Source organism: Carassius auratus, chromosome 36 (assembly GCF_003368295.1).
Source record: "Carassius auratus strain Wakin chromosome 36, ASM336829v1, whole genome shotgun sequence".
Lineage (NCBI taxonomy): Eukaryota > Metazoa > Chordata > Actinopteri > Cypriniformes > Cyprinidae > Carassius > Carassius auratus.
The window spans coordinates 5,888,380-6,032,558 of NC_039278.1; the positions used below are offsets into that span (position 1 = coordinate 5,888,380).

At 37.1% G+C, this 144,179-nt stretch overlaps 6 protein-coding genes across 11 annotated transcripts in view; 3 read left to right on the forward strand and 3 right to left on the reverse strand.

Annotated features, from left to right (window-relative positions):
* LOC113055056 (adenosine receptor A1-like) overlaps positions 1–2,953 on the reverse strand; it is a 5,210-nt gene extending 2,257 nt beyond the window's left edge. Inside the window, exon 1 of the mRNA XM_026221002.1 lies at positions 2,053–2,953. Coding sequence (XP_026076787.1) covers positions 2,053–2,381 — 329 coding nt within the window. The 5' untranslated portion in view covers positions 2,382–2,953. The remainder of the gene's footprint in view (positions 1–2,052) is intronic.
* Positions 2,954–35,734: 32,781 nt separating this feature from the next.
* On the forward strand, positions 35,735–40,492 carry LOC113055057 (small glutamine-rich tetratricopeptide repeat-containing protein alpha-like). Of its 2 annotated transcripts, none has more exons than XM_026221003.1 (12): positions 35,735–35,834; positions 36,414–36,559; positions 36,647–36,750; positions 36,837–36,921; positions 37,003–37,102; positions 37,263–37,367; positions 37,538–37,679; positions 37,769–37,831; positions 37,912–37,949; positions 38,853–38,984; positions 39,101–39,223; positions 39,929–40,492. In XM_026221003.1, the coding sequence occupies exons 2-11, from the start codon at positions 36,460–36,462 to the stop codon at positions 39,210–39,212; spliced, it is 981 nt and encodes a 326-aa protein (XP_026076788.1). In that variant the 5' UTR covers positions 35,735–35,834; positions 36,414–36,459; the 3' UTR covers positions 39,213–39,223; positions 39,929–40,492. The 2 variants fall into 2 exon arrangements, with proteins under 2 accessions (XP_026076788.1, XP_026076790.1); XM_026221005.1 differs by having other exon boundaries at positions 36,840–36,921.
* Positions 40,493–42,204: 1,712 nt separating this feature from the next.
* On the forward strand, positions 42,205–48,649 carry LOC113055058 (zinc transporter ZIP3). Its single transcript, XM_026221006.1, has 3 exons — positions 42,205–42,469; positions 42,999–43,323; positions 45,411–48,649. Exons 2-3 carry the CDS (start codon positions 43,117–43,119, stop codon positions 46,146–46,148), a joined length of 945 nt encoding a protein of 314 aa, XP_026076791.1. The 5' UTR covers positions 42,205–42,469; positions 42,999–43,116; the 3' UTR covers positions 46,149–48,649.
* An 8,405-nt stretch (positions 48,650–57,054) lies between these two features.
* On the forward strand, positions 57,055–66,577 carry LOC113055059 (excitatory amino acid transporter 5-like). The gene is made up of 11 exons (XM_026221007.1): positions 57,055–58,499; positions 60,122–60,201; positions 60,316–60,531; positions 61,251–61,293; positions 62,946–63,153; positions 63,242–63,341; positions 63,863–64,096; positions 64,208–64,402; positions 64,682–64,816; positions 64,997–65,093; positions 66,207–66,577. Exons 1-11 carry the CDS (start codon positions 58,245–58,247, stop codon positions 66,369–66,371), a joined length of 1,728 nt encoding a protein of 575 aa, XP_026076792.1. The 5' UTR covers positions 57,055–58,244; the 3' UTR covers positions 66,372–66,577.
* Positions 66,578–68,569: 1,992 nt separating this feature from the next.
* LOC113055060 (ELAV-like protein 1-B) lies at positions 68,570–83,239 on the reverse strand. Of its 5 annotated transcripts, none has more exons than XM_026221009.1 (8): positions 83,092–83,239; positions 82,438–82,495; positions 80,195–80,257; positions 79,870–80,047; positions 72,080–72,183; positions 71,161–71,314; positions 70,847–71,072; positions 68,570–70,150 (listed from the first exon to the last, which is right to left on the reverse strand). In XM_026221009.1, exons 2-8 carry the CDS (start codon positions 82,471–82,473, stop codon positions 69,820–69,822), a joined length of 1,092 nt encoding a protein of 363 aa, XP_026076794.1. In that variant the 5' UTR covers positions 82,474–82,495; positions 83,092–83,239; the 3' UTR covers positions 68,570–69,819. The 5 variants fall into 5 exon arrangements, with proteins under 5 accessions (XP_026076794.1, XP_026076793.1, XP_026076796.1 ...); XM_026221008.1 differs by having other exon boundaries at positions 79,870–80,050; XM_026221011.1 differs by lacking the exon at positions 80,195–80,257.
* A 3,783-nt stretch (positions 83,240–87,022) lies between these two features.
* LOC113055062 (calcium/calmodulin-dependent protein kinase type IV-like) lies at positions 87,023–103,417 on the reverse strand. The gene is made up of 11 exons (XM_026221013.1): positions 102,572–103,417; positions 100,976–101,054; positions 100,828–100,890; positions 100,624–100,706; positions 99,702–99,774; positions 91,632–91,722; positions 91,467–91,541; positions 91,193–91,268; positions 90,834–90,960; positions 90,457–90,609; positions 87,023–89,648 (listed from the first exon to the last, which is right to left on the reverse strand). Exons 1-11 carry the CDS (start codon positions 102,676–102,678, stop codon positions 89,160–89,162), a joined length of 1,416 nt encoding a protein of 471 aa, XP_026076798.1. The 5' UTR covers positions 102,679–103,417; the 3' UTR covers positions 87,023–89,159.
* Between the last annotated feature and the right edge of the window lie 40,762 nt (positions 103,418–144,179).

The window sequence follows — 144,179 nt, forward strand, 5'->3', positions numbered from 1 at the left end:
CATGTCTTTAAAGGTGTAAAAGTTCTTGTTTAAAATCAAACACCCAATATCCTGTTACAATTGATACACTCTTCAACACTGAGAGAAAAGAGGAAGCTTCGTAAAGGATGCTGAACCATGAAACTTACTAAAATTATGCCTGTTTCCGAGGAAGCACGAACCCCCAATTTTTTTTTTTTATATCTGTTTTAGAATATCAAGTGTGATTTACCTGGAATAAATAATCCCTGTGATAAATTGCATGGAAATTAAAAGTGGTCATCTGACTACACAAACTCTGTTGTGAAGGATTACATTTTGATTTAGTCACAATCCCTTCTCTGTGGAGAGCAGAAGGTCTTTTCAGACAACACAATTGAAGTTAGCGAAGCATGCCATCCACTCAGCTGGCAAATTGGCACTAGTTGCTTGTTTGACAAACTATGTATTTGTCCAGTGTAATTACCTCAGACTGGAATGGCATAATCTTATTTGATATTTATAAAGGACGGGCAAGTAATTTAGCTGTTCTTCTATGCAATCATCAGAAGTACTGCTCTATTACTAGTAATAAGCTAGTCTTTCTACCTAATTGTTTTGTCTCATATAATTTGTAAACTATATAACTCCAACTTCACATTAAATGAGAGGCCATGGTCAGGACAGGAAAAAAGGACTGTGAGACAGTCATGGTTTGAAGGTGCCTTTGAAAGTGGATTCCATGTCACAGCAATAATTTCAGAAACATTGCAGCCCACGGCAAACCCACTCAGGTCAAACTTTATTCCACGACCTGAAAGCAAAGATGCCACGCCTCAGCATTTCTCATTTGCTGCAATGTTTCTTGATTCTCTTTCTAAGATTGTAATGTGATGAACAATTGTGATAACATTCGAATCAAAGAATATGCATGTCTGTTTTCTGTTTTAAATAAATTTGACATGAAGGGATAGTTCACCCCAATATTAAACTCACCCTCATGTTTCAATCTGCAGGACTTTCTTCCGTGAAAAGAAAGGAGACACTTTAAAGATTGTAATGGCAATGGATTGTAAATTAAGATGTCAGGGCTCAAATAAAGAAATAAATCATTATACAAATGGTTCATATGTACTATATTTAGAGTTATTGCACATAAAGTTTTTTGAAGTCAATGCTATTTTTTTTTAACATCCCATTGCCCTGTTCATAAGAGTTCACAACAATTTGTGATTTCTGAACAAAACATTAACTTAAATAGGAAACATACTAAAATTGTATGATTCTGCCACAAAATAGAGTTATATTAAAAGAAAGAACAGTATGCATTTCTAATATTGATGGTATTGTCTCAATAAGGTGGCATCCATTTAATGATCTGAATTAAAATGATAATTTACAATCAATACGTTATTACCGCATATTGTTTTATTATGTACTATAATACTGAGGAGCAGATAATTGCCACTATTTGCAGTATGTAGTAGGCATATAAATAGCAGACAATCCTGCTATTTTAACAGTGTAAATAGAATCTATCGCTTTCTGCACTTAGTGTAAATAACATATTGTTGAAAATAATCTACTGCTATTTTCACTTAGTGTAAATAGAACTCACTGCATAGAATTCATTCATCACTTAGTGTAAATAGAGTCCATTACTATTTGCACTTAGTGTAAATAGCATTCATCACTATTTGCAAATAGTAAATAGCCTCAATCGCGATTTGCACTTAAAGTAAATAGGATCTATGGCTAAGAATATATGCTATTCTTAGTGTAAATAGCTGCTGCATTTTATTACATTTCGTAGTGATTTGGGATTCGTTTTTGCTCGACATGACAACATTAATTACATTAGTTACATTAACATTCTTTAAAAAGTTCTCATCTGAATGAAAAATATTGATACGGGTTTGGAACCACTTTCATTTCGTTTTGGGTTAAATATCCCTTTAAGAATTGTGATATCACAATCAACTTCAATACAACCTCGATATTCATGACTCGAAACCATCATGCATAAAAAAAGGAAAACAGAACAGGAAATATGAAATGAAAATTCTTGTGAAATGAATAAGAAACCAACATTACCTCATTGGTATCTTGACCCTAAGATAGCGGTCAATAGCAATAGCCAGGAGAGCGAGTATTGAACTTTGCGTTAGTACCAGTACAGTACATGCAACGAGCAGACAGCTGTAAAAATGAGTCTTCAGTCCGATGCTTATGGTTATAGCCAGAGGAATGACAAGTGCCCCGACCGCAATGTCTGCCAGAGCCAGGCTGACGATGAAATAAGTGGTCGTGTCCCGTAGAGATCGGTTGATTCTCACAGCCCAGACCACCATCACATTCCCAATGACTGAGGAAAGGGCGATCAGCACCTCCATCCCAATGTACAGACCCAGGACACCAGGCATCTTTGCTAGGAGTACACGTCCTTGTGTTGAACAGGATAAAAGATTCCCTTTTTTAATAAGAAGACAGCCGGTGCGTCAAACGAGTCCAAACAGTCGCTTTATTCTGGTTTACATGTCGGTGCCAAAGTTACATGGGGCAGGAAGAAAACAGAAGTTGCGTTTCCTCTCCGAAATGCGTCCGCGGCACCGTGATCATCCATGTCAGCTCCACAGTGAACAAGCATGAGTCACTTCAGAACCAGACCCACCACGAGCATCACAAAGTTCATCAGAAGCGATCTGCGCGTGACAACACCTGTGCCCGACAATCAGTCAAGACAGAGGGCTTCCATTTGGTTTAAAAACAAGACCTTACATAAGTCTCTCGATGTCGAAAAGTCCTGCAAGGTCTGACGGTCACCTTAACTTTTAAACACGGTAAGGCTCCTCGGGCACGCTGGGCCAAACAATGCAAGTTTCACCAATTAGTAGTGAACTAGTGTTGTCCAGTTCGCGAACGAAACGTTCGATTTAACCGGTTCTTCTTAGTGAACCGGTTGCACCAGTTCACCAAACAGGACTTAATTGTTTTAAACGGGTCCCATCTCCAGTAAGCACTGATCCATAAATGACTTAAATAAACCTGACTGAAACTCCCTCTGAATAGAAATGAACCAATAGCACGGAGTAATTCATTTACTCAAACTGCACCACTGACTGAACTGGCAGGGTGTTTTCATGGGGTGGCCAGTCTGGTGTGGCACAGAAATCTTTATTAATATAAAAATGTGTTTGACTATAATGTACTGGACTGTTTAACTGTATTTACCAACATGCCCTGATGACTGAGGTAATGTTAATTCAGCTCTTAGGTGATGCAGATGTAGTCAAAAGTTTACACACACCTTGCAGAATATACTGCTTCATCAGAGTAGTAATTGCTTTTGTTGATACTGCAAGGTGTATATCAACTTTAAACTGCAACTGTGTCTATTGCTTATGGCTTTATATGTTTTTTGACAATTGTTCTTCTTTCTTTCCTCAAGGAATTTTTTGGATAATTTTTCCGTTCACACAGATTGTAGAGAGATGGTGTGCAGCTTCATGACGTGAAGTTTAGTGCCGATGGAGAGCTTCTGGGACATTGACAGAGAGCACGTCCCAGCAAGTTCATTTGGAGTTCTTTTTTTAATTTATTTATTTATTTAGTCAAACTTGCATTCACTAATGCTGGAGTAAGATTTTAGAAGAAAAATTGCAGTCCTGTTTAATAGGTGCTAGTGAAGGTTTGAGAACTAATGGCCTGGTTTCACAGACAGGGCTTAGACTAAGCCAGGATCATAGTTCAATAAGGACATTTAAGTCATTTTCCTTGACATGCCTTAGAAAAAACATTACTGGTGTGCATCTTGAGACGAAACAAAGGCACTGGTCTTTTTTAAGATCAGTCAGTGCAAGTTTCTATCAGTTGAAACAGCTCAGAATTACATTTTAGCCTGGGGCTGGTCTTAAGCCTTTTCTGTGAAACCAGGGGTACAAGTAACCCTCTTTGGTAATGTTTTATAATAAGGTCTCATTTGTTGTACGTGGATAGATAATTTTCTTTCTTTTTTGTATTAAATGTGTGTCTGTTTGTGTGTTAGTAATCCTATATGTTATGGCGACCAAATGACTCCACAAGTATAGTAATACCAGTAAATTTTGACCTTGTGGACATTTTTAGGTCCCCGGTGAGGAAACAGGTTTACACATCTTACAGAATGATGTTTTCTGTGATGGTGAAATTAGCATTGTTCTCCAGACTCTTTCTAATAAGTGAGTTGAAGTGTTGTAACTGTATAGTGTTGGGTTTTTCTTGTACATCAGCAAAAAGTCTTTTTGTGTATTTGTTTTAGAGATTGATTTGTCAATAAATGTAGAGGGTTTACCATTTTGTGTTTTTGCTCTGATTGTAACTAGGTTATTAAAAGGCTATTATTATTTAATATACTAAATTTCAACTTAATTGCCAGAGCTGTTTTGAAGGAAGATCAACGTTCGTGGCGAAAACATATGTGCAAACTGTAATGAAGCAGAGATCAGTTAGTTCTTCACTTTCCGCACTGACACAGAGATCGTTTGCTTGCTTCAGTGAAAGTATAACGTGCCTAACATTTGCGACTCGTACATTACATGTCATGCGCTGATGTCGCGTGTCGTTACGGGATCTTCAAGGGTTGTGTGTGAAAGCACGCACATATACCGGGTCATCACTGGCAGTGTGAAAGTGCAAAATCTAGCGACCCGGGAACAATTGCAGGAACACTTTACCCCTGTATTTGCCGGAATGGCAGTGTGAAAGGGGCTAAGGGGAGCCAGAATGTTTTCATGGGGTGGCCAGTCTGGTGTGGAACAGAAATCTTTGTTAATAAAAAAATGTGTTTGACTATAATGTACTGGACTGTTTTAGAGCCTAAAACACAAATGAGTGCAATATTTTTTTATTTAACAGTTATTGAGATATTTGTGTATTAGATCAAGTAACACTAAGTGAATATGACAACTTTTCTATTGCTCCTCACCTCACTCTAGCTTCATTGCTCATTCAGCTTCTCAAAACTCCCAAATGCTTGCTCTCCAGCATTGCATACTCATGGATGAGACGTGCAGATAATGCTTGTGCATTAAATGGTAACTTTTTGGTAATTGCATGACTTTTAGCTGACGACGGAACTATAGGTGGAGCACCAGGACTTTTCGCGGTGGGCCGCTGGCAAATGTGGGCCAGCCCACCCAATTTTTTTTTTAAATGACGGAATCATAATATTACATCTCTTTTCTACGCAAATGGATGAGTAAGTCTATCGCGTGGCCGACAAGGAGTGTGTTAAGCCCCTTTCACACTGCCATTCCGGCAAATACACAGGTAAAGTGTTCCTGCAATTGTTCCCTGGTCGCTAGATTTTGCACTTTCACACTGCCAGTGATGACCCGGTATATGTCCGTGCTTTCACACACAACCCTTGAAGATCCCGTAATGACACGCGACATCAGCGCGTGACGTGTAATGTATGAGTCGAAAACGCTAGGCACGTTATACTTTCACTGAAGCAATCAAACAATCTCTGCGTCAGTGCAGAAAGTGAGGAACTAACTGACCTCTGCTTCATTACAGTTTGCACATATATTTGATCTTCCGTGAAAACAGCCGGTAAAAGAGTCGAGCAATAACGCGCGTCATCTCTTCGACACGGAATTAGATCTGGCTTTTGTTCACACAGCGCTCGTCCCGGGTCGAACCCCGTAATGTTACTAGGTCCCCGACCTGGGTTCAATTCGGTAATCAATTCCGGGACGTGGTTGCTTTCACACAGAAGGCGACCCGGCAATGTTCTGGAAATATTGCGGTTCCGACGTGCAGTGTGAAAGCGGCTTTAGTGAGTGTTTTGCCCTCCCTCCCTGTTTAGTTTGAAACACGCCCCTTTTCACATCGTCTAATTTACAGAGAGAGATTGAGATTTAGGTACAGCGAATTTCTCTGAGCAGCAGGCCACTGACAGTATATGTTCACACAAAATAACCGACTGTGTTTACGAGAATACTTGCAGAGACAATTATTTTTAAATAACTGTGTGTGTATGTGTTCATTCAGAAGTTAAGATTCGCGAAACATGAATTAATTCTGTGAATGCGCATTGTCTGGAATGCTGCTTGCTTTGAACGAGTGTGCGCAGCCCCGAACACAAGTGAATTGTTTAAAATGCTTGAATCTGCAAAATTTAGAAACAAGGGCAAACGATCAATTATGATCCGTTTCACCCCTTTAAGCGAGTGAACAACGCGAATCAAGTTAGGAATTTTACATCACTATTCAAGCTAGCCTGGAAAACACAATAGGCCCAGGATGTCAGGCAGGCGATTTTAAGAGCCCTGCACCTCAGATCTATCCAGTTTGTGAATCATTGGTTTGCACACTGGTTTCGTTCAACAAAATAAATGATTATTTTAAAAGATTGACTCAAAAGAATAATCTGTTCACGAATCGGATCATGAACTTGTATTACCAAGTCAAAGATTATCTATTATTGAACATCTCGAATAAATAAAGACTTCAAGTTCATCTGTAAAGCACATAAAGCTATGGTCTGATGGATTCGTATGGATCTGTTAACTGAATGCAAAGTGTGAGTTCTAGGAGAATGTTTGTGTCGTGATGAGCATGTATTGCTCCCTAGGAGTCACTAAACGAACAGCTGCTGCACACAGTTTTTTTTTCAAAGGAGGATCAGTTGCCCTATTGGTTAAAATACCCTAGCTGTTTACTTAAATATTAAATTGATAAATTACATCAAAACAGGGGCGGATGCTATGATGTGGTGGGCTGCTGTGGGCCAGAAAGTCCAGGGCCACTTTTTGGTCCCAGTCCGCCCCTGAGGTGGGCCCTATGTATGCTCTTGTGGATTTTTATGATAAAGTGATGAGCGTGGGCCACATATTTGCATACTGTTGAAAAGTGCGTCTTGAATACAGTAAAACGGCTGATTAGACAGGGTTACTGACATAGTCTAACAACATCTCATCAGATTGCAGTTCACAGTTGTTCTACTGAAGCTGATTTGGCTTCTTTAGCTTTGCTCTTTTGACTCGCCCCTGACGCTATGATGAAGCTGAAGTGTGCATCTGAAAAAATTCTCCCGTTTGATGTGGTCATAAAGAGAGCTACAGCGGTTCCGCATCTTAAAAGTCTAAAGATCTCAAAAGTCATAATTCTGACTGTATATCTCGCAATTCTGATTTTGTAACTCGCAGTTGCGTTTATATCATGCAGTTCTGAGAAAAAAAGTATTGAGTGTTGAGATAAAACTCGCAATAACCATTTTTATTTTTTATTCAGTGGTGAAAACAGGCTTCCATAGTTCTGTGGGGGAATTCACATTGAAATGTAAGTATTGTGTTTTCATTTACTTATTCACTCAATACCTAACAAAAAAAAGTGTTAAAAGCCAGGTTCATATGTATCATTACATTATTTAAGTAAGCTCCAAGCCAATACTTGAATTTAAAGTTGAAATCCAACAATGGACACTGCAAACCAGTGTAACTTACCTGGCTAAGCGTGAAGTACATCACCGTCCCCCCCATTATGACGTAAAACATAAAAACAAAAATGTCCTGGTAGGATTGTCCTCTCATCATCTCTCCTCTAGCACCGTTGTAATGGGACAGAGCGCTAATCGGGAACCTCTGGTCAGTCTGGTGGCACAAATAGTATATCTTGTGAAGGCGGAGGATCCTTCATGCACCTCCAAAGTCCGTGCCCTTCGAAGTGTGTGCACTTAACTTTGGGACACAGCTTACCAGAGCGTGACAGATGAATGCAACAGCTGATAAACCTATCTACTGGATTATTACAATTAATGAAATGTAATGTAAACTGATATTCCCTACCAACACACTACAGCAAAAGATAGAAATAACTCACTTAAACCAATTTTTTAGCAGGTGAAAACACTAGTGTCCTACTAATTTTGGCCACCACTGTATATTACCTTTACATATAAATATATAGCAGTCATTTTTTACTTACATTTTAAGGATACATATTTTTCATATTTTTTTCAGCTTTATTTTGAAGAAAAATGGTGACGAACATGAGAAAGCCAGATGATCAGCCTTTTTTTCAATAGGAATATAAAAAGTTACATAATGTTGATTTTGAAGGTAAATCATAGTTAGATGCTAATGCTTGCATTTTAATGCAAATAGACAAAGGGATCAGTGCTATCAAGACAATTTTAGGGTGCGGCAATGTGTCTGAAAGAATTACTGCACCACTCGCTTAAAACCTATAACCCACAAAAGATGGGATTTAGAGTGCGTCTTATTTTAAACTTGGACAAATATTTACATTACTGGTTTTTGAACAGGACAAAACTGAAAGTAAAATGTAAAAGTTTGTGCAAATTAAAAAGTTATAATCATATTTTGCATATCACACATTGTGAACATTATGAATAAATATCAGTCTTTTCTCCCTCCAACATTTATACAAAAAAGAAAGACAGCGTGGCGTCTATATCACACGATACACACCAGATTTCATGAATTTTGAATAGAATTTATTATATGAGCCAATCACTTTTCATGGATGGCAGGATAGTGCCCACGCATTGGTCTTTCAATAAACCCCTTCTCAAAAGCCTCTATCACAGAAAAGCAGCCTGGTGTGTGTGGCCGTTCTAATTGTGTCCACCGAAAATTAGATGTTTCGAGCCAGATTCCCCTTTGAGAAGTGATGCTAAGCAGGGTTTCCATCAGTGGGGTACAGATGAGGCACAGCGGGGCTGCTTATAAACAGACACATCATAAATTTACAACCGGATGTTTTCTTGCCATTCATTACTGTGCCTGTAACCCCGTACAGGAAAATGTTCAATATACCACAGCGGTCAGAGGTGTAATCTAAGACAATGGACAGTGCATATCATAAAGGATCAACATTATTAGATCTCGTCAGAAAGGATCTTATGCGCTCATTGGCTCCTACCACAATCAAACAGAAACTGTATGAAGTGGTTGAGAAAATGAATAGAGGTTCATTTTAAAACTCTCCTGGGCAGGAAGACTAAATAAATAAATCACTACAGACTAAATAAATAAATCACTACAGGGTTCAGCTGTTAAAATAACGTAATCACTCTATAGGTCATAATATGCCTTGAATGTCAGAGGTGCTTTGATCATATTGAAGGACAATGAATACAGGTAGAAGAACCAGAGAAAGGGCAGATATTGTGTTTTGTATTTGCCTGACGTCATTCATTGTTTTTCTAGAGTGGCTACTGTACATTTCATGTGTGCTATTTTGATAGATGGTGTGCAATTTGAGACTTTGTTCCAGGAATTTACATATTCTCCTTTCCAAATGGGCTGCTGTAATGGGCCATAATAAGCAGAGCCTCTCTGTCTTCACATATATTAAATGGAATGGATTATTGAATTAAATGGAGTTTTAGAGACACAGCAGCCAAAAAAATTTAAAATAAATAAATAAATAAATAGATTAAAAATTACAAATGAAAATTAAGAGTCAGAGAGAAGGTTTCAAATCTAAATTGAAAATATATAAAAATAAAAATGTAGAGGAAAGATCAATTTTGTTGGCTTTTGTAGAACAACATAATTAGGCATGTTTTTATTCAGCACTCACCAGGGCAGCAATTTAATGCCATTAAATTATGTCATCACTGCTTTTTACAAAAGAAAGCTGTTATCAGTCCACAGCATAAAAGGCTTTAAATCAGGAAGAGCTTTGTGACCGACCCTTTGAAGTGTAAAGGGGTTTAAGATACAGGGGTTGGACAAAAGAAATGTAAGCACCTTTTCTTTATTAGGGTGTTTCATCACCATTTGCTACTGTGGCAAGGGGTGGACAGGTAGAGGGAGTTACCAGTAACAAAAGAAACAGATCCCTTACATCAGGACATACATAACATCCCTATGTAAGGGCACACAGGTTCATTGCCAAATGCAGGGTGAGAATAGAGATGTAGATATATAGATAAATCATTTTTATTCAAGCATATCATTTTTTAAATAGAACAAGTCAATCAATACAATTTCACACAAGGTCTCAGAAATCACAGCACAAACAACATAAGAAACATATAATAAGATAAAACAAAAGAGGAAGGAGGCTAGCAGAAACCCTCAGAGGTCTACCCCACACTCAATACCCACAACACACCTGTGAAAGCAAAAGCAAAAATGTTAAGCACAGCACTCCATGTAGACACACAAGTACAGGATACCATGGGCAACCCGTTCCAGTTTAAAGACTTAAAGATCCACACACAAACACAAGACGGAAACAAACCATAAAGCACATACAAATCAAGTCAATTCAATGATAATTTAAACACAAAATACTACAAACACTGGCACAAAGGAGGGAAACAAAGTATCCAAAAGTTACACGGCCAGATTACATAAATTTAGCCAGCCAGCTAACTCACGCGCTGACCAGCACAATCTTGTGCCAGTCATTCTAACTCAAATAAAACAAAGCAGACCAAGGTGATTTGACAAAACTATTAAAACTGCAACGAAACAAAAACAAAACATAGCAGCAGTGCAGTCACTTTATGTACCCTTTTCTCCAATTAAAATCATTTTAAATCCCTGGACGAACCAAGAGAACTTTACACTACTGCAATGTGTATGGTCGGTGGCCACACAGGATTGGAGCTACATAACAACTAAGCTAACAGATGCTCCTGATAAATGGGATTCCATGTATTGCCGCATTTCACCCACTCTTACTGAGCGCTACTATTGCAATTACTTTATCTTTTAGCGGGACATAATACATTCCAGATATAAAACTAAAGCAGTACTCAGATGACACATGCAACACATTTATGTCTGGGAATTCAGGCTGTAAGCTTCAGGTTGGATAGTACACTGGACTTTGAACTCAGTTAAAATTGCTTGGAATAACTCATTATTACTGTAAAACATTTAAATGTATGAGTCATACCAATGTCTACCAATAGTAAATAACATCAGAGAACATGGCAACAATACTTGTTCAGAGGAATTTAAAGGAACTTTGCAGGTTAAATACCAAGATCAAGGTAAAATCAGAGTGTCTATAATTAAAGAAAAATAATGTTCTAGATTAAACGTCCTACATTCATAAACATTTACTCTTTGTGTGTATGTTGCCATGGTCATGGAAGAATCTTTATATTTTCAAGAAAGAAAAAAATATATATAAATAGTGTCAAGTTAGGGTTCATTGATGATCCAAAATGGCGTCACTGTGTTTGCCGGTTTGCCATCATCTTCTGTCTCTGCAACGTTTAGTTTGTTTGTCTTAACTTTGATTCTTGTTAAGTGCCTATCAGTGCATAATGTGTTAGCATCAATTACATATGATCATCAGTTTCTGCTTGACTTCTAGTCTTTGTCTATTGATTCCATTTGTATGGGCTGCGACAAATGTGGACGTGGATCTTCTAATCCCCTATTCGTAGTCGGATTCCATCTACTATGTGTCGTGTGCCTGGCTGTTTCTTACATAGAGAGTGGCGACCGAGAAGATGGGGGAAAATGCAGCGGTAACTTAGTGCGGTTAAGGAGGGCTGTGATGACAAGGAGACAGAGGATGAGGGAGTGGTTAAGGGATGACACAAAAAGGCAGAGGGCTACTGGAGGAGGCTTTGGAGGGAGACGGATGACTAGGAGGAATGAACAGAAAATCCAGGGAGGTGATGATGGTGGAGAGCCAGGGAAGCAACATGAACAGGAGAGGACAGATTGAAACACAGGCTACAGCCAGGACTGTGCTCCATGGTAGTGCAGCTGGAGGGAAGAGCCAAGGTGTGATGGGAACCCATGCCCACAGATGAGACCAGACAAGGCCTGTGTGTGAGGTGCTGGCTTTTTGAAGAGTTGATGAGGATCATGGCAGACAGGTGTGGTGATTGTGAAGTGTGTGCAGGTGAAAGCCAAGGGGTATTGTGGGAGATGTAGTGTGCAGAGGTGACAGACAAGGTGACTGATGATCCTGACAGTACTTCCTCCTTCCGGAAGGCATGACTTTGTGCAACAGATTTCATCCTGGGAGAGTCAGAGGGCATCCTGGAGGCAGTTACAGGCAGGTGAAAAGGTAGATATGGGCATGACAGAAAAGCTTTAGGATAGTATAGGCAACTTGCGGAAATGGTGTGTGCCAACCAAACATACCCAATAGCTTATACCTGCTGACTCAAGGCTGCACTCTTTGGACACTGGGGAGAGCTCTGGGAAATAATTGGACTCTAGGTTTAGCTCCTGGACAAGACCTGGCAGAGTGTTAAGCTCAGGAAACAGTTTAGTGAATTGAGTAAAGTCCCAGCTGAGATCGGAGTAGTGAGTAGACTCTTCACTGAGTTTGGAGAAGTGACAGGACTCCTGGCTGTGCTCGGGGAAAAGAGCTGATTTTGTCTGTCTCTAGACTGAACTCTTGAGCTGACTTGTTATTGAACTCTAGAGCATGAGCGGGCTCTTGAACTGACTGAGGGGTTACAGTAGACTCAGGAGAGGACTTGTGGTCTGGAGTTAATTCTCGGATAGACTAATGGACTGGAATAGAGAGAACTCACAGGAAGAAGCAGGCTTTAGAGCAGACTCGGGCTGGAACCGACATTGGAGCGGACTCAGTGGTTGGAGCCATCAGTGGGCTGTACTCAGGGGCTGTAGCAGAAGAGGATTGTTTCCTTTTCCTCAGCCTCCTCCTTTGGGCTGAGGATTAAGAGTGTGCTGAGGGTTTGGCTGTCTCCTGCAGGGCCGTCACTAGTGGGGTGAAAGGTGATTATAGGGGCCCATGGCTGAGGGGTAGGCTCCCCAGCAATCTCAACCGTCTGGCTAAGGCCATCCTAAAAAGACAATCAGGACAGTTGACAGGCCACTGCTGCGTGTAGTCATGAAAGCTTATCATTTTCACGTTTTTAAGCCTTGCCTCTTGCCAATTTAAACATTCAAAAGAGTTTAAAGCATTCAAACACACAACGCGGAAAAGCTCTACTGAGTAGCTGGTTACTCGCATGCTGTGTTCAGTGCACATGTAGAGAGCCATGTCTCACAGACATCAACATTGAACCATGCTCTCCTTTGTGAAGTTCTTGTCAAAGTTCCCCCTGCACCTGAACCAACAAATACACATTGCAGTTGTTTAAACAAACAGAAAAGGATGTGAAAGAAAACAATTCAGCACCCGTGGTGTTCTGGTGTTCAGGCCTCATGCAGAGAGTGGTATCTCAAAACGCTTGAACACCGAATTTGAAGAATAAAAGAATAGGGATTCTGATTTCTGACAACTTATAGAGTCTCAGACATTACGCATCTCTCTGGCACATAAATCGCAAGTGGAATACAGATGAAATTTCAAATATGTGCAGTGTTCGAGTCTGCCAGTGGGCATCTGTTCTTTTATTCAATATGGCTCTGTCCCCTTATTTCATTTGCTGATGAGCTGGCTATATACATTCACTCTGATGTGTTTTATTGCATCAAGCGACATTCACCAATATCCTTAAGTGCTGGATGAAGTACAAATTCTGTGCTTGAAACATTACTCTGTAAAGAATACATTTTCCCTTGCATAATAAAAAATAAAAAAAACTGATAAGTTAAGTTATATTTGAGTAGATAGGGGTCTAATGACATATAGAGCTTAGGTTAGAGCTCAGTCTGAAATTAATTATCAGCTTTAGCAAACAATATTAAATTAGGAGGGCTTGAATGGATACACAAAACTGGGCATTGAAATGCCTCGTCACAAGCAACTCAATACCCAGTTTTCCCCAGTGTTAACTATGTAAATGACAAATAAATGCCTCTTGACTCTTGACTCTAAAACTTTTCAGACCCTAAGGGTCCTATCAATTCAATTCAATTCAAGTTTATTTGTATAGCGCTTTTTACAATACAAATCGTTACAAAGCAACTTTACAGAAAATTATGTTTCTACAATATTTAGTAGTAACTTATGGTGGTGACTGTCAGTTTGTGAACGTTTGACAGGATTTTTAGAAATATTTATACAAGACGTAGTTAGCCAGACGATGAACATTATTAACATTATTAATTAATAATTATTATATGATGCAGTCACACTTGTAGCAATATTTGTTAGTTCTGTTTGTTGATCCAGGGTTAGCATCCTCTGGGGTCCTCTGAGGGTCAGCATCATCTCTTCTCAGGTGTTCTGGATCCAGACTAGAGCTTTTGGGAGCCAAATGTGAGAAAGCTCTACCTCCCTTAGTGGACTTTGCTCTCCTAGGAACTACCAAAAGTCCAGCGGAGTGTGATGGGTTGTAGCGTGGTAGAAGACTAGTTAGGTACGCAGGAGCTAAACCATTTAGGGCCTTATAGGTAAGTAATGATAATTTGTAACTGATACGGAACTTAATAGGTAGCCAGTGCAGAGACTGTAGGATTGGTGTAATATGATCATACTTTCTTGACCTGGTAAGGACTCTAGCTGCTGCATTTTGGACTACCTGTAGCTTGTTTATTGATGAAGCAGGACAACCACCTAGCAGTGCATTACAATAGTCCAGTCTAGAGGTCATGAATGCATGAACTAGCTTTTCTGCATCAGAAACAGATAACATGTTTCTTAGCTTGGCAATGTTTCTAAGATGGAAGAATGCCGTTTTTGTAACATGGGAAATATGATTTTCAAAAGAAAAATTGCTGTCTAATATTACACCCAGATTTCTGACTGTAGAGGAAGTAACAGTACATCCTTCTAGTTGTAGATTGTAATCTACAAGATTCTGTGTAGTGTTTTTTGGTCCAATAATTAATATATCTGTCTTATCCGAATTTAATTGGAGAAAATTATTGGTCATCCAATCTTTTACATTTTTAACACACTCTGTTAGCTTAGATAATTGGGAAGTTTCATCTGGTCTCGTTGAGATATATAGCTGAGTATCATCAGCATAACAGTGGAAGCTAATTCAATATTTTCTAATAATATTACCAAGGGGCAACATGTATATTGAAAATAGAAGGGGACCTAGGACGGATCCTTGTGGCACTCCATATTTTACTGATGATAAATGAGATGACTCCCCATTTAAGTAAAGCTGATGGCTTTAGAAGTTATGAAATATAGTGCACAAGTTATGTGATCACTTTTTTGATGCTGTTATTGTGCCTTAAAGTTTGATAAGCTCAGTCCTTATTTGCTTTCATTATATTAACAAGAAGAACCAGAATATTCTTAATGCATTACCTTTTGTATTCAACGAATGAAAGTCATACAGGTTTGAAATTACAGAATTTAAGAAAATAATAACATATTTTTCATTTTTAGTTCAACACTCCCCATTAACAGAGTAAATTCTTTAAATTCTCAAAGGTGGCATTTCTCTCATTAGAAATAGATCTGTTTTATAAATAATAAAAATAAATAAATACAAATATATATATTTATAAATTAACTGTGAGCCACACCAACCATGCAATAAGAGTCTGAGATGTATTTCTGTCAGCTGAATAAATGTTATGTGTAAATGTAAAGAATTCAGTAAATGTCCTGCAGACTAAATAGATCTCAGCAAGAATCTTTTTGTTTCAGTGTTTGCTTGGATGGACTGCTTGGACTGATGGTTATCTCACATCATCCTATCAGGCCAAGAGATCCAAATCACACACTGAACTGCCTCTGTTTAATAAAGGCAGCTAGTGGCAGTTCACTTTAGACCTTTTCTAGAGTCACATTTCCCACAACAAGCGTGGCTGGTCAGATTTTCCTGCATTATCCTCTGAGCTCCCATACGAGATGAATGCTGAGAGACAGAAGAATCTGTGTTCATTTCATTCATCATTTATCACCCTCATGTTTGTTGGTGATAAATCATAGGGAAAGAGTTTTGAAATTGTGAGGTCGAGATAAGCCTGTATGTTTAAATGAAACAGAAAACAGGATCAAACAGAAGTTTTACTCACCTCATTCACCTCACCCTCATTTGATTCCTCATTTGAATCTTTTTTTTTTTTTTTTTCATGGAAGACAGAATGAATTATAGTTGAATTACACTGAATAATAAAGCCAGTTTTATTTAAGATAAAGTAAATGGGCACTGGAGCTGTCAGGCCTAAATGATCTGAAATTTAGGAAATTCGTATTATATCAGTCCAATTGCATGGAAAATAGTGACCCCCTTCTGTGTTTCACAAAAGGAAACCTTACAGGCTTAAAATTACATGAGGTTAAGAAAATAATGACAGAATTTAGAGTTGAACTAACTACACATTTAGATCCTTGCAATATTTAAGCCTTTTTTAACTAATTGCTTTAATATCTCTCTACTGATCGATTTTCACCACTGAATGCAGTGGAGGTCTGAATGCATTGACCCGCTGAGTGATGATGTGGAGAGGTCTTGTTTGTCACTGTTTGTTATTCTCCACACAGGATGCAGCTAATGGCCTGCACATATTTAGATGGCACGCCAACTGTGACACACACATAGAATACGGACAGGTAATGACAGCTTTATAAGTCATCACAAAAAGATGGGGACATGAAATTGGATATGTTGCACATTATGCTTATTTTCTATTTCAGATGTAATGCGTCCTCTATGAAATTACTACATTTCTAAACCATTTCACATTGCAAAATTTATAATAGCAGCCTTCAGAATTGTTAGCTGCTGAGAAACTGTTGCAAATTTTCTGAATTTTAACGTTGCTTCACTCTGCACACAAAAAAACTCATGCATTCATGATGCTAGTCCAGAGAATACATCTTCTATTTTACAGATTTTATTATTTGATTTAATATTTTTGAATGTTGGTAATGAAAATTAAGAAATTAACTTATCATTGACTTGCTGAAGTGCACGAAATCCAGCTATTTACTGGATCTGGAAATAACGTCTCTCTCTCTCTCTCTCTCTCTCTCTCTCTCTCTCTCTCTCTCTATACTGTATATAAAGTATATAATATATTATTATGTAAAGTATAATATTATACACTATATTGTAATATAATATTGTATTGTATTACAGTTATTATATCCAAGTTGTCTGTCTGGAACGCAGAATTAGGTTAATAAATTGTGCACAATTGTCCACTGTACAAGTACTACTCCAAATACAGTTTAATTATAATATTTATATCAGTAAGTCTCAAATGACATGTCCGTAAATATGTCAATAGATTTGAACTATACTTAGTATGAAATAAAACTAACACCATAAAGGGTTAAGGTGGTAATATACATATATGTCTAGACATGTGCAGTGCCTTTTGTTTTGATAAATCACTGAAATGTGAAGTTTGTTTGAAGCAGGTTGCCAGCTGTGGTCTGTAAAACTTCAGTGAAGTTGGAGGCCCATTTGCTCAGATCCAAAACTCTCTGGCAACATAATTTACATTGTTTAAAAATGCTTTATTTATTTCCCTGTTGCACTTTTCATTTAAAGAGAGCTTTTAATGTACCATCAACGCAGCCATGAAATAAAATATGCATTATATACACTCACCTAAAGGATTATTAGGAACACCTGTTCAATTTCTCATTAATGCAATTGTCTAATGGACCAATCACATGGCAGTTGCTTCAATGTATTTATGGGTGTGGTCCTGGTCAAGACAATCTCCTGAACTCCAAACTGAATGTCAGAATGGGAAAGAAAGGTTATTTAAGCAATTTTGAGCATGTCATGGTTGTTGGTGCCAGACGGGCCGGTCTGACTATTTCACAATCTGCTCAATTACTGGGATTTTCACGCACAAGCATTTCTAGGGTTTACAAAGAATGGTGTGAAAAGGGAAAAACATCCAGTATGCGTCAGTCCTGTGGGAGAAAATGCCTTGTTGATGCTAGAGGTCAGAGGAGAATAGGCCGACTGATTCAAGCTGATAGAAGAGCAACTTTGACTCAAATAACCACTCGTTCCAACCGAGGTATTCAGCAAAGCATTTGTGGTACCACTCATCTCCACTACAAATAGGAAAAAGAGGCTACAATTTGCACAAGTTCACCAAAATTGGACAGTTGTAGACTGGAAAAATGTTAGAGTCAGAAATGGTAGAGTCAGAATTTGGCGTAAACAGAATGAGAACATGGATCCATCATGCCTTGTTAACACTGTGCAGGCTGGTGGTGGTGTAATGGTGTGGGGGATGTTTTCTTGGCACACTTTAGGCCCCTTAGTGCCAATTGGGCATGATTTAAATGCCACGGACTACCTGACCATTGTTTCTGATGATCCATTCATTGTTTCCCATCCTCTGATGTCTACTTCCAGCAGGATAATGCACCATGTCACAAAGCTCGAATCATTTCAAATTGGTTTCTTGAACATGACAATGAGTTCACTGTACTAAAGTGGCCCCCACAGACACCAGATCACAACCCAATAGAGCATCTTTGGGATGTGGTGGAACGGGAGCTTCGTGCCTTGGATGTGCATCCCACAAATCTCCATCAACTGCAAGATGCTGTCCTATCAATATGGGCCAACATCTCTAAAGAATGCTTTCAGCACCTTGTTGAATCAGTACCACGTAGAATTAAGGGCAGTTCTGAAGGTGAAAGGGGGTCAAACACAGTATTAGTCTGGTGTTCCTAATAATCCTTTAGGTGAGTGTATAACAGCATATATCTATGGGTGGGTTATTGACCATTTGTACGGTATTAATAACAAAAAATAATGGATTCCAAAGTGTGAGGTGTGAAAAGTTCTGCCCAAAAACAGAGTCAGGCACAGATGAGATCTCTGGAACAAACTTGTACAGTACCATATGATGCTGTTCTCCTTGCACATTGAAATATCTACTGTTTATTTACACTTAAGCTTGATGAAATATATCTAAAATGGCGCCAAAACCATCGAAAGTCAAGTACAACATGTTAACATACAAATCACACAGTCACTTACGTTGGCACAACTGAATGATATTGATTGTAGTTGTCATCTCACATGAAAACTCTAGATGACTACAGGCTAAGGGTAATTGGCTTGAACATTATTTTATTGTATTTGCAAAGCAGGCAATAGTGTATTGTTTTAGAAGACTGCTTTCATTAACATTGCAACTCGGCATTCTAGCAACAAAAGCAATCAATCCCATGTGTTCCCTTGCATGAAATGATAAGTCATTTCCCGATGGACATGTTCTGGAGACAACCCAGGCTCAACCAGTCATCTGTCAGATGGGAAACCATGCATCATAATAAACATCTTCAGTGGTGCCAGACCTATTGAAAGTCTGAAACTGACATTTCCATCCATGTATATTAATTATAGGATGAGAGGAAGGACTGATTTATATGACTATTAATGAAGAGACTGAATCCCTCTGGCTGCTTCAAAACAGCAAAGATGGACATATTCTCTATAATGTATCACTGAATGATAAAGCAAGAAAAGGTCAAGCAACTGTCAAATAGTGGGTTGCGACCCAGAAATTAATCTGTTAGGATCGCAGATAGCAGGGAAAAAACTATGCAAATTTAAAAAGTGTAATATAATGTGCATAGAACAGAAAAAATAATAGGCTCAAACATTTTAAAACTAGAATAAAAGGAAAGCATTCAATCAAACTGGTAAAATCTAGAAGCCAACAAAAGCAGGTCGTCCCCTTGGAATTATAAGGTTCTATCTGCGCTCTGAGTAGTTTTGAGATATTGAGCTTTAAAGTTTTTGTGTTCCTTAAGGCGGGCGTACACGGTGCGAATTCGGATGGTCGGAAGATCGTATGTCCACGCACACGGCACGAGTGAGTTTATCTGAAAATCGTACGGACGAGATGATATACGACACGATTTTACAACATGCGAATTCCAGAAGCAATCGCACGAAATTGATAGACGCGTTCGACTTGAAGCACCGCTGCACGCACAGAAGGATCACTGTATGACATTAAAGTACCGCGAGAGCGATAAGAGAGCACACATATCCAATGCATTCGAATCGCTCTCGGTACTTTAATGTCATACAGGTGATCATTCTGTGCAGCGCTGCTTCAAGTGGAACGCGCCTAATATAACTGCGCTCCCTCTCTCATAACTGCATATAAAATATTGATACAAGCCGTGACTGTTTCCTACACGTACAGGTTATTTTTCAACAATAGGAAACCGGGACGCTTGTTACCCTGTGTGTGTGTTCTTGTATATGGTTTATAAATATCTGAAATGGGTATTAAAATGTAAACATGGTTTGTGAGGACAATTCCTGTGCCCTCGTAAACCAAATGGCTTTAAAAATACTATACGGTGTTTAATAGAAATTTTAAACATGCATTTTTCGTGATGGATAGTGGTAGTGTATGGGGATATACAGTATATAATACCGTTACGTTTATGGAGAGTCTCTGTAAACTACGCATGCGTGTGTGAGCGAGAGAGGGAGAGAGAGAGAGAACTGAAAAGGCATTGGAACACGTTGCTAGAAAAAATGATCGGGAGGTCGGGAAGTGCTCGTAAGCCACTCTGCTCGGCTCGTAATTCATGGCAAATGATACGAGCCGCGACCATACGAGAATACGCGATTTCCACACGATTGAAAAAAATCGCATGCGAACTCGTACGACAGCAAAAATCGCACCGTGTACGCCCGCCTTTAGGCTACTGACCATACATTTAAATCAAATATTCACTTAATCTTTCATATTTGGCCGCCTTTTTATTATAGATGACACAGCCTTTATAATTTCAGGCAAAAGCCTGTCTAAAATGTTAATGTCTGGTCTGTATTTTCATTATAATTCAAATCAGACTAAAGCTATACACAAGGGATTGACTTGAATGTTGTATGTCCTCTGAGACGGCAGCGGAAGTTAGATGGGAATGAGAGGAGATGCCTTCTATTCACGTATCAATTATTTTAAATAAACTTAACTCCCAGGATAGAAGTGTGAGACAAAACAGTACTCTGTCTCCACCCTGGTCAGCTCTTGTGTTCATGGGAAATGTGTTACTATAGTGCACACAGAAGATGACATTTTTAAATTTTTAGATATAATGGCTTTTTCCGTCTGAAATGAAATCCATTAAAGATGATTCTCCTGAGGACATTACTGTCAGTCTTATTAACATTCTGCCAGCTATTCATGATTCACAATTTCATGTTTGGGGTGTCTTAGAAAAAAAATATGTTGCTGACTTTTACACATTCAGCAAGCAATGGTTTTACTTTGACAAATGGTAAGACTTTGACATTTAATGATGGATTAGTAGGCCTCTTTAGAACTTGCTACTAAGTTTATGCCTTATGCATTCATTTGTGCACAGTATATCATAGCAAAGCAAACTTTGCTATCTACATCCTGCTTTATATTTGCCAGTGAGTATAACAAAGAATAAATAAATTAAGTGTCATGTTGAATAATACAAGCACTCTCTCAATTTACATAGTGTTAGCACCCCAGATAATGGGTTAAATTCCCACTGAACTCACCTAATGATAAAATGTATAGCTTAAATGCACAAGACTTGGATAAAAGCTTAAAGGGATACTCCACCCCAAAATATTTTTTTTTGTCATTAATCACTTACCCCCATGTTGTTTCTAACTAAGGTTGGGAACCGAGAACCAGTTCTGAATAAGAATGTTTAGTTTTTTTAAAAGAACCCGAACCTTGAGCAATTTCTACGTTTCAGTTCCGGTTCTGGTGCAACACGTGACCAGGCGATGTGAGCAGCCTTGTGCAGGTGTTTTTATGATTTAGTGTTTACTGTAAAGGATGTCACAAACCAAATAACAGAAACGCCGCCCTGCCTCTTTAATCACTGAGCACATTGTTTCCAGTGACGTGCACTCCACAGATGCCTTAGCCCTCAAGGGATTATTTTCACTATATGCTGAATTTTGACATTGTCAATCTTTAAATTAAGTTGATGTAATAAACAGTACTGAGCATTGAGTAGTTGAGTATTGTGCATTTTTTTTTTAGTTGTTTAATGATTTTGATGGAACCAAAATCAAAACCAGAACCGTTTATAAAATTTATAATGATTTCCAACCCTATAACTGACCTGTAAAAGCTTTGTTCGTCTTCGGAAGACAATTTGAGATATTTTTGATAAAAACAGGGAGGCTTGTGACTGTCCCATAGACAACCAAGTAAGTTAAATCACTTTTATTTAATCAAATCCTCTCCTCTGTTTCTCTCCACATAACTGTAGAAGAGCGTACGCTGCCTGCATTAAGCTCATAAACTCCAAAATGGCACTACAGTGATGTGGAGAGAAACAGAGGAGAAAAATGTTCTTCTTGAACAAAAAGTATTCTCATTGCTTCATAATGTTACGATTGAACCACTAATGGCAGATGGACTATTTTGACAATAATGGGTGCTTTCGAAATGAAGTTGTAAGGAAAATGTTATTTTTACTTAATGGTTACACTACATGACATTAAAAATGTAAATTATTTTTTAAATATAGTTGAAATATTTTTCAAAGTTAAAGTACATGAAACCCACATGAATACAACAAATAGTACATTTCTAATAACCTGGTAACTAAATATTTTTTTTATTTATTATGGACGACTTTTCTTTTTTCTTTCTGTTCTGGACAGACGTGTCTGATGCACAACTAATTCAGTGATTTAGTCAAGGCTTATTTTGCTTCAGCAGTTTTGTATCATTAGTTAATACTGACCAAAAAGAGACAATCAGCTTTCTATGCTTTAATAGTAATAGTCAGTTCCTTGTTCATCCTGGCATTACTTCACAGAAATATTCCAGTAAATGATATAGCAGCTGTGAAAACTTCCTGTACATGCAGTCCCCGAGATAAAACGCACCAAACTAAAATAAAACAATGTTATGCTGTCTGCTTTTCATGACATTTGCATATGATAAACATTTTCATGATTTACATGAATTTCATGGGTATTCTTTTTTTAGCACAATAATGTATTGTACAGGCAGTAAATGCAAATCTAGTTTCTGTTTGCATTTGTTGTTGAACTATATTAGAACTGTTTTAGTAATCATACATTTTCAAAAAAATGTGTACAGCTGTTTTACTTCAGACATTCATAGAGATAAGAACCAGTGTTAATATAGCTAACTAAAACTGAAACTAAAATTAATAAAAATATTTAAATGAATAAAAAAGAAACTAAAAAATGAAAAGAATAATTAATATAAATAAACACTGAAAACAACTAAAAATGACAAACATTTTAAATTTAAAATGAAAACAGAAAATATATAAACAAGAAACTATTCAAATTATTAATAAAAACGTCTCAGGTTACTTATGTGACCATGGTTCCCTGAGTAGGGAACAAGACACTGCGTCCTCTAGGTATCACTATGGGGAATGCCACGTTGTGACCCATGTCTGAGGCATACATTGAAAACACCAACAACACGTTCTTGCTACTGGTGCTACTGGTGCGACTATAGCATAAATAGGTGCCGGGAGAACACGTCATCCACTTCTTCTTCTGAAGCTTGCATCTGGAGCATTGCAAGAAACCTAGAGGACGCAATGTCTCGTTACCTACTCAGGGAGCCATGGTAACATAGGTTACCTGAGAAGTTTCCTTTCAAGGGAACTTTGAACTGCGTCCTCTAGGGGTTACTATGGGGAACATTTTACCCACGCCACCATGCTAAGGGGAGTGCAGACCAGAACTATGGGAGCACTCGACAGGAAGCACCATGCTCACAAAAACCCTCAATCCTGAGGGGAGCAATGCTTCGAAGTCTGTTAACAGACACACTGGTTGAGTGGAGCCCAAGGTACCAGGGTCTTACCAACTCAGAAAAAGGGAACGAAGCTAATACGCATGTGTACATACTTAACACTTATGTGGATTTTAGAAAGTGTGCAAAGTGCTCAGCGTGCACACTTACCACTAATGTTGGTTTAGCGTGCAAGCATCTGATTACAGCTACCCAGAGATACTGAACCGAACGGGAGAGGCAAGCTCAAATACAACCCTCTTAGGTGAGGGGAGCGCTGCCTGAGACAGCATTACACAAGAAGGTTCTCACAAATTCCACCTATACTTCCTGCTCGATGATTCAGCGAGAGGGGATATCCTGGTGACCAGTTACTAGATTGAGTTCTCAGACATCTCCTGCTCTTCCTGGGCCGAACCCAGCAGAGCACTGGCCCCTGGATCAGTCAATGTTAGAGGAATAACATCATCCTCCAGCAGCTCTCTCTCGTCCACGGCCAATGAGCGTGAGTGGGAAAGCCTCTCTTTAAACTCGTCGGCCAGATCCACCTATGATCCCCACAAAGTCATTCTCCTCCATACCTCAGCAGCGGTGGGTCTTAAACCACAGGAAGCAGATGGCTTACCCTCTTTTTTTACTCGTCTGAACGAAAATGTCTGAAACCCTAGAGGACACAGTTCGAAGTTCCCTAGAAAGGGATCTACACACACTGGCCACTAGTACCTGGTTGGACCCCCTTTTGCCTTCAGAAATGCCTTTATTTTTCATGGCATAGATTCAACAAGGTGTTGGAAACATTCCTCAGAGATTTTGGTTCATATTGACATGATAGCATCACGCAGTTTCTGCAGATTTGTCGGCTGCACACCCATGATGCAAATCTCCTATTCCACCTCATCCCAAAGCTGCTCTATTGGATTGAGATCTGGTGACTGTGGGGGCCATTTGAGTAACGTTAACTCCTTGTCATGTTCAAGAAACCAGTCTGAGATGATTTGAGCTTTGTGACGTGCATTTTCCTGCTGGAAGTAGCCATCAGAAGATGGGTACACTGTAGTCATAAAGGGATGGACATTGTCAGCAACAATACTCAGGTAGGCTGTGACGTTTAAATGATGCTCAGTTGGTACTAAGGAGCCCAAAGTGTGCAAAGAAAATATGCCTTTACACCATTACACCAGCAGCCTGAAATGTTGAGAAGAGGCAGGATGGATTCATGCTTTCATGTTCTTTACGCCAAATTCTGACTACCATCTGAATGTCGCAGCAGGAATCGAGACTCATCAGACCAGGCAACGAGTTTCCAATCTTCTATTGTCCTGTTTTGGTGAGTCTGTGTGAATAGTAGCCTCGGTTTCCTGTTATTAGCTATCTTTTTCTGCAATTTATTGTGACGAGTGGGGCGTGGAGTAATTGGAAATGGGCAAAACCTGCGCCACTCACCGGCCTCGAGTCCCACAGAGGAGCTCCGGAAGGATAAAAAGAGGAGTTACGACATTGAAGGACGAGAGACGACCAGGCCTGGGTTTTATTTTGTGGTTTAGTTTGAGGCGCAGTTTTGTGTTTATTTGGTTATTAAAGTTTGATTTGAATGTTCGCTGGTTCCTGTCTCCTTCTTCCTGTACTACGAACGTTGTTGCTCATGATGTTGTTCATGATTAAAGAAACTGATTTATAGGAGTCATTTGCTCATGAATCAGACTACACATGTTGTGTTGTTTTTGCTTCCACTGCAGGAAACAGGGCTGTGTAATATGAAAAACTTAAAAAATCTTTAAAAAAAAAAGAGATGACTGGTTATGCCCACCAACAAATTAACTAACTTTAATATTTCTATTTCTCAAACTTCTAACATGGCATTAAAAACACCATTCTACCAGACTGAATCACTTCTCTGCATACAGTATTATTCAATGCAATGTCTTTTGTTGTAACCAAGGGCAACAAATGATCAAAATGAGACCTGATGTGATGTGATATTGGAGAAGCAGCAAGAATAATATAACCCATGATAATGTTGAAAGCAGGCATATTGTTTACTCCTGAACAGCAGACAGACACACGTTCCTTACCTGCACAGAAGGCTGAGGTGAGACATTGCTCGACCCAATGGGTTTCAGAGGCATCACATCAATGGGCTTTGACAGCTCTTTGAAAGAAAGGCCCTGACAAAATGTCTTGCCAGTTCATTCATTTGTGTGCCACACAAGAGCCCCAGTGGGTTGCTTGCCCAGAATTCACTGTGGCTGTGCTGGATGGCACGTCTCTTCAATACCATTACTGTCTGAAGCATCCTCATAAAACCTAGGTCTATTTACTATAGACTATTTCAGGGGGAAAACAGGCATGGATGATTCAGTTCTGTCATAAAGGAATAATGCATATTTACGGAGTTCAGGTATATAACAAATCTAGACTCTCTGTTTTTTCCCCTTCCAGCTCAAACACTGTATGGATTTATTTGCTTAGCAGGATTACAGTTAATAATTCTGATGGAAGCTGAAGGAAACCATGACTGGTTCTTTAAAGCTGTTACTTTTTGAAATAGATATTTTTAGTAGAATTTACATTTAAAAAAATAAGTATTCCAGACTCAGATAGTTAAAGTCACGACGAAAAATGTGAGGCAGGGAATTATGAGGGGTTTTGCATCGGTTGTTGATTGAATGTCAAGATGGAGGCAGATGAATGTAGGGGCGGAGATTGAAGGGGTGGAGTTTAAGCAGATTCAGTAATTGGAGAATTCTGTCATTTTCACTGGAAGATCCTGGAAATAATTTCCGCATGGCTGGCTATATTATATTACATAGCATTTTGTACTCTGAACTATATGTCTCTCTGATAGGAGAAAAACATTTGCACATGAACACAAGATGATTGTACTAGTTTGGTGTTCAGTGGCTGTTTTGCATGAAATTGTGTGTAGATTATGAAGCACAAAAACAGAAAGCAAATCTATTGTGACTTAATGGTCGCTTCAGCGATATGAATGTGGGCATTCAGATGGTCAGTCTTTCTGTTTACACAACTCTTTCTGCTTCATTTGCATCAAAGCTGTATACTGTCCTACTTCAGTCTCACGCTCTAATGAGGTTGGTTGCTCAATCATCCCCATTTTTTCTCACATTCTTTCACTTTAATTAACTAAATCCATCACTTTCCATCACATGACTTTCTCTCTGTAAATTTCACTCTTTCCTCTTGCTGGCCTCTAAGAGAGGAGTGTTTGTGCATGTTGAGCTACAGTCTGTCTGGACTCAAGCTGTTCTTGGGACATTTACAGTTATGATTATTGCATATATATGAATATATATTTCATATAGATATAGGATAATTCATACTTTTAGGACAGTTCAGCTGAGTTTATGTAACAAAGACATTACCTTAAATATGTGTTTTTTTTTTAGGCACCTAATCACTTTGATAATGGAACTCGTAACAATATATATATATATATATATATATATATATATATATATATATATATATATATATATATATATATATATATATATATATATATATATATATATATATATATATATGCACACACACACACACACACACACACATATATATATATTATTGCTTGGCCAAGTTTTGGCACCAAGTTCAATAATAATAAAAATCATAAGATTTTCTATGTTCATGGTAAATTTTTTAGAAACAATATTTTGGACAAATTCGATTTCAGGTGGTGGGGTTACCAAGTTCAAGACTCCTGAAATAGAAAAAAGATTATAATAATTTAAGCAAAAAGACTGAAATAGTATTTTCTCAAGCATACACTACCAGTCTTTTTGTTTTTGTACAGTAAAATTTGTAATGTTTTTTTTTATTAAAGAATTAAAAACTGCTCATCGAGCATGCATTTATTTGATTCAAAATACAGCAAAAGCAGTAATATTGTGAAATATATTTCTATTTAAAATAACTGCTTTCTGTTTCAATATAATTTAAAATGTAATTTATTCCTGTGATTTCAAAGCTGAATTTCAGCATCATTACTCCAGACTTGTGTCACATGATCCTTCAGAAATCATTCTAATATTCTGATTTGCTATTATAACATTATAAATGTCTTTATCACAATTATCAATTAAAAGCATCCTTGCTAAATAAAAGTGTTTTTTAATCAGCTTTGAAATATCAAATCACATGAATAAATTATAAATACAAATATAAATTATATATATATATATATATATATATATATATATATATATATATATATATATATATATATATATATATATATATATATATATTGCAGTGAGTATAAAGTATAAAGAACAATATTATTGTATTATATTTATTTTAAGGAAATAGCTTTTGAATCTGGTGCCAACAATTTTATCTGTGAGAAAATATAAAATACACATCTATATGTTTCTTTGATATTCCAGTCACTGTAAAAACAACTCCCGTCAGATCTGTACTTCAATATAAGTCTAAGGGTTTTTACACATTTTAGACCCTAAACGTTTCAGTGTTTTTACATAAAAGCACTCTTCTACAAGCTGAATGATTTGCAGTATTATCCATGTCTGTAACACAAACACTGCAGGGTGAGATATGCACCAAGGGTTTTGAAACCATCCCTCCCATTAACATAGCTTTTATCATCATTATCATCTTAAGAGCAAAGCTGTCTGCAAACAATATTTTTAAAATGGCCTTGAACTCTGCTGTGACCTCCCTGCATTTGGCAGAGCGTTCAGTCTCAGATGATGCTCTGTGAAAACAGCTGGAGAGCTGTACTTGCCAATAGTGACAGTTCACTGTCCCACTGAGCAGACCTCATCTAAAGCTGAGAAGACCCTTTATTTCCCCACCATTAATGACCTGAAGATCTTTCTGCTTGGGTGTTCTCTGAGAAACTGTTATCCTCAAAGAATGTCAGAGAAGTCAGTGCTTTTGCCTACAATACTAATGTACTTCCTTCAAACCCCTCAAATAAAGCATTTAAAGTCACCATGAATTTATTGAACGATAATTCCTCTCCTTCAGGGACCTGTCAGTCACACAAGATCGCAGTAATTAGCAAACAACAACAATCTAATTAATTCCCGTCCTACAATTTTTTTTGTTTTTTTTTTTCTCATTCAAAATGCCATTTCACTTACAGTAGGGAATAACAGACAATCACAATTTCTGTTTCATGCTTAAGAACAGAACAAAAGCATAAGAGAGTCTGACCTGTTTAACCAAGTGCCACTCAGAGTATGTCAATAATACTTCATTAATAAAAGCCTGCTATAAAATAAGAGTGAGGTCAACATGGCTTTGATCATTGTTAAATGGAATCTTAATGGTGTTTACCTCCATTTGTGCATGATGGGACTTTGAACAATAATAATTCCATCTTTAAACACTACAAAGCAGTGCATCAGAAGTGCAGCCTGCTCCATCTTCAGGCTTTCAATGCTTTTAGCTGCTTCCTCTGTGGATTCAGGTTAAAGTTCTTCATCTCAAATAAAGCAATATTATTTATTTTGTCCAAAAAAAGGTTGATGAGGTACAAGAGAGCTGGTATAAGCTATTTTAATACCTTCTGGTATGGTATATATATTTACTGAACTACACAAGCAACTGATTGACTCAGTAAAACTCATTTGTGTTGTCTGTTTATTGAAGATGAGACTCACACAACTCTTTGAATATGCCTTTTATAAGCTTATTACAGCCTTTTGAAACTTTGTTTGTAATGTAATTAATTCTGATTTAGAAAATAAGCATTTTTACTGTTCTGTTAAATGCAGTCAATCTTAATTTGAGGCAAAAATCAAATCATTAGTCACAATTATAAATTACTAATAATGAGTTTAGGAACAGACTGCTTTTTAAAACACTATGATAGATCATATCAAAGGGCATGAAATGAATTCAAAGACCATGATTTGTTGCAGTTTATGAAAGTGGTCAGTAGAAACTGTTTATAGCCCATATAATAATTATATATTATATATATATATATATATTTATTGTGTATCCCCCCTGGACGAGCGAGAATAGACACATGCCTAGAATGCACATGCATAAATCTGACCCTGTCAGCATTTAAAATTTTGATTTATTTATTATTGACTGTGTATTTTGATTTCTTTTTCATTCCCCCGCAGTGCACTTGATTTAGGCTATGTATTTTTTACTGATGAAGCTGAAGGTTTGGGATTGTTTACCTGCTGATTTTTGGAGACTGAGATATCACAATTAAAGCATGGTTTAGGATATGGAAAGTGTGCTACCAGAGGGATTTTTTAAATCCTGACAGGCAACCATAACCAGGAACAATGAATCTTGGCTACTAGACAGAGGATATCTCGTTGTAACAAACTTAGTCTGTAAAACTCTCACAAGAAATTAGCAGGAAGCATGCCTCTTGTCAAGGCCGTGGAATGGTTATCAGCTGCGAGTTCTTGAGAAATGCACTTTGTTATCGTTATGATCTCTGTGTGAGCTCTATGTGGGTGATAAACGTCTCAAGGAATATTCACACCTCCCACAAAAGACTGGATTCCATCACAGAGGGGAATCGAGAGATAAGGCTGTCAGAATGATCAGGGACGGCACCAGACTGGTCCAGCACTGTTTATGAGCCTAGTGCATCTTTTTTATGAGACAACTTAAAAACCATGCAGCAGCTGCTGTTGTTTCATGGCAGGTTCTGTGGACCCTTCTACAGTAATGTGTCTGGAAGCTGTATAGCATAGCCTGCAATACTTTCTAAAGTTACAATTAGGCCTATGGTAATGTTCATAGTGTTTATATCGACATAGATTGCACATGGTTGCAAGAGTGCAACATTTAAAAAGTAGTAAAGCACATTTTAAATATGAGTTATGCAAGTACAGTTTTTCTTATATGCATCATTGAATCAATCATTCTCTCAACAAAACGATTCATTCATTCAGCTAAAATGTAAGACCTAAATTAAAACATCTTAATGCTATTTTGTTACAAACACTCAGCTTTTCATTTCACAAGATGTTAACTGACTTTCGGTTCAAACTGACTCTTCAGTTCGAATTTGAGACAGGAGCTCTTCTATACAGAAGTACACCACTAACATTGTGTGGGACACAGTGGCTTGGTTCTTGCCTTAATATGGCTGATGAATGGCAAGAAGCTTTTTACCTTTTTAAGTACTCTGAGCTTTCTCAGAGAGCAAGCAGTAACAAAACAAACACTCCTGCCATCAGAAAATGGTGCATATGACTGAGCAATGAGGAGACTCACAATGTGTAGTGTAAGAACACAGAGATAGAGTTGTTAATGTTTATACTTAAACTAAAATATTTAAATGATCAGGACTTAGTTGCAATGCTTTAATTACAGACTGATGTGTAACAGGCTCAGGCTTTCTTAATATTATTCTCTTAATTTTGACAAAAAAAAAATTGCTTGGCAGAGGCAAATAGCAGGGTGGCTGCTTTGTCTTTAATTTAATTATAAAATGGGATATTCATGAAAATTCTAGCCTGAATTCATGTGTCCCTCATTACAGAGCATGCTGATTGTAGTGGTGGAAAGAGTACTAAGAAATTGTACTTAAGTAAAAGTATTGCTACTTAAGGGATAATTTTCTTGAGTACAAGTAAAAGTACTGAAAAATAATATGACTCAAGTAAGAGTAAAAAAGTTGTTTGCTGGAAAACTACTCAAGTTACTGTGTTATAAAGCACTTTAGTATTTTTATTTTTATTTTTACCCAAAATTAGATGATGAGAACATTATGAAGCAGAGTTAACACTAATCCTAACACTCATGGACTGTAATGTCTGTTTCACAAGTGAGAGCAGGAAATCCCTTATACATACAAATGCATCAGATATCACTACAGTTGCATAACATGCAGATAGAGATGCTTTGACTGAAAAAACAGAAGACAATAAACACCCAATTGCAATACAATGCTACTGTAAATGACAGTACTTGTAAAGATTATTATAAAGAATATTTTCTGTTTCACTGATAAGAAACAACATGAAACCACATAAGCTTACTGTTTCAAACAAGACTGATGCTATTTTAGTGATTTTGGAGCAAAACATGATATTAGTCTCATCAACTGTCATGTTTGACGCTATGTTAATCAAACATACTACCTATCCCTGTTCTCAGGAGCAACTTTTTTATAACTAATTTTGAAAAGTACATTTACATATAAGATTCTGGTTGATTTTAAGAAGGGTTTAGTTAAGTGAGGCTTTAGAAGAAAATAAAGCACTTAAATCAGTGCAAACTTAAATGTGTAAAAACTGAAAATTTTATTAAATGGTGTATGGGTTGGGCATTGTTTGAATTTTTATGATTCTGATTCTTGTCAATTTCTTATTTTGAAGGTAAATAATAACGTTATTAATAATAATAATAATAATAATAATAATAATAATAATAAATGAATAAAAAATCTTAAATATCATTCACATTTATTCTGACTCTAACTAACATGGGAGAAAGAATGTAAAAAAAAAAAAACACTTGTCTGATTGATAGGCTTTATTTTTTCTTATGTATTTTATTTGGATAATAAATCGAATAAACTGCTGGATGATAACCAATAAGTTGTATTCTCTACGTTTTTTTTTTTCTTTTTCTAATGACAATTTTAGGATTGTTTATACAAACACATAATAAGGCAGAATAGCTTCTAAAATGTATTAAATGTTATGCCAATTAGCACTGGATTATTCATATAGGCCTATTATATTTATTACCTTGAAACTACCTGAAATTACCTTTTTAGCTACAGCAACAGTGGGATGCCTTTGTCCATATTAGGGATTTCCTGCATGTCATAATTTATTATATATTACTTCTACTGGGTGGTTTTGGACTTTCTGCGCGAGAGCTTCAAGTATGAATGAAGCATGCACTGCACAAGAGTATTTAGTCCTCCGTAATGTCCCTATCATCTTGATTTGGATTATTGTCGGTCATACGTAGATTATTTTATACGCATCTGACTGACAGATAAATTATGGTTCAGATGTACATAAAATGCATGCGCTCTTATTTCAGTGTTGTTGTTAATGTTTGCTTTGTAATATTTTAGTTTTGTACATTTAGTTCAACTGTACTACAACAGGCATTCAACTGTACTATGTGCATGAATTTTAGACACCTACATTGTTCTTGCTCCATCCATGCAATAACTGTGTCCTTCTATCAACCAAGTTTTCTGTCTACTTATACTGAAAGTGAAAGTCATGACATTTGCCAAGTATTGTAACCCATGCTCAGAATTGGTGCTCTGCATTTAACTAATCCAAGTGCACACACACAGCAGTGAGAAGTGAACACACACCCGGAGCAGTGTGCCACAAACATTCATTGCCAAAGAAGCTGGCTGTTCACAGAGTGCTGTATCCAAGCATGTTATCAGAGAATTGAGTGGAATGAAAAAGTGTGTAAGAAAAAGATACAAAACCAACCAAGAGAACAGCAGCCTTATGAGGATTGTCAAGCAAAATCAATTCAAGAATTTAAGCTAACTTCACAAGGAGTGGACTGAGGCTGGTATCAAGGCATACAGACGTGTCAAAGAATTTGGCTACAGTTGTCGTATTCCTCTTGTTAATCCACTCCTAAACCAAAGACAACATCAGAGGCATGTTACCTGAGCTAAGGAGATGGCAGCAGACTGAAGAAGCTGTGTGACGGGTGAGTGGGATCACCTGCGATACAGAGGGCTTTACGGGTGAGATGGGTTCCATAAATGTCCTAGAGGGAGGGGAGAGAGACACCAACAATCTTCTCAGCTGCTCTCAATATGCGTTGCACAGTCTTCAAGCAGGACACGTTGCAAGTGCCATACCACACAATGATGGAGCTAGTCAGGATGCCCTCGATGGTTCCTCTGTAGAAGGTGCACACGATGGGGGGTGGGGCTCTGGCTCTTCTCAGTTTGCGGGGGAAAAAGAGACACTGCTGTGCTTTCTTGGCCAGTGCTGCGGTGTTCTCGGTCCAGGAGAGGTCCTCGCTGATGTTCACACCCAGGAACTTGGTGCTGCTCACTCTCTCCAGTCGCACCGTTGATTGTCAGAAGAGCATGCTGAGTGTGCACTCTCCTGAAGTCAACAACAATCTCCTTCATCTTCTCCACACTGAGTGAGACTGTTGTCACTGCACAACCTGGCCAGGCGTTTCACCCCGCTCCCGTAGTTGGTCTCATCTTTGTTGCTAATGAGACCCACTACAGTCGTGTCATCCGCAAACTTAATAAAGAGGTTGGAATTGTGTGCAGGTGTGCAGTAGCGGGTAAGCAGAGTGAAGAGGAGGGGGTTCAGCACACATCCTTGGGGGGCCCCAGTGTTCAGTGTGATGGTGCTGGATGTGTTACTGTCAACTCGTGCTTCCTGAGGTCTTCCAGTCAGAAAGTCCAACAGCCAGTTGCACATTAAACTGTTGAGCCCCAGCTTGATCAGTTTGTGAATGAGCTGTTGAGGGATGATTGTGTTGAATGCTGAACTGCTATCTATGAACAGCATTTTGATGTACGAGTCTTTTTTCTCTACATGTGTGAGTGCTAAGTGGAGGGTAGGGGCGATGGCATCATCAGTCAAGTGGTTGGATTGGTATGCAAACTGGAAGGGGTCCATGGAGGAGGGGAGGGCAGGCTTGATGTGGTGCATGACTATCCGTTCAAAGCACTTCATGAGAATAGGGGTAACTGTAACTGGACGGTAGTCACTGAAGCAGGACAGAGACGTCTTCTTCTGGACTTTAATGATGGTGGTAGCTTTGAAGCATGTGGGAACAACAACCTGACTTAGTGAGATATTGAAAATGTCTGTGAAGACATCAGTGAGTTCCACTGCACAGTACTGTAAAGAAACTATTTGTAATTAGTTACTTCCCACCTCTAGCTGATTGACTTTTAACATTTTGACGATCATTATGGTAATAATGACAATAAAGAGTTTCTCAGATGACAGTAATCAGTGTTATCAGGTATTTCAGTTTAAAGAAATCAACAGTGTGACAAATGACTGAAAGACCACTTAATTGCTTTCAAAACAACATATTTTGCCATTATTAATATAAAACTGCTAGACAAAGGCCACCAGATTTAGTAAGAATGGTCATCCAATAAATTATTCTAATATAAGTAAAATTATTATATACAAATATTTCACCATCACTAAACAAATAGCATACATAAGCATATCCAATAAAATAAGTTAAATTTATGCAGTACATTTCTGATGAGAGATAAAGCTCTGCTGCCCTCTAGTGTTACCTTCATAAACTGGAGCAGTTTGCAGTTTGCCTGGCATGAGACAAGATGTTTATTCTGTGTTGATGTAGAAGCTGTCAGTCATGCTTTTCTGACATCCAACAGCAAGAGGGTATGAAAGCTGATGCTGGTTGTTGCTGAGATGCTCCTCTAAACTGCAGCCTGAGGACTGAGACGAGGATCCTGAACAATAGACAAGCATAATGTGCAGCCAGTAAACAACATTATTAAAGTGATTATTTAAACATTGACTCATCAGCTAGTGAAAGATAGGAATACCTATTATCAATCTCATTCACTCTTGAGCAATCTGCATGAGCTAAGAAGTTGACACGATAAATTATTATAATGCCACTACCTGATAAAAGATTACACGTCTTTAAGCAGCATCACATGCACTCATTTTTGGAGACTTAAGTCATCCAGCTAGTGATGGATGGAGATGCATCAGTAACAGATGTGTTGTCATTTCTTGGTTGTAGACAGTCACACAAATTAAATGAATAATAATTAAAAAAAAAGTCCAGCATTGATGGATCTCAATCCGTCTTGCTCATATTGAGAGTCACCAGATCAGTCTAGAATAGCGTCCATAACCAATCCACACCAATATTCATTATTCATCACGGCCTATTGTTGCATTCCTTTAACTAATTGGATACAATTATTTGAATAATTTAATTAATTACATAGCCTACTGTGTACAATTCATAAAGTGCCATTCAGATTTATCAACTAAATTGCATTTATGCAGATTTTTTCATTAAATGAATTTAGCATGCATAAATGAATCCTTTTTTTTATTTTATTGTTGCTTGTAGTTATGTATGGTCGCAGCTAGTCACATAATGTTTCATTACATAATGTCAGAGTGTACATTAGCAAATTTGCCCACATCAGTCAGTTTGCATGAGTTTGAGAGGTAACCCAGCATGTGACGTCACGCGCGTTACCGCAGCCGTGCTCGCGCGCACGCACATGAATCGTCATTCGTCACACTCTACTGGCTAGAGAGAACACAGAGGAGACTACTGGTGAGTGTGTATTAAACCCAAATTTTAGATTATGTAGAACCAAATGACATCCTGAATTATTTGAGAGTAAATCGTTGAGTGATGGCTAGCTAATTTTCAATCCTCCTCAAATCTACTTTTGGATTTATGGTAAATCACATGAGCGAACTGAAGCTAATGCTAATAGAATTACCACTCACGTTGCAAACCACTGGAAACTGTTAGCATGAGCTAAAACCTAGTCTGTGCTAGAATGTTCCATCTCTCATAATAACTTTGTTTTGACTCTATGAACATATTCACGTGTTAACACGTTCTCAGCGATGGTTACGTAATTGAAGGTTGTTAATTTGTTGCAATCTTACGTCGGAATCTATCTCGCGTTTAAATCATGTGTACTGAGTTACTGTGGACGCTTAGTGTTAAATCCAGAGCAGTATAAACTGGAATAAATACATTCTAACATTCGGAATTTGCTCAAAATTGCTATTATCAATGCTAAACTTTTATATCTCTGATTTACAATCCACTATCATACTATGCTTACTGTTCTGTTTCTATAATTTTGTAGTTGGTAATAGACTTGTCCCTGTCTCGTAGGTTTCCTTCACATATATATTTGGTGAGGTTTAAGCCTCAAAACAGAATGGCAGACACAAAGCGTCTCGCATTCTCCATCATCCAGTTTCTCCATGATCAGCTGTCCTCTGGAAGTCTGTCATCAGATGCTCAAGAAAGCTTAGAAGGTAAAACATTAGTGCTAAAATCAGTGCCAGACACTGTTATCCTATTGGTGGGTAATTCCTAATTTCCTAATGTACTCTTATATCCAGTCGCCATCCAGTGCCTGGAGACAGCGTTTGGCATCTCTGTAGAGGACCAGAGTTTAACAGTCAGTCCGTCTCTGCCTGAGATATTTGCCTCTGCAGCTAAACAGGTATGAGCTGTTTATGACATTTTGAGATGTTTATTCATAGTGTTGAATATGTTGAATGTGAAAAGTGTTGGCATTGTTATATGTAGCAGATACCTCAAAATAAGACCAATTCATCCATTGGTTCACCTACAGAGGAGCAGTTAGCAGAGGCAGAGCATCTTAAAACAGACGGTAAGACCCTATTACATCTTTACCATTTCAGGATGCTTCATAAGGTCCTCTCACTCAAGGGTTGCACATATGTACCTGCAGGCAATGACCAGATGAAGGTAGAGAACTATAGTGCAGCAGTTGAGTTCTACTCTAAAGCAATCCAGCTTAATCCTCAAAATGCTGTCTACTATTGCAACAGGTAATTGCAGATTTTCATTAAATCAGAAAAAAAAAATGCTGCAGTGTTTGCCTTAACCAAGAATGATTTAAAAAGTATTTTTATTAAATGCTTTGTTTTATTTCTTGCTGAATTGTTTTAAATATTTGTAAAGTATTATTATTATTGAAATTGTTTTTAGAGCTGCAGCCTACAGCAAACTGGGAAACTATGCCGGAGCTGTTCAAGACTGTGAACGAGCCATTGGAATCGATCCAAACTACAGTAAAGCATATGGACGGATGGGGTAATTTTTAACTCTCCACCGACACGCCGTATTTGATTTGTGCACGTCTTGAAGCTTAAATTTGATTAAAAAAAAAAAACTCCAGATACCCTTTTTTTTTTTTAATAAAAAAAATCTGATATTAATGGATTTTGAAGATGTGGTTTATTTGTGCTTTTCTTAAAAACAAGGCTTGCTCTTGCAAGTTTGAACAAACACTCAGAGGCTGTGAGCTACTACAAGAAAGCGATGGAGCTGGACCCTGACAACGACACTTACAAAGCCAACCTCCAAATAGCCGAACAGAAGATAAAGGAAGCGCAGCCCAGCCCCGTGAGTTCACAGAACCACCCTTATGACAGTTTTGTCTCTCTGTGGAAAACAGAGAGTTGTGCTAAAGTCCTTGTTTTTATCTTTGTTAGGCAGGGGGTTTGGGTGGAGTTGAACTGGCTGGTTTGCTGAGTAACCCTGGTTTCATGAACATTGTAAGTAAAATAAAATATCTTAAATGCTCATTGTTAATGCTTATGTATGCTCATCATTACCTCACTGTCACTCTCTTTAGGCATCTAATTTAATGAACAACCCACAAGTGCAACAACTGTGAGTAGACAAAACTTAAGCACAGCATTTAATATACACCTATTATACTCATTATACATAGTCACGTTGATTTCATATGGTTTTGAAAGATCTAATCTAGTAATGTTGTGGAACCATCAAGAAGGTGCAAGTGATCTTGTAGCAGCGATGAAGGACTTGTTAGCGAGCCATTGGAATCAATCCAAACTACAGAAATATGTAGTTTGATATATGAAATGTCATGTTTTTATCATCAGAAACATGCTGAGACTTATATTCCAAAGTTATTCATGTAATGCAATTAACCTCAAGCAAGCAAAACATGCGCAACACATGCACACATTTGTAGTGGTGCAAAATGAGAGAGACCCCCGTGTAGCCTAGTGCATTTCACACACGCTGCTAGTTTCACTTTCACTCAATAATCTTGCGCAACTGTGCTGCCTCATGCTCAATCTACTCCGCGTGCTTTGCTTATCAGCTCACACACATCAGCTATACGGGCATGAATGTTTAATATTATATTAATTAAATACATTCACTTCATAGACATCCTTAATCTCTAATAACTCCATACTACTCTGTGTTTCTGTGTCTGGACACATCACTGTTCACACTCTTTGTGGTATCAGAGCACTTTAATGAGCACAAGTTCAAGTACAGGAGCACAGTATCTGGCTGATACTGATACCATATCTATTTAGTCATCAACACTTCAATTCATAATTTTCAAAAAAAAAAAAAAAATCATACAGACATTTTAATTGCAAAGGTTTTATATCAAGAAATACCAATTGAACCTCTCTGTTCCCTCTTGTTTTTTTCTTTAGGATTTCTGGACAGTTTTACTAACTTGATGTTGTGACTTTAATTGGTGTAATCAATCAGCAGCAGTTTATATCGGCTGTTTCTGTGCCCATGTAGGATGTCAGGTATGATGTCTGGGGCTTACGGTCCTGTGGCAGGAGCCACCTCTCCAGGAGCAGCAGCAGCAGCAGCAGCTGGAGCTGGAGCAGGAGGTACAGGTGCCAATGACATCTCCGGCCTCATACAGGCGTAAGTTTTAACATCACCATCCTGTGGTTTTCATAGGTTTCCATTTCTACTTCCTAACTGAAGGGTCTTGGTTATATGGAGTGGTGCTGAACTAGTGTTTTTCTGTCACGTGACAGTGGTCAGCAGATGGCGCAGCAAATGCAGCAGCAGAACCCTGAGCTTATCGAGCAGCTGAGGAGTCAAATGCGCAGTCGACCTCCCAGTAGTGCTGGCAACGACGAACAATGACACTCCCTTTGGTACCACACTTCACTCAATTAAAATATTCATCTGAACTCAATTACAGTTGAAAGGCTGGAACATAGCTTTAGGTTTTATACATTAAGGCAAGACATTAGAGGCAAAAACATATATATTATGCAATTGTCAATTATTAGATTTTGGACTATTTGGATTTTTATAATTGTTCTTTTAGAGCAGTGGAAGGAAAACATCCAAAATAGACTAATTGCATTGCATGTTATATGTTTGAGTCTAGATTTTAATATATACACCTCTTTAAAGGCTGTTCTTTTTCCTACTCCATCAGTACCTTTTGCCTGACTTTATAGAATATTTCATTCCTTCATTTTTTACAGACTTTTTACAGAATTTTCTAAATTATGAAGTGATAAAAATGTATATTCAAAATCCCTCTGCAAAGCATCAACAAAAAGGGTAAACACGTTGCATTTATTTTTTGTAAATGGATGCAGATTTGTGAATATTTAATTAGACAATGCCTCAGTTGCAAACTTCCCATTTTAGAAAATGCAATCAATCATCCTATGATGCATTTTACTTTATTCACTTGGTAAACTTGACAGCATCACTTAATACTTAATATGTTTTATTTATTTATAATGTTGTTTTTGAGCTTTACAAATATTCAAACAGCTTATCTGTCGTTTATCTTATCAGCATGTCTGTTCAGAACTTAACATTACTTCTCTCATTTTCTGCAGAGTTTAACTCTTGACCTGGTGGAACTTTGGAAGATGGGCTACTTTTTTAATTTTTAAGATAAACCTTGTTCCTTGAGCTCCAGGGATGAGACTGTGTCTATTCATCTATAAAAAAAAAAACTGCATGAGTTCCCACTGCCCCACTGGCTGGAAGAAGTCATCAGTGCACATGCACCCATCATATTTGGGAACTGGACTCAAATGTCTAAATAAATGAAATATCACACTGGGTTAACACTATATGCTGAAGTAATAATCCATGTTACGGGACTCTGATTAATGAATTACTGCTACATGGACATAATGCAGATTTGTCTAATAACAAACATCTGTCTGAACTGAAAGGGGTTGACAAGGAACATGTGCAAAACTCATCGACAAATAAATGTCAGATTTCAAATAGGACTTTTGTTTTAGCAACTGGGGTTTCATGTTTCAAGACCTCTTATGATGCTTGCAAACAAAGAGATTTGTCAAAAGTTTCATTAACATATATTGTTGTTAATTTGCTATGAACGTTTTGAATTAAAGGAAATGGATGTTTTGTCCATTTTGGAGAACTGATGAATGTACAGTGCTGGGGAGTAGTTACATGTAACGGCGTTACGTAATTTGATTACAAAATAAATGTAACTGTAATCAGTTACTAAGAAAAAAATAGTAATTAAATTAGTTACTTATGAAAATTTTAACGATTACAAAGGGGATTACATGTAAATATTTACACACATGCACATACAGCTTATTTCTTTCCCGAGTTGCCAAAAGACATACAGGCTATAATCTCCACAGTCTGAAAAACAGTCTGCTTCGTAGAATCCAGTCACGAAAATGGAATTCATCCTAATGCCGACGGAATATGCCACATTTTGGATGAATAAATCAAAAGTAGGTCAGTACACGTGAATCAAAACGCAATGTGGACTAGTGTCTATGAATATTAAACCGCATCTGTAAATCCTGCACATTCTGTGTGTGGAAATCGGGCGCTGGCCGGCTGGCCATCGGGAGAGTCGGTTTCAGCTGTAAAGATGCTATTGTAGTTTGTCTTTGTTTACGTAGTCAAGCAGCAGCAGCACGTTGTTCACACTCACTCAAAATACTGTAAAAACGACATTATAATCTATCGTAATGTTACAGTAGTAATTTAGCAGACACATAAACATGTTTTATCATAGGTTTAGGGGGAGCTAGTACAGACAAAAACACAACCCTTAGGAAAATTAATGTAGTCTATGGTATGGCACTACCGTTGTTTAACCATGGAATTTGTAGTAAAAATGATAATTAATTTGCCAAAGTACAATTGTTACTTAATGTGGCAAAAAACTAAAATGCTCTTACAAAACATGGTAAAAGTAAAATACAAATCTTCAGTATTAAAGTCATGAGAGAGACGGACAATGGAAGTGAAGGTGCAGTTCAGGATAGAACTCTTAATTATGTTGCATGTCCCCCAACCTAAGGATTTAAATCTTTTTCATGTCAGGTCCATACACAAAATTGGGTTTCAGAATGTGTTTTGGGTGTATGAGTGTAAGATTTCCCAGCCTAATTCCCCCCCCCCACCCCCCCCCCAGTCCGTCCCTCATGGAAATTAATTGTGCAGACATTCGGTTTCTTTTATTACACATAGGCCTGCTGAAGCTCACAGTGTTTTCAGCCTCTGCCGAGTACATGAACACATAAACATGATCTCTAGGACTGCTCTGAGTCACTTCATGACCATTTTACTTATTTATATCATCATATCATATACAAAGAGATGTCAGTTTCAAAAAGACACCAATGTTTCAGGACTTTAGTACACAAAATAGGACACATGCTTATTAGATAACTGTATTTGAGTTGTGTATATGCTTTTATTTTTATATTAACTATTTTCCCCCAAACCATTGTTAGATGCATTGTTTCCTGTAGTTATGCAAAGATTTGGTTTCAAAAACAGTATCAGTAAACTATTTATTTTGATTTTAAATCTGCATTAAACTTCAGATCAATCTCAAAGTAAAAGGCAGTATAAAGTCTGATTTTGTAGTAGATGTGTTCAAATGTGATCATCTTAATTCAAGTGATGAAGGATTGTGAAAGTATTGAGCATTAAGTTAAACCTGCATGGTGTAAATGTTTGAAAAAGATTAACAGTTAAATAAACATTCATTAGAAATTTAGAAAAGTAATCGAAAAGTAATTAGTTACATTACTTTATTAAAGTAATTAAATTTACACAACTACCTTCCCAACACTGTGTATGTGTGATGGTGTACTTAAAGGGACTTGTCGTCATCCGTAAACATCACCGTCTCAAAACCTAGCGTGCTGCCTTTATAAACAGCAGTAGCAAAGTTTGAAACATTTAAGCCTCTTTTTTTCTTTCCGGGTTCAGAGGCAGCGAACTTTTTTCAGTTCATATACGAATTGAAAAATGTGACAAACGTGCCTATTTTGCGAAGTAAACTAGACAGCTCACTCGTCATTGAAAGAGCCACTGAACTGAACAGGTGTTGCAGCCTTCAGCAGCAGGAAATATCACAAACACTGGTAAAACGCCTATTTTCGTGCACAAGTATATTAATTATTATGTTCTAACGTTTCGCCGTTTGATGAAGCATAATAAAAGACGTATTTAAACCAGTAATAGAGTATAAACGCCTTTTATGTGCGTGCGATGTTTGTTAGCTTAGCATTTAAGAGCTATAGTAAACGACTCCCCTTTGAATAGAAATTCGTGAAAAACAACAGGCTTGTTGTCTTAATATAAAGTGTTTTTGTCGTTAGCATGATGTTTTTTTTTCTTCAATACATGCATCTTATATGCACACTTTTTTCTGTTATGATAGCTAGCCGCTCACCAGGGTTAGCATGCTAATCTGTACACTGACCTCGACAGTCACCTTACGAACATATAACGTTAACGCCTCAGGAGTTGGTTGTCAGGTGTGAAATATTCTATCATACATGCCTGGCATCAGCTGTCGAACTGATGCTGATTTGAAATTATTATGTGTCTCAGATTTTAATTACGATAATCATGAAACAGTGTGGACTAACGTTTATGATTATTTTCCAGGGATGCTGTCCATGACCTGACCTCAGTAGACCTTAAGAAGAGTCAGTGTCTTTGGCTTCAGTTTTATTTCAGACACACATGCTTTGTTGAAGTGGGATCACAGCCCATCTCCTCAAGTATGGAGATAGCTGTAGCCAAAATCCTGTGTCTGCTGGGGGTGTTTGCCCTGATGTTAACGGGCATCCTTCTTCCTGTGCGGATGATGCATACGGAGTATGATAAGGTCACGAGGTACAGAAGAGTGGTTGCTTTAAGCAACTCTTTTGGAGGAGGTGTATTCCTGGCCACTTGCTTCAATGCCCTTCTCCCAGCAGTTAGGGAAAAGGTATGTTATCAAACATGGTTTTGGAAAATGTTCACTCCAAACTAACATAATTTTCTTTTGCAAGTTTGATATTCTTTCTTTTGTGAAACAAAAGCAGACATTCTGATGAATGTACTGGCTGCAATTAATGGGGAGCCTAAAAAGGATGCAAAAGCAGAGGTTTGTCTTCTCAGGCATTTGTAAACTGTAAATAATAACAGAATTTTCAATATTGGGTGATCTATCCCTTCAACTTCAAACTTCAGCCAAAAATGAACACAACAGAAAACACTAATGTTTTATACAAATAATCCATCTCTGAGTCTGTATAGTACCAGTTGGATTGTGCCTTTAAAGTTGATGCTTCAAAAACATGCAAAATAAACAAGATTGTAATCGATGCAGTACAGTCACAGTTGGTGAGTCTATCTTCTGAACAAAATAATAGGTGTGTGCGTGAGAGAGAGAAATACTAATATTTTATACTTTTAATTCAATTATAAACCAAACCTTCTGGTCAGATGTAATTTTGAATTTCAGTAACAGAACAAAGTCAAGCTACATTCAGAACTACAGTAATACAGATAAAATAAAACAGCTGAAGAATCACAGAAATACATTTAAAGGAACACTCCACTTTTATAAAAAAAAAAAAAAATAGGCTAATTTTCCAGCTCCCCTAGAGTTAAACAGTTGAGTTTAACCGTTTTCGAATCCATTCAGCCTGATCTCCGGGTCTGGCGGTAGCCCTTTTAGCTTAGCACAGATCATTGAATCGGATATGAATTTAAGCATGTTGCTAAAAAAATGACCAAGGAGTTTTTACATTTTTCCTATTTAAAACTTGACTCTTCTGTAGTTACATCATGTACTGCGACTGAACGAAAATGAAAAGATTTTCTATTCCGATATGGCTGGGTACTATTCTATCATTCCGGCATAGTTCCCTGATTATTATGCAATGATATTTACAGCGCCTGAAAATAGTCCCTAGCTAGTTTGTGCAAGTATAGGTCTCTGCAGGAAAGTAATGGGAGTTATCAGATCATTGTGTTTTTACACCAATTGCTAAAAGTGCTACCATCAGTCCCGGAGATCGGATGAATGGATTCGAAAACTAAAACTCAACTGTATAATTCTAGGGGAGCTGGAATATTATTTTCAAAATGTTCAAAAAATTTCTTGAAATTATTTTCAAAAATAATGGAATGTTACTTTAAGGATTCACATATTGATACATTTGTAAAATATTTCTTGTTAAGTAAATGGAGAATAGCCTTGATATATGATATATATTTTAGCCTCTTGTTCAAGAGAGTTTGGTTGTACTATTGTTTATGTACATGATATTTAACAAAAAGTGTACATATATGTATATGTATGTGTGTGTGTGTGTATGTATGTATATGTAATGCAAACTCCTCACTTTTTTTGAGATCAGAATAGGACACCTACGAGATTCGTTTAGATCTGATGAGAAAGTGAAGGTGGGGGGGCTTTTTTACAGTACCATTAGTACTAGTTCAATTCTGTACCCACTTGTAGTCAACCGCTTTTAAAAACTCCTGTGAGAGATTTATTGTGTAGTTATTTATTGATTATGTCATGAGTTTTTGTGTAAGTGTGGTCAGCTTTGCTCGGTTTCTCTATATAATCCATTGACAGTTTGAAGAAAAGTTTTGTTTGTCTAAGAGGACAGAACATCCAGGAATACTGTTTCAGAAGTGTCAAATTAGAGTGCAGTAATTTATGAGTGATTGACAGTGATAACTGTAATACTTGGCGGAATGAACTATCTAGAGTAAATTCAGATTGCAAATCTACAATAGCAACAAGTCTGGGTTGCATGAATGTTTTATTTTTTTTTTAAGATAAAAAAAAAATGGCTTTAAATTGAAAGGTTAAATAAATTGTTACATTAAAAAATACATATATCTTTTAGACTATAGTTTTTGATAATTGTCAAGATTAATGATTTTATTAATCTGTTATACTAAACCAAAGTCATTAATGCATCCAGTATTACCATTAGGAAGTTCACTGTGCTTTTAAGAAACAAATTAAAGTTTACAGTCAGAGAATCTAACTTCTCACCTTTTTGATCTCAGGTTGATGACGTCCTGAAAATCTTACAAACCACCAATCAGTACCCGCTGGCAGAGACCATGATGATGATTGGGTTTTTCCTCACAGTATTTGTGGAACAGGCCGTGCTCACTTTCCGCAAGGAGAAGCCCTCGTTTATCGACCTGGAGACGTTTAATGCTGGTGACTCTGCAGCGGGGAGCGACTCAGAGAATGATGCTCCATTCATCTCTCCCCCTCGAGGTTCCAGAGACCACCAATACCATTCCCATCACCACGGACACTTCAGCCCTTCAGAGCTGATGCACGCTGGGCCGTTGAGATTAGCTGGCCTGGTGCTAGCACTGTCCGCTCACTCTGTCTTCGAGGGTCTGGCTTTGGGCCTTCAGGAAGATGGGGCTAAACTCGGAACCCTCTTCATTGGAGTGGCCATCCATGAGACGCTGGCAGCAGTGGCGCTGGGGGTTAATATAGCCAAGGCAGGAATCTCCTTACGGGATGCCAGTAAACTGGCCGTAACAGTGAGCCTAATGATTCCTCTGGGCATCGGGATTGGAATGGGTATTCAGACAGTCCAGCGCTTGGCAGAAAGTATTATATCTGTAGTACTCCAGGGCATGGCAGCCGGGACGTTCCTCTTCATTACGTTCTTTGAGATCCTCTCGCGAGAGCTGGAGGACAAACACGACAGGCTACTGAAGGTGCTGTTTCTAGTACTGGGCTACAGTGTACTTGCAGGGCTCGTCCTCATCAAATGGTAAAAGGGGCTCAAAATGTAACATTTCCTAAAATGGTGTACTGCTCCATCTGTCAAACATCATAACCAAGGGTTTCTGTAAATCTACTGTATAACTTTTGATATTTTATGATGCAAGAGTTTTCAATCTTTTTAAAACCAGTAACCCAAAAATATGATTATGATATTTGTATGATTTGTATCTATAAAGGCTGCTGTAATATCCTTTGTGCGTGTGTGTACATGTATACACACACACACACACACACACATACTATTAAGTGTCATATTATTTAATGTTATTTAAAAAAATTAAATAATTATCTTTATTATTGTCACTGTACCAAGATTAAAGATAAAATCACCAAATATTAAATGTAAAATTATTAAAACATTTACTTTAATTGGTATTTTAGAAGTGTTTTGTCAGATGTATAAATCTTTCAAATAAAATCAAGATTTTTTACATTTATTCCCTACTGTTTTAAACAGCTGTAACTATCATTTTGATTAATCTCATGAATTTAGGAAATCATAAAATCAACACATTTGGTAAATATAAAAAAATAGTTTAACTATTTTACATTAACACATTAACTTTGACAACCCTTAAATTGGTTAGATTATTATTATTACTATTACTTTTTAATTATACATTTTCTGTAACTACCTTAAAGCCCCTGAACCCTATTTGGAAAAAAACCTCTTTATTCATTTTAAACTCAAATCTTCTGTATCTGATGAATTTCAGGTTTAGAGACTGTGTACCCAATATTTCCACTCTTATAATTTATGTGAATATCATACATAGTCAATATTTACCAATATTACAATGACTGTTTTGAAGGATTTTCTTATAGATAATAATAGCTGAATGCACATGTAATAGGTGAATGCTGAATGTTTCAGTGAGAACTTTGTGTTGAAATTGGTCAGATATGTTTACATTAAATTGAGTATAGTTGAGTCCACAGAATTCAGTCAAACTGCCAGTTGTTTCAGTTACTTGACATGGCGGTTAACTAGTTAACTGTAATTTATGCTTATTTTAGAATGTTCATTGTTACATTAAGCTATATTTGATCTATTTTGTCATGAATTTGACTACTGTCCTCAGTTTGAATGAGGAGTATTTTGCCTCATTATAAGCACCATGCTAAGCTTCAGAAGTAAATGAAGAGATTTTTTTAATTTATAAATTCCACTTATAAGTTTGTGGCACCTGACAAGGATACTGATATTGCAGAGAGTGAGCCTCAGGAAATTAAAGCTTGACCTTTTCATTTATTTGAACAATCTTTCTTTTGTATCCTTAATTTAGTTTGACATTTGTGCGTACTACAGCTTTATGAAATTATGGTTACATTGTAGATCATGTCTGTGATATCGTGGGGATTATTAATAGTGTTTTCACTATTATTAATAGTATTTCTGGGCAGTTTCGACTAATCAAGCAACGGATCTAAAAGAAAAGAAGAAAAAGGTTTGTCTTAAAGGTTCCATAGAATGCAAAAAGTTGTGTGGCAGCAGAGTGTGAAAACAGCCAGCCTAATATTAAAAATCCACCCATTTGTTTTTGTTTTTTATACTAATAAATCATAAACTGTCTCTCCACACTAGCAGTTCCAGATTTCTCACTACTATGACGTTATAGTTGGGGAAAGTCCTGCCCATTTGTGACTGTCTCTCCACCCTATTAGCATATACACAGCCCTAAGTGAGAAACACCAGTCCGCCATTACTGTTTTCTTAATCTTTTTCTTAAAAGATCGTGGTGTAGCAACCTGTGTTTGTTGTTATGAGAGAGCAATCATACATTTGTGTTGTTTTCTTTATTTGATTTTTTTATATATATTATTATTCCGTTTAATTACTGATAATATTGATATATTCTATATTGATTTATTATTTGATCAGGCATTTCATATTATTTGTACATTACTGTTTAATCTGTTTTGTTTTATGTTTTCATTGTTGGAGATGAAATGTTTTCAGTGTCACTGGACAATATTGAGAAGCAGTAATTTTCCATTGATATTGATTGTGGTAATAACACTGGTTGGATTTGTGCTGGTCGGACAAAGTTTGACTGAGCATTGAAACAAACGCAACTAAGATTATTCTGTATAATTTTACCATCACCTAATCTCCTGCTTACTGCTTTTCGCTGCTGAGAGAAGACTGTTAATACAGCTTTGGTCAGTAAAACACTGATTTTGGGTACTGAACAAAACTTTATTAACAGGTGCTATTAACAGGATTTGGGTTTGAGCCAAAATGGATATTTTTCCAACAGAATCTGAGGTTGGATCCAATGACTTGGAGACTTGATCTTAGATTTGTTGGCAGGATGTCTGCACTATCTGCCAATCTGTAGCCATTTCCTGTACATGTTCTTTTACATGTGTCCATGAGATTTAGTATTTGAGTGTTGCAAAATTCTCCTTTTTGAAATGCATATGGGATTCTGTGTAATTAATAATCAGCTTTAAATTTTTGATTTAATAAAATATCTCCTGATTGTGTTATTTTTGATTCTTTTTTTTTTAACTGTCTGAACAGGTATAGCCTAGTTGGAAGTGTTCCAGATCCACATGTAACCAGTCTGCTCCTTTAGCCTGGAGTGTGCGATAAAGCTCCAAATCTGACGCACACTGTTGCTGACCTATCAGACCCATTAACACTAACTGATTACACCGTATTGTCACATGAAACTGCCTTTTGTCATGACAGGATTATGGCTGATAGGATTACTGTTATATCTAAGGCTTCATTAACTAGCATACTGTTTCCAGAAAACCTGGCCTTGTTTACAATAACAGCTCATTGATAATAAAATATTACATCAAAGTAGGGTGACCATATGCGCCGTTCATATGGGACACATCACAGCCAGGATTTTAATAATGCCTAAAACATCCAGAGCAGTTTAACCAATAACATGCAGGTATTGTACATAATCGACCAATAGTTGGGCTGCGTGTGAGAAGGTGAGACCTAGAGGGAACGATCAAAGCGATGCAAATATGTGCACGTGTTTGATCGTTCGATTGACTTGAAGCGTCGCTGTGCACAAATCCAAAAAACAAAGTGTGTCACAATGCTTCAAGTCGAACGAACAGACACGTGAAAAGCGAATCGAAAGCATAAGGAGCCATCTGTTCTGCTCTTTTTAAAGCTCTCGTGAATGTTACGCAACGATCAACCTGCACAGTGCAAATAGACAAAACCTGGATATTTTACGCAATATTAAAATCCTGGCTAAGACGTGTCCCATATGAACGGGGCATATGGTCACCCTACATCAAAGGCACTTGTAAACAAACTATTAAAAGATTCTGTTTGATTCGAGAAGGGTACCAGAATCCCTAGCAATGCCACTGAGAGTAACTACAGGTATAGTTCAACACAACTAACTCTCTGTGGGATTGCCACCTTGTCATGGTGGAGAGGCTTGCGTGGTCCTGTTATCCCAAGGGTGATGTCTTCTAGAACTATGCTCCTGGTAGGGTCACCCATGGTGGTAAGGACAAGGAGGAGGTTCCTTAATGAAGGTGGAGTATGATGGCTAGACTTACGGAAGTTTCACAATGGCTGGGAAGGCGGATGAAGGCTTCAGCAGAAAAGTGCCTCCAGTTGTCTTGGGACACATACCACTAGATTCTGACCCATTTCTGTCTAGGACCTTGTGGTGACTGTCTGTGCACCAGACTCTCCGAGTTAAAATCACGCATAGGCATCCTCCTTGGAAACCACTTTAACATGCTGGTTAAAGTTCTATTGTCCAGAGAGTGGCGATGGGGGCAGGATTGTGAGATCTGGAAGCCCCTAGTCATAATCACATTAGGCAGTGAGTGCTAGACTCAACTAAAAGAGAAGGGTGGCTTCACTTTCTTCTGGAAAGAAAAGTTGCTGATGAGCCCAGAATCCGTGGGGTTGGAATTGCCATTAGGAACCAGTTTATCAGCCACCTCTATGAACTTCCTGTGGGTATTAGTGACCATCTCATGACCATCTATCTGGTGCTTGCCAAAAACCAGATAACAACAGTTGTAAGGACCTATACCCTTACTTAAGACTTTGAAGAGGAAGACACTGACACTGACACTGTCAAGAATCCCCAAGGAAGATAAGTTTATTCCCCATGAAGACTTCAATGCAGGGATCAACACTTCTTAAAGGACAATAAAAGAAAGGAAGGCATCTGAAAAAGAAACACTAGTGGAGTTATGCTTCTCAGCAATCATGTTAAGCATGATCTCATCATCACTAATTCTCCCTTTTGCCAAAAAACAAAAATAATTTTTTTAAGGCATCTTGGATACATTCCCACTTTTAACAGTGGCATCTCATTGACTATGTCATTGTACTAGCCAGGGACCGCTGTGATGTGAACATCGCAAGGGCCATGGTCAATGATCTGCACTGTCCATGGCCCTTGCGATGTTCACATCACAGTGGTCCCTGGCTTGTACTTGACTGCTGGACAGATCATCACCTCATCCACTCCACAATGTCAAACTCAAGAGGAAGAGGAGAATTTAAAAAAGCAGATACGAACAAGACTGAACCTTGACAGCAACATCAGGCATCTCTTGGGGAAAGCCTCCAACAAGAATAGCCTTGTGACATTAAAGGGCATTGGAGTCAGCTAAAGTCTACCATCTTTGCTACCTGCAATACCATTCTAGGGTACAAGTCCAGAAAACACTTGGACTGGTAAAGGAAAAAGGAAACTAAGAAAAGGCTCTATCACTCCAGAGCCAATGCAGATATCCAGAGATGGGTAGTTAAAAAACTCTTGTTGGACAGAAAGGGCTCTTGAAATCTAGAGACTGGCATACTCTGGTGATACCAGGGGTTTTTCAGTGCTACCAAGGCTGTCTATAGTCCAAACTATCATGGCCTAAACCCCCGGTGCTCAAAGGACAGCCAAGAGCTGCTGAAGGACACTGAGTCCATTAATGCCCAATGGAAAGAGTATTTCCAAGAACTCATCAACAGTGACAGCTCAACTGAAATTGACATTACCAATATATCCCCCAGTCCCATCAGAGAAGAGATGGGGGAACCTCCAACTATAATAGTGGTTCAAGACGCCATCAGGAGCCTTAAAGGGGAAGTCATTTGGTATTTTAAAGTGTCCTAATATTGTGTTGGAATACCTTACAACAGGTTCAAATGCATCTAAGATCACATTTTTTCTTATTATTATTTTGAAATTATTTGTTTGAAGCAGTAAGGTCTGTAAACACCTCTCTTCCATAAGCCTGCTCTGCTCTGATTGGACAGCTGGAAGTCTGTAGTGAATGGGCTTTCCGTATATGACCCAGAATGCCCAGTGAGGCTGAAAACATACGTCTTCTCGACATGATTTAAACACACTAACTAGTGGAAGTGTTTGTGGGCAGGTCAATCTGTAGCTATTTCCTGTCTGTGCTCTTTTACATGTCAATGAGATTTAGTATTTGAATTAGGGCTGTGGCGATATACCGGTATTGACGATAACCGTGATATTCAAATAAACAATTATCGATATTGTGTTAATTTAGTGTATGAGGGTATTAGTGATAACCCCAATATTTAAAATGAACAGTTCTCTTATGATGACACCACTTGTAAATACTTGGTAACAGTACCTGGTTGAGTGCCCAGGTGGCAGTATCGTGCCTTAACTCTGACACCTGTCACACAAGAAGAAGACGCAGCACTTGCAGCTACCATAGACAGTAAAAGAAATGGACACAGCGACCCCATTGGAACTCAATTGAGACAAGTGAAGCCCGTTTTTAGCGTTTTTTAGCTCTTTCGTTTCTGACGCGCAGACTCAAACGAAGCTTGACGACGTCAGCAACCTGTCTGACAGATGTAAATCTTCTAAGTGGCTGTGCGTGCAAACTGCCATCGTTAATCTTGCAGAGACGACGAGCTTGAGCGGGGAGTTCTTTGTCGTGACTGAGCAGGAGTAAGTATTCTGATTAATTATTTTGTATAGTATTTTAAAATGTAACGCCAGTACGCCATATTAAGTTAATTGCCTGCGAGCTTCTCCTCCTGTCTGTACGGTAATGCGACAGAGAGTCGAGTGGTTATGACGCAATCGTTAGCCTATTTTTTACAAAAACTGTTTATACTGTTTATAATGTAACATAGAAGGTAATGGACAAACTGAGTCTTTAAACGCCTCAGATGTAAAGTTATTCGCTGTCAAAGTGACGCCAAAATGAATGGGAGTCATGGGGAATCCTAACGCAAGTGAAGTTCTGCTACAAGATGGCAGCCCCCAGCCGACTTCAACTTCCGGTCGACTTCCTTGCTGCCTGGCAGCTACTCTGAGGAGAGCTGTGTTCATCAGAGTAAGTTGTTATTATTTTACTAGTCATAGACTGGGAAATATTATATAACCTATTAACAGCGGTCTTCTGTGTTCATATACTTAAGTACCGCGTTTTCTTTACTCGTCTTATTTTTGTATTTGTAGTCAATACGGCCTGTACGTAGTAACACTTTATTTCTTTCTTTGTTCAAATCTATGAACAGTTACACGATTAAAATGGATCTTGAAAAATTGAGCGACCACATTGCTACATTAAACTCTGTTAACTGTTAAGTTAGTCACAGTGCCATGCACTTAATGCCTCATCTGTGGTCAGTCTTCAATAAGGTTCATTAGTTAACATATATAAATAACATATAATAATGAACAATATTTCCACTGCATTTATTAATCTTGGTTCATGTTAATTTCAGCATTTACTGATGCATTGTTAAAATCACAAGTTGTGTTTGTAAACATTAATGTACTCTGAACATTGAATAACTCAATTTTTATTAACATTAACAAAGATTAATAAATTGTGTAATAAATGTATTGTTCATTGTTCATTCATGTTCATTAATACATTTAATGTTAACAAATGGCCTCTTATTAATATTTATTCATCATATTGTTGAACTTGACAGTATTTTCTCTCTTGATATTTCATAAGAGCTTCAAAGAAGATGGAGAAAGCCAGAGTCTTGTGCCCTGCGTTTATCAGTATCAATATTAAGCTCGTTCAGTGAAAAAGAAAAACTCAATAAACAAAGTAAAAAATAATTTGACTGATATCTTCCCCACCCCAAGGTTTCTATAGATATCACGATATATCGATATTGTGAATTCTCATGGCTACAATAACCGTGATATGAAAAATCTAATATCGTGACAGCCCTAATTTGAAAGTTGCAAAACTCTCCTTTTTTAAATGCATATGGGATTCTATGTAATTAATAATCAGCTTTAATTTTTTATTTAATAAAGTGATTCTCCTGGTTGTGCTGTTTTTGATTCTCTTCTTAACTATCTGAATAGGTATAGCCTAGTTGGAAGTGTTCTAGATCACCATGTTACCAGTCTGCTCCTTTAGCCTGGAGTGTGCGACAAAGTCCCAAATCTGACGCACACAGTTCCTGACCTATCAGAGCCATTAACACTTACTGATTAGATTCTATTGTCATGTGAAACTGCCTTTTGTCATGACAGGATTATGGCTGATAGGATTACTGTTATATACAAGATTTCATTAACTAGCACACTGTGTCCAGAAAACCTGACCTTGTTTACAATAACAGTTCACTGATAACAAAAGTTCACATCAAAGCCACTTGCGAACAAACAAACAATATTTTAATTCCAGAATAAAAGTTTCATTTCAGAAGGGGTCCAGCATCCCTAGCAACGCCACTGAGTGTAACCACAGGCATAGTTCATCACTAATTTAGGGGCTTGCATGGTCCTGTGACACCCAAGAGTGATGTATTTTGGAGCTATGCTCCTGGTATGTTGCTGTGATTTTGCCAAGTAAGACATGTTCCTGTATCAACATCTTTTGATGAACCTGTATCCACATTATTGTATAAAAATATAGACTTAACCCAATCCCTACCCCTAAATCTAACCCTAACCATAATTTATTACTAAAATCAATGGGAAATGATAGCTGATTAACAAGGGTGTAGAAGCACCTAACCCTGATTGTAAGCCTAAACAGATATTTTCTAAAAAGTTATATCTCAATTCTGATTGGTTGATTGGAATTTTATTCCAGGATCAACAAGGATGTTGATACAGAAACGTGTTGTAGTTGGTGAAATCATGATCACCGCTACGGGTTGGGGGTCACCCATGGCGGTAAGGGCAGGGGAAAGGTTCCTTGACAGAGCAATCCAACCAAGACCTCAACTGAGTGCAGGCGGAGGGTGATAGCTAGCCTTACAGGAGCGTCACAACGGCCCCCAGTCATCTTGGACCACATGCAACTAGATTCTGAGCAAATTCTGTCAAGAACCTTCTTGTGAATGTCTGTAAACCAGACTCTCCAATATAAACAAAATCAAGCACAGGTGTCCTCCTTGGAAACCACTTTAACATCCTGGTTAAAGTCCTATGGCGACAAGAGAGTGGAGATGGGGGCAGGATTGTGAGATCTGGAAGCGCCTAGTCATAAACTGGCACATTAGGCGGTGAGTGCTAGACTCAGTCGTCGGCTCCTGCAATGAGGCAGAAAGAGTCCTTCAGCAGCTGCACCCACAACTAAACAGCCCTGTTCAGGATCCACTCTGCTCACCACACATTGGGAAGGCGCTAGAAAAGGTGCCCTAAAAAATAGCCTGCACTAACCTCCTGACTGGATTACAACATCCATGGGGATCACCATTTTTGGTCAGAAACACAAAACTGTGAACTTTGGAGCCTGGAATGTGTACACACTGATGAATAGTGCCACCAGTGATCTACCAGAGAGGAGAACTGCAATTATTGCTAGAGAACTGAGAATATATCGGATTGACCTAGCCACCCTCTCTGAAACCTGGCTAGAAGATGAAGGACAACTGATAGAGGACACTTCCTGTGGAGATTAGTGAGTGTCTCGTGACCATCCGTCTGGTGATTGCCAACAACCAGATAGCAACAGTTGTGAGTGCCTGTGCCCCTACTTTAGATTCTGAAGAGGAAGTAAAAGAAACCTTATATGCCTGCTTAGATGAGACACTGTCAAGAACCTCCAACCAAGATAAGGTTATTCTCCTTGGAAACGTCAATGCCAGGGATGGCAGGGATCAACCCCTCTGGAAGAGCACTATAGCAAAGGAAGGCATCGGAAACATCAAAACTAGTGGAGTTATCCTTCTCAGCAATGGTCATTGCAGATGTCTGCTGGACAGATCATTACCTCATCCACCTCACAATGTCAATCCAACTCAAGAGGAAGAAGAGGATTTAAAACAGCAGATCCGACCAAGACTGAACCTTGACAGCCATGATGACACTGCCACCCAGCAACAGCTTCAGGCCTCTCTTGGGGAAAGCCTCCAACAAGAATACTCTAGAGACAATGAAGGGCCCTGTAGTCAGTTAAAGTCTACCATCCTTGCTACCTGCAAAACCACTCTCGGTTACAAGACCAGAAAACAATTGGACTGGTGAAGGAAAAAGGAAACTAAGAAAAGGAAAGCCCTCTGTGCCTGTCAAAATGATGTTACTTCCAAGGCCAAAAGGCTGGCTCACTCCAGAGCCAAGACAAATATACAGAGAATGTTAAGGGAGCTAGAAAACACTTGGTGGACAGAAAGGGCTCTTGAAATCCAGAGACTGGCAGACTATGGTGATACCAGGGGCTTTTCAGTGCTACTAAAGCTGTCTATAGACAAGCTATCATTTCCTAATACCAATATGTTCAAAAGACTCCGTCAAGAGCTGCTGAAGGATAATGCATCCATTAATGCCCTATGGAAAGAGTATTTCCAAGAACACTCATCAACAGTGACAGCTCAAATGAAATTGACATTACCAAACATATCCCATCAATACAAGTCCCATCAGAGAAGACGTGGGGGAACCTCCAACTATAATAGTGGTTCAAGATGCCATCAGGTCATATGATATTTTAAAGTGAAAGTGACATGAGATACATTCTCGTATGGTGACCTATACAAATTTGTGCATTTAACCCATCCAAGTGAACACACACACAGTGCATTTATGCTGCAGCACCCATGGGTTGGGTGCCTTGCTCAAGGGCACCTCAGTCATGGTATTGCCAGCACAAGACTCAAACCCACAACCTTAGGGTTAAGAGTCAAACTCTCTAACCACTAAGCCACGACTTACCTGTAAAGTGTGAGTATGTGAGTGTGTGTGTGTGTGTGGGGTGGGGGGGGGGCACTTATAAAGTGTCCTACTTTGTGTTGGAATCCCCTACAACAGGTTTGCATCTAAGATCAGAATATACATTTAATATTAAAATAATTTTTTCATGATTTCAAAACGATTCATTCACAGCAGTTCTGAGCTTCAAGTTCAAGTTCAACTTGAGCTTTATTGTCAATCCGCTACATGTGGGGACATACAGTGGAACGAAATGTCGTGCCTCACAGGACCACGGTGCTACATAAATAAAGACATACAACAATGAAGTAAAACAGTATAAACCCATACACAACTAACCTACTGACAGATTTTGACTATAAATATACTATATATATTCATATTGTCTGTATTTTTTAATGTTTTAACATTTAATGTTTACCTATACATAAGCTAAAAAATACAGGCTATACGAATGCTTCACAAAATACTATACCTATACACAACTTACCTACTGACAGATTTTGACTTTAAATATGTTATATATATATAAATGTTTACCTATACATAAATTAAAAAATACAGACTATACAGACTTATGGTCTGTAAACGCCTCCATACCATAAGCATTCTCTGCTCTGTTTTTGACAGCTGGCCAAGTCTGTCGTGATTTACCTTTCCGTATACAATGCGTGTTGGAAGCAAAACAGTCATTACCATAATACATTTTTTGCTTCCGAGGGGTTATTGTAAACAAAGATGCTATAAGGTTACAAAAATGGCATGGATATTATATTATCAATTCAAGCCGCTAATACTGATGCAGTCAATCAACCAGAAACTCCATTGCAAGCATGACTTTATCAGGACGTTTCTCAGTGGTAAGTTTAAGCTTTGTGTGTGGTATTTTACATGATGTGACAGCAGTTTTATTGCATTCATTATTATTATTTACTTACTTGGGATGCACGTGTGGGAACTGTGTTAGAATGTCCAGTGAGGCTGAAAACACACATCTTGCACAGAAAAACAGATAGCCTTAATTAAAACCTAGTCCAGAGCATCCAGAACCTCAGACTGGGCAGAAGGTCTACCTTCCAACAGGACAATGACCCTAAGCACAAAGCAAGAGTGGCTTATAAGACAACTCCATGAATGTACTTGAGTGGCCCAGCCACAGTCTGTGCTTAAACCCAATCAAACGTTTCTGAAGAAACCTGAAACTGTGCGTCTGACCACATCCAACCTGACAGAGCTTGAAAGGTGAAGAGGTGAGGATTATAATGGAAGATAATTGCCAAATGCAGATGTGCAAAGGAATTAATTATCAAGTATTAATACTTATGCAATGTACGTATTTTTTAATAACTTTTTTTTAAGCAATTCCATATTACTTTGAGCAATTGTGAACACAGTGCACTGGACTCCTGGAAGAAATCTGTGCAGGATGGTGCAGCACATCACGAAACAGAACTCCGCCATGGTGACACTCAAACCTGGGAAATGCCCTTAAACCACAAGACAGGCTGTATCAAGTGTACTCAACTTTAATAAAGATGACAATCACCTGTGCCAACCTATTCTCCAGAGAACAATTATTTAATTGAGCCCGTGCGTAAGGGATACTCTTAATTTTAATGAGATCGTGAAGACATGTGCTGACTTTGCTTGTGGCTTTAGAGACAGATAATTTACTCACTATGGATTAGTTTCAGGAACAACGCAGTGCACTACTATTTTACCCTTTGCTACAGTAGTAAATACACAAAAAGTGGGGGTTATCTAACATCACTCCACGCCAAAAATCCCGAAGTATGGCACAGAGCCACTGTCAACAGGGAAGTGTTAGATTTTATTACTCCATCCTAATCCTCTTAGCCTCCTAAATCCTCCCGGTCGTGGTCTTGAGATGCTGGATGGATGCATGATGGCGTAATCCCTCGTTAGAAAAGGTTATGCTTTGCCCACCTGCTGTACTCATAGCGTCTCGCCATGGAGGAGCTACTGATACCCGCAGATGCCGAAGAGGCACCTCCCGAGCCTGGCATCTTCTTCTCTCCGGCGGGACCGGCTAAATCCCCGCTGGAGAGAATAAAGGACTTCATGGCAAGCACGTTCTCGGTCAGCGTCAGAGAGTATGTGAAGGACTACATCAGGCACAACGGGTTGCTGACGCTCTCGGTTCTAGCCGTGATGACAGGATGTGTCCTGGGCTTCACTCTAAGAGGTCTGGACCTCTCCACACAGGTAAGGCTTATTCAAGGTGCATTTTAGAGAAATAAATTGCTATGGAAATGTTACTGAAAATGGAAACAAGGAAGAAATTATGCAAATGTACACAAGTTGCAGTTGTTGTAGTGATGCATTTTAATAGGTTAGGTGCACATCAAACATCTTATATGTTTCTATGGTCAGAATAATTTGTCATGCTTTTAATCAGTTAAACACAGATGTAGTACCAATGTGAATAAGTTATTTGTAGACAATAAATGCTTCATATATGAAGCTCTTATCTTAGAGATGTGTGTCCTGTCTTGTCTATAAAAAAAAAAAAAATGTGGTATAAAATACTAGCTATAGTCACATTGTGTCTTCATACATTTTTATGTATGATTTATTTTTTGGCAGTCAGATAGTGGATGGAAAGTGAAGTAAGTCGGGCTGTGTGTCGGAGCTCTCTATTGGCTCCAACAATTTAATTTCAGTTTTGGACAGTCTCTTAATAGAGCATTTGGCAGAAAGATATATATCAATATAAGGATATATCAAAATTTCCTGTTGTGCTAAATGGGTTTTAACTGAAATAAATTACTTTATTTATTTGCACATTTTTTTAAAGATATAAATCACTAATGCACAGAGGTCATGTCATCATAAACCCCAGAATTATATCTGTACAATGTGAAATTTTTACTATAGCTGTGTTGTGATGGAATGAGGTATGTAGGTTTGAATGTTAGTAAGCACTTAAGGACATCTGTGCTCAGGGATCTAATCCCAGACAGACAGCAGTCCAGCCGAGATAAATGGAGGTTGACGTGAGAGTCAGTCTCACCACGCGTGACGTCTGACCCTGCTCAGCAGAGCAAATGCCAACAGTCGGTCAGGGGAAGTAGCTCAGATGGGCTGCTCTCAGATAACAAATTCATAGAAGGGCTTCTTACTGTTAAATACATATGTATGTTTAAATAAATCTGTCACGATGACAAGTTCTTATGTGCAGTTGAGTTGTTGTATACAAACATTTCAATTTTCATTTGAGTACTTGTGATTATTATTTCTGAAAATTAATAGCAGTTGAATTTAACTTTTAACTTTACAGTAATCCACTAAATGAGAGGGGGTTTTATCTTAACGAAAAGCAGACAATTGGCATTGACAATAATGTTTTGAAATATTACAGTATTACAATTTAAAATAATTGTTTTTAATTTAATTGTTTTTGAATTGTAATTTATTCCTTTGATTTGAATTTTCAGCATCGTGGCTCCAGGCTTCAGTGTCACACAATCCTTCAGAAATTATTCTAAAATGCTGATTTGCTGCTCAAGAAACATTTCTGATTTAGTGTTAACACTACAGTTTGATACACTACTATTCAGATCTGGTCAGAGAATCTAGTGCTCACTGCAGACACAAACAACAACAGCTCCCCCTCTGTGGACCTAATGAGATAAATTCAGACAAATTCATTATTTATTTATTTTTTGTAAAATATGACAAAATATTACATTGTAGTAAAACTGGATGACATTTAATCCTGTGTTACAGACATAAATCTTTTTTTTTCTACACTACTAAAAAGTTGAAATTGTGCAAAATTGCTTATCTGAAAAGCTCTTCCTCTGTTTTTTTTTTTTTCTAATCAGGCTAAAATATATTTCTCCTTCCCTGGTGAGCTGCTCATGAGGATACTTAAAATGTTGATTCTTCCCCTAATCACCTCCAGGTGAAGATTTGAATCACTCTCATCTTTATATTTTAGAAATAATAATAATAAGTTATCTTACATAAAGATTGTGTGAATATCTTCTCATAAGAAACTTGTTCTGTCTGCTTGTAGTTTAATGTCTGGACTGTCGTCTATGGAGTCGAAGGCCTGCTGCAGGATGGGGGTGCTGACAGTCACTTACTACCTTTGGACCACATTCATTGCAGTAGTGGTCGGCATTGTACTCGTTCTTATCATCAAACCTGGCTATGGGACACATGCGGAGAACAGTAGGATGGGAGGTGGACAAGTCATAACGTCTGCAGATGCACTGCTGGATCTGGTCAGGTAGAACTGTCCAAAAAAATAGTGAAGTAGCAACAGCATTCTTCTTGAACTAACATTCATATAAGCCAAGCAGATTTTATATGGGCTAGATATGGGGTTAAAGGCTTGGACAACTCAAGTTCATCTGATTTGTAAGGTCATTAATGGTTCATGGTTAGTGGGTTCGGCAGTGTTCTGTTTTAGTACTCTTGATCCAGGAACATGCACTGCTTGGAAAATAAATAGGACAATTCTAGTTTGCCCTAGATTTTCTTAACATGTTCATGATTTAAGAATCAGTTGATCCAGTTCACAAAATCATTCCCCCAAAAGACACCCCCCCCCCCCCCCCCAAAGACATAAAATGTGTCTCTTGGACACTGTACGTGCCATTCACAGAAAGAGTTCCCCATGTCTAGGGATTTTAGGCCATCGCATACAGTGCAATCCAATTAAAGCAGTGATTAGGGTATTTTGAGTAATCTGCACAAAGGGCCAATTAAGAAGAGCAGGACCCTTCTATTCCCCTCTGCCCATAAACACAGCAAGCTGCTGTTGGTCTTGTGCTGCTATACTTGAAAATAGCTGGCCTAAGGGTTCAAGTCTCCAGGGTGTATGTCATATCTGAAAGTATAAATGTAGTGTGATATATTCAAAAAAGACATAGTAAATAAATTAGCATCATATGCTTTAAATATGGCCTTTACACTTTTACACTTATACTTTATTTCCATCCCCAGGAATATGATCCCCTCCAATCTCATTGAAGCCACATTTCAGCAGGTGAGTAAACAGACACCGATCAGCTGATAAGTGAGCTTATAAATGTACAGTGTTTGTACTAACAGCATGAATAATACCCGTCAAAGTTTGTTGCTGATTTAAAGTGTTATTTAAATGTGAGTTTTACAAGAAGTTTTTGAAATTTCTGTATTGGCTCGTTCATCATGTAGGTCTTGAATGCACAAAATAGCTACCTGGAGACAATCCCTTAAATGTGGTTTATTATTCTCAAATAGTGTTGAAAAGCAAAGTGGGTCCAGCCAGTGTGCTTGCCAGTCCTAAACGTGCGTGTCAGGACACTGACTTTTTCTATGGATCCGTCAGTTGTAGTGATGCTCATTGCCATCACATTGACAAATGGCTCTTTATTTAGAAAGCGGGACTTATTCCATCATAGTGCATTAGTGGCCGCCCACTTTTTCAGCAGCATTGGTTTTGTATTTCTCCCATGAAGCATTGCGAATTAGTTAAATTAGAAAAAAAAAGATGAAGAAATTAAGAATTTTAAGAATTTAAAGCTGTTGATTGTATCTATAGAACCTATAAGTTTTTGCCAAATATGCATTATATATATTTATATACACACACACACACACACACAAATATTTATGTATTCTCATAGCGTGTGGGCACTGACTCTATTATGTGGTGGAATTTTCTGTACAGCATCATGGGTAATAAAACTTTAATTCTGCTATAAAACATGATTATTGTAAGCAATGGCTTCCCCAAAAGCATATGCAATCAATTAATAATCACAAGGCTCGTGACAGGTCTTTCCTTAATTGTGTTGGGTAAAGTTACTATTAATAGTAATGCATTACAATATTGCGTTACTCCATAAAAAAGTAGTGTTTGCATTACTTAGTTACTTTTCATGGAAAGTAATGAATTATGTTAATTTTGCATTAATTTTTGTCACCTGGTCTAGACTTGCTTATTTGTTTTTTTTTATTACAATAAACTGAAAAGTTATATTTTTGGCCCTTTCACACCAAAAGTGAAATTAATAAATCTCAGGCTGAAGGACGTGACTCACAGAAAATTTCTCTCAGCACCAGGAGAGGAAAGGTGTCAGTGATTAAATAGGGAAACAAAGTAACTTATTTCATTGTAAATTGAAAAGTAATGCATTACTTTACCAGTTACTAGAAAAAATGATTTGATTATGTAATTAGTATTACTTGTAATGCTTTACCCCCAACACTGCTCCTTGAACATTTATCAGTTATTGTTAAAAAAAATCAATCAATCAATCAATCAATATCTCTAAGGAGATTTTTTTTTTTTTTTACTTCTGGAACCCAACTGTTGCACTCTATTGCATTGCACTTTCTCCCATTCATAGTAATGTGAATAAACCATTTTATGTATAAATATATGCATCCTTTAATGATACCTCAAATCACGTGGCTTATTGGCGACTTTCACCTGGCGGACAATAAAATCTATTAGACTTGCATTGTAGGATCAGGATAGAATACTTAGAAAATTGTTATAACCAATTTTATACAAGCAAAAACCACACAATTTCCTAAGAAAAAGTAAAACCTAGTTTTGCATTATCAGCACACGTTTCCCCATTTAAAGCTGCTTAAAGCAGCATATACATAAAGTTGAATTTATTTGACTTTTATATTTTGTTGTTTCAGTATAAGACAGACATTATTCCAATCATAAAAACACCGGTGAACACAGGACGCCCAAACTCTGTCTACTTGATGCCTGATGAAGACAACCCAAAGGGTCGGACGGTGCAGTTGGAACTAACACCACCTCCAGACATCGAGTATAAGACGCGTCCAAGCAGCAGTCAGCAGATGAATGTACTCGGCATTGTTATTTTCTCAGCCACAATGGGTAAAACATCTGCCTTCGCCTAATGAAGCATCTTTACTAAGTAAAACCATGATCAAATGCATAACTATAAAAATGACTTTTCATTTAGGTCTCTTACTTGGTAAAATGGGTGAACGGGGAGCTCCTCTGGTGAACGTTTGCCAGTGTATCAATGAGTGCGTGATGAAGATCATTAATGCAGCTGTATGGTAAGAGAAGAAGTACTGGTGTGAACAGTCAAAATACGCATCAATTCGGCACACACAGGATTTACAGATCACCTGCGTTTAAGAGCTGTCACACACTACAACATGCTGCTATAGTGTGGGGTAACAACGATGTCACCCCATGTGTTACACTCCACAAAATATTTAGGCCTAAATTTAAAATGTATCCATCTGAATTGCTTAAAACAAATCGCATAAACTAATAAATGAAACCGATTTCTAGACTCAAAATGAAATTAAAATTAATAAATCACTTTGTAAGTAACTTTTCTTTTGTTCAGTTCTCAGTAAACAAAAAAGTACCTTCCTGCATTTTTTTTTCACTGAATTTCCAGTTTTACTTGAAATGCATCACATTAATGGAGTACAATAGAATTGCAACTTTCATAGTTAAACATCGTTTATCCAAAAATGTCAATTCTGTCAGACTGAAGAATTTGAACAGCAACGTTCTTGAGAATTATATAATTCATTAATAACTCCTTCTCTGTATTTTTCAACAGGTATTTTCCTTTTGGGATCATTTTCCTTGTAGCTGGCAAAATCCTGGACATGAGTGATCCCTCCACACTTGGGAAGAAGTTGGGCTGGTACGGGTTGACGGTCATGGCAGGCCTGTTTGTGCACGGCCTCATCCTGCTCCCATTCTTTTATTTCATTCTGACATGGAAAAATCCTTTCACATATATCAGAGGGCTTCTGCAAGCCATGGTCATCGCCCTCGCCACCTCATCCAGGTAAGATTAACTCCTCAAAAAAATCTGTCAATGTCCCATCTCAATTAAAATAAGTAGAAATGTATTGACTTCATGACCTTGTAAGTGTGAGAGATTCTCTCTGTTTGACAGTTCTGCAACGCTGCCCATTACAATGAAATGTTTGCTGGAGAACTGCCGAGTGGACAGGCAGATTGCCCGGTTTGTGCTGCCAGTGGGAGCCACCATTAACATGGATGGAACGGCGCTTTATGAAGCAGTCGCTGCCATTTTCATTGCCCAGGTCAATGACTACGAACTGGATTTTGGACAGTTGGTCACCATCAGGTACTTACAGAAAGACAAAGATGTAACCAAATATAATCAGGTTTAGTGGTCGACCGATATATCGGGACTTTTATTTTGACAGAGCTCAGAATACCAACACCTGAAAGCAAAGGGCTCCTGTTCTCTGTCTTCATTAGTTTACTGTCTCTGTTTAACAGTTCTAATAAATTATTACACGGAACAAAGTTAGTAAAGGGCATGCGGAAAAAAATATAGCCTTTTCTTTTCTATTAAAGTAAAGTAAAATCATAATAATCATACTATTCTGATTTCCTCCAGTATAACAGCAACCGCTGCCAGCATCGGAGCCGCTGGAATCCCTCAGGCAGGCCTTGTAACCATGGTGATAGTGCTGTCATCTGTCGGATTGCCAGCGGATGACATCACGCTGATTGTGGCCATTGATTGGATCTTGTAAGTTGCCATAACTGCCATTTCATCTGCTGGAAACAAAAAATAGATAAAAAATAAAATAAATACAGTTCATGATAGATGTAATCAATGTATCAACAAAATTAAATTGAAATAGTAAATAATATAAAAGTAAATATTAAGAATCTAAAAATAAAGTCTTCTACCCTTTCTGGTTTAAAGAGATCGCTTTCGAACAATGATCAACGTGCTAGGAGACGCTCTGGCAGCTGGAATCATTGCCCACTTGTGTCGAAAAGACTTCCCACCTGACAAAGCTGTAAGCTAACATTTGTTTCCTATTTTCTTTTTCTTTTTTTTCGGTCAGTGACATGACAAATTATTTTTTTTCCTCATCTGCATCTGTGAATTTATTTAAAAATACATTCAAACTAAAATGTATGCGTATAACCTTTCTGTAGAACAAGAAAGTATAGCATGGAGCTAAAATGTATACCTTGAATGCATTGTAAGTTGCTTTCGGATAAAATGACTAGCTAAGCATGCTTGTAATGATGCATGCTTTTAATTTCTAAATTAGTATTTGTAAACTTTATGACAAGGCAAGGAATTTTAAGATTTTACATGCAAATGTCCTGAAAGCCTTAAAGCTGTGGTAGAGAACTTTTGACGCTCTAGTGGTTAATAAACAGAACTGCTTGCGTCTTGCGGAAGAACATCGTAGCCGGAACTACTTCTCTCTGTTTATGTCCATGAAGAATCACAAAGGTACTGGGTTACTCCACCGCGGTATCCCCGAAGCAATCTAAAATAGTCCGAATATAAACACTTATTATAGGTGCACCCTAGTGATTCAGGACAAGCTAAAAACACGGTTTGGAAAATGGATTCATGGTGTACTCGCTTATTATATACATTTTTCTACATTTTGAACACAAACAAAGTTACGGACTGCAGCTCTGATTGGTTGTTTTTTACCGGGAGCGATGTATTTCTGCAAAGGGCAATAGGACCACTGGGAGGAGCCAGAGGAGCTTGATTTTTTCACAGATTATCTGTCTCATATTCTACTGTCAGGACATAATGACAGGTTTAACAAATATGTCAAAAATATATTTTTACAAAAGTTACCTACTGCAGCTTTAATGGTATTTATTATTCTCAATGTGTATATAAAATGTACCCTTAACCTTGAAAATATATGACAAATTTTTGTTTCTTTTTTAAATAATGATTAAGATTAAACTCATCTGAATCCAAAGTGTTTTTTTTTTTTTTTACTCTTTTCTCATCTTTGTTGTGGACAGTCTTACATGACATTGACCCATTTACAAACCTTTGTGGTGGAAGGCTTTTGTAGCATCATGCTTAAACTTGAGTTAATCTCAAAATACCACAAGCTTATTGATGATGTGACCACCTTGTTTTTCAGGCAAAAGCAAATGGAGCTGCACAGGACAGCCAGACTGCTCAAAACATGGAGAATGTGCCTTTAACTGAAGTACCACTACTGGGTGGCAAAGACTGTATACTGGAGGTGGTCGGGGACACAGTTTTTGAACGACCCACTGTCTACTACAATATATGTCAGGTCTGAGTCACCAGACGGATGCCTTATACATATCCAAGAACCTCCTTTCTACCACTGTGCCACAGAGAAAGACAAAAAGAACACATTCTCTGGTTCTTCCATCTCTGCTTTTTAAAACAGACTAATTTTGGCTGTTTTGTACAGCTGAATACATTTAGGCAGTGTTCCTTTCCCTATTCAAAGGAAATGCTTCTATTCACAAGAACCCCCCCCCCCCCATTTTTATTTATTTATATTTTTATTCCTCTGCTTTTATGGCCTCTTTTGCTGAAGGTACAAAAGTTATTGCATGCTGGCATGCATTCGGGGATTTTGTCCTTCAGGTGCAGGCTGATGTTACAGTCAAAAGACGATCCAGAACTGCGATGACATCATTCAACATCTTGAAGGTGATTGGGAAGGAAACTGAGTGACATTTCAAAATGCAGTCAAAAGCCAATTATCCAGGATCACGTGCAACAACACGTGTATTTAATTTTTTTTACATCAGCATTGTTGTGTAATGAATTTGCAAAACGTTTGTAATAATAAAAATATATATATACTGAGATAGAAAAATGGATGTAATATTTGCGCAGTGATGTTGTGAGAATCGGAATGCACCTGTGGACAGATGGTTCGAGCGGTGTCATCGGATTTAGTTTCGGAGAAAACAAGCAGAGCTTACGTCTAATTAGACAGAGCTGCTTGCTTCAGGTTTAAAAGCTCAGGATGATCAGTCCAAAGAACATTAATGACAAATTAGCCATTTAGAGGTTATGACCACTTAAACTTATTCAGCTGGGACAAAACAGACGTACAACCATGTTCCAAAGCACAGCTGACCCAATTATTACAGCCTTAATCCTAATCGTATTTGATTTACAACTTTTTTTACGGAGTATTTCAGGGTTTCTGCAGTTTTTTTAAGGGTACGTTTAAGATCATTTCAATACCTTTTTAAATCCAAATAAAGTAAATTAAAGGGGACATACATCAATACGTTCTGTAAGTGTAAATGTCTACGGAGCAGAGAAGGCACATTAGCAACACTTTAAATCTTGAAAATACACATTCCAACAGAGCTCCATGGAAATAACTTCTATTGTACCTTCTGATCACACTGCAAAAAGCGATGAACATCCTTAGTATTTCTGTCTTGTTTTCCAGTGTAAATGTCTAAAGAATCTTAAATCATGATATACTAACAAGCAAAAAAAATTTTTTTTTATTGAGAAACTGATCAAAATTAAGGGAGTTTGATTAAAACAAGAAACATTATCTGCCAATAGGCTCAGAAAAATGTACTTAATTCCAAAGAAAAACTACTTTTCTTCCCCAGTTGACATTTATTTCTTTAATATAAACTAGAAGAAAACGAGACTTAATATACTTCATTTGAATTTCACATAAATATAAGTTGATTCAAGGATGCTTAGATATTTGCACTGAAAAACAAGACGAAAGATATTGATGCAAAGCAAAAACATTTAATGCCATAACTTCACAAATTTAATACCTTTTGCTTTGAGACTTAATTTGTGAAAGGGTGATTTAGGATTGTTGCGACCCACATAAACCCTGTATTTGCACATGCAAAAAATAGGGGATATTAATACAATTATAATTTTAAAGCAAGACATTAAAATACTTCACATAAATAGACAGCGAACAACTGAACAGTAAACACGAAGTATGCAGTGGTAAAAATGATTGCTGCAGTCAAACTGGAGCAGCAAGGGGCTCTGAATTTGGAATAACTTTGATACTATTGCTTCCAAAAAATTTTCTCTGGTAAAACTTTGAGAATTTGTCTGCATACAGTAGGTCTGGCAGACTGAACCAGTTTAACCTCATGACTGCATGAATGCTAGTGTAACTTTAACTTTTTTTTTACCCAACAGCTTTTGCAAAGTTATACTGTAATCATAATTTCACAGGACTCCTAAAAAGAAACATTCTTATACTCCACAAGTCGAATCAAATCGTTTTTTCCAAATCTGCTCATCTATACTTAAACATGACAGAATCAAAATAATATAAAATCAGAAAATGTAGTAAAGTAGAAGGTTTGGCGAAGATAATCAGCAGATGAAAGGAGAATTAATTCTTCAAAATTGGCCCATTATAAACACTTAACCATTAAGCTAATTTGAAGTCCTTTTTTAACTGTTAACTCTAGAAATACATTTTAAATAATGAAAAGTAATGCATGAAAGTAACAGTACATTTTTACAACAAAATGGCATTTATTTGAATGAAAGACATGGAACATCTTGCTACAAGTCTTTAGGTCACACTACCAGTAAAGACCCAAAGCATGACATGTACAATTACTGACGTCAAACTTACCGACAAATGAACATGCACACAAAGTATAGTGCTGATCTGCAAACTGGATGTTTACTAGTACCATGTGATATCTTCAGAACAATAAAACACAATTCTTCACCTTTGTGTGGCTTTACATGACAAGGTCTCAAATAGAGATTTCAAATTTCACATTAAAACGTACGAAGCTGCATTTAGGATTGACTAAGTACAGAATAAAACACTACATTAAAATGCACTATTAATGTAAATTTCGCAAGCAAATGTGTAATTCTAGACTTAAACTTCCAGCCATGTGCCTACAACTCTGCTCCTATCAGCCTCAAATGTATACAGAATTTGTCCCAGACCTTAAACACGATTTAGGGAGTGAATTCAATGCTGCTTAAAAAGAGAATTAAAAAAACTAAAATTTTAAAATGCTCCTTTCAACCACCTTTCAAATAAAACAAGACAGACAAAACACAAAAAGAAACATGCTGTTAAATGCAAAAAAAAAAAAAACCTTTAATATCAAACAAAATAACTATTTTGCTATTATAAGCAATGCAAACTGCAGTGGAGAAAAAGAAAAAGAGAAATCCTAGATTTAAAGAAGACAATACTTGCGGTTTTAGATTTAACTTCCAAACAGGAAAACTAAAACACTTAAAAGGCATTTGCTTTACACTCCAAGTTCTTTGGTCCTTCAAACGTTCTTTTACCTTACAGATGGGTGAGCGAGAGCACTGAAGAATGGGACTGGTTACTATTTACAAATGTCTAGAAGAGTCTGGGACGTGTAGTTTGTATTGACAATAAAGCGTAAAGCTTTCATTATATAATATAATGAACAAAACAGGACCAAGAAGTCCAGAGGGAATAAGGGAAGAGGGATTAGAAGGAAAGAGCAACAATGCCATGATATCTTTAAGGCATCATAAGTTATCAAAAAAAAAAAAAAAAACACTAGATATATATTTAGATATATAGCTTAAACTTTTCAAATGTCCAGGTTTTTTCCTCAACCTCCAGAATAAAACACTAGCACTTATTTCACCCCAACACAATGTATGAGTATGTTTATGTAGACAGTCAACAATGAAATCTTCAGACAAACCTTCTTTCAGGTTCTCTTATATGACAAAAAAACCCACCAGTCCCTTTACTTGTGAGACTTGCTGGTTTTGAACGACACCTGTAGGACTTTGTCTCCCATGCGGTATCCATTCAGGCTGGCGATGGCCATTGCTGCTTCCTCGTAATTTGTCATGGAAACAAACCCAAAACCTTTGCATTTGTTGGTGTTAAAGTCACGGATGACCTTGACATTGGTGACAGCGCCAAATGGACCAAACATCTGCCATAGGATGCCTTCGTCTACATCCTGACCCAAATTGTAGATGAAGATACACCATCCAGAAGAAGAGCTGCTTGACGCATTCATACCAGAGGCTGTGCCGCCGCTCATGTGGTCAACACTCATGGGTGAAAACCTGCCAGAGCAACAGATGAATCACCTTTATTTATATGCAAAGCTTTATTACAAAAGCTTTTCTCACAACCAGCCAATAATCTAAAATATCTGATGCAAAAACTACAACTTACAGAATGATTAACATTAAAGGGTTAGTTCATCCAAAAAAGAAAATTGTGTCATTAATGACTCACCCTCATGTCGTTCCAAACCAGTAAGACCTCTGTTTATCTTCGGAACATAGTTTAAGATTTTAGATTTAGTCAGAGAGCTTTCTGACCCTACATTGAAAAATGTATGTACGGTATACTGTCCATGTCTAGAAAGTAACAAAAATTACGGCTTTACTCAGCATTGTCTTCTCTTCCGGATTCACAACAGACCCGAAAGAGAAGACAATGCTGAATAAAGTCGTAGTTTTTGTTATTTTTGATGCTTCAACAAATTCTAACTGAACCTCTGATGTCACATGGACTACTTTGATGATGTTTTTCTTACCTTTCTGGACATGGACAGTATACCGTACACACAGCTTCAATGGAGGGACTGAGAGCTCTCGAACTAAATCTAAAATATCTTAAACTGTGTTATGAAGATGAGCGGAGGTCTCACTGGTTTGGAACAAAATGAGGGTGAGTTATTAATTCATTAACAATTTTAATTTTGGGGTGAACTAACGCTTTAAAACTACAGGACGCGTGTTTGGCTGTCTCACCTGAAGCGCTGTGCCTGGTGATGAACAGGTCCACCGAACCGACGGGATTGAGTGTGGTACAGCTGAGAGAGCAGCTGGGAATTCTTGGTCTGGTTTGGATTGGCAGCAAACTTTACTGTGATTGGTTCAGAGGCACCAGCTGGTTTGGAACCATTAAGATCTTTGATGGCTTCCTCTGCTTCAGACCTCTTATCAAAACGAATGAATGCAACTCCACGCGACAATCCTGAAAAGTAAGAAAAGCCCCCAAAATGAGTTGAGACCCAGAATACATTCAAAATGGAAAATTGCAGAGTGAAGGACAGAATTATTACCAGAGGCCTGATCAACCAGTATGCGGGAGTTTATGATATGCCCATACTGGGTAAACATGTCCTCTACATCCTTCTGTGTCATGGTCTTGGGTAAACCGCTGATGTACAGATTGGCATCTTTGATGCTGTCAGAGCTTGGCCGGGCATACGAGACCTAATTTAATGAAAGAAAATAACTGCATAAGAAACTACTTTATTAATCCATCGTAAAAGAAAATGTAAGTGATCATGTTTGCCCCCATTACTGATAAAACTATGTAGTTCCATTGTGTATCCAAAACATAACCTCAGATCTGAGTTTCACATATGAAATAAAAATTAAAAACAAACCCAGAAAAATAAAATGACTACAATGTGACTACTATTGTGCACTTCATATAGGGTATGAAGTAGCTTTTATCGGTGTCTAAAAAGAAAAACAAAACTTTCAATTTGAACTAAACTACAATGCTCAAAAGTAAAAAACAAAAACGATAATAAATGAAATAAAAAGAAGCGTCTGGGACTTCAGCACAGGGGTTTTTGTTCGGCACAATGTCATACTCAAGCAAATGACTACAACAACCACACAAGCGAAATGAAAATGGCAGATTTCGATCTTGAACTCCAAAATAAAAAGATCACTGACTTCAGTATAATTCTGTACCGAAATTAAACCATGCTAAGTCAAAGACAGCCAATCATACAGTCAGATTATAAGAGCAAAAGTCTTGAGACAACAAATGTCAGGAAAAAGAAAACTAAACTGAAAGCAAAGAAAAGAAAAATAAAGGAACAATTGTTGAAACTCATGAAGTTGTTCATTCCTTACAGAAAGCAGGCAGGACTGGAACACTGTCCTAACTGCTTTGAGTCTAGTGTACCAACATGGCATCTACAATTTAACACATGGATACAAAAACACCTCGTTGCACGTTACCTTGATAGTTTTAGACTGTAGTCTCAGGCCATTGAGTGTATTGATTGCCCTTTCTGCATCATTAGGGTTAACATAGTTAACAAATCCGTACCCTAAACTGTGGCCTAGAGAAAACAAAAGGGAAAAAAAACAAAATAAAATAACAAACGTTCGTCCACATACTGCAGACTATTCTTTGTGCACAAAAGAAACAATGCAAGCTATTCTTGTGAATGACAATTATAAAATAAAAACAGTTACATGTGCATCAAAAACAAAGTTTTGACATCGGGCAAAGAAAACTGTTAGGATACAGAAATAAAAACCAAACACCAAAGAGTCTTCATAGAATATTTTCTAGAAAAAAAACAAACAAACACATATACCTTCCTTCACCTCCTTAAAAATAAAAACAAAAAAACATTAGTAGGCATTTATAAACTTTTAAGTAAATAAAATAATGTACACTAGAACATCAATTATACGTCATATTTCTATGTATATTAAATTCCACATAGATAGTGGGATGCTGTGGGCAAAGAAAAAAAAAAAAGTAAAATAAAGTCAATGGCAGATGCATGAAGATGGCACCAGGCTGACATCATAAGCCGCGTTTCCACTGTCGGGTCAAAATCGGGTTTGCTAGTGTTAGGGGTACTCTGATTGATCGGCTACCATGCACAACCAGCTGATAATCGCTTGATTGTCGACGGTCTCTAAAAAAGCTGATCTCAAGCTGATGACGCACCTGCCTTGAGAGGTTTGTCTCAACATGCAGTGGCTCCTTCTCAGTCTCTGTCCGGCATGGGTGAAATAATTATAATGCTTTGGATGAAGAACAATTTATATTTCTTCATTAAATAACTGCTAAAGTAATTTGAAAAGGTTGCACTATAAGTAAGCTTTCACACTGCACACTGGACACACTATCGAGGCAGTGTCACACTGTTACTTAAGTTTATACAATGCATTTTTTATTTTTTATTAATGCCAGTGTTTAAACCAATGCTTGAGCGCTCTCCTGGAAACCATGCACTCATTCACACGATACTGTCAGGTTCACATTACTCAGTTTGCAGTGCATATGTGGTGTGTATTTTTTACACGCTCATGTTAATGGATTAAAGAATTCACTGCAGACACTGTTGTGGTCAGGCCGTGAGCTCAGGAGCGGTGCATCTGGGGCATGGCAAAGATAGTTTTTGCACACAGTGGCTGCACTGCACGTGCTGAATTAACGTAACAGCGCATTGTTTGCGGTAAATATGAAAATGCATTGACACAAATGTAGTAATTACACCATAAATGCATATCATTCAATTCTACTCTTTCAAAGTCAACAGTTGTTTTAGCTAGGTTTAAAGGAAAAGAGCATTTTTAGATTTAAAGATTTAATTTGAAAAAGTTAAATTTATTAGTATCGATTAGGTACTGTAGCGGTACGTGTATTCGTACCGGACCGTTTCAGTACAGGGCTTTCGGTACGGTGCACGTGTGTACCGAATGACAATGCAGTATTTTGTTTGGGGAACATAGGTACATTTTCGTGTTTCAAAACGAACATATTAAGTGGCGGAAGTCTCCATGTTCAGCGCAAATCCCGCCCTGCAGCTGATTCTAAAGCCGGTGACACACTGGCTGCATGGCGTGTGTGTGCGTTTCTGCTGCGTGTCAGTTGCTTCGCGTTTTCTGTGTCTTTACACACCAGAATCGTGCCTGATGCGGCGCAGGTGCACTGCTGCTGCTGTAGGTGACATAGAGGGCGGCCGCTGGCAGACCAGGAACTTGTCTTCACGACAACAATATCTATACTCCATGTCGAGCATAAATATAAAGCCTACTGATAAAGGACACCGTCAACAGTATTAACGGCATAATAGAGGTTTTCAAAAGGCATCAAGCGAGTGTGAACATCACTACAACTAAGGAAAAAACGACCGTAATTCAAACGCAGCTCCCGTCGGCATTTAAACAGACCTTTGCTCTTAATTCCGATCGGTCCAACGCTATAACGAAATCTGAGCAGGTCTAAAAACTGAAACTGCTGATGCTGCACTTTACACTTTGGAAAAGTTATATATATTTTAAAAACACTACAGTGAGATGGCTGCATTAGTGGCTTTACTAAACTGATTTGGCTTTACTAAAATTTGTGCGTAATCACTTTAAATAGTTTAAATAAGTTGTTCAGATGAACAAAGCATGATTTTTTTCTTGCATTATTAACATTTTAATTGTTTGGTCAGACAGTTCATATATAATATTCACATTAATCGGGGATTAAACGTGGAGTAATGTTTTGTATGTTAAATATGAAAACGAGCATATCTGCACAGCACCTATAACTGTGCTTTGTATCTGCTGATTGAGATTTACATGCTTGGCTCACTGACCCTGTATACTCATTCATTTAGTTCATTAGCAAGATGTATCAGTTCATTCAACTCGTTCTTGTGAAGGGCGTATGGGTTCACTACATTCAACAAATCACATGCTCCGTCACATCTTGAGTAACTCTTTGACAAAAGAAACCGTTCACAGAGCTGTTCACGAGCTGTGCATGCACAGCTAATAGCACAGAGCTCGCGCACTGCTGTGGAGGGAGGAACTTCTGTGAACGAGAAATTTGAAAATAAATTTTACTTTATTTGCGGGCTGGGGTGGGCCAAATAATTTCGTAAAAGCGGGACCCGCGGGTTGGAAAAAAACCTGACCCGCGCACCACTAGGATGCATGTGTGAGCACAAGTGATACTGTGGCCGCCGGTCCACGACTGGTAGAAAAAGATGACGCTCATTAAGGCTCACTGGCTGTGTTTTCTCCTCGAAGAAAAGGTTGCACAACTGACAGAATAAGTTACAATATCTGAGATATTGCTGCTAAATTTGATTTACTTTTTTTTTTTTTTTTACTTGAATGCCATTGCTTACATTGATATTATTTATCTTTTGACATTTAATCTTCAGAACAAGAGTTCAGAAACATTGTTTAATATAAATCGCTGTTCATATTTTTATTCAAAGTTCAGAATCAAGATAAATTACTCTTTTTGTGTCTTATAACTGAGATAATGCTGCTAAATCTATTGAATGTCATTGCTCTAATTTATTTTTTATATTTTGATATTTCATATTTTGTTAAAATTTTTAATACATCTGCTGTTCATTTGTTCATTTATTAGTGTGTTATATGATTAGAATGTTGTCCCGGTTTTAAAATAAAGCACAGCGATGATATTTGAGAGTGTATTTTCCCTTTTCAGGAAAAGTATCGAAATCACAATTCTTGACTAGGTATCGAAACAGTACTTTTGGTATCCTGACAACACTACCACACATACTACATATGCACTGCAAACAGAGTATGTGTGAACCTCACATACAGCTCACAAAATCAGGCTTGCACTGTGCAAGCTATTGTACAACAATTACACAATTGTAAAAACAAAAATACAGTGCATGATCAAACATTTTGTTGAGAAATATATATTTTATAAAAATGTCTAAAAATTGCCCCCTCCACCGCATACAAAAAAAAATCCTCACCAGAGTCATCTAAGAGGAATTCATTTTCAAAAATGAAATTCAGGCCCTGAATAAAAGTCAAAAAATGTTGATTGGATCATCAATATAAATAATTCTATATAATAAAAATCATTTAAAAAGATGTGTGTCAGTAACAGGCTGTGATCGGCTTCAAAATTTATGATAGGAGCACCCCTAGCTAGTGTGTGGCAGGGCCAGTCGCATTTCCACTGTCACATCCAGGGCTTGATCGTGCCTTGTCTGCGATTCCTCTGGGACAACGGGCCAGGTTTTTAAGCACGACGAAAACCTTAGGCCAAAGCGGGCGAGCTAGGGCTAGAGGAGCGTGTTATGAACAAAGGCGGAGTTTCTCAGAATCTGGAAAGCATAATTCACGGATCATTTCATAAAGTTAACAGTAATAACACCAGCATTAAAGACTTGTAAAATAAGTTAAGCTCAGAACTAGGGATGTCAACGATTAATTAATGTTCGATTAATTGTCGATAAGAGATGCAATTGATTAAAGCTATCGATGGTCAGTTAACTGATTGAATGTTGAGCTGTGTGCAGCTCATGCGCACGTAACACGTGCGAGCGGCTGTGACTGACGGTGACCGTACATAAATGCATCATCATTTATTTATAAATGTACAAATTAGGCTTTTAAAGTTTCATTTGCATTAAAAATACATTTAAAATAGAAAAAACACAAAGTTCTTCAACATGGAAAGCAATAGAAATGTAGTAACCGATTAATTTCACCAGATAATTATTTAATATCGTGCGCTTTGCAGTGCTGCGGGAAACAGGACATATATAGCTAGGCTTTTCATTCCGACAACTTATTAATTTGTGACAAATGTTCACGTCTCATTAATTTTGTTCCTTAACCCAGGTTTTAACTGAATTGAGGAAACAAATTAATAAATCAAACAAATTCTTAATTCATGAAGAAATGGGGACACTTTAAGGAATTTATAAAAAATGGGATGCTTTAAAGAAAATGCACACCCTATGTAAGTAATAGGCCTAAAATAAAAATATGCAGGTTTATGACATGCAATAAGCAGGTAGGCTATGTTCATATTGCTTTATTTCTAAGGGAAAAGTGATGCATTATGATCAATGCATCACTTATTATTGTAAAACATTGATGCTTTTGGATTTAAATATTTAACAAAGCATGCAAACAAACGGCCACTTTTATCATGTTCGTTTTGTTCGTGCTAGTTCCAGTGACTTATTTCTTATTCGTTTTCTGATAACTTCTCTTTGATGGTGAAATGATTGTGTTGCATGACGTTCCTGAGAGGCGTGTAAAGGGCAGGCTTTAGTGAAGAGCAGCGGAACTTGTGGCCCGCTGGAGGAAATGCAGCGTGATACAGGTCCATGCTATTAGCCCCGCCCGGCCCATTTAAAGCACTGTCCCGACAGTGGAAAAGCAGCTATTAGAACTCTTCCAGGTACTCCACACTTCAACTGGAAATTGACAATTGTCCTCGAAAACAATAGGAAAAAACAACAACAGCCAAAAGAACAAAAACACAACAAGAAAAAATAAAGCACATTTGCTTATACACTTTGCACAGGACAAGACAGGATTCCCACACCATAAAAAAAAAAAAAAAAAAAAGTCGTATTTTTCAAAATGTGTCAAATTAATTTTTGCAATCTCCACACCAGAGTATGTGAGTGGGAGCGGCGTGATTATTGACTGGAGCGAGGAGTGGATTAGTTGTGGTTTTCACTCTCTCTGAGATCGCTCCATCATGAACACAATTAATACCAACAGTGCATATTATAACTGCATTAAATCAAGAATTCACACATTAGCTAGCTTAACATATGTGGATCTCAAATAAGAAAGAAGGTGACGGTTATATGGGGTGCTTTCACACTTCGATTGCTGGTCCGAACTAGGGATGGGCGTTTTCCGCAAATATCACATTTGAATATTTGAGCTCACAAAAAACTAATATTCGAATATTCGTTCATTTATTTTTTCTATTGTTTTCTATTGGGACCCTCATCTGGTGGAATACATGGCTCCAGCAAGAACTGTTCCCACTCGTCTGGCTCAACCTTTTCCGACGAGTTGGCATTGCATCCTCTTCATCTTTGGTGGCGGCGGCTGCATATTTTTTTTCTTACTTCTCTCATGTTTTCATCGAGAAACCTGAGATGGTTGTGCCGAGGGTCTAGTGCAGACGAGAGAAGAAGAGTTTTCACTGCATTCTCCAAGTTAGCAGTGTTTTTCGTTGCTTGAGAGATGCCGCAACAATGTTTTTGAATTCGGTCACTTTCTGTGATTCTCCGCGGCATATTTGAAGTACTGTAGAAGACTGCGGTTCTTAGGGGCCGTTCACATACTGTGTGTTTTGTGCGCTCAAGCTCGTTTTTTTTTTCAATTTAGGCGCGCGGTATGCACACTCATAATGGAAGCGACGTGGTCCAGTGCACACGCGGTGTGACGCGCCTGTTTTCGAGTTTAAAACATCTCAACTTTTCAGAATGCCACAAGCGCACCGCAAGTCATGTGACAAGAACTAACATTCAGCTTCATCCTTTCCCGTAACAACGTTGAAAGCTCAGCCAAGATGAAGGAACAGCTGATCATAGCTGTATATGGATTGCCATTTTGAAATAAATTTAGTAGCAGAGCTACTGAATGCGATTTTTTTTGTGCTGCAAATCCATTTATCCTTTGCTGAAATTTCTGGGTCTTCATGGAGAGAGCGCTTCATTGTTGCTTAGCAACGGCAGGCACCTCAGGATCACTTCTGCCCAAGCGATTTTGGAAAGGAGGAGAAAGCGGCGCGCCTAGCGTTTTCAGGCGCGATTTGTGAATGGCCCCTTATCCATTCATTAATTATTTTTTTCTTGCATACATCTTCAAATATGCCGTGGAGAATCACAGAAAGTGACCAAATAAGGTTTTATTATGAACTTTTTTTTTTGTGTGAAATTCAAATATTTTTATTTATCGAATAGAGCAGAATTAATATTCGACTAGCTGTGCACACCCCTAGTCCGAACCAGAGCACAACCATCTCTTTTAAGTGGACTCAGGTACGGTTCACACCTGAGTTCGGATGACAGCTTTCAAATCATCCAAACGTATCAAACTGTGACATCAAATTAACCCAGTTGAGCAACAAAAGTGCTAGTGTGAAAGCACCCTTAATGACAGCAAGGATGTGCAGGAGGTCATATCTTAAGCATGTTTATATGTAGCATGTGGACACTCCAAACTGATTGGGTGAATTCACATTTTAAACAGTTTATAGTACAGGTACACTGCTGCACATGCACACAATACACAAGCTCGCACATTAACGTACAGATTGCATGCACACAGGAACATTGAGTGCAGAATATTATTGTCAATGTGGTCCTGTGATTTAGGAGCTTAAAAACTGAAAAGTTACATGATGTTATTTCTGTTTATAAAGTAAATCCCTCAGCTTCGACATAGTAGAGAGACGCTGCACAGACAAGCAAGTTAAAAAGTCATTTAATTCATATACTTTGGCTAATTGTAGTGTTCCAATAAACCACATTAAAACTATTCTTCTAGTATTGTGTATTCATTTTTTGTTTTATAGAATTTCTGAACAGAACTTTGAAATATTTCAAAACGTACTAAAATACTTTAGCCGCAAACTTAGTCATGGAGCTGAGGGGTGTTTCTGATCAGTTGAGCGAGGAGTGGAAAATGGTGAACTCTGAGCAGAGCTGGAACGGAGTGATTATTGAACGCTTGGGAGTGTGAAGGGGAAACTGTTGCCGCTCCACTCTGTTCACATACTCTGATCCACATCAAGAAAACATTTACAGAAAAACAAATGTGCTTGACTTGAAAGTCAAATCAAAACTCAGCACACTGTGGGAGGACTCCAAGTCTAATCAAAAGCTCATTATTAAATCGGACCAGTACCATCTTTACACCTTTTTATATAGAGGTGAAAAAAAAAGAAAATTTGTGACCAAAATGTTTACTGGAGCATAAAACATACCACAGTGGACAGTGAAAACCTGCCACAATCCTGACCCAAGTTTCAATAAACTGGTCAAAAGAAGATCAAAGATTTGCCTTATATATATATATATATATATAAATAAAACTTCAAAATACTGAAAAAAATAAAGCGCAATCCCAATAGAACTTTGTGAAAATAAAATATTCCTCACCAATAAAATAAATGCTGGGAATATAAACAAGAACTTATGAAAACAAACGACCTCTCTCTTCATGTATCACTATCACATTGTATGGAGACGTACCTGCCATCTTGTCTCTTATGAGTTTGGCCGACTCCACCTCGCCAATGCTGCTGAAGAGACTCCGAAGCTCCTCCTGACTCATGTTCTGGGGCAGGTAGTTGATAATCAGGTTGGTTTTCGCATCACTCGGCTCATCGCCCATGTGGTCCTCGTAACCATTCGGCATGTCGTATACTTCCTGCTTCAGAAAAAGTAATGCATTGTGACCAATCCATCAAATTTACACTGGCAGACTAAACCTAAACAAAACAAAAAAAGAAATGCAAGTAGAATGACCAACAATATCTGACATTAGTCTACACATAAAAATAATGGCCAATTTTACCTTTACTGAGCTGGCACCCTTGTGTGAGTCTCTGTCATTACCCTGGTTCTGAACCTCACAAACCTGCAGCAACAAATCAGTTGCAACATGATGTAAATATAGACCTAAATAACACCATGCAATATATAGCTATTTGCTAACTTTAATTCCTGGCCTTTATACTTATACAGGGCTCCAGACTGCGAACAAATAGTTGCATTTTACGACCATTTTTCCTGCTGGTTCAACAAATTCTTTTAGAGGTTGCACTGGTGCAACTGCAAAATTGTAATATAATTATATGTAAAATTAATGCACAGGTGATTTCGTTAATGGGGCATCCAGTCAGTCTCTGTTTTTATGAGAAACATCAAACGGCGAACAAAACAAAGCTTAATGAAACCATGCTACCTGTTTGAATGGAGCAGCGCTTAGAGTGTAGAGCCTAGTTTATACTCACTGCATCGGCATTAGTGCGAAAGTGCACACAGCAAAAATGACAAGAATATTGAGAAAACGACGGATGGTTTTCAAGCTAAAGTAAAGTAAAAGACCACTTCTTAAACCAGCGAAGGTCAACATGTTTATTCCCCCCACAAAAATACCAACACGCAAGCACCATCACCGACAAAGTTTAGTTTTACTTCGTTTTCATTTTGAAAAACTCTTTATCTTTGCGGTTTAAGTCGCGTTACGCCATGGAGGCTCTCCTTTATTTTATTTATTTATTTTTTATTTGATTCCTCAGAGTTTGTTTAACGTTCTGTAATTTATTAGTCAGTATATAATACAGCATGTGGTGTATGCCATGCCTCATTTTATTCGTTTTTGTTAATAAACATTTTGTAAGCTAGTTTGTCATTCTATCTTACTGTTTTATTGTTGGTATGCTTTTTAATTAAGAATAACAATAAATCCATCTTTTGTTTTAGTCTTTAAAAGTGAAGTGTGTAAATGTATACAAGCAAAACAGACAGTTATCTTTTCTTATAAAATGTGACAAGATCTTGAATTCGAAGTGAAAGCACCCGAAGTGCAGCTTATAAAAAAGCCAAAGAGGAACTCTGCTAACTACTTTAGTTTCCATAAATTTGATTAATAGTCCACCTGCCATCAGTGGTTCAATCTGAATACTTTTTGTACACAGGAGTTGAATTGTTGAATAAAGTCATCATTTATGTTTTCTTAGTGTACAGAAAGTATTCTCGTCACTTCATAAAATTCATATTGAACGACTGATGACAGATGGACTATTCTGACAACGCCTTTCATACTTTTCTGGACCTTGACAGTGTAATTTACTTGACAGTCAATGGGACAGTCACAAGCCTCCCGGTTTTCATCCAAAATATCTTAAATTGTGTCCCGTAGATTAACAAAACTTATATGGGTTTGTAAGAACATGGGGGTAAGTGATTAATAACAACATTTTCATTTTGGAGTAAAGTACCCCTTTAATGTTTTCTTTTTTTTTTTTTGTGGCTCTTTTGTTTTTAATTTTTTTTTAAAGTACCGGTTCAGGCACTGGTACCATTTAAAAAGTATCGATTTAGCACTGATATCGTAAAAGCTAATGAATATACAAACCCTAGCAACCAACTGAGAAAGTTAGACCAGTGGGAAGAATGAGTCTGGAGCCCTGTTATACTACACACATAACCAATAAAGTTAAAATATAATAAAAAATTACAATTTTGTGATTTGTTTTTAACCAAAACTTAAGTTTTCATTTAGCTGTAAACTGATTAAGTTCTTATAATTACATTTGCCCTGTTCAAACTTGGTCTGCTGTTCAGGTGTTGTGTCCAAACTGATAAATGAAACCTATAATAGTAAAGTTCCTCGGCAACAAGCCAATGTTTTATATTTTTGATGAACATTTTTCTACTCTTGTTCATGGTGAAGTGCATCTTCACTGTTAATGTTTGGTTGATATCGTTGTTGCATGGATAAAACAGATGCTTTAACTGTCAAAACCTATCAGAAAAGTGCTAATTAAATATCACTGTTTTGGTCAGTAACTTCAGCCCTAAAAAACTAGTTTTGGCCATAACCAAAATGTATTATTTTACTATAATTCCGGTGTACAACCACTTGCAATTCTTTCAAATTATCAATCAAATAAATGAATAAACAACCCAATAAACCAAAACAACGAATGTTCAGGGAAACATAAATTATTAATATATTAATATTTAATTGTTATAAGGTAACTCACCATTTCACTGAAGAATTGGAAATAAAAGTGGATTATAAATACTTACTTTTAAATATCTAATGTGTCCTCTTCTGACGGCCATGTAGACACTTTACAGCTTTAGTCTGAAAAAGAAAAGAGTAAACAGTAAAAGGCCTTGCAGTAAATAGCACATTCTCTATTAAACGATGGCTCGTTACGAGCCGCAACGTTACATCAATCGGTTCATAGCAATATTTTCCCACAATGTTTTCACTAACTTAGGAAAACACACACACACACACACACACACACTTAAGCCTACTCTTTACAATGAAACAAACACTTACTTATCGATTTATTTCTCCTACAAACAAATACAAGCGCAATGCTAAATGCTAAACGCTTTGCTAAACGTACGCATGGATGCTAGGCTAGGCGAACCACACTAAGCTAGGCTGCAGACGGACAGCGCGAACAGTTATAAATAAATAAAAAATAATAACAACAACATTGCAATAGCACCACAGCCCATATATAGATTGGTTTCATTATTAGCTAAACTCATTTTACAGATTATAATGATACTTTCAACGCTTCAGGCCGCTCTATTGAGGCCCGCGAGTCTTGGCGCTAACAGCGCGCGCAGTCCGCACATTTGAAAAAAAAAATTGATAAAAAATAAAAAACACAGACTATAACATAAGAATTGCATAATTTAAAAAAAAACAAATATACATACCTTCCTTTCCTTTGTCGTCGACCGCCGTTGCAGTAGAGCGAGTCACAAACCTCGTACAGAACAAAGCGGAGATCTGCTCTAGTACTTCGGGAGTCGAGCGCTGAAGCGGAAGTGAAGCCACGCCCCCTCCCGTCTGGAGAAGAGATGCTTGCTGCGGAAAGTCACATTCACAGCCCATCTGAGCTTCAACGAAACATCACACCACCTTTTTACAGCATTTCCACATTTGCCAGTTTATTTATTTATAATGATCTATTATGTTAGATAATTATTAGATAATTATTATTATGTAACATAGGTTATTATTATGTAACATAGGTTATATAAATGAATACAGAAATGTAGGAAAACATTTAACGTCTGTAGCTATCATTCTGTACCCCATTCCTCCTAAAATTGCGATGGTATTAACAAACTACCAAAATGAGACATTTACATTTTGTGTCTGACAATTATTTACAATTATCAACAAAAAAAATTTGAATATCATGGAAAATTAAAAAGCAAACTTTCTTATATTCTAGTTTCATTGCACACAAACTGAAATATTTCAATAAGAGTTTTGTTTTTGTTTTGTTTAAAAAAAAAACTAGTGGAAACTAATCCCCTATTTTCTAATAATATAAAAAATATTTTCAAAAAAATTTGAATATTCCATTTTGAGCTTGATTAGTTTGATTAATTTTGAGTATAAATACGGTGTATCTCTTGGGCTAGTTTAGAACATACAACCACAATTATGGGAAAGACTACTGACTTGACACCCTCAACACCCTCCTCAAGTAGGGTAAGCCACAGAAGGTCATTGCTGAAAGGGCTGGCTGTTCACAGAGTGCTGTATCAAAATATATTCATAGAAAGTTGACTAGAAGAAAAAAGTGTGGTAGGAAAAGGTGCACATGCAACAGGGATGACAACAACCTTGGGAAGATTGTCAGGAAAAGCCGATTCAAGAACTTGGGAGAGCTTCACAAGGAGTGGACTGAAGCCAGAGTCAGCGCATCAAGAGTCATCACACTCAGACGTCTTCAGGAAAAGGGCAATAAAAATCATTGCAAAACAACTTTACAGACAATTAAGTATCTACAATATTTAGTAGTAGCTTAAAAAAAGTGTCATGACATACAGCCAAGTATGGTGACCCATACTCAGAATTCGTGCTCTGCATTTAACCCATCCAAAGTGCACAAACACACACACACCCGGAGCAGTAGGCAGCCATTTATGCTGCAGCACCCAGGGAGCAGTTGGGGGTTTCAGTGACTTGCTCAAGGGCACCTCAGTCGTGGTATTGCCAGTGCAAGACTCAAACCCACAACCTTAGGGTTAGGAGTCAAGCTCTCTAGCCACTAGGCCACGACTTCCCCTAGTAGTGGTGACTGTCAGTTTATGTGCATATGATAGGAATTTTCTGAAAAATTGATAAAAGACATAGTCAACCAGACGATGAACACATAGTAAGAAGCAATATTTGTTGGTTCTGTATGTTGTTTCAGGTTTGGCATCATCTGAGGTCCTCTGAGGGGCTGGCATCATCTCTTCTCAGGTGTCTGGATCCAGACTGGAGCTTGTGTATATCCTAGTTACCACGGGATGTAAATCCTGTGGCAAAACAGAGAAACAAACAGAGAAATAATTAGCATAGCTGCTGTTCCAACCCAAGCTAAAGAATAAGATTGCGCATTTGATCAGATACAACTGCAGTCACAAATTATGAGATGCATTATTTGAATGCTTGGCGAAAGAAATGTGTTTTTAGCAGCGTTTTGTGTCGAGCGTTTTGTGACCTTAGGGAGTGTGATGGGTTGTAGTGTGCTATAAGGCTAGTTAGTTACACAGGAGCTAAACCATTTAGTTCCTTATAGGTAAGTAATAATAATTTGTAACTGATGGAACCTAATAGGTAGCCAGTGCAGAGACTGTAGGATTGGTGTAATATGATCATACTTTCTTGACCTGGCAAGGACTCTAGCCGCTGCATATTGGACTACCTGTGGCTTGTTTATTGAAGATGCTAGACAACCACAAAGAAGTGCATTACAATAGTCCAGTCTAGAGGTCATAAATGCATGACCTAGCTTTTCTGCATCAGAAACAGATAACAATTTTCGTAGCTTGGCGATGTTTCTAAGATGGAAGAATGCTGTTTTTGCAATATGGGAAACATAGTTTTCAAAAGACAAATTGGTGTCTAATATAACACCCATGCATTGACTGCATGTAGAGGAAGTAACAGTACATCCGTTTAGTTGCAAATTGTAGTCTACTAGATTCTGTGGACTGTTTTTCTTGGTCCAATAAGTAATATCTCTGGCTTATATGAATTTAATAGGAGAAAATTATTGGTCATCCAATCTTTTACATTTTTAACACACTCTGTTAGCTTAGATAATTTAGAAGTTTCATCTGGTCTCGTTGAGACTTATAGTTGAGTATCATCAGCATAAGAGTGGAAACTAATCTCGTATTTTCTAATAATATTACCAAGGGGCAACATGTATATTGAAAATAGAAGAGGACCTAGGACACATCCTTGTGGCACTCCATATTTTAATGGTGATAAATGAGATGAATCCCCATTTAAATATAAAAATAAATAAAGATTCCTAGAACCAAGGCACTCCTGAACCAGAAAAAAACGGCAGAAGCATTTCATCTGGGTAAGGAGAAAAATAATTTGACTGTTGCTCAGTGGTCCACAGTCCTCTTTTCAGATGATGAGTAAATTTAGGATTTCATTTGGAAAGCAAGGTCTGAAGTCTGGAGGAAGACTGGTCAAAAGACCAAAGTCAATGCAGCCTTCTACTTGGAGATAGTATTTTGGAGCACTTTATGCTTCCATCTGCTGACAAGCTTTATGGAGATGCTGATTTCATTTTGCAGCAGGACTTTAGCACCTGCCCACAGTCCCAAAACCACTTCCAAGTGGTTTGCGTACCATGATATTACTGTATTGATTGGCCAGCCAACTCCTGACCTGAACCTCACAGATAATCTACGGGTATTGTGAAGAAGATAAGTAACATCTGACAAACAATACAGAGGAGCTGAAGGCCGCTATCAAAGCCAACTGGGCTTCAGTAAAGCCTCAGCAGTGCCACAGGAAGATCGCTCCCATGCCATGCCACACTAGCAGTAATTCATACAAAAGGAGCCCCAACGAAGTATTGAGTGCATAATTAAACCTACTTTGGAGATCCTGAACATTTCTGTCTTGTAAGTCTTTTTATTATTATTATTGATTGATCTTTGAGAAAATATTCACATTTTTTAAGATACTGAATTTTTTTATTTTCCTAAGCTGTAAGTCATAACCATCAGGATTAAAAAAACCTCTTGAAATATTTTAGTTTGTGTGCAATGAATCTAGAATTTAAAAAAGTTTCCTTTTTTTAATTAAATTACAAAAAAATTGAGAACATTCCCATGATTTTCTAATGTTTTGAGATGCACCTGTATTTGTTATTATAAAAAAAGTATTATTATTAAAACGTATGCATATAAGCCTATGCATAAATTACACATATTATGCATAACATGGTGAGGTGGGAGAGTTGTAATCGTTCTATACATTCTTTTTTGATAATGATGTAATACATTTTATGTAAATTTGTCATTTTATGTAATCAGTTTGACATATTCAGATTATTACACTCTGACTTAAAATTCAGTTCATATTTTGTATCATTAACTTTTAATGATAAAAAAAAAATCTAAATTAACATCAGTAGAAGCATTTTTATTATTATTATTATTTATATACATATATATATTTTTATCAGGAAAAAAAATCCATTCCATTTTTTTTTTTACACTGGCCTACAGATTTAGTGTCTTACAATATTGTGCTGCCAGTTAGGGACAAAATATTAGAAACACTGAGGACAATAAATAGCCTTTCTTAGACTCCTATTAAAGCATCTGATAGTATGATTTATTAATCTGCAACAGAATATACACCGGCTTGCAGTTGAACACAGAATCAAGTGCAAAATATTAATACTATTCATACACAGTGTTGGAAAGTTTACTTTGGAAATGTAATAGGTTATAGATTACAAGTTACCCAAGGAACATAAGTATCTACTTTATGAAAGTAATTTAACTGATGACATTTGATTACTTTTTTCTAAATTTCTATGTTTTCAGCTTTTAATAATTTTTCAAACATTTAACCTAAAAAAAACCCCACAGATATAGTTATATTCAAGCGAAAAACACAATTCTAGATAATTTTACAGTAGTAAAAAACATGTTTTTCTTCTTATTGATATAAAAATAGTAAACATCATACTATTCGTTTTACCACTATGTGTGTGTGAAGGGACACCATTTTCACATTTCTCAATAACAGAAGCAAGAATAAATTCTAGTTTCATATTCACTGGCAACTGAAACAGACTCCACCAATGAATCTGTTATAACACCCATTGTATTGTTTTTTTTTAAATAGTTATATTTAATGGCCAATCATTGTTTAGTTAAATAGCTCTATTTTGCAAGTCAAAACTAGAGAGATTTGTCCACTAGGTTGCGATTAAGGTTAAAATTCATCATAGAAGAGGCATTCTCACATATTTTGCATTGAACTGTTATATTTCTGCCCATTTCGAATTTCTGGATGAATTGACTTTTACATTTCCAGCACTGGAACACATTTTTATCACTTGCGCTGGTGGCAACTCTCAGACAGTTTGTATCCTGGAGCTTTCAGCTGCAATGTGGATCGATGGAATTGGCAGATGTGTTTCACTGTGAATTCAAACAAGAGAACCAGTTGAAAGCAGCAGAATAGCATTGCTTTACTAAACAGCCTTTAAATGGCTGGAGACACAATGCACATCAAAAACAGGCAAAGCAATATATTAATGTTATTCAACTGACATTTCCTAGCTTTTTACAGAAATTATTCAGATTTTTTAACATTTTCATAAGTACCTTTAATTGGATTTTTTTTTCTCAGTAACTGTTACATGTAACTAGTTACTCCCCAACACATTTCATACATAACCGTAGTGTTCCAGTGATGTCTAATTAGGCTACTGTTAATGTCAGCACAAAGCATTCTTGTTTAGCAAAGATCAAAATAAAGTAGAATGAGAGAAGCAACTGTATAATATATACTTTCTGCAATGCAGTTACATAGAGGCAGATCAATTTAGCCTACATTAAGTTCACCAAAAACAGCCCTTCAACATTGAAAAATGTTCTTCCATGCCTTCGATCCCAAGAGTAGATCTCTGCAGAATTTCCAGTACAGTAGAAGAGGTAGACAGTGTGGCTGAAGCATACTGCGGAAGTTGTTTTAATTCCACCTCATATAGAAGATTTCTCATAGTACAGCGGCAGGTTAGGTGCGATTTCAATAAAACATTCCCAGATCTTTAAGAGAGACTGAATATGACATCAGTGTGGTAACCCTGAATGACATCAATTCGATTTGATGGGCGATAAACTGCCAAAGATGAGCCGAGAAAAACATAATCCTTGACTGCGGCATTCTGTCATATCCTTCCATTAGTCTGAGCTTTTAGAAACCATTGAAGCATTTTTTTGAAATGTGCTAATACAAAAAGGTTGAATTAAGTTGGGGGGGGGGAAAGACATAAAGATACACTTTATACATATATTTATCTATATATATTAATTTCATGAATAGTGTATGCAATACAAATTTAAGGGTCTTTTAGCAGTCATTCCTAAACAAATATATATTATCACAACATCAAAGATACATGATCCTCATTAACTTTAGAGAGAGAATAAGACTGTATGAACAGTTTCATATGATAGCAAATGAAGAAAGAGCAACATGGATTTCAGTTCAGATGAGAGACAATCTTATCCACACTGCTTGTGCAAAGAGAAAACAGCTATGTTTGCTGTGTCACTAACCTACAGTTGCCTTTAAAGCCGCATGCCTCTATACGAAGAGCTTTAAGAAACAGTCAGTCCAGTATCAAAATATCACATGGCAAAAGTGGAAGAGGAGAAGAAGAAATTCTCAGTGTATTTTAAAGCATTGTCTTTATCCTCCTTTGTCTTCCGTGAGAATCCTAATCTATAGATCATCCAGGATACTGACATTCTGCCGTACTGCCGCCTGCCTCCACACTCATGGAGAAACCATTACTGAGGTTCTTGGGACTGGGTGGGCTGGTGCTCACCGGCGAAGGCTCGTGTTTGCCTCCCGGATCCACTGAGCAGCTCTTCTTGGGCACCCTGGGCCGAACCACTGGAGCCTTTGGAAGGACGGAGGTCTGTCTGTGACCCTCTGCTATGAGGGGTGGGCGAGTGGGCATGGGCCCAGATATGACAGAAGGTTTAGATTTATGGGTGAGGTGGAGGGGGGGACATGAGGGACTCAGGGCACCATCTTCAGCCTGCTCAGGTCCCTCTTTAATGGGAATGGGCTCTCTTTGAGAATCCACTGTGTTGTCCTTCTGTATGCTGCTCTGACGCGAGGTCTTGTCTGCATTAGGCATTTCGCAGCTGTCCGTCCGCCGCCGTGAGCCCTCGTGCATCCGGCTTGTGGCGACCACAGCTTTCATAGCAGCCTATAGATGGAGAAACTCCTGAGTAATGTGCACTGGTTCAGTAAAATACTCCTGATTCTGCTCGTAAAAAGCACAGAAATCATATTCTTGAACAGCATAGCATCCTACATTTAACAACATTTTATTATAAGGGACTCAAGAATGTAAATCCTGTCATCTCACCATCAAGTTGTTCCAAATCTGTATGAATTATGTTGAACAGAAAATTAAGTTATTTTTAGAAATGTGGGTAACCAAACAGTTGCTGGGATCCATTGATTTCCACAGTATTTTCTCCCGTACAATGGAAGTCAATGGGGACCAACAACTCTTTGGTTACCAACATTCTTCAAAATATCCTATTTAATGTTACACAAAATAAACTAATACAATTTTGGAACAACTCAAGGGTGAGTACATGATGACAGAATTTTCATTTCTGGGTGAAATGCCCCACTAAAGTCAATGACATAATTGTTTTTCCCTAAAGTTATCTGCCAAAATGCAAAAAATAAAATAAAAAAAAATAAAGGTAACTTATTATACTTATTAATGATTTAATAATTCCTGATGAAAATACCATATACCTTGAAAAAGATATTTAATGATTTACACTTAAATATACACATAAATGCATGCAAGGTACAAATCATTTAAACATTTCTTAAGAAAAGGTATAAAAGTTAATAAAATATTGAAATATGAATTTATTAAAATTAAAATTAAAAAGCAACTTCAATACAAAGAGGACATTTCTAAAAAAAGATTTTATTTTTCTTTATTGTGGACACTCTTTTCATCATAGCCAAAGGAGCTATTGGTTGCTGACCTTTAATTTGCGTCGAGCATTAAATTCCTGTAGTTTTCTTTGTGTTGTGTCCATGTGGGAGAACCGTGCTACTTTTCCAAGCACCCATGGGTGCTCCAGAGCCTGTTTGACTGTGAGACGTTTATGAGGGTCCAGCACTATGAGCTTACTAACCTACAGACGAAATCAAACAAACATAACCAACAGCTAACAGTGAATAAACAAAGAGCCAGAAAGCTCAGATGATTGAATAATCAAATCAGCATATGATTTGGTTCCTGTTGATATTTGATGGAGATACTGTTCTCTCTCATCTCATTTAAAATAAATCATCAGTCCATGAACATCATCAGCATTACAAACAGGACAATAATGGTGTGTGAGCACGTGGTACTCACCAGATCCTTTGCATTAAGAGACACTTCATCCCACCAGGGGGAGACAAACTCGTAATCACAGTTCAGAATGCGACTGTACATGTACTGATCCCCCCTTGGATCGAAAAATGGTTCAAACCCACACAGCCTGAGGGTGGAGAAACCAAGAACAGAAGCAGATGGCATAGAAAAATCAATTTATAATTTGAATAAATGAAGTGAAGTGGAAACACAAGAGTGAAAATAATACAGGAGATCAAAAATACTTTAAGAACAGTAATATGGTATATGGCATATTACAGAGAAATACCAGAATATTATGCATTTGCAAGTCAGATAAAACCGTCCACTAAATGAATATACATTAATGTATTACTCACAAAATATAAAGGATGACTCCCACCGACCACATGTCAACCTCAGGACCATAAGCATTTCCTCTGAGGATCTCAGGAGCTGAGTGGATGTGAGAACAGAGCCAAATGATTGCAAATGAATTGGCTGATGAAACTTTATTAGTCATTCACTGGATTGTGCTTGCTTGTGGAGATCTAAATGACTTTTATATTAGTAGTGCATGTAAAAATAAGGAAATCAGTAAGAGGGTGCTTAAAACGCAATACAAATAATGTCTTTTATAAAATTTTGACTCACCACAGTAGCCGGGGGTCCCACATACTGTCTTCATCGTCACTTGCTCATCGATTATTTTAGAAAGACCAAAGTCAGCTGTGGACATAACAGAAAAGATTGAATCAATAAAACCCATTCATCAATGAAAGAGTTCACAGTTCAAGTGTGAAGGATACAGTTTGTTACCTATCTTAAGAGGTGCATCTATCGACAAGTCAGCATAAAGGAGATTTTCTGGTTTGAGGTCTCTGTGAACAACTCCATTCTCATGTAAGTACTGCAACAGAGACCAAACAGAGGTATCACGACCAGGAGGTCCAAAACAACATTTGACTCACTGACTTGCATTATATGGACAAATGCGTTCAAAACATTCCTTAAATGATCTTCTTTTTTATTCCACATGACATACAGGTTTTGAACATAAGACATAAGGGTAATGAGGACACAATTTTATGTGAACTATCCCTTTAAGACAAAGTTTCCTTGGTGAATTTCAATGGAATCTGCGGGTTTTCGCTAAATCATGAAAGGAGCATCATGGATTAACTGGGTCAAAAGTAAAAACCTGCCAAATGCGATTGTAGCACCATTGAAATTTTTTTTTTTTTCTCAGAGAGTAATCAGCGTTTCTGCAAAGCCCCCACCACCCCACATTTAGTAAAGCTGCTCTAATAGGTAATTTGTTATGTTTAATGAATTGATTAAGACTTATTATGCAGCTCTAAGAGCATGTGTGTGTGTCTGATTGCGTGTGACTGCTGATGACATCCTCTGTTCTCTGAAGTCCTGATGGAGTGTAGGTGGGGAAGATGAGTTCACTGAGACAGTCTGGAACAGTTCTCTGTTAACACAGCTGTCATGAAGGCAAAGACAAACATAAGAGGGATAGTTCTCTGTTCTCATCAATTCACCAAACCTTCATGATTTCATTCTTCTGTGGAACATAAAAGGAAACATTTTTAAGAATGTCCTGGTTGCTCTTTTCTTGCATTTACAATAAATGGTCTAGCTTTGAATGAAACAGCACTGTGGTTCAGTCTTTTCTTCCGTATTGTAAAGTAAATCTGAGTCAAAAAGATTTTTGAAAAAGAAAAATTTTTTTTTACTATCCATTGGTTGTTAATTGGATTGAGGCAGATCTGTATGTGAGCTTGCAGTTGATTGAAAGAAAGGGACTAGTTTCACCAGAAAACGGAGTTATTACACATGATGAAAGTATATATCATTCACAATAAGATCAATAACATGTATTTAGAAAACAGACAGGGTGAAATTTCATTTAGATTTGAATGGAAAATTAGTGAGTTTGAACTCAACAAATAGATTAGTTTTTACTAAACTTTTAGACTTTTTTCCACATTTCTAAAAGCATATATTTTAAAGACATTTTTATCGACAGTGACATACATTATATTCACGACAGTGTTATTATTATCAATGAGATTCTATTTAAATTTTTATTTAAATTTTTATTTAATTTAAAGTTTTAGTTATTGTGTATTGTGTTTTTGTATTTTTTAATTATTGTTTTAAATATTGCTTTAGTTTTATTTTGCAATGTGAACTAGTTCAATTAAAATGTTTAAGTTTGTTTATATGTGATTTAATTTCAATTTACAAAAATTACAATAATCATAATTTTATCAATTATGAATTTTTATAAATTATATATATATATATATATATATATATATATATATATATATATATATATATATATATATATATATTATAACAACCCTGATTCAAAATATGCATTTGTATCAGTTAATGCATTCCCTGGGAACTGAACACATTACCTAAGGTTCAATTCAACTCAAGGTCAAGTGATTCTTTAAATAGATCTAGATTGACCTTATAGGAATAATAATGTAAATTTTCAGTCTGTTCCTCATATATTTCAGAGAAATTTGGGAACATAGTGCAAAAGATTTATGGATCATAGCTCTCGTCTTGTAAAAGACAGAATTGTACATTCTTCAAAACTTCTCCACCTGTGTTCCACAGAAGAAAGAAAGTCATGCGAGTTTGGAAAGGCTTGAAAGAATAATGACAGAATTTAAATTTTTGGCTGAACTACTTCTTTAACAAATCATCTCTGGGCTCCAGACAGTGATGCAGAACATACAGACATATTAGCGCTGTGAATTGCAGACTGTCTCTGGGTTGAGAGATGCCTGAACCTTTCAAACCTCCTTTCTTCCCTGAAGTGGTTTTTCTAGCACTCTGTTGAGATCATGGGGTCGTTCTCCATTATCAGGGCATGGGCGTCTGTGATCTGAAGTCTGATTAGAGCGGGGATGACTCATACGGTGTCAGGCCGTGTTAATTAATTTTGTGTTCATATGCACAAGACAGATGTTGTTCCTTTAACACAATTCCAAAAATAGGAGACAATGATTTCCTGGTAAATGTGAGCCCAGCAGAACTCGACGAAGTACAGAAAGTGTTTGGCAGATGACAAAGTGTAAATTGAAGGCGGCAGGAGTCACTGTGTTTTAACACATGACTAGTGTGAAAACCGGAGATGAGTCAGTCCTACTACAGACTCATATGTTCGAAATAAGCTTCTGGAGTTCTTTAAACATTTAATTAAATACTCTGTTTAATGGTCTGAACAGGGCTAAGATGGTTTATTTTTATTTGATGTTTAAGTTTCAATCATAAATGATTTAGCAAATTAAAAACAAAGCCAGACGTTTACACTTTCTAAAGAAAATATGAGTCGAAAATTCTAAAGAAAATATGAGTTCACGCTCACACTAAGTGTTTGCCAGAGCGATGTGACTACATTAAGCAGGTTGCTATGCAGTTGTTAGGGTACTCTGTGGTTGCTAGGTGGTTTATCAAGTCAATATAGGATTTATGAGCTAGCTGAGCTGAGCTGAGCTAGAGCTGGGTGATACACGATCTCAGGCTGCAATTGTGATACAATATGTCAATCAGAATGATAATGATTGTCAAGAAAAATTATAATTTTTACTTGATATGGATTAATCTAACAGCTGATCACACAGCAGAAATGAATGGTCAGTCAGTGCATGTGGTTTATATGTCTGCATGTTCTGTGTGTCTCTGTGTGAAGGAGTGGTGTAGTTGTTTCTACTACACAAGCTCAAACACATGATGCTCACGTTGTTTTCAACACCTGCTTTCTCAATATACGTGATATTAAATTCATCTCCAAAGCTGCTCCGAGAGTCACTTCATCAGCTTCACACCATTACATATCAGAAAACTACCATCAAACATTCAGAGGGCTTCACAACAAACCAACACAATAAGTTTGGCTTACCCTGAAGAAATTATGACAGAAATACATTACTATTTTATACTATAATTTCTTACCGTATTTTTCGGACTATAAGTCGGACCTAAGTATAAGTCGCATCAGTCCAAAAATACGTCATGATGAGGAAAAAAACACATATAAGTCGGCACTGGACTATTAGTCGCATTTATTTAGAACCAAGAACCAAGAGAAAACATTACCATCTTATTTGACAAAAAAAAAAAAAAAAAAAAAAATGACATTAATTGTTATATTTTCATTTGATTACATTTCAAAAGATTACCTAAACTGTTAGCATTGTAATAATTTATTTCATTAGCCACCATTTTTTATGATACATTTAATAGTTAAATATTAATAAATAAAATTAAATATTTAATAATAAAGCTGTAATGTTATGGTGCTGTAAAGAGCACACAACAAAGGATTCCAGAAAAGTCTTTTAATCATAAATCCAAGCGCAAACAAGGCAGGGGTAGCACAAACACAAATGTAGGCATTACAAATAACCGGCAAAAGAACTGAATAAAGCACGGAGTATAAATGATGAAACACTTGAGAGTAAAAGGTTACCAATGATGATGAGCTAATCAGAACTAAACAAGGCAGGAGAACAGGAACCGAAATGAACACAACAGAAAAGTTTGTAACCCTGAGAGTAGCACAGAATCCAGAAAATAAAATAAAATGAAAAACACATTATTTAGAAAAAAAGAGAAAAACAGATTTCAAATTAAATTATAAAGGTAGCTACTCTGTGGAGTTTAATTGTGGACAAACAAGTTATGTTTACATTAATTTTCAAGGTCTAAAAAACATGTGGAAAGCGCTCCATTCCCAATTATTGGTAAATAAATACTGTGATCAGTAGTGACATTGTACGATATGGAAAATAAATTACTGTGATAATATTTTTGGTCATATCACCCAGCCCTGAGCTACTGAGGCCCTGATGAAAACAAGTCAGATACAAATACGAAGATTTGCCAAAATCGTTATATATGCACAATTGCACATACATAAACCTCATGGTCACAATCAACTCCTACAGATTATGTCATAGACAATGAGGATTAAACAGATCCGATCAGGACACATCGAAACGACATTCTACACATAAATGTGGCCTCCACATTGTTGCTTCATTGTCAGATTGCTGAGCTGTTATGTAACGCCAGCCCACATTCCTCCTGCTCAGGAAGATTAAAAGCTGAGGGGAAAAAAATGCAATATTTTTTATTTTTTTGTTCTGAGAAGATTATTTTTCACTAGCAGCTCTGCACACATATCCGCTTACTCTACCGTTCGATTTTGAGTGACGACAAGACTGACCCACATCTCCAAACCCCTCCACGTTCAGCCCATCGCTGGACATGTGTTCAGCCACGCCAACACACACACAATAATCCTTCAGCTGAGAACGCATTAAAATAACTGCTGTCCCTCATGACACACATCATCATATCATACTATTTGGTCATATTATCTACATATTATTCACCACAGATTAAAGGCTCCGTATTATGCACTATTTGTAGCATTAATTTTTCCCTGAGGTCTTGTAATGTTGCTCACGATTGTTTTACACTACATTTTCTAATCTCTCTCTGATCCTCATGAATAAACTTTTTTTTTTTTTGGCTATTGTACTTTAAGACTTTTATAGCATAGTTAAAGGGTTCGTTCACCCAAAAAATTTAATTTGTCCGTAAATTACTCACCCAGTCAGAGTTATTGAAAAAGTTTTCTTTGATCTTTCAAGCTGTTGGATGCAACTCAGCGGGTGTTGCACTGCATCGGTCCATGAGAAGTTTGATAGAAAGTTTAATAAAAACACGGCTCCAGGGGGTAAACACAGGCCTCCTGTAGCAAATCGATGAGGTTTTGGAAGAAAAATATCCATATTCAAAACGTCATAATCACTTTAATAGCTTGTGTTCCCTGATGTAAAACAGAAGCAGTCTCGTGAAGTCTCGTGAAAACCAATGTTTGTTAACAGGAGCGAAGGAAGCAAAGTTTCATTACTTTAGCAAAGGAAAACCAGTCTCCTCTTTGCTTATATCGAAATCCTATGACATTTTTCTTTACAAATCCTCATTTTGTACTTCTTATTAGTGACCGTTATTTTGTTTTGATCTCTTGTTTTGATCTCTTTTTTTAATGGATGAGCTTTTTATTAAACTTCTCATGAACCGATGCAGTGCAACACCCGCTGAGCTGCATCCAACAGCTTGAAAGATCAAAGGCCATTTTTAAAATAACTCCAACTGAATTTGTCTGAAAGAAGGAAGTCATATGCACATATGATTTTGAACAATATAGACCTTTAAAGACAGACCTGTTGTGAGTTCTGAGGCTTTTAATCGACTGTATATGCTTTTTATTAACACATCTGCTCGCATTCATTGAACTGTTTTTGTAAATATTAATGTTTAAAAGTGGAATTTGCAGTGTGAAACTACACTAACTGTGATGCTGTACAGAAAATTCCACCAATCAGAGTCACAGCAAGCAAACCATGTAAAAGAGATGATCCCCCATCTCACATGAGGCACCATGAATGAAGAATCGAGTCAGTCTCCTTACGCTCTTAAAATACTTAAAGGTGACGTATGTAGGATTGACACCGAGTGGTTGAACTAGGTTTTGCAGTCTAAATTCAAAATATTGGAGATGCTTTTTTTTTTCCACCTGATCCCTCTTTCTCAGAATTAACGCACATGCAGTTTGCCATTGCCATGATTGACGCTCTGACCCCACAACGACACCGCAAAGTGTAATATTTCATGTAAAATGTAGTGTATTTCATGTAAAAACTACTTTTTAAAATGTTAATTTCAGTTTTATTCATATTGAATAACCACAGTGCTTTTACTTAGTTTATTTGCATATTGTTTTCAGAGTCTGTGATGTTCAGGCCCCGTGATAAAAGACATCAGCCAATTATAACAGTGGGCAGATACACTGAACTCTCAAAGGGGAAAACCCCCAAAACTGACTGTCTGAGTCAGATGGGGTGAGAAGCGGGGTGGAAAAAGCTAATAAATCACATAAAATTCTTACGTTTTTCGTCCAAAACTATAGTAATATTATAATTGCACTAATGGGAACATAATAAAACAAACCAAAAACTTCATGTTATGACCCCTTTAAAGAATTTAAGTGATATATTCAAAGTATTTGAATAAATTGACACCAAAATAAAATGTTAAATTGACAAAAGAATGTGGTGCAAATGACTTGATTTTGTTTTTTAGGAATATCACGATTCACAATTTTTTCATGATTCTTTGTCATGTTGGTTTTACTATTTCGCATGTTGTCTGAACATTATAGCCAAACTAATTTCCCTATTATAAAGAAAAAGCCTTTCAAGGTAACAAAAAGACAAAAAGGGCGAAGATAAAAATGACAAAAAGACAAAGATACACATTACAGCTACAAAAAACATATAAATAAAACAAACAGTGCTTTCAAGAAATTTAATGAACAAATATACAAATAAAATACTATGTGAACTGATTCCAAACCCAACTGTATTAAATTTCTTTAGTCAAGAGCAGTGAGCGATTTTTCTCTTTGTGTTTTGTTGTTTTATTAGGGTTAAATAGTTCACCCAAAAATAACAGTTCTGTCAGCTGTCTGTCAATTCTGTCATAGTGTTTTATTTTTATACCACTATTTACTAACTAAAAAGTGTTTTTAAACCTGAATGAGTTTCTTTCTTTTTCTGAACATAAATGCTTTTTTAAAGAACGTGGAAAACATGATCTTTTTTATGATTATCAAACTTCAACATGTATAATTCATGCTGTTACTCTTTAATGTGGACTAAGGATTTTTCACTGATGATTCAAACCTGAGTTTTGAGCAGTGTAGAGTAGCGCTTGTCGTTTGTCTTTTTTCTCCGATCACAAATGCAGACATGGTTTTATATTTATTATGCGGTGCAGTGCAACGCAACATGTAAAAAAAAAACGTATAAGTAATTATAATCCGCAATTATGTCCTCACTGGATGCAACAAATAATGGGTTAATATCATTTTCAATGGGTTTTATTGTCTTTGTCTTATGTTCTGACTGGGACAAGGCATGACAGTATATGATGAGGGGTGTTACATTTCCGTCACACGCTTGAGGTATTCGGCCAATCACAATGCACTGGATAGCTGACCAATCAGCAAACACCTCGGTTTTCAGAATGATGAGCTTTGTGAAAATCGACGCGTTTCAGAAGGCGGGGCATAGAGCAGAAACAATAATGTACAGTATGTGGAAAATAATGTTTTTTGAACCGTAAACCTCATAAACACAATTCATTACACCAAATACACAAAATAATGTTCTTTTTAGCAACATCATATGACCCTGTTTAACAAGGCATTGGCATTTGAGCTTGGGTAGTAATATGTAAATGAGTTATAACATCAAAACCATGGCAATTACTGAAAGCAGCATTTTTGCATCTTTTGTATTTTGAATAGTGGGCCGTGTGTCCACCAAAGCACCAAAGTCCAGCAATATTAACTGCTCCATTGTTGATTAATTGTCATTCAAGCAGGACGGTTGGTCGGAGTGGTATATGTTCCGCCCCTCCTACACTGTGATTGGCTGGCTGAATTAAACGTGACAGTGATGAGCACTGAGATTTCCTAAGGTTGAACATTCTTCAGCTCTCGGCAGTGAGAAAAATAAAAAAAACGCACCTCGTCATGCTCCTGGCAAAATAATAGAAAAAATACACTAGCCATGAGAAAAAATGCTTTAATGGACACGCGGCCTTAAGAGTATGTCTACCCAGTACATCAGACTCTTTTACTTCAAAAGAGCCAGGAAAAGCTGTGTTCCTCTTTAAAGGCTAAATATGCACGTTGCCTTTATAGCCTTTCAAACATGAACAGAAAATCTCTGTGAGGGTGAAAAGCACAATTTTTATATCCCTTGATTTATTTGGTCTTACCGCCACAGCCTCCAGGATCTGTTTGATGACGTGAGCTGCATCTCTCTCACTGTAGTAGCCCCTCTCCACAATCCTGAAACAACATACAATCATTTCAGAGACAAAATCATCATTAAAAAACAATCCACAGCATGTATATATACTATCATATGTTTTAAGACATGAGCAGCTGATGTTTAGACTTCTGTGTGTGGATCTGGCAACATTTAATGCTCTGTTTAACAGTGTGTAGGCACACACATCCTGCTCCTGCTCTGCACCAAACCCACTTAAACCAATTATCGGGAACTTGTTTCATTCAATTACATCTCACTGCTGGGTAGAAGAACAGATAGAAAGCCTACTGAGCTGTAAGAACTTGAGCCAGGAGATGTTGACAGTAAAGAATAAATGAGATTCCTGTGCTGGAGACCACTGTAGGATCTAAGGAGAAACATTTGGCTCTCATCGTATGAATACATGGTGGAAGATCATCGCTTGATAGTCTTTAAGTAGCAAGATCATTATATATTATCTTATTTAATGAGTTTTCCATGCCATCATTTCCTGACCTTCGTGTTGTTCCAAATCTGGATTGTCTTTCTTCTGTGCAGTGTTGTTATTGTTAATTAAAACTAAAACAGTTAAGGCTGAATTTAATTAATATATATATATATATATATATATATATATATATATATATATATATATATTAAGATGGAGTACTACAACTACTAAAACTAAAACTGAAATACAAAATAAATCTGAAAACAGACAAAATATGAAATCATATTCGAGATATTAAGAAATTTTGTGATTGCATAAAAATAATGTCAAAATAACATTGCTTCTGTGGAACACAACATAAGGTATTCAGATATTTTGTATATACAGTGGAAGTAGATTTTTTTTTTTTGCCTCTCATTAATGAAGCTCATCATACCTGTCAAAAAGCTCTCCACCTGTGACCAACTCAAGGATAAGAAAGATCTCGGTCTCCGTTTCAAAAATTTCCTTCAAACGAATCTGAATGAAAACATAGTGAGAACAGTCACATCAGAACAAGCCCATCTATATTCCCACAGAACACAATGAACATTGAATATTTCATAACAACGTGATGTTGCCAGGAACATAAATATCTTACAATATTTGGATGAGAGAGACGCAGCAAGACTCCGATCTCTGTCCTCACAATTTTCTTGTCAATCTGAATTGACGACACAACCAACATAACAATCATTCTGGGATTTTAAGAAGAATGAAAACATCTTTATGATCACAGCTCAACTCACGGTTTTCTTCAAGACCTTCACAGCGTAAGGTTTCTCAGTTTGCTTCTCTTCACAGCGAAACACAACAGATGTGGCACCCCTGGGGGTTAACACAAAAGCAATCTTTATATAGTAATACAATTTGATAATCATGTATCATAGCAATTACCATACACAACACATTGCATAAAGAGACAGATTGGAAGGTGCTAATAAGACCAAGACATTCAAAGAAAAAAAAGGTTTGGCATTTCACTACTGTGACCTCCACCGCTCATTTAGTCATGGAGGTTCTTACCTATATTCTACCTCTCCATCACCATTAATATGTTCATGGCAACTGAGTCTAATAATAATAACAGTGTAAATAATGACAGAAAATACTGAAAAAAAAAACTATATAGAAGAGAAGGCCATCATTTTTCTATGTGCTACCTTGTTATCCAACACTTCAACAAATCAGTGTCTGACAAGCAGTCCTCAACATAATCAGCGATAGACTTCAAAGTACTCACAGTCACACAATGCAACTAGATACATAAAAAAAACTGTTCTGTGAAAATAAGTCTCATAGAAGTCCTTCTCTCTGCTGAATTTCACATGACCATGATGCCAGACTGAAATCAGGTAACAGCATCAACAGCTCAACATTTTGCATCCCATATCCTGGGAGGTAATGATGACATTTTAGAGCCCTTTTGCAAAGACTTTGACATTTGCAAAGACTGGGTGCTTCCTTAATGTGCTCAATTAAGTGCATTATAATTAGATTACTAAAGGGAGATTACATTTTAGCTCAATTAGTTTAGACGCCACCTATCCCTAACTGCGACAATTACATGCAACAAAGACTCTTAATTAGCAGTCAATAAATAAATAAATACATAAATAAACACTTGATTACCACACAAATCCTGAACACTTGCTCACATATAGACAGACATGTTAGTATTTGACACTAGAGCATCCATGTTACATGTAAATACAGGTAAATACAAATTAAGTATAAAAACAGACCAATAATCGATGTAACCGATAATGTTTTATCAATATTAATTTTTTATTTTTTTGTGGCCATGGGGTGGATCTCTAAAGTATATCTCTCAGCATCACCATTGCATCACGTTCACCAGGAAACAGCTTACCTGTTCACAGGTAAAATAACTTGCATGTTTATTTCTGCCACAACAGGGATGAAAAGCAATTATATTGTATTTATATTTCATAAGAAACGTAATATATGTATTATGAATATTTGACATTTTTATTTGACTTATGGTGTACAAATATTTCACTGACGTTTTCGCAGAACTGATTAAGTACAAAAGTTAAAATAAAAAAAAAGGTATATCGGTCAAACCGATTTTATCGGTCAACCTCTAAAAAAATAGGCTACAATTATGTTTTAATTGTTGCAATCTTTATGATCATTTGTGCCAAAAACAATTAAATTAGACAATTAAATATTGGTTCTAGTGTACATATCAGGTATCAGTATAGAATAACCGTGTCAAACAATATAGGGTGCCTGCAATAATCACATTTACAGTGCATGTACGCATGCATTTACACAATAACATAAAAACCAATGCAAAGTGGATAAAGTAATGTACTTACCTGCCTAATTCTGGGCCCATGTTATAGAAATCCTCCACTGTCGCATCTCGGCGCGAGCCATCGACCCAGTATTCCACCGAGCACGCGCCGGACCGAGAGGTGGGCATGATGGACCCTCCGAAGACTGTTCTGTTGTTATGACGAATAAGTAATCCCTCAGATCAGGGAAGCCCAGGAAACGCTATCACTTTCACATCTGGGTGTCAGCTTGAGATGTGATATGGTTGCTAGTCTATGTTTATGAATCTGTTCCAAGTGATCAATGATTTAAAATGCCCAGGTTTCCTTTTCCGTCTGAGTGCGCATATTAAAAGTCAGTCCAGACACTGAAGCATCACTGCGGGCTTGAGTTGATGTCCAAAATCAGTATATTTTCAATTGATCTATCGATATCCTACCCTAACGCGAAGATATGTCTTTAATATTATGATTTTTACTCGGTTTGTTGAAATGATCTTGATCGAAACAATAAACAAAGGCTGTTTTCAAAGTGGGTCTTCAGCTTCCTAAGGGCGTCACATATCCCATCCCGAAACCTCCCACGAGACACAACATTCAAGAAAACATCATAATCCTGCGATTCCCAATGTCACAAGCGACATGACGATGCCAGACTCCTTGCTTTGGTCCTCGCCGGAATGAAAAACATCAGATCAGCGTCTCATTTCTCTGATGCTTCTCTAAAAGATGAATATTGTGAATTAGCAGGGTGAAGATGAAGTAAATGTCGTTTGAAATGTAAATATTTGTGCTGGTAAGAGGCGGAGAATGGGAGGGGTCTGTCACACACACACACACGCACACGCGCGCGCGCGCCCGCACACGCCCTCTCAGCCTCTCCTCCTATCCCTGGCTTTCTCTGCGGACTGCAAGTTGCAACGAAATGCTTCTGCTTTATCGCTAGGGTTGAGAACCAAGAATCGGTTCATATTCAGAAATACTGGTTGACGAACGTGCAGTTTATCACCTGACAGTGTTTCCTGCACTAATCAGCGACACCACAACGACGCTACTGAATCTACAGTGTGACCGGTATCTACTGACGAACGAATGAAAAAATGAACCGGTTCTTTTTAATGAATCAGCGTGATTAAAGAAATCAGATGTAGGAGCAGCTCTTGAACCGGTTATTTTTGGTAAATCAAAACACTCAGCTCGAATAGTTTAATCAGTCTCCCGAACTAATAGCTTCACAAGGGACTATTCTCTTCAGTAACTACAAATACACAATGCGACATATAGTCAAATTCCCGTGCCTTATGAGGTGACTCTTTAAAATGAATCGAAAACACTGAATTTCTCGGAGTTAGTAACTCGATAAAATCAAATTCACTTTGTTAAGGTTCGTAAGACTAAATTGTATTTATTTGTTGTTCTTACGAGAATGTATAATAAAAGCGAAAAAAAAAGGAGGACCCCGAATTGTTAAGGAATCCTGTACTATCTTGTCCTTAGGTATTACGTTTGAATCATCTTACAAAAATCTGAAAAATCGTATAAAATCGTTTCATGTAATCAAATATAAGTGCATTTGCTCAAAGTCGCTTGTGCCCAGTTATTTCAGCACCTCGGACAGCTCAGTTCATTTCAGTTTCGTTTTAGCAAAAGTTTAGGCGCGGATGAAAACGGGACTGGGAGGGATAGACAATGACACGCACCGTATAAAGGTCCTATATCATTCACCATACATCATTTTCATATTTCTATGAAGTTTTTGTATATACTGAAAGCATTTTTAATTTTTTTTTTTTTAGAAAAGACGTTAATTGTATTTTTCATTAAAAAATGTAAGATGGTCACTAAAAATATAGTGTAGATTGTATTAAATAAATTGTTGTTCAGTTTGATAGAAAATATTGAGAACTTTTCATTAACAAAACAAGACATACATTTTTAAAAAAACATTTGTAAGAAAAGTTTGAGGTTTTTGAATTGAGGAACTGATTTAATTGAAAAAAATAAAATAAGGAAAAAAAAAAAGGCTACCTATTTATTTTAATAGAATTAGCTCAGTTGTACAGTTTTATTTTGGCGTTGACTGTTAGTTCCCATCATGCTTTGCATATGGCTGGATATGGAAAGTACATATTGAAATCGTCATGATCCAGTCACTGAACTTCCGTTATTTCACCACCAGAGGTCAACATCCACAACACAGACTCTCACACTACACAGTACACCCTGGACTACATTTCCCATGCTGCATTGCACCAATCACATTCACCTGAAAACAATCACACACAGCTACCACCAATTACACACACACACACAGCACAATCATCAGACATGCTTTATAAGCATTGGACTTCCTTTCACACTCGCCATGTATTGTTCATCTGCACATATCCCTCCCCTAGCGATAGCTGCGATGCCAAGCCATTCCGTGATTGTTCTCTTAGTCTTGTTTAGGTCCCTTGTTTTCATAGTCTTGTCTCTGTTTCTAGTTTTAATTGGTTTTCATAGTCTTGTTTAAGTTCATATAGTTTTCATAGACTTGTTTCAGTTTATAGTTTTCATAGTCTTGTTTCAGTTTATAGTTTTCAAAGTTTAGTCTTTTTCTTGCTTTGCCCTGTTACTCGAGTTTTGACCTTTGTGCTGGATTCTGGATTACCCCTCTTGCTTAGCCCTCTGGATATTGTTCGCTGACCGGAGATCCTTGCTTGCCCTTGGATTATTCTTGTGTCTTGCCCATACCATACTTTGCTCCTTTTTCCACCCTGTCTGTGTTTAGACCATACCAAGGAATAAAAGCAAGGCTGGAATTGGGCACATTGATCTTTGTGAAGGATGCATGTCATGTGCTTCCTTCTGCTCTGACAATGTTCTCCAACTTTGAGGACTGTTCTTTTCCAGTAGCTCAATGCTCCATGTCACACAGCCAGCCAAGGTGTGAATGGAGGACCACCAGATCAAGACCCTGTCATGGCCAGCCAAATATCTAGACCCAAACCCCACTGAAAACCTCTGTGATGTGATCAAGAGGAAGATGGATTGTCACAAACAAAGCCCAGCTGCTTGAATGTTTTTGCATTAGGAGTGACAAAAAGTCACCCAGCAGCGATGTGAAAGACTGGTGGAGGGCATGCCAAGATCCGTGAAAGCTGTGATTGAAAATCTGGGTCATTCCACCAAATTTTGATTTCTGAACTCTTCCTAAGTTAAAGAATTAATGAAAAATAGAGCTGTGTTACATTAGCATAGCAATGGTAGCCATGTGCCTGTATGATGGGTCCCACTGATAGAGAAGCAGAGGGTCCAAGAATGGATCCCTGTAAAAAATGAGCTTTGTATCCCCATGAAGTGACAGAAGAATTTCAAAGTACTTCTGATTCCACACCATTAGTACAACTTTGGATTTCATATAAAGATAACTATTACTCTACCGATGTTTGTTCAAAACTCCATTAATTGAAGTGAAATCAAAACCTGAATAGTGCAGTTTAAAGGGGCAGATGTGTGGTGCTCTCACTGTTGCCCTCTAATGTTCATTTAGTGCACTAAATGAACAGGGATTCACAGACTGTCTATCTGGATACTCAGGTACCTTCAAACTCCTTTGTTCAGCTGAAACCTGACAGAAGAAATAATTATCTTCAAGACATAAAATATGATTCAAATGTACCTGGGATCAGTTACAGTTTTAATTTTGGATTGAACCTTCACTGTTCATTGCCTCCATGTATCTTTAACCTCATGTGCAATGTATACTTCAACCACTAGATGGAAGCAAACACTAAGAGATGCAGAATGATTTTAACCTCCCCAAACCGGGTTCAGCTTCTGGATTGCTGTGTGAAATGCTCATGTGAGTTAACAGCCAAATGCAGGGGATTTTATGTGTTTACGAGGTGCCATAAATCATAAAGCAAAAATGCCACAAATGCCACATTATCTTTTGAACCCACCAAACCACTGACCCTCTCACAGTTAAAAACTGAAATTTATACAACTATGTTTGGTACAGACAGAAGCCTATAAAATAAAAGTGGCAGCTGCTGAGGATTTTGCTGTAAACTGCGTGACTGTTGCACACAGAGTGGGAGAGAGAGTGAGATATGGCCTTAATTATGGCACATGCTCCTCCTGTACTTCCAAATATGCTTTGCGTAACAGGATTTTTGCTTGCTGAAGCCAGACTGGAAAAACTAAGACCTTTAAATGACTGCAGTGTGCTATTAAAGACATTACCCACTGTAAGTTCACTGGCTCTAAAGGCCTATCACCCTTGGTGATTCATCTGTTTGGGATTCGGCGAAGTAAATGACCACATTTTCAGACCACTGTAAGTGCCTCAAATTGCGCGAGCTAATTTGACGCAGAAAATCCCTCCAGAGGTTTTACAAGCTTTGCAAATGAGTGTGAGGTCCATTAGAGGCAATTCATGTGTGCTTTGAGGAGAGCCAAAGCTGCTTTTTTGAGCTTTCAAAATGGGGCTGTTTTGATGTCGGCCTGTTTGCCATGATGGAACTGGAATGGGAGAATAAAGTATGATAAAACAGAATGCACAAAGCACAATAGGATTTTGCTTTAATTAGGGGCTTTATCAAAGTAAACAAAATATTTCACGTTATTTTAATACCTAAAAAACGCAACATGATCACTCATGTGGAAGGAGTCATCACAGCTTTATATGGGAGTCACATGGGTTTTAATGTTTGTTGCTAGAGGTGATTCACAGGACGGTTTAAAGGCAACTGGAAATATTGGCAAGAAATCATGTCAAACAGAGCAACCTGGTAAACAGCTTTATTTAATTTACATCGCAATGACATATTTGAAGCTGATCCAAGATAAACATACGCAATAATTCAAATTCAATGTCACATTTGGACACTTAAAAATACTTTAATAAATATACTATACTATAATAAAACTCTAATTATAATTGTAAATACACATAAATATACATATATAATATTTATATTCAATAATGAATCATAATCGATAATTGTTTGATATATTTCATTCACTTACTATAATAACATATATTATCATTGTTGTTATTGTTTCTTTTGTCATTATGACTATTAATATTAATATTCTCTCTATGCAATATATCTATAAATTATAATTGTATAATACAAAATAAATACCACTTTTCTATTTCTGACATGAGTAAGAGTAAGAATAATATTAGCAGCTACAATAAATATTTAAATGTAATTAACAGAAATACATTTTTATTACAGTAAATAATTGTATTTATTGATTAATATAACAAATTAATATAACAACATTTTTAGATAGATAGTAGTCTTTTGTATTGTGTATCGCAAAATCTAAGAGTAATAATAATAATAATAATAATAATAATAATAATAATATTATCAACACATGCATATTGTTAGAGTAAATAAATAAATAAAAAAACATTTATAAATATAAAGTAACATAATAATACCCATACACAGACAAACAAACACACATTAATTCATATGTATATATTAATTCATAATATAATATTTACTAATATTTATATTAAATAGATTTACTATATTATTATTATTATTTGTAGTAGTAGTAATAATATTAATACTATTACATTAATTAATTAATAATGATCAGTACAGAAATAAACTTCAAGTGTGCCTGAAGTGTTTAGATACTTTTGGGATCAGTGTATATTATCATAATATGACATATAAAAACAACAACAACAACAATGTTTGTGTTCAAATGATGTCAAATGTGTGCTCAAACGACAAATGCCGATTTGAATGCTTTGTTTTTATTGCTATTAGTTATTTGTATCTTCTCAAACTTTTGTAGTACCATAGAAATTATGTACATTTCAAACAATGTTCTCGTAACTTATTTTCTTACATTACACATCATTATGCCAATGATGTCACTGAGACCAGTTCAGATCAGGCTCCTCTCCTCTCGAAAAGTCTGTCAATTTTTACAGGAAGGTAAGTGCAAAGAGAGCTAATTAAACTCCACAAGTGTTTCATGTTTTAGTTTAGCACATTTAGACTGATTGGCTGGTGAATAATGAACAGTGCAAAGCAAGGAAATCAATTTTCCAGCTACGGGAGCAGAATAAATAGAAATAGAGTGGTAAACTAAATTAAACACTGGCACCTGAGGCTCACTGCAAACAGAAACTGGGGCTGTAATAGAAATGCACTGCCATTTCATATCACCAAAGGAGATGCAAATGAGGGGATGTATTTCATTGTCAAGTCCACTGAAAAACAAGTACCAACTGATGCATAAAACAGTGACTGAAATATTCTGTGACAATATATTTAAAACTATATTTACATTACATAATATTTATAGCACTGTTTATTCTACTTCATTTTAGGAGACTTTTATAGCTAATGGTCAAATAAGTTACAGTCTGCCCTCCAGAGGGGGATGTGTGTAGTGCCAAAGATTTATTTATTTATTTTTAAACCTATACTAACAGGCTCTCTTTAGCTCTTATATTTCATAAACAAGTTAATACATGACAATTTAGCTGGGCGGGTGTAGACAATTTTCTTGCTGCTCGGACTAATTCCCCAAAGGCCATTAAAATATAGAAAACTTCTGAGAACAAAAATATCAGACTTTTCTGGTTCTGGAAAAGTAGCTGGCTGCCATTTAAAAGGCAAAGGGAATTAAATAATTAATTTGGTTATTCAAATTGTTTACAAATCTGAGTGCGACAGTCAGGCACACTGAAAGGTGATGTTCAGGGAGAGGAAACACCCATCAGGCCCTGCTCCCATTTGCATTTATATAGTTTCAGCATCAAAATCACACAACACATTTTCATTTTCATTTGGACACTAATATGGATGTGCCATCAGTGCATATTTTGAATATGAAAACACTTACACTCAAATGGCTCCCTGGATAGTGTCCTCACTGGTGATCTTGTAACTTTAATGAAGCAACATAGGTTTGGGAATCTTTCAGTCAATCTTTTCCATTAAAGTTACAGAAACCAGGGTCTGAAATTAACGGGGGACTTGGGCAAAAAGGCCACGTGGGAAAAAAAAGGAGATTACGGCCGATCATGGCACATTTACAATAGATTTGCTCACATTTGCATCAGATTTCTGTTTACGTATGATTTGCAGCATTAGATTGCAGTGTAAGATTTATCACTGTGGAAAAGGCCTGAGTTGTTCAGTGCACGCGCTCACTGAATTCACATATCTGCATTCGCAAATTCTCTCATCATCAGAAACAACAAAGATTTTCGAAAGAAATGTATTTTGTAGTGTACACAGCTTCAGCTATTATAAGGGGAGCTTTTGCGAAGGTGCATAGCTCACATTAGACTGAAGTCATGGACCACGTCTGTGTTCTTTTCATATCAGATTTCAATGATGATGTTAAATGTATTTTATTTAAGCAAAAGACAAGAAAGAATGAAAATATAAATGCATGAAGAATATGGTTAGTTGCTTTATTAGACTGTTTTTGAATTCAGCTGTATAGTTTCAAAACCTGAAACAAAAACAGAATGATCTGACTTTAGCTTTGGGAAATGATGCTACATAAAAAATACCAAACAGCAGATGGGCTGAATCAAAATGCTTATTCACACTCTTTCAGCAGGTGGCGCTTAAGGAACAGCAGAGGTGCATTGTTTCCTTGATTAAAAATGCCATCTAAATTTTTTCTTGAGACAGTCAGTTGCCCTCAGAGATATATTAATTCTTTGCACATTGTGAACAGTGAGCTCCCTCTGCCTGCTAGTGTATTTTCTCCCCTTTGCATCTCTGGGCTCTGTTAATGCCATTTACAGACTCTGAAATTAAAACAAAAAGGACATCCGGTTCCGATTTATGGCCGATTCGTCAATGGTTGCATCTCTGCTCAAATTCAAATATTTATGGTTTGCCAGCAAATAAACAAAACCGGTTTAAGTTTCCTTGATTAACAATTTTCATAGTACATACAATTTTCATAGTCATGAAAATAAAGAAAACTCTTTGAATGAGAAGGTTTGTCCAAACTTTTGGTCTGTACTGTATATAAATTGGTGGATAATTTAAGCATTTTACATGCATTTACATACAAATACAAATTCCAGTTCCAGGGGGTAAATATTGCTCCTAAATGTAAAAGTTAATTTCTGACCCTGACAGAAACCATTTGAGTGTGGGATATTATTTAATTTATGCATTATTTTTTTGTCTATTCTTCATCTGGAACAATTAGTGTTAATCATGTGGGCCCTGCAACATCTGTTTGCCAACGAACCACAAACCTTCAACAAATAGAGTACATTTTAAATAGCCAGGGTGCTTGGCTGTGCTTAAAAGGGTTTCATAATTACTGTCCTAAAATTAGTATCAGGGAGAACCTCCCTGGGAACTGTTTGTATAAATTCCTCCACCATTGCACTCACGTGGAGATCATAGGTCTATCATACAGCCAGTTGCTGTACAGTTGCTAAACACATTTCCCTATATATGAAAAACATACTGTTGTAAAAGATTGTATTTGAGTGATATGTCACTCTCAATAAAAGAGGCTGCTAAATGATGTGACAGATTAAAAAAATAATGACTTATATATATTGAAGCTGTTCACTGTTTGAAAAAAAAAAAAAAAACATTTGAAAATATTCAGATGTGTATCAAAACAAATTAGAGTTTATCCCGAAGGCAAAATAAGCAAGCAGGCACAGATTGATGAAACAATGAAAATGTTATATTACTAGATTGAAAAGTCGGCCATCATCATTGGCTAGGAGAATTTTATCAGCACCCATGTCTGGAATACTAATTCATTGAGGATACATAAGTGCATACGCAGCTCTCTTTGAGGGCCTCTTGGTATTTTTTTGACAGCTCCTGTATCTCATTGTCTTGACCCCCAGAGGCCCACCACAGGCAAGAACTTCACTAATAGTTTTGGCAGCACAGAGTCAGGAAAAACAGTTACAGCAGCCTATTTTGATCCAACACCTCTCTGACCACAAGTATAAATAATATAAATCATATAAAAATGCCACATTTGTCTGAAAGGGATAGTGGATCCATTCTTATTACAATACAATTCAACTCTATAGGGTTGCTTAAATATTATGAAATGGATAGTTTGGATATAGCGTTCCAGTCATGATAAAATGCACATTATGGTATCAGCTATGATGCAAAACACGTTTATTATATTAAGGACAACTGTTAACCTTGCTTAAAGATGTCAGAGACTATATATTCTAGTGGAAGAACCATACTTGAATTTAATATTAAAATATAATTTTAATGAGAAGCTGTTTCTATTTTACTGTAGTTAACATTTTATAAAAGCAATAAAGCACTTGAGCCTGTGCTATATTTTGTATGTATTAATACAATTCTTATAATAAATTGATAGATTGGTTTTATGTCGTTTAGTCATAACACTTAATTTTTTTTGTCTAGATTGGTTTATTCAAAAACAAATGTGTAAAGAAATTTATGTATATAATAATGACCTGATACTTATTTTATGATAAACATGTTTGAATTAAAATTCATTTCGATTTTTTTTGGCATAACTGTATAAGTTCCCTTTTGAATGGTCTCTCCAGTTGCGTTGACACGCTTATAGAAAACTCCTGTTTACTCTGATACTGAAGTCTGATTTTTTCACATTCATGTAGCTGCACAAACCAATGGTGCTTCAACCCACCAAAAGGGGAGGAGTCAACCTCTATATAAGTTGGCCCTGAGCAGCATTTTGTCTGAATTTTGCATCGCCTGTCTGGGCAGCACCTGCACATAGGCTCCACTCACTGAGATGGCATGCTCTCACTGCGAGAGCATGAGTCTCACCCTTCTCCGCTTGGTGATTAGATTAGATTAGATTAGATTCAACTTTATTGTCATTATGCAGAGTACAAGTACAGAGCTAATGAAATGCAGTTAGCATCTAACCAGAAGTGCAAGAATATAGTGTTTTATATACATAAAAGTGCAGAGTAAGTAAAGCTATGATATACAGAATGTACAGTGGAGTTGCTATATACAGTATTGAGCAGAGTATATACAGAGTATAAATATGAATGCAATGTAGATATTGTATGTACATTATGAACAGAGCAATGAAGGATTATATATACATTATGAATAGCAGGAACGTGAGAACAGTGGTAATAACTACAGTTGAATGAGTGTGCAAAGTATTGTTGAACAATCTATTATATGCAAAATAACAGTAGTGCAATGATTTTTTGTAGAAATAGTCTACTGTGCTTGTACAGTAAACACTTAGACAGTTTATAGTGTAATGGATTTAACCATGTGCAGTCTGTGCAAAATATGAGTAGTGCAATACATGTATGTAAAGTACTGTGACCAGTGCAGTAAAAGAGCAGGTGCAGGTTAGATAGATGGTGCGGCATTCAGAAGTGTCACAGCCTCAGGAAAGAAGCTCTTCCTGAGCCTACTAGTTCCACATTCTTTAATGAAGGTGGTCCTCCCCATTTCCTCTATCCCCCAGGAAAAAAAACAGTGAAGTGTTAAAGGTATAGTTCACCTTCAGTTGCTGGTCCCCATTGACTTGCATAGTGTTTTTTTCATATTATGGAATTCAGTGGGGATCAGAAACTTAAGGTGAACTATCCTTTTAACACTGGGCTTGAGTGAACTCATGCTGGCGCAGCTCCATTGTGCTTCACTCTCCCTTCAGCGCCTTCTGTGCTACACATGAGAGGATCAGCCCCCCTCCCTATCTGTGATCAGCTTGATTTCCTTTGGCACATCTGATTAGGAAGTCGTTGTTGATGACTCCATGTCATCAACAGCTTTTGGATTCTAAACAGTGGGAATGTTCCGGCAAGGAGCCCAAAACCCCACCTCTGATGCAGACAATAGCATCATAGTTTCCAGAGGATTCTTCCAAGGCTTTCCATGTGTCCGGCTCCTGGTCAAACCTAGAGCAGTGCTTACACATCAAATACCTAGAGATGATGGCAGATTTACTGGCCCTAAAAACCTTCCTGCAGGCCTTAAAGGGGCAACATGGTTTGGACAACATGACTGAAAGCCTATATCAATGATTGATTTATCAATCACCAAGATGGTCTCAGGTCATGTTCCCTTTACAGGCACTGGGCAAACTCTTCTCACTGAGAGCAGTTAATGTGCTGGGCAGACATGCATCCCCAAATGGCTCAAATGATTAGGTCTGTCTACAGGAGGGTATAGGTGGGCCTCTTTGTCTCAGAAGACAACTTTCACTGCTCAATCTACTTTAAGACAGCGAGATGTCCTGGGCAACAATTAGCACAGCGCTAGCCTGTACACCTTCTCCCCGGTGGCCCTGCTTCCTCAGGTCATCATACAGGTCAAGGAAGTCAGAAGGTCCTCCTGGTGGCCTCACTCTGGAGGAATCAAATGTGCTTCACCCAGCTGATTCAGCTGCTATTTGCAGCCCTTTTGGCTGATATCACTGAGAGAAGCCCTTGTCTTGCAAGTGAAGGGCATGATTTGGCATAAAATGGTTTGAGTGAGACCTTAATCACTCTAATAACCCAAACTCAAAGATTGGCAGCCAAGCAAACCCAACAGCATTACATTCCCTTGGGACTTCACAGAGGCAGAAAACTTTCATGTTTGCCCCTTTAATGGGGGTCTTTGCAGCTCCTCGTGAATGTTAACTAATACCATTTTGGAGGCTAGAGCTCTAACTATAAGATGTCTTTATGCCCTTAAATGGTCAGTTTTCTTGACTGATGTGTAGCATGGAACAAGGACCCGTCCTCCTGTGAAGTGTACCACATGGTAAGCTTTCTACAAGAGCTGCTGGATAAGGGGCACACCCCTTCCACACTCAAAGTTTATGTGACAGCCATTGCAGCAAATCATTCTCTCGTGACTGGCCAGAGAGTCGGCAGCAACGAAAGTTTCTGAGGGGAATTTGGAGATTGATACTGTGATTGATACCCATACTGTGTTGACTTATCTTTACTCATCAGGGCCCTCCCTTTAAGCCACTCCGGTCAGTTGACTCACGGCCCCTGTCGCTTAAAACTGCCCTCTTTTTGGCTTTAGCGTCGGTCAAGTGAGTGGGTGATCTGCAAGCACTGTCAGTCAGTGCTTCCTGTCTTGAGTTTGTGCCTAATGACTGCTGAGTCATCCTCAAGCTGAAAGTGCTTCATACTCCGTTAAGAGCACAAGTCATTACCCTTCTAGCGCTCCCTTATCCAGATGGTGAGCAGTATCCCAATCCACTTTGTTCAGTTTGGGCTGTTAGAGTGTATGTAGAGCCCTCTGGCCTGTTTAGACACTCAGAGCAGTTCTCTAGTGGATCTAGTGGATGATATTGCCTTGGCTTATGCTTCAGTCGGCGTGCAGTGCCCTATAGGTGTGAGGGCCCATTCCACCAGAGGAATGACCTCCTCCTGGACTTGGTACTATGGGTTATATTTTTTATTTATTTACAAATTATAATAATATAATAATATAGTAAAATAAAATAATAATATTATAATTATTTTAATTATAAAAATATTTTAATGTTATTTTTTAAAGGTCCCGTTTTTCACGCTTTTTTGAAGCTTTGATTGTTTTTACAGTGTGCAGTATCACATGTGTTCATGTTTTGCGTGGAAAATAACACAGGTGAATTGCTGTGAAAAATGCTATCTGTATACCGCTGTTTTCACTGTCATAAGTACGGGCAAATGACTTACTTGTTCTTTAAAGTCCCTCTTTCAGAAATACGTAACGAGTTCTGATTGTGCCAGCGATTCCTGTGTTGTGATTCGACAGTAGCTGAGAGCATGCTGCCCTCCTGGAAATGCGCGATTGGACTAGTTTTGAGAAGCAAGTGGGCAAGAGCATGTGCTGGAGATGTACTTATAATCTCAGGAAAGTTTTTACTGACGAGATGCACATGAAAATCACATTCGTTTTTTTGCACAGCCCTAATATCTAGTTAACAAAGCTAAACCGCGTTGCCCTTTGTGAAATAAGTTACAGAAACTATTAAACGCACCAACTTAAATAATAAAATACACTTACCAGTTGTGGTCTATAAACAACGCCTTCTCCAGACAAAGAGGTAACTGCTCCATCTTTCAAGAATAATCTTTGTGCAAATCCGGCATTAAACTGATTGAGATTGAAGAAGTTGTCCTCAGCAAGCCGTCCTCAGCAAAATGTGCTGCACATAGTTTAACATGTGGATTATAATTTTCGGGAACCAAGTTAAACATAAATTGTAACCATTAATCTCCAAGTACAGCGTCCCTGGGAAGGCCAAGCAAAGATGACTCCGAGATGAAAATAACAGAATTTCCCTATCTGTCGGTCACTACGAGTTATGTCGAACGACATATGGGGTCTCAACTTGGGAGGCCAATCATCTCTGAGTTTAAGATAAAACGCCAATGAAAATTGGCTAGTGGATTTAACATACCTGAGCCACTCCCCGTGCCAAAGGGTATAAATAGGGTGACAGGTGCATCCACTCATTAGATATTTGCTTCGGAGCTGAGTGGTTGTATGAAAGCTGTTATACTCCACAAAGCCATTCATCTGCTGTGTCGGGAAGCTGTTCTGGTTGGCGGTACAGCGCAAACAGTGGTGTCCCTTTCAGCGATTCCCCAGGGCGCTTCAACTAAGAGAGCTTTCCTAAAAGAGCAAATCACGGACGATTCGCGTCTTTTTAAGACTTCTTTTTAAGTTTCGTCTGTGTCCTTCTGAATGCGGTTGTTACCTGTTCTCTGACAATGGCTACGATCGTTGTCTTCCGTGTCTGGGTATTCAGCAAGCTGAAGGCACGTTCATGGATGGTCCATGCACGCACAGCGTGTGTGACCATGGCAACATTGTGATCACTTCTTCCCTTTCTTAAAGGGAAAGGAGCAGACCCCTCTGACACTACCCGTTCCAGTTTCTCTGCCAAGAGCAGAAGACCGCCGGCTAGTGCTCTGGGAGATTTGAAGGTGACAGTGAGAGCTTCTCCGCCGGGCCACGCCCCACGGACCTCTTACCCCTTCTGCAGTGTTTGTCCTGTGCGGCTGCTGGGTGATTTTGCTGGGCTGCCTTATGGCAGTCCCAACGGGTCATTCAGTTTGCTGCCAGGGATCAGATGTAGATTGCAGCATCGGGGATGGGCTGTTGACCTCTGTGGATGAAGATTCGGCGGGGCTGCCCCCCTCGGGTGTTGTCGCCACAAGGGCTGTGAACAGCAGTTCCTGACAGAGAAACAGCAGAGTGAGGCCATACAACACATCTCGCCACGACGTGATCCTCCTGTTGCCACCATTCCGTCGTGGGCAGTGCATCAGCCTGCTCATCGCCGTGGGCGCCCCCCTGCGTCCTCAACACCAGCTCCGCCCCGTGCTGAGAGTTCTTCGAGGCCGGCGCATTGAGCCCCGCGCAAAAGAGCGGCGCCCCCCGTTTCACTTCCGGCTGCGAAGTCCTATAGGAAGACGACTAAGTTATGTTACGTTATGTCCCCATGTCACAACCTTGAACCAGTTGCTGTTGCCAGGACACGTTCTCGGCTCCTCAGCGTAAAACCTAATGAGTGGATGCACCTGTCGCCCTATTTACACACGTTGGCACAGGGAGTGGCTCAGGTATGTTAAATCCACTAGCCAATTTTCATTGGCGTTTTCTCTTAAACTCAGAGATGATTGGCCCCCCAAGTGAGACCCCATATGTCGTTCGACATAACGTCTCCATTCCCTCCATCAGGGAACGAGGGTTAGGTATGTAACCGAGACGTTCAACTCTTCCTCCTTCTCCGTCGGAGCGCAACAAGACCACGCCCCCCCCTTTTTATGAATTCATGTGGGCGGAGGTTAGTAAAAAAACTGTTTTAGTGACGTCATTACTGCAGGAACTAGAGGGATGTAGTTCAAACGGGTCATTTTTTGTAGGTGAATTCAGTTAAATAAAATATCTGGCTAGGCATTGAACTTTGAGCTTTAGAATTGTACAGATATTATTTATACTCTAACAACAACATTACACACTTACTAAAGTTTAAAATATGGAATCACGAAGAAGGGGACCTTTAAATATATATGTATAATTAGATTTTTTTTTTTTTTTTTTTATCATGTCGTGAAAACACAATAGATGTAGTCTTATGTATGCTTCTTTAAGTTTAGAGCGACTCAATGGTAAACTGTAGAAATGAATCATAGTTACACCATTGTTCATTATTCAAATTTAGGCAATATAGAATTCCTTATAAGGGTGCATCCTGTAAAAATGGCCTGTATTTTCTAACTATATATAGGTAATTTGGTAACATTTTATAGTGACAATTTGGAGATCGGACACTGTCAATAGCTCATCAAGCTCTTTTGCAGCTAAGCCAATTGATTTGAACTCCGAGTTCCTTACAGCGCACACATACTCAAGTGCACAATATATCAAACGATCTTGATCATGAGTGGTTGTGAAATCTGTCACTGCTTTGGTGTTAACCGGATTTGTGTAACACGAGGTTTGAGGATGTTACCCACCTTTTAGACAACCATATTAAGCTTTTGACAGTTTACCCACCTGTTCATTTATAATTTCATGAACTGTAAGTGCCATCTCATTCGCCACTCCAGGAGCGGGCAGGTAGATGTGGGACAGCGCAAATGTGTGTAACTTCAGTGGAAATGAACAGCTACCAAATTATTCTCCATAACGTGTCATGGCTTCAACTTAAATTCATGCATTTAGTAGCTCAACTGACAGAGAATACTGCCTACAACACCACCAGGGTTTGATTCCTGGGAATGTATGTCCTAAATATAAAGTTATTTGTTTTCGGTTAAAGTGTCTGCCAAACGTAAATGATAATCAATTTCTAGACTCTGAAAACAAGTTGTCAATATCATCAAAAATAACAAAATTATTGAGTCATTATTTATAAAAGCCAAAAAACACCCTTTCATTTCGATAAACAAGAAACCCACACAGAAAGAACCACAAGAACTTTTGTATCACACTGGACAGTGATTTGTTATATGGCCTCCACAATCAAGACAATTTCTGCAGAACACCTTCTGATCTTTTTTTTTACCAGAGAAACTGCTCAAATTCTGGTGCAGATTCTGGTCTGGTGATCATAAGAGAAAAAAAACAAAAAAACATTCACTATTTGATCTCAAATGTATATATACAGAATAATTAGTGATTTATATTTCCATTAGTTTAATGAAAATTTATTTTTACTTAATTTTATTTAATCAACATCATATAATTGATGTTAATAATATTAACTAATATAATTAATTAAAATTAAAATTAAAATAATTAAAATAACAATAATAATAATAATATTTAACTTCAAAATAAACCTCATAAGAGTCAAGATGAAAAATTCACAATACAATATTTTTATGTTGAAAAATGTACATCTACATTTATTCATTTAACAGACATTAAATGAATATATATGTTAATTGAATAAATATGTGTATGATAAAAATATGCTTTTTACCTTATGGCTTCACCTCAACTTTACACTGAGCCATTAACTCCAAACATTTGTTATAAATGGTAAAATAATTTTCTTTTTGACATCATGCACATCTTGCCATTGACCCAAATAAAATGTCCCCTGCCTGATTCTCACCAACTGTTGACCAAAGAAATAAAAGTGATATTCTCAGCAGAAAAGGTTGGAGGTAATTTACCTCTCCAGCTGAAGAATTTATGAGGAGCAGTGAGAAGATTGTTTTTGTACACATTAAGTCAGATGTGCCTTTGTAATGCAATCAGAAGACATATAATCATTCCTGCTCCACATGAGCACTTTTGGGAAAACAGTGAATCAAAGGAAGAGCTCTGGACTATAGAGCAGTTAGGTCACGTCCCTCTTTTCCACTCTCTCTCTCTCTCTCTCTCTCTCTCTCTCTCTCCATGTATAGCGCTGTATTGATTGCTGCATTTAGCTGAGTTTTAGCATGCTTTTAAAATCACTCCAACTCTCAGGCCCAAGAGATGCTTTACTCTTCTGAACACGTCACACTTATTCCTACCACATCCGTCTGTATTTACAGGCATACCGATTTTGACTAGAAGTATTCTTTTCTTATTGAATCGATTAACTGGAATTGAACCGGCTTCGGCATTTTTCTAAATGTGAGCAATCTAAATTATTTCCCTTTCTTTAAAGGAATATATTTGATTAAATTGCAGCCAAATGGATATAAATTGTTAAACTGTGGTCTTCTTTGTAGCTTATTCTAGCCATAAAAAGGAAGACAGGAAAGAGACTGTCTGGCTGAAATGTAAAGCAAACAACCTGAGTTTGTTTTGTTTTTATTTTGTTCAGGGATGTGGTTAAATGTAATACATATTGCATTCACTGTACACTGTAAAAAATATATGTAATTTTGACAGGAATTAAAAAACCATATATAGTGAAAAACTATAAATGGTTTAACATTGCATTACATGTAATTTTACGGTAAAATACTATAAAATTTGAATTAACATAAAAATTCAGCTAAAGGACATAACCAGAAGTCCATGTGTAACATGGTTAAGTACGTTTTACATAAATAATTTTGTTTCTGCTCAATTTTGTATTTAGCAATGTACTTTAGGGTATTCTGTGTTTATTTTAAAACAGTAATTAAAATGTTGAAGAAAACATTAGAGAAACATTAATTTAACAAGTTGCAACATAAAACATTAATGACAATAAAAACAATTGCTATTTACAAAAACAATTAATAAACAATTATTTATTTGAAGGGAATTCTGGATATGCCAGTTTATATTTTTCACTGCAAATTATACAATGACTTGTCCTTTAGACTTCCAAAAACAGTACATTTCAGAGTATTTTACTGATAAATTATTTAAAATTATGTAAAATGTAAGGTTAGAGTTTTTACAGTTTTTCATATAGTAAGGTATAGTTTTATATAGTAAGGAAACTTACCATTGACCAATGAACCGATTTTTTTTATTATTATTTTTTTTTACAGTAGATTTATTTTGTCTATCACAGATCAAATAAAAAATTGTACAGTGCAGGAATGGCAATAACACATAGAAATCAAATGATAGCCCAGCATAAACCCTCAAAAATTAAAATATTTAATAAATGAACCTGCAAAGATCAGAGGGAAAGTAAACAAGGATAGTTTATCCCAAATTAAAAATAAGTTGTTCCAAACTTACATAAAAAAAAAAAAAATTCTGCTTCTTCACAGAAGAAGATATTTTGAAGAATTTTAGTAACTAAGGTTGTTGGACTTCATACAATAGAAATCAAAGGCGACTTGTAGTCTTCAAAATATCTTCTTTTATGTTCAACATAAAAAAGAAACTTATACAGGTTTGGAACGACTTAAATATGAGAAAACCATGACAGAATTTAAATTTTTAGGTGAACTATCCCTTTAAGTAAAATCAAATTTTGCGGCCTAATGTGGGCCTGGCAATGATGGTGAGTATCTAATAATATGATCTCATCACCTGTCAGGACTGACATTCACCATTGTCCTGTTGTTCTTTTTTCTTCACCTAACTTTATTTACAACATCTGTTCTCAATGTGTTTTCTTGGAAAATCTCTGCATTGTTGCTGGGCAGTGTCTCAGCTAAATGATCTCTAACTACCTGAGCTGCAGCCAGGACATTAGCATCACCTTAATAATCATGACAAATAGTGCTAAAAGAGGAGAGATAAAATAAAAACGATCTGACTGTGGCTTCAGCTATTGTGGGAAAACGGTCTCTGGAAAGTCTTAGGCTTGGCAGTAAAATTTATGTTAAAGGCACAACTTCCTCCTAATGCCTTATGCATTCATTAGACAGTCTGCCATCCCACAATGATCTGAGCCAAGTGAATAAAGCAAAGAAGAAAAGGGAATCCGTTATGGCGAGGGTAAGGTGACTTAGAACAAGAGCTGATAAGATGTTACGGCTTCTGCTTTCAGTCGGCGACTGTCACTTACGCACAGTGGGAATCTTCTGTCAGAGCGAGAGCGCAGCAGGATGCTAGGACACATACTTTGAGGATCAATGATAGCATGGCACCATGATAACCGATTCTCAGGTGTCTTGAAAACATTCTGAAATGTCAACCAAGAGTCTTTGTGCTACAACAATATCAGTGTAAATCATTACTCACAGCTAAATGGATGTACTGACCCAGAGGAGGATTTTATTGCTTAGAAGTTGCTCTTTCATTGCACAGGAGATGTTTAGTACCTCGGCTAATATTTTCCCTTATATAAACTGAAACAAATGAGAACTTTTGGCATACAGTAAGCATATAGAGCTATGAAACAAATGCAGATATAGTAACTTCATTTTAGGAAATTAAGAAAAGAAACATTTGAATTCATATTGATGTGACAGTTCTGTATGAGAGTTTTGTTACATTGCATATATAATATAGTTATTGGATAGTTATTAAATGGGTATTGTTATTTTGTATTTGGATGTTGTTTAAAAACATTTATGAAAATGTAATCACAAAATGCGATTCACAAAATGTATAATTATTCATAATGTACATTATAATACTGCAATGCCTAAATTCACTTGTAGCATTTCAAAAACAATTTGTTTTTTAGTATAATTGAGATACTATTATACTAGTAATTTTGTTGAGTTTTTGTGTTTGCATTAGTTTTTGTTGTTTTTAAATGTTTTCAAATATTTCATTTTAGTTAGCTATAATAAACACAGTAAAAATATCAGTCATTTATAAGTTACCATCCACAATTTCTGTTGTCACACACTGCAGGAAACTGAATTGGAATTATAGGAAGTGTAATTTACTAAATTACAATGAAGTGAAACCGTGTCTGCACACTTTTTCAGCAGTCTTTGTTGTGGAACTATTTTTTCCATATATTTTTCACATATGTAGATAGCTTTTGTTGATAAGTCGTACACAAAACCAGCAACGAGGTAATGATTTTTTAGGTCATGATTTTGTTCAAATTTGTAGTATATAGTACAATATAATATACTGTATATATACACCGTATAGTAGTTTGAGAGTTAACAACCTTGTTGCTCAAAGTAGGCCTATATTTAAAGCTTTTTAAGTTTTTGTTAAAAATCAATTCCCCTATGGAAAAAAGCTAAACTCTTGCATTGTGTTGTGAAATACAACATGTAAAGGCATTTTGGGGAATAAAGTGCTCTTCTATCTTGGTTTTAGCCAAATTAACCAAATTTATTATTAATGACATTATCAGTGACAAAACACACCACATTCTGTAGGAATATCTGCCATCTGTATGTAGGTTATAGCAGTGAGAATGTGCATTTCTACATGTGGTGAGATGAAGTGAGTGAGTTTTTCCATAGAATTCCAGTCTAAAGCCTGAGCTTATGTGAGATATGTGGCAAAGGTGCTACATCAGGATAGTCGTGAAACAAAGCTGAGGTTTCGATTGCAAAAACATTCCACCAGCTGTTAAAGGGCACACGTGCAGAGCTTGTGTAGGTTGTGGGTTGAATTTGAACAACAGATATTTTTTACTTTAGTGTTACTGTTTATCCTCCTGCCGTTAACCAATGTCTGTAGCAAACGCCATTGCAGGCAGTCTGCATCGGAAAAGGGTTGTATGAGAAAAAATGACTTCTCTCCACACTCATAATTTCTCTGAACTTTGCTGCCAGGCGACCGGCACATTTATAAGGTTCTGCTTTTGTTTGAGTAACTTTTTCACCTCTGTTCTATCTGCTGCCATCCATCTGATATCCTCTTCCAGTATCAACATGCTGTGAATTAAAAGCTTCACATCAAAATGTGTAATGGTGCAGATTGTCTTTCAGTTTTTTTATGTTCTCAACTTATTTTTCAGAAGCCGGGAGGAACTGGTTCTCAAGGTTTTGCTTGAGGACTCAGCTTTTACACTGAAGACCAAGAGACGATTCAACACAATATCAGAACTCTTTAGCAAGAAAATGTCCTTAAAATTGGACAATGTAAATTATTAATATTACCATGAAACACATAAACCCTATGAGTACAATTATTAACTCTTTCTACGCCAGGATTTTTTTTTAGTTGCCAGCCACCACCAGCGATTTTGATGATTTTCACTCAGATTTGATGGACTCCGGCATATTGTGCTGTATAAATATATGAATATCAAATAAACCAAATAAATAAATAAATAAAGAAAGAAAGAAAGAAAGACAGAAAGAAAGAAAGAAAAAAATCTGTTTTATTCTAGATTAAAGCATTATTTTTTAATCAACTACAATTGGATAATATTCAGTACGATTATCAAAGCATAAATTCAGTAAATTGCTTCCATCGATACCTCCAAAGCTTGCACAGACATACAGTATACTAATTCCTGGATCAACATTTTACTCTTTAAAATTATGCAGTTTTCATTTATATGCTGTCTATTGCTGATGACCACATAATTTTTAATATGCATCTAAGATATTGCTCGTTTCTCTGTCCTGTTCACGTGTGTTTTTGTTCGGGAGGTTTTGTACTCATTCAGAAGATGTATAAATGCATGAAAAGCCATGAAAACTCGTCAATGGTGGGGAAGCGTTGTCTTCTAAATGACGAGATAACTCGTCATTGGCAGGGAAAGAGTTAACAGGCTGAATAGGTTTCTTTACACCCCTTGAATTTCAATGGGTTTAAGGTCTCAGCAGTCAGTAATTCACTGCACAAAACACAGTGTGATCGACACAAATCATTTTTGTGCACATTAACCCATATTTAATCAAATTATTATTATTATTATTATTATTGTTTCTTGTGTACAATCTGAAAAATAAGGGTTCTTTTTTTGGCATCAGTGGTTCCATGAAGTACACTTTAACATCCACGGAAACTTTCCATTCCACAATAGGTTCTTTATAATGAAAAATTGGGTTATTCAAAACAGTTCTTTGAACTGAGAAATAATTCTTCTTTTAGGAACTGATCAGTAAAAGGTTCTTTGGGAAACAAAAAATGGTTCTTGTTTGGCATCTCTGTGAAACACCCCTAGTTACATCTGAAGTTTTTGTGTTTAGCATTATTTTTTCTCTGCTGTTCATGACAGACCTGCAGCCTCTGAACCAGAGGTCCTGCTGCACAAGAGGGCGACAGATTTAAATGATTGTTCTGCCCTTTCTAGCAGAGTCAGGAGAGCGTTGAATCTGATGACCAGGATGTCACCTGCTCAGGTATCCTGTCAGAGCTCTGATGATTCCAGCACTGGAGTTGTTCCACAGGCGTTGGCATTCTCTTCTATTGTGGCATCCAGGGATGCTCAGAAAATGCAGGAGCTAAAATTGTATTCCATCGTAATATGTTCCATCAACCGAAACGGGACACTCACTCGCTGGAACATATCGACCAGCAGGGCTTGTTTTTCCCCCGCAGACATCATCTTTTTTTATTACATTCTGTCCCTAATGAGAGCATTGCTCTCTGCTGCCGTATGCCATTCCTGTCCCACAATTCAATATGGCTGTATGGTTGTTCAGATCATATCGGGGAGACAAATGAAGGAACTTTTCTTCATTTTTCTTCAGCTGAATCCGGAAAAACACACACACACACACACACACACACACACACACACACACACACACACACACACACACACAAAAAAACAACTTTCCTCGTTTTTATATTTCCCGGTCAACACAACTCGCAAAAAGTGGTATTACATCTTGTAATTTTAGAAGGGTGATTAATAATGTCTATGGGAAAGATATGATTCTTGGATCATTTGCTTATTGTATGTTCAATAGTTTGCATTGCTTAACTTTAAAATGCATTGAAATAAAGACTAAGATGTTTAAATTCAGTACATTCAATTTTAATGTGGTATATTTTCAGAAAAAAGTACCAAAGCAGTTTACCTCAGGATTTTTTGTTTTTTGTTTTGTTTTTTGGTAACACTTTAAAATAACTTTCATTTATAAATCATTAACAAACATTATATAATGCTTAACAGATCATTAGTTTATATATATATATATATATATATATATATATATATATATATATATATATATATATATATATATATATATATATATATGCATACATATATACATTGCTAGAAATATGAGATACTGTGCTTGTTAATGTTTACTAAAGAACTTAGAAAAAATGTTCTAATGATTAACATATAATTATTTAATGTAAATTGAAATGCCTACAGATGTCAGTAGACGAAGTTTCAAATGATCTTTTATTTGTTGGTCTTTGTTGGCATTTGTAAGCATATTAACGTACATGAAATAATGATTTGTTTGAACATTATAAAATTATTGAATAGGTTAATTAGAAAACATTAACAAGCATATTATCTCATGTTTGACACTCTTTGAATTTATATTAACTAATGATCCATTAAGCATTATATAATTTTTTATATGTTTGTTAAGGATTTATTAATGAAAGATATTTTAAAGTGTTAGCATTTTATTAATATATGGTTCTCAAATGACTTGAGAGGAACAATTAGAATATTTGAGTGTCAATATGAGTCAATAGTGAATTGGTTCAATTCACAGAACAAATTAAATATGATATTATGAATTTGATTCAGTGATGTTTCAAAATGCATTAATATTAATCTTAAAAAAAAAAATACATTTTTGTCCAGGATCATTGGACAGTTCTTATTCTTAACACATCTCACATGCATCTTATACAAAGTAATTTCCTATGTATATCTAAATCGATAAATATGACTTAATAGATTCCTTTAAGCTTCTTCAATAAATATCTTAGGTTTGAAGTGAAACGCCCCATGGTAAGATAAACTATTGGATATGGAGATTGGACCCTTATGCATTGTTATTCTGACCTTGGGCATGTCTTTATAAGGTATATATATATATATATATATATATATATATATATATATATATATATATATATATATATATATATATATATATATATATATATATATATTTGCTTTCATGATGTGCAATCAAAGCACTGGCTTCTGGTAGAAGAGAGGGAGGGAAGAGAAGGGAAGGGATATGGTTTTGTTGTCTTTGTGTGCATTTAAATGGAGAGGGTCAAAGAAAGTTCATAGACAATTGTGGGGTGGATTTAATATTGTCTGCATGTGCGTCTGCTCCCTTTGCGCTTGACATCAATTAGTGTTTGAATATCAATGGCCTCTAGCTTTCGGCTGTTTTCTTACCCAATCATGATTAGAACCCGTGTTTTTTCTATTCTTGTTGTTGCAAATTATGAATAAGAGAATGTTTAACAGAAGCGTGCTTTTAAAAAGACAATGGCACACATAACAAGGAAATTCTGAACATTTATTTAATAACAAAGTTAAACAAAACACTTTAAAATGTCATTTTGAATCCAACTCGCAAAGGCAACAAACTCAGCACAAGAATCTAATAAGTTACATTGCAGTTTTTTATTTCAGTTTTAGTTATTTTAGTAAGAACTCGGACTTGATGTACAAAATAAGTAAAAGCATAATAAAATATATTTAAACTGTATACAAAAACTAATAAAAATAGCAAAAACAACTAAATTACTCAAATTAAAATGAGAACTGAAAATATAAAAGTAAAAATGTATTCAAAATATTATTAAAACAATAGAATCTGAATGATACTACAATAACAGTTACAGATCACAAAACCAGCTTCAGGGTGTCAGCTTCAGTCAGATCATTTTTGGATTATCTGACTGTTTTGTAGCATGTTGCTATGTGATTTTTAGGGCTTTCTGGGTGGTTGCCAACCGCAGTCAAATCATCCCACCTGCAAATTCCCAATTTTATCATCTGCTTAGCTAAGAAAGTGAAGTCCAATCTTTTTCTTTTCTTTTTTTTCCTTTTTAACAAGGTCTGTAAAATCCCTAAACTTAAATGTAAGCAACATCATGCAAAAGCTTGAATGATTTACAGTTTGGATTAATAATAAAAATAAAAAAAACGGAGATTTGCCCAACAGACTCTATAATAAAATAAAGCAGCTAATGACAAACTAAATGTTGTGAAAGGAACAAATGGAGTAGAATTGCCTGTTAAATGATTCCTGTCCAAGAGCTAAGTCGCTTGTTGAAATATTAATTTGTTCAGATTTGCTTCACAAAACCCATATTCTTACAGTAGCAAAAAAAAGTCAACTATAGAAATGATCTGATGGTCAGAATCATTACATAAATGTATGCTATGCTATATCTATTGGCTGGAGTGTAACGCTGTATGGTGGGCGTAAAACCTGTACACAGCACAATGAGCTGTACTCACTTCAGAGCTGCAGGTCCTGTCAGGTGAGCCTTCTAAACTGGGATCTAGTGCCCATTTTGGCTGCGCTGAATACAGCCTGCCTGCTTGCCTCCAAAGCATTGCCCCAGGTCTCCCCAGCATATGTATTTTGCATTATGCATAGTCTACATTGCATCAATAATTCAGAAAGTAGATTTCCCCAAGCCTTGGGGACCAGAGCTCCTGCTTCCATACCTGTCTGAACATCCAAGGCTGAACCTTGATCACACTTTTGCAGTGTGTGTGTGTGCTTTATGAGCTGTCTGTCAGCATGTGTTAGCGTGTCACTGTCTGTGAAGATTTGGCTCAAAACACATCGAGAAGGACCTTTTACAATCCCTGTGTCCGAATAAGTTCACCTCCCTCCTAAGCAGAGCAAACAGCAGAATGTCAAATGAGAAGGATGTCTGAAAGCTCAGTATTCATGATGAACAATATAGGATGACTTACTGGGTATGATGAGATTCTGAAGCTCACAACCAGTGAACACTTTGATATCCTAAAAATCTGTGATGCTTTTTTGTCCTTTAACTTATTTAGTGCATTAATTCATCTAATAGTACACTGAAATGCAGTTCATGCATCCAATGATTTTAATACATCTCTTCTTTGATGGTCATGTTTTTCATTTTTTTGTTTTTTAATTAATTTATAGAATTTTTTGAGGCCAGCAGGAGGTGCTCACCCTGGTCTGTGTGGGTCCTAACACCCCAGTGTGGTAATGGGACACTTTACGGTCAAAAAGCACTGTTTTTTGGATGACATGTTAAACCGAGGTCTTGACTCTCTGTGGTCATTAAAAATCCCAGGGTGTCCTTTGAAAAAGAGTTGGGTGTAACCTCACGTTCCTGTCCAAATTCGCCCATTGGCCTCTGACCACCATGGCCTTCCAACCATCCCCATAGACTGATTGGCTTCATCACTCTGTCTCCTCTCCACCAGTAAGCTACCACCTTCTATGTAAAGCGCTTTGAGTGCCCAGAAAAGTGCTATATAAATGTAAGATATTATTATTATTATTAACTGAAACAGGTGTGGAGCTAATTAAATAACAAAAAAAAAAAAAAAAAAAAAACCCATGTGAACAAACAAACAAGGCAGGAGAACAGAAAAACAAAACTAAACCAATGGGAAATGGGCATAGTTCATAGGGCAGAGTAGATGGAGGGAGAAGCCAGGGAGGAGACCAGGAGGTGCTAGGTGGAGATCCAGAGGCCAGCCAGGACAGCGGCCCACGGTGGATTCGACAGCGGGAGGAGCCATGGTGGATATAGGGCCAACAACACCAGAGGACCGACTGATGGAGATGACGCCAGTAGAGTAGGAGCCCAAGATGATCGAAAGGGCCAAGCCAGAGCAGAAGGCTCAGGTGATCGAGGCAGTGGTGGGGCTCCGGGAAGACCACAGCAGAGACTGAACGACTGAGGGTGGAGGTGGAGCCTGAGGGGAAGGAGGAGCCTGACAGAGCCAGAGCCAGGACTGAGAGACGAGGTGAAGCCTGAGGAGTGGAGTCCTGAGGAGCCAGATGGTCAACGACTGACCAAGGTGGAGCCAGAGGGATGGAGGAGCTCTGGTATTTGCTCCGTGCAGCAGGATGACGGCTGCCTGGTCTCTGGTTCGGGAGTGGGGCTGGAGATATCCTCCTCAGCTGGGCAGATGTGAATGGAGATCCATTATTCTCCAGCACCCACTCCTTGGGACCGTTCACTGACAGGGATGACTTCACACCACTTGCCCAGGCTGGTGATGTAGAATACTGTATGCAGAGAGAGCGGTCTGGAAAGTGTGTGTAAGGCACACCAGATCTGAAAAGTCCCTGGGATGGTCCTTTAGCGAATGGCCCTGTTGCTCCAGGCAAAGGAGTAAAAAGCCTTGTAAATCCGTAACGTAACAAAACAAAAAGAAAAAAGAAAACCGCCACCAAACTATACTCACTTTGGATGGTTTGCTATTTTGTCATGTGTTGTTGTGCAAAATAAAGCACACAACAAAGGAGTATAATCAAAAGAGTTATTTTAATAATCCACAGGGAAAAATAGGCACAAACAAACACAAATCCAAACGATAGCAGACAAAGGAACATAGGGGAACCCAGACTTAATTAAGTAATAGAAACTTGCTTGGGAGAACTGAAACAGGTGTGGAGCTATTTAAATTAAAAAAAAAACATGGAAACAAACAAACAAACAAACAAGGCAGGAGAATGGAAACACAGAAACTAAACCAAAACTGATCAAATTAAATTAAGGTCAATCTCAAGGTCACATTTCAGGTTATTTAGTACATTTATTACAATGCAAGTTTAGCTTAAAATGTCAAAAGGTGTTACTACTAAAAATAATTAATGTTATTTATGAATTATTAATTTATGATCTTTCTGAAAAGTACTGCACACATTGTATTTCAGAAACATAGTTTCATTAAACTTTCATAAGATTCACTATATTCTGTAAGAAAGTACAGGAATCAGAACATGTTATTGTATTATAAAACACAAACAATAAAAAAAAATCATTATAGGCAATCTAAATACATCTGAAAACTTTTTTTTTAGCCTATTCAAAACATTTGGAAAATTGAAGTACTACAATTACTGAAACTACGAAAAAGACAAAACCACATAACATACTAAAACTTCACTCTAAAAACTGCTGGTTTGGCGGGTTAAAAATTTAATTTTAAAATGTAACCTAAAAGTTGGGTTAGTCCATATTTGACCCTAAATTTGATTGAAACAACCCAACATTTTTTAGAATGTTAAATTAAAGAGGACACAGAAAATATCAAAATAAAACTGAATTCAAATATATTTATAAAAACTATAATAGTAAATAACACTGAAATCAGACACTTCCCCACAGAACCTATCAGCAAGCTCACAAAGTAAATTTGGTACACATCATCTTGGATTTTATAATTCTAAGTTGTCTCGCTTGGCTTTGCCTTTCTGTGAGTCATGCATTTTAATAATCAGCAATGTCATAATCAAAGTTTCTATCTGGATGCAGGCCTACATAAATCAGATCTTCTCCTAATTAGTGGAACAAAGAAAACTGAAGAAAACGGCTCGGTGCGATGAGATAAAATGTGAGTCCATTAAAATGGCGAAGACAAACAAGAACCTCACCATCCGCAAGAGTGCCATTCTCCAAAAATGCTAATGCACTTTTGCAAACAGATAAACCAATTAAACAGAGCAGCAGACATAACAGACTGGTTTGCGTGTACGTGTTTCTGGCACGCAATACCAAGGCAGGTGTAACACCCGCGCGTAACCTCGTGATGCTGGCTGTTCTGTTTGACCGTTGCTCAGGGGACGAGACCTGATTATCAATGAGCATATACTCCTCCCCTGCCCTGCAGGCCTGCTCCTGTGCTCAGCGCTGCATGTCAGAGCTTGTTAGGGTAGCCGGAGCCCAGAGAGCAGAGCGGGATGGGTCCGAAGAGTGGGTTTCAATCACAGTCAGTTCCTCCCAGGGCAGAAAGAGCCCCCACCCCCACCTCTCCCACGTGTGCGTTTACCAGCGCTGATATTTGGGCTGCCCTGGAGCTGAGCTCTAATTGACAGGTTAATGGAGGGAGGAAACGCTCTGGCAGAAAAAAGAGAATCATTAGTAGGTTTGTGCAGTAACTGTGCAATGCGACAGGCCTTGGCAGTTGGCACCTGGGTTAGTGCAGTCTTAAAAAATACCATATTGGTGGGGGGTCGGACGGGTGGGGGGTTGCTGCCTCCGCTGACAGGGTTAATGGGGTATCAGAAACAGAGCCGGCAGGAAAATCCAGGCAGGTTTGACACATGAGCACACTGATACACTTAGGGATACATACTGGAGCACAAACACATTTAGTTTAAAACTTTTAGAAGAAGTTTTTTTTTTTCTTTCTTTTTTTTCAGCATGCATGGGAATTGCTACAGAAAATAGCATAGTTTTATTTTAGACATGTAGCATAATAATCCCATAGTGCTCTTTGAGGTACTTTGGGGTTTCATATAAATACTACAGTGCATAGTGTATAAATATTTGGTACCATAGTATCCCTGTCTGATACTGCCACAGTACTTTTTTGTAAGGGAAGCAACCTAGCTGACAGGGAACATTCCCGGAATTTTGGCTTATATTTTGATACGTTTCACCCCTAATTTATGAACAAACGTTCTTGCAGTATGTTAAAGAGACAGTTCATCCATAAATGAAAATTCTGTCGTCATGTGCTTGTCCCCGACTTGTTCCAAAACTGTATGACTTTCTTTCTTCTGCTAAACACAAAATAATAAATTTTGAAGAACAATGGTAACCCAACAGTTGACGGTAGCCTTTGGCTTCCATAATATTTTATTATTACTATTTTCAATATGCAAGCTAATTAATACTGACAACTATTTGGAACAAGAGGAGGGTGAGTAAATGATGACAGGATCTTATTTTATTCCAGCTAATTTCCAAGTTTTAAATTGATGTACAAAAACTAAAACCACTAATAATAAAACGATATAGTCTTATACATGATCTTTTTTTATTTAGTTTGAGTTATTTAAGTACATAGGTTAAACTACAGTAAAGGAAAATGCTAAAAGTTCTTTATATATGTGGAGAACCTAAAAGAAATTGGTGCCTTTCACTTTACATAAGCTCAAATCATTCAGAGTTTAAGACACTGAACACTTGAACAACAGATAGAACATCTTTCAAGACATCCTTAAAGACACAGCCTTAAGCAGTTCAAACTAAACAACAACCGATGAGAGAAAAAGGTGAGAGAGATGGATAACTAGCTAGGTAAGCATGAGGGAGGTAGGTGGACTTTAGAAACTTCCTCAAATTTAGTTCTACCGGCACATTGGTTTCTTTTGGGGAGAGTAATGCTGCAGAGAGAATAGTCGATGGTGTGCTCGTCGAGTGTGAAGACATGAAAAGCAGAAGGAGGAGTCCTGCATTCCAATAATGACACACATGACTGCCTACACCTCACGCGATCAATGACTGCGGAGCGCTCTGCTGCTCACCAGAGCTGTCCGAGGCTTCCACTGTTGAGGAGAAAGTAGAGAGGTGACAGAGGCCCCGAGGAGCACTGGGATCAGGCCTCACACCTGCGAGACAGGCTGCAGATGCTGGACCGGCCTTTATTGCTTCAGAATCTGCTTTACTTAAACTAAAACTGTACTCTTTGTTAATGCATCCTAATGAGAGGTGAGAGTCGGTGTAATTGGAAGCCACTGGAGTGTCCCACTGAGGTAAAGTTATCAGTGTATGTGTGTGTGTGATAACAGATTCAGAGAGATTTCCTTACATGATCCAAATTAGTTTCTGCATGAAAAGGGAACAGTGATTGACAGCAGTGGTTTAATGCTCTTGAGGAGAGTAACAGAATTACGTACATCCAGTTTTAGCCGAATGAGTTGTACAGTAGATATAGAATATGCTGCATTGGCAACTGTTGCTAATTATCGTGGTACGTCACAGCATGTGCCACGTTGAAAAGGTCGCATACTGACAGATGCGGCCTGCAACAAGTGTCATGCCTACTTCAGCATTCTCAAAAGTGTCTCGAGTCTATGGCTCTTTTTCAAAATCTAGTGAACTGCTGCACTGACTATATCACCCTATAGTCGGAGAGTGATTTGGAATGCTCTGTGTCGACAGCACTGCACAAAGAGCCACAATCCACACAAGAAACTTCAAGTGACAGATCACCCAAAAATGAAAATTATTGTCTCCAGCTCATATTACTTTTAAACTTTATGACTTGCTTATATATATAAGGAAGTCGTGCCCTAATGGTTAGAGGGTTGGACTCCCAATCGAAGGGTTGTGAGTTCTAGTCTCAGGCCGGACAGAATTGTGGGTGGGGGGGAGTGCATGAACAGCTCTCTCCACCTTCAATACCACGACTTAGGTGCCCTTGAGCAAGGCATCGAACCCCCAACTGCTCCCCGGGCGCCGCAGCATAAATGGCTGCCCACTGCTCCGGGTGTGTGCTCACAGTGTGTGTGTGTGTTCACTGCTCTGTGTGTGTGCATTTCTGATGGGTTAAATGCAGAGCACAAATTCTGAGTATTGGTCACCATTCTTGGCTGAATGTCACTTCACTTTCACTAATATGAAATGTTTGTGAGTTCCCTGCATGCATTGCAACATGCATAAACTATGCAGTAACTGTTAAAGGATTATTGTTTTGCTGTTTGCTGACTTCATTTAAACTTGTTGTTGTTTTGTAATTATTGTTAGTTATTTGTTGTGCTGTGATTCAACTTTTTAACATTTGGTGAATGCCACCATTCTTGAGGTTTTGTGTGTCAAGTTTTGAGGCATTGAGTATGTTTATTCATTTAATTATTATTATTTTTTTTATCAAAGCCGTGTTCTTGTTTTTTTTAACTCATGCATGATAACTTGCATTTCAGTTTTGAAATACTTTGAAAAAGATATCATGAATATCATTCATTTTTGATTAAATGAATATGTGTATTTATCATCAGACAGTCCTTCTGCTTTCAGAGAGGTCACAAAAATATTGGCACATACAGATTCTTTGTTGGCTACACTTTGCTGAAAATAAGAAGCCAATAGGCTGCCTTTGTTTTAACATTAGCATTAACATTAGCACTACACACAAATCCTAGGAGACAGGAAGCAACTTGTGGGGCAAAAAGAACAGCTGATTGACAGCTTGAAGCATCTGAAAACGAAGGGGCCCTACCAGCTGTCAGTCAAATTTGGGGGAGAGACAGCAGTGGAGAACTGGCACATTCCACAGCCTGTTTTAATAGGACCACTTCCCAATGCCTGAGGATCTAATATTCAGCTGGTAGAAGCCAAGCCACTGTTCACCTGAACAAGCAGCAACAGTACTGTTTGAAGGACAGCAGCAGAGAGAGAATTTAAAAATAAAAAATCACCACACACATTTATGCTCTGTGCTGTGAGCGCTTGTGTCTTTACGAACACAAACTCCATGCTTAACAAGCGAATCATGTGGATTCATTGATAATGTTTGGAACAGCGTAGCACCATACTACTCCCAGTATGCAGTATGTATATTGTGCCCAGTATGCAAATGTTCTGTATGCACAGAATACCCACATGACCTAAACAGCCAAACCTCCCCAAACTAGCACATACACACCTGAAAGTATGCAACCTGCATGCAAACGTTCACCTCGTGGGGGTTCGGTTTTTTAATACCTGGAGAAAAGTATTGATAAATAATAATAAATAAATAAATAAATAAATAACAGCTAAGCCCATCAACAATAATACAATAATAAATAAATAAATAAATAATAATACATTTTTTTAAAGTTAGTTTATAAATTGTTATTTTAGCGTACATAACTGCTTTTGAACTATTAAAGGAAAAAGTGCTTGTTGTAAGTTACCCAGCTTGATAAATAAATAAATAAAAAAGAATACATAAATAAAAAAATTTCCCATACACCAATGCTTCTGAACCATCAAAGGAATACTATGTCGGTTACCCAGCTTGCAGTTATGAGTCAAATTATTTAAAGAAATGGGTTTGCGAATGTGTTGTTCATTATTAAAAGATCCAGAATCGTGTGTTACCTTTGTTCAGTTGTTTAGTTACAGAAGTCTGGTGCCAGCTTGCAATGTTCTGTTTTGTTTATTACTATACCATTGATTTTATGTATTTTTTATGTAAATTTGACATCAATAATTTCTTTCATTTAAAATTTGGTGTCTGGGATTATAGTAGTTTAGTCTGTCTAGGACCCAGGGTGTAGCCTTTCGTAATGTCAGATTTAATGTTCTAGCATTTAACGTGTGTTAAATGAAGCTTTCAAAACTCTGCATCAATTAGAGTAATTGCTTTGCAAAATGATTCGCACTTTTGAAGCACTCGAAGGCTGGCGGTGCCTGCTGGTTAAATTAGTGCAAATACAACTAAAACACAGCACAAGCATTTTACAACCAGTTGCAACTTTCTTAGCAAACTGTTTTTTTTTTTTTTTTTTTTTTTACATTTGTAACAGTATGACAAGTTTGCTGAAATCACTCAACTTCAAGAGTTTGATACAACCCCTTAATTACTTATTAAAAAAAAAGAATAATAATAATAAAGTTTTATAAACCTTTTGAAGCTTTCTGAAGCAGAATGTGTATGGTAATGGGATAAGCTATAACAGCAGGCTAATCAATTTGTATGCTAAGCTAGAATGCAGAGAGGGTTGCTTTCAAAATAAAAGCTGATTAAAAACCAAAGAAAAATATTTTTATTAATTTACCTGTCTATAGTTTCATTTGTACTACATGATTTTAAAAACATTAGGTTTTAATAGCATTATGAAATATAGGATTGCTAATCAGGCACAGAATAGAGTAACTATTAAAAGTTCCTACAAAAAAAATGACTTCTTAATATGTTTTTAATTAGTCTTCTTTTTATTCTTTGCCCCAGTTAAAAAGCCATTTTTTTTAAAGACAAACACATTTAGCTACTTGAGAAGCAACTCTAAGATATTAAGACTTACTTTTTTAAAGATTGCATCTGTCAGTACAGTAAGACAAAATGCAATCATATTTCAGAGACAGTCTATGATATATGAACCTATTATAGTGTTAATATCTAAGGCAGTTTTGCTTCTCATGTAAATCTGTCTTGTTTTAGAGATTTTTTTTTTAAATTGGAAAACAAGACAAAAATCTCTGATTAGTACTTGATCTGTATATGATTTTTTTTTTTGTGCACTTTGATGTCCTACACAGCCATGAAATATTTAGACATACACACAGCACCATATTTTATCAACCTGTATATATTATGATGGATATATAAAAATATTAAATTACATGCATTACCATATAAAAGTAAATATATTGTCACATATTTTTTTTATATAAGGCAATTCCTTATATTATTCAATATACTGGAAAATAGCAGCACAATATATTATTCAGTGTATTTTCAATGCACAATAATATTATTAATATATTGATTGTTAATTTATAAGAAACAATATATCTTTGTGTTGGGGACAACCTGCTGCATTTGCCAAAAACATTAGTAGCAATACTTCGTTGACTCATTTAAAACTACACAATTATTTTTAACTGAAAATGCGACAAAAAAACTAGTTATTTGTGAGATATGAACTGGACACAACTCTCTGAATGAACAATATTTACATTAACATTTATTGCTGCATACTGTGTTCTATCCCGCATACTATTTTTAAAAAATCCATTATTCATTCTATGCAGTCCCAAACATAGTGATTATATGCAAGCTTTGCATTTTTTTAAAGCACAACAGGACGAAACATTGGATTATTTCTACATTAGGTTCTATATTAAGACCCCTGTACACCATATTAACTTCAGTAACCTAAGAAAAATAGTCCACCGAGAAAGAACATTGCTCGCTTCATCTTAAAAGAAAACTTTTGCTCGACAAAGTAATCAAACTACTGTTTTAACTGCTGCTTCATCAAGCCGAACCCAAGAGAAACCAAACTCGCTCCTCTGGATCACTTGATCACACCCCTTTATCTTCACGGATTTCACCTTCTGTCTTGAATTTTTTCTCTAAACATTAAATATCCCTTTTCCCCACTGTTACACTGAGTTATTACAACACCTCTGGGAGAGCTCTCTGCACGTTTTAATATAAACACTTTCGCAGCTGGAAAGAAGAGAAAGGGGTCAAAGGAAAAAAACTTGGATGAAAAGATAACATCTACAGAACAACGCCAATCCACCCCCATCCCAAAGCAAAAGGAGATTCAGGGTGGAACAGTTAAAGCCGGGTCCGGTGGGAGACACTTGGTGGGAACGCCAGTAAATGCAACCCAAGGATCCTGCAGTGGAGGTCCAGCAGAGCTAATGGACAAAACAGGCTGGTAAGATTCACAATGGTGGTTCCAATAAGAGCCGTCCCTTCTGAGGCAACCCAACCCGGGTGTTCCTCTCATGTTCCCTCTAGACCCCTCAATAATTCTGAGCAAAAGACCTCTCTTGAGGTATTATAAAATCAAGAAAGCTCATTCCCAGATTACAAATGTGGTTAAGGATGATTGAATATTGCGTGTTCCAGTGAGTATTTCTTTCCTACTGTTGTGTTCCCAGTGAAACTAATCGTGAAAAGGGTAAGTAAGTTTCTGACCACTTACCAGGTTGCTTGTTTGAAGAACTGGGTCAAACGGTGCAACGTTCTAAAGCGTCAACTTTGTATTCCAAAGAACTCAACTGACCTTGCTTTCAAAGCCATATACAGATAGACAGATGTGTGCAGAAAATTTGGTTCAAAAGCAAGATCGGATGAATTGAGAGACCTTGACTATGATCTTTGGAAATGTGGAGACCTCCAACTCAGAACGTCATATGAGAATGAAGTCATGGCGCCCTGTCAGGTTTTAAGCCATTTAGATGACCACAAGAGTTGGTCTGGTTTACTGTTACAGTTCCTGCTACATGGATTTAAGTGACATCTTTTATAGGAGTCTTTGTATTCAAGACAGAACTTTTTTAGGTGGTTTTAAAAGCAATTCCAGTGGACCATACGTGCCAAAAAAGAATCATTCATGGAGTAGTAGGTTGTTGAATACAGTTCAAATCATAAATTTTTATGAACACTTATCTGAATCCCACACAAATAGACTGTTTCTAATAGGAACCACATATAGATCAACCAAGGCATGATGTTTTCTCCATCTCAGCCCAAAACTTTAATTTAGCCAATCAATTATTCTCAACAATCTGGCTTGAGACATTTGGACGCTCCACATGGGGTCGGGCTTGGATGTCCAGTCTCAACAAAAACAGGGCTGTGTGGGGTAAGAAATTAGGCCCAAAGGAAATGGCTTCACTCAGCACCTGGGCACCACAGGCGCGCCGGCCCATGCAGTGTTGGCCGATCAAAGTGCAGCCGTCATTGGAGACGTAATGAAAATAAATAAATAACGCCCTGAATGAATGGGTGTGGGGGGAAGCGTGGAGGTGTTTGGTTAGAGCTGAATAAATGGAGCTGGGTGGAGTTGGCGCAGGGCGTACGCACAGGAGAATCTTTTCCTGGTAGTTTGGAGCTACTGTGATGTGTTGTGGAACATGATAGCATGCAGGAATGTGCCACAGAGCCTTGCGGTCAGGACTCAAGGGTGTTGGGAGGGAAGCCCTAGAGACACTCATGCTCAGACGGCCAGACGCAGGGTCAAGGCTGTGGAGGCTATGGAATAAATGTCTGTGCAAAGTTATATCATATCCTTATAAACCCCAAAAGGATGAATTAGACCATTTTAAAGCTTATAATCATTTACATTTAAATTTACATTTATTCATTTAGCAAATGCTTTTATCCACAACAACTTACCAATATATATATATATATATATATATATATATATATATATATATATATATATATATATATATATATATATATATATATATATATATATATATATATATATATATATTATTAACACACACACACACACAAACACACACACACACACACAAACAAAGAAAACAAGTAGATACAATATAATTTTTTTGTTTTTAATAAAAAAGATAAATAAAGTAGAATTAAAATTGAATTGAAAGTGCTAGAGTTAGAGGGTTAAATAAAGATGGAACAGATGTGTTTTTAGTCATGTTTTTTAATCCTAAAACATGTTTTTACTTTTAAACCCTAGAATGTCTTGCCGCATAGGGTGTCTGTAAATGTGTTTTTTGCAAGCTCATGGATGAATCAAAATGATTTTCTGTAACAGATGCTGTCCATAGAGTCTAACTTGTCTTGAACCCAGAACATTCCTTTCACTTATTAAATGCTAGTTTTGGTGGGAATTTTTATGATGTTTTAGTTAAAGAAACTGCTGAAAAGTTTACAAGAAATCATTTAAGGATTTCATTATGTTAGACGTGTTCATTTAAGTGTCAAAACGTCTGAGAAAGATGGCAAATGAAATGTTTGATGATGCAATTATTTTAATTACTTTCAGAGCAGCAATTTACAGCCAAGTAAGTGACTAGCATATCCTGCCAACAACACTGTTTACAAAGTACATAACAGTCATATTCAAATGAAGTCTCAAAGACAGTCTGTGATTAGTGGGCCATGTTCAGTTCATATCAGATTTATGATTGCATACGCTCTGTATTGTTGGATAAAGGCATTAAGAATTTATCTTTCACAAATGTGCACCTCATAATTTGCTGAGAAACGCTAAAATATTATTCATCAGTTATAGAGGTGTCACACACACAAAATAAGAGAATCCCTGATAGTGTTAATTGTGTTTATTGACAGAAATTCTGAATGCAAGCAGATAAGTCTCTTAGCTTATATATATATTTTTTAAAATATATTTTGATTATCTTGGTAAGTACAGGGAAAGAACGGTCCACTGAGAAGAAGACAGAAGATGAATACAGTCTGAAGAAGGCAGAAGGTTCACAGGTGAGTAGCCAGGTAGGCAACGCACATAAGTCATCAGCGAGACCAGACAGCCAGTGTTTGGGATGTGCAACTATTTATTGGTAGTCTTGATGAGGTACAGCAGGTATTTTGGATTAGAATTTGGGTGACTGAGATTGAATAGGTAGAGTGATGAGATCTGGTGCTGTATGAATCTCTCTGTATTCAAATCAAATTTTCTGTCGTCTAAACCATTGGTTTTCAACCTGTGGTCCGCGGTATTGCAGGTGGGCAGCCAGTTATTATTAAAATAAATAATATTCTTAATATATGTAAAAATGTCTAAGTCATAATATAACATCATTTCATTTATATAATTAAATAACAATATATATATATATATATATATATATATATATATATATATATATATATATATATATATATATATATATATATATATATATATATATATTAAACTCCACTATTCGAGCTCGCTGATTGGTTTAAGAATAAACCACCAATTTATCTTAGATATTTTTGCTGCATATGCTACAGAACAACAAATTCAAACATGCATAAATGGCTGTTGTGTTTCCTCCTGACTGCTTGCTCCGCTGACTGTCTACCCACTGCCGAGCTCTGCCTGGATCTGGTTTTCCTGTTTCGTTCCCATTTCGTTTTCCCGTGCCAGCCCGAGTTATTTTCTGTTCATTTCCAGTCCATTCTAGGGCTGTGCGATTAATAGAAATCATCATAAAATCACGATTTGAGCGTGCGCAATTTCTAAATGGCTTTATAGCACTTTTTCCACGGTCCGGACCTCCCGCAGATTGCTATCCGATCCAATCAGAATGCAGCGCCTAGCGCGAGAACAGAACAGACTGGGCATATGCCTAACTCCAGGTTCACACACTGTCTGTGATGCGTCTTTTTTCTAAGCCAATGTTGACAGATCAGAGCGTTCACACTGCACGTGGTAAAAGGCTAGTAATAAAAACGTGAGAAAATAATTAATATCTAACACATGAGCATAGAGAGAGTTGTGAGCGCACAGGACGCATTTTAAGTGAGAGGAGACACGTTTTAAGTGTGCGCACATTTTAAGTGCGCTTACTCTCTCCGAGATTCGCACTCGTGGATTATTTTAATGTGCTTTCACGTTAGATTTATGCGCTCTCGCTGCTGACCGCATAAAAATTTTTCAGACATTTTTCTGTAAGTCTATATCTACTTTTTGTTAAATCTTTACCATAGTGATAATTTTGACTTATGTCTGTTCTATAGACGTTACAATTTTTTATAAAGCTCTAAATGGTTTTTCTTTTGGAAATATGTTTCAAATTAATCCTGAATGCATTTATGAATGTAAAAGCATATCGGTGTGTGTCACAACAACAACAATAAAAAAAGTCAATATCGCACAGCCCTAATTCATTCAATAAATATAATTAACAATCTAGCTTCTGAGTACTTAGTTATTAACCCAACAAAAGCAGTAATTGTATTTATATTTTAAAATATTATATATATTTTAAAAAAATCCCTTTATGATCCTATATAAATAATTATAATATGCTGATGTGCTGCTTAAGAAACATTTATTATTAAAATGATCAATGCTGAAAACAATATTAAATATTTAAAAAATATATATTTTTGTGAAAACAGTGATCATTTTTTTTCAATATTATTTGGTGAATAGAAACATCAAAACAACCGTGTTTATATGAAACAGAAATCTAACATTATAAATGTCTTCATCATTGTTGAATTAATTTAATCCATCATTGCTGAATAAAAGTATTAATTAAATGAATCCTTTTGATATCACACACACACACACACACACACACACACATTTTTTTCTCAGCATCATAAAAGTTCCCATGATGTTCCCTTTTGCTTTAATAACACCAGCATTCAAGCAGCTTGAACTCCACGTTTAAAACTTGATGATCATGTTTTCCAACCAGGATCATCTTGTGCAGAAGCAAGACCAAAGAAATGAATATGAACAATGTAATAAATTTGATTAAAGACTAAGTACAGCAGAGCTAAATATTTTTATCACATATCATAGTGTTTTCCATAGTGTACGGTCTTAAAAATAACAAAGAACCTTTCAGTGAACAGTTCCATGGACTCTTAAAAATAAAGGTTTCGAAACGATGGCAACAATGCCATAAGAACAACCAATTTTGGTTCCTCCAATATCCTTTCAGTTGACAGATCTTAAAATAACCATTTATTCTTTTAATAAGTGTTCACTGAAAGGTTCTTTGGGGAAACAGAATTGTTCGGTATGACGTGAAACCCTTTTTTTTTTTTTTTTTTTTTTTTTTTTTACTATTATTTTTTTTAAGTGTATAGTATAGTTATATAAATATAAATAGTTTTTTCTTAATTTTCTGTGTCTTTTGTACCCAACTGTTTTTCATAAAAACTCTTTTAATATTCAGTTACATAAGCCATGAACAGAAGCAATCCAACACAAAATGTATTTAATATGAAATAAACCTCCAACCTTATACACAAACAAAATAGCTTTGAAAATAAAAATAGGCCTATACAAACCCAGACCTTCCTAGCAACCATTGTAATGCCAAAATGAAAACTCCAACAACAAATGTGCCCATATAAATATTAATCCCCTTTAAATATTAATTTTGTAGTGAAATTAGCATTTTTCTTTGATCATATTTGCTTGACTTTCCTTTCTGGTATCTGAGCCTCTTGCCTTGAGCTGCTAAAGGTAATGAAAAATGTATGTGGCGTGTCTCTCTGCAGCAGCCTGGCCCACTGCCCTTCTTTGCTGGAGGATGACAGGGCTACAGCACATAATCTGGACATCACTGCTGCTTCATCAGCACCACCAGGACCGTTTTTAGCCATTTTGATGCCCAAGGCAAAATCCCTCTTTGTGTCCCCCATCCCGCTCCCAAACAAGATCATTTAAGCTTATACAAAATAACAAAAAACTGTTGATGTAAACACTTGAATCTTAAATAGCAACATTGATACACTTTTTACACAATTTCACATGCTCACACACACACACACACACACACACACACACACACACACACACACACACACACACACACACACACACACACAAACTGTTTTGGGCTAACTGAAAGGCTCTTTTATTATTATGTTGTCTCATATCTTACTTTTATACTCTTACCCAATAATTTTTCCTTTATTTTCCTAATGACATTTTTTTTTATTAAAAACTAAAAAAAAAAAAAGCTGTGGTGGAAGAATTTATGTTTTATTACAAGTGTGTGTGGTGGGTGAGGGATGTCTTAGTCTACTCTACGCCCATGGTCCCACAGATCATGTTTTCACGCCATTTTAAGTCTCATTTTGACATAACAATGTGGTTATATCTAAGTGTGTTTACTTACTTTTTTTAATTAATCTTCCCATGATGTCGGTCATATTGTTTACTCAGACCAATTCACTAATTCACACATATATATACGTCTACAAGATGTCTGTTAAAGATCGCTTCATCTGGAAAGCATCTGCTGTGTCCAAAAATCTGATAGACGTCTTTAGGATGTAATTTATACATATGAATTCATAAACATCTTAAATAAAAGACATCTTCTAAATGTCTATTTGACATCTGATAGGAAATGTCCTATGGACGTATTGCAGATGAGCAAAAAATGTATTTTGAAAATGTATATGCAGACATCAAGAGACATCTCTGAGATATACGTGTGCTATCAGGGAAGAGGCAGGATTTATTGCATGAACCAATCACAGCAGAACATAACCAGTCATATCCAATCATATTGCGATGGAAGAATTGCCTCCTCTCACGTGACTTTTCCCCATTCATTCTAAATTAACTTCCCCTTTAATTAGTCATACTCTTCCCTCTATGAGCCCTATTTTAACAATCTAAGTGCATGGTCTAAAGCGCATGGTGCAGGTGCACTCAGGGTGTGTCCGAATCCACTTTTTCTAGTTTAACGATGGGAAAATGGTTGGTGCGCCCGGGCGCATGGTCTTAATGGGTTGTCCCTATTCTCTTAATGAGTAATGGGTGTTTTTGGGGCATACTGTG

Excerpts from the sequence above, each read along its gene's own strand:
- LOC113055059 (XM_026221007.1), top strand. The coding sequence starts at position 58,245 with ATGGAGGAGCTACTGATACCCGCAGATGCCGAAGAGGCACCTCCCGAG. Across the intron at positions 64,097-64,207 it reads GCCCTCGCCACCTCATCCAG|TTCTGCAACGCTGCCCATTA; the intron begins GTAAGATTAACT and ends TCTGTTTGACAG. Across the intron at positions 64,817-64,996 it reads GTGGCCATTGATTGGATCTT|AGATCGCTTTCGAACAATGA; the intron begins GTAAGTTGCCAT and ends TCTGGTTTAAAG.
- LOC113055057 (XM_026221003.1), top strand. The coding sequence starts at position 36,460 with ATGGCAGACACAAAGCGTCTCGCATTCTCCATCATCCAGTTTCTCCAT. Across the intron at positions 37,680-37,768 it reads AGGAAGCGCAGCCCAGCCCC|GCAGGGGGTTTGGGTGGAGT; the intron begins GTGAGTTCACAG and ends TATCTTTGTTAG. Across the intron at positions 38,985-39,100 it reads ATCTCCGGCCTCATACAGGC|TGGTCAGCAGATGGCGCAGC; the intron begins GTAAGTTTTAAC and ends GTCACGTGACAG.
- LOC113055062 (XM_026221013.1), bottom strand. The coding sequence starts at position 102,678 with ATGCCCACCTCTCGGTCCGGCGCGTGCTCGGTGGAATACTGGGTCGAT. Across the intron at positions 100,707-100,827 it reads GTCTCTCTCATCCAAATATT|ATTCGTTTGAAGGAAATTTT; the intron begins GTAAGATATTTA and ends GTTTTCATTCAG. Across the intron at positions 91,269-91,466 it reads TGGGACCCCCGGCTACTGTG|CTCCTGAGATCCTCAGAGGA; the intron begins GTGAGTCAAAAT and ends ACATCCACTCAG.
- LOC113055058 (XM_026221006.1), top strand. The coding sequence starts at position 43,117 with ATGGAGATAGCTGTAGCCAAAATCCTGTGTCTGCTGGGGGTGTTTGCC. Across the intron at positions 43,324-45,410 it reads TCCCAGCAGTTAGGGAAAAG|GTTGATGACGTCCTGAAAAT; the intron begins GTATGTTATCAA and ends TTTTGATCTCAG.
- LOC113055060 (XM_026221008.1), bottom strand. The coding sequence starts at position 82,473 with ATGGCCGTCAGAAGAGGACACATTAGATATTTAAAA. Across the intron at positions 80,051-80,194 it reads AGGGTGCCAGCTCAGTAAAG|CAGGAAGTATACGACATGCC; the intron begins GTAAAATTGGCC and ends CTTTTTCTGAAG. Across the intron at positions 71,315-72,079 it reads TACAGTCTAAAACTATCAAG|GTCTCGTATGCCCGGCCAAG; the intron begins GTAACGTGCAAC and ends TCATTAAATTAG.